Below are 121,896 nucleotides of genomic sequence, written 5' to 3' on the forward strand. Positions count from 1 at the left end.
AACGTACTTTGAGCTTGCTCTAGAGTAACGCATCAATTGAGACACATATACTCTATATGCTGGTGCCGCTGGGATGTTGCTACACATATATGGAAATAAACTCATCATAGATACCAGGACTAAATTTTATATATACGCCAGACGCGCGTTTCGTCTACAAAAGACTCATCAGTGACGCTCGATCCAAACAAGTTAAAAAAAAAAGCCAAATAAAGTACGGAGTTGAAGAGCATTGAGATCCAAAATTCCTAAAAGTGTTGCCACATACAGCTAAGGTAATCTATGCCTGAGGTAGAAAAGCCTTAGTATTTAAAAAAATTCAAAATTTTGTAAACAGTTAATTTATAAATATAACAATATCAATGATAATTAAAGTTGACTATAGGATAATTAAATCATCGCGTTTGTCATAAATTTTGGTCTTCAATCTATCATCAGTAGTCACTTCGAGAAAAAGGTCTAAATATGAAGCAGATTTATCTGTGTCGGTAGTATCTTTAATTTTTAGTTCACTTTGATATATTAAACGTAAGTAATCATTGAATCTATTATTATTAAGAGACAGTACATCATCAATATACCGAAAGGTGAAATTAAAAGACTGGGCTAATTTCTTTTCTCCTTTCTGTACAAGCCCTTGGATAAATTCTGCTTCATAGGAATACAAAAACAAATCTTCAAGTAGAAGAGCGCAATTGGTACCCATTGGGATTCCAACAGTGTGTTGGAAGACCAAACCTCCAAATTCAACAAATATATTGTCAATTAAAAAGTCCACCATGACAGTGATATCCTATTTGGTGTATTTGTTCCTTGACTCTGTATGACTTTTTACAAAGTAAGCTGAATTCCTGCCCAAAACTAGATATTTAGATAATTACAATAGTTATCAAAGGTACCAGGATTATAATTTGATACGCCAGACGCGCGTTTTGTCTACATAAGACTCATCAGTGACGCTCGGATCGAAAGAGTTAAATAACCGAACAAGTACAAAGTTGAAGAGCATGGAGGACCCAAAATTCCAAAATGTTGTGCAAGATACTCGTTTTATGTGACTTTATTTTTATTTTTTTTAATCGTTTAGCAAAGAACGTACTGTTCTAAATCGGCTTTCCAGTATTTCTTTTTTATATGCTCATTCAATACCCTCAATAAAAACACAAGTTTAATAAAATATTTTGATTCAAACAAAACTTGTTATTTGTTTTAATACAATTTTGTACATGAACTTGCATGGTTCATAAAAGTTTTGGGTTTGGAAACCAATATTTGCAAATTTTCATTTTCTAACTTGCATATGTATACTAATGACACACTTAACCATATTTGTCAATTGTACCTAAATGATTTTTCAAAAGATTACACCTCAAATATCCTAATTTGTAACTTATTAATCGTTTATGGGTCAACCTTTTTTCAATTTCTCTTTCAAAATTACAGTTTGTCAATCACTTAAAGCAAATCAGATTTAAAACTGGCATCTGAGCATGGTGTTATCTCCCGTTAATTTTCCATATCTGTAGTTAACCTCTCTACTTTAGTTTATGTGTGATGAAAAAAAAAAACTACCTTTCTTAATTATTCAATCAAATTAAAGTATAAACGTGCAAAAAAGTCCAATACGTTTTAGACATAAACAAATGCACTCAAAAGTGAAACATTTGTATATAATAAGATATACAAATAAAATCATACTAAATTGACATCTAGATATACCTCAGGTGTTTAGGATCATGCACTTACTGAAACAGCATTAACTGTATATGGGAATGACAAGCCATTTGAAGATCAGGAAGTTGAATACCATATTTATATCCCTAGGTTGTGCTATACCGGAGTGTCTAAACACGGATAATTCATCAACGTATGTGCAATTTATTTTTAACACTTTTTGTGGAGGATAAAGAAGGTAGGTTTGGGTACATTTATGAACATATTTTTGTATTAAAAAATTAATTTGGCAGTTCTAAATGATCAGTCAAACGTAAAATTTATCGGAATTCTTCAGGAAAATAACTAATTTATGTTCAGGATGCTTTGTATCAAAATTATCAAAATGATTCTTAATAGCAATTTGAAATTGAATGTATACATGTATGCAAAACTAGTCATATTACATGTATTGAGTATCATTGACTTTTTGCATTCCAATTTTGGCACTTGATATTGTCAAATAGTCATATTTAAGTATTTTAGGTTGCTTACAAAAGAATAATTCTTTAACCCACGATATTCTGCGAACACTTATATAAAATTAACGGTACCAATTTTCTTGCACCAGATGACAGTTGTTACAAGTCGTTCGGTTGGTTGATATAGTCGGAGATTAGGTTCAGGTATAATGGACTTCCTTTTCTAATATAGCTTTGAGTGCAGTGACTGTGTTTATACTAATTGTTTTTTTAAACATGCCAAAATTTTCTTGAAAAAGGTAGTTACATTGGCATTGAAGAGTAAAATATGGCCCATCTGGATTATCCAAGGTCTTTTTCCGCAATGCTGCAAGAGTTGAATACAAAATCTGACCGTGACAAATGTCATGTTGAACATTATATATTTTGATAATACGTCTCATTCCACAATGTTAGAATCAGGACAAGCCGTCGGGATTCAGGCATCGACAAATGGAACGCGTCCGTGATAATCTGTGACACAGAAATTCCATAACGGTTAGGAAACGTATTTGAATGGTGACGTTGACTTTATAAATTTAAACCTAACCGTGCTTTTCTGCATGGTAGTCAATAATATGGAATTTGATGCGACTGTCATAAAAGTGAGATGCTTATCTAGCTATAAAACCAGGTTTAATTCAACATTTTCTACATAAGAAAATGCCTTTATTAAGTCAGGAATATGACAGTTGTAATCCATTCGTTTGATGTGATTTAGCTTTTGATTTCGCCATTTGATTAGGGACTTACCGTTTTGAATTTTGCTCGGAGTTCAGTATTTCTTTGATTTTACTTTTTGTTGGCTAAAGCAAATTAGTTTTTTCGGGTGTCGAAAGACAATGTATCTTACATTGTACGATCTAGATACAAAAAAGTAAGATCACAAAAATACTGAACTTAGAGGAAAATCAATTCGGAAAGTCCATAATCACATGGCAAAATCAAATAACAAAACGCTTCAAAAACGAATGGGCAAGAACTGTCATATTCCTGACTTGGTACAGGCATTTTCAAATATAGAAAAAGGTGGATTAAACCTGGTTTTAAAGCGCTAACCCTCTCACTTTGATGACAGTCTCGTCAAATACCGTTATATTTACATTGATGCGTAAACTAAACAGACACAATAAACAAAATAGTATACGCATAAGTATCCTATATATATCCTGCTTAATGTTTACGTTGCAGTTTACTTTGAGGTCTCTGTTAAACATTGCCAGTTTTATTGAAAAGTAACGTCAGTAAAATAAAGGTACATGTTTTTAAGCGTTAATTATAAATTGTCGCCTAAAACATTAGTTTGCACATTGTAGGAAAATAAAACATACTTGCTACGACAAAGGAGAAAGCTCGGCCAACATCGCCTATATCTCGCATTTCAATTTAAGCTGATACAAATAAATGTTACATATTCCGACAATGAACGAATTTTATTTATAATTTACATTGACGAATCTAAGGAAGATTTTCGCATTAGTGAAAGACTGGCGTATTAAATTAGAATACTGGTTCCTTTGATAACTATTTACACCACTTGGTCGAAGCCACTGCTGGAGGACGTTTTTTTGCGACTTGCGAGTTTTGATTGTCCTCTTTGTATCTTTCGTTTAATTTGTAGTAATTTAGTTTATCTCTATTGGCCACTGGTATCTTCCGGCTCTTTTTTAGTGATTCAGTTTATCTCTATAACGAATAATTCAGTACTGGATGTTTTCTGGATTTCTTTTAGGTTATCATCATATTCACTATAAACTCTGTTTTAACAGTCCTTGGATACACATAGTGCACAAAATATTATAATTTTTAGACGTTTCTGAATAAGAAGTTTGCTACAGATAATACATACTTTTAGACTAGATATTAATATATAGTTATTAAAGTTCGTTTTATCTCGATACACTGAACTATCCTCTTGGGAAAAATAAAATTATAAAAAACAAACTCTAAAGAAAACTCACATCTGATCAAATGGGAAAATCAAAGGCTAATACACATCAAACGAAATAAATATGAACTGTCATATTCCTGGCTTGGTACAATATGAACTGTCATATTCCTGGCTTGGTACAGGCATTGTCTTGTGTATACAAAGATGGATTTAACCTGGTTTAATAACTAGCTAAATCATTCACTTGTATGACAGTCGAATAAACCTCCATTATAATGACAACGATATGTGAACAAAACAAATAGACATAATATGATAAAATGTCAGAATAGTCAACATTGTGTTATAATCTTAAAATCTCTATAAAAAAAAAAAAAAAAATGGTAACAAAGAAACACAAAAGGACATTGCACATAAGCATTGTCTAAGAATTGCATAGCATGCATAGGACGATATCATAAGTCGGAGTAGGTGGATAATTCTTTCAAAGTGCCTTTTGATACGTGTCAGCCTTATTGTTGCAAGTATTCTTCAACAGGAAAAAAAGTGTATTACAGAATAAGATATTGGACTACCTGTGTCAAGAGAAACAGAAAATAACGACCCCTTGTAATGGCCCTGACCATGAAACAAATTGACGAGTAAAAAAAGTATAGTTTCACCCAGTTTACATGTAATTTACAACAAAACTTTGTACCGTTGATACACACTTAATGTCCAGAAGATGATTTAATTCAAAGTTTGTGCATGAGATGTTATTAAGAGGGGATTTTTGAACTTTTACAAGTAACAAGGTTCGAGACTCATATCGCTCATCACCTATATAACTAAAAACTACTTTCTTTTTATGACTATGGCTACCGTTGAGTCTATTTCTGAACTGAAGCAGCTGATTATTAGTATAGACGGAAAAGTAGGTATATTATCCAACAAACTAGACAATATAGAGGACCGCTTCACACGCATAGTAACAGAAATAAAATCTGAGGTAGATGAGGTTAAAACTGATGTTATAAACACAAAACTTGAAGTTCAAAAGTTACGGGAGGACCATCTTGAGCTCGAAAAAAGTTGGCCACATTGAACTAGAAATTAACAGGGTAGCAGATAAGAAGTTGAATATTTTTAGAACAAGTCTAGAAAAAAAAAATTTCTATTCTGCATGAACAACAGGTTTTGTTAGAAAAACATGGAAAAAATACAACGCCCTTATTTATGGAGTGCCAGAAAGTGACAATGAAGATATACATGCGATTTTTAATACATTTTTCATTCAAGATCTAAAAATAGATAAAGAAAAGGACGAAAGCTTCCCTATTGCCAATGCTCATCGTATTCCTTCTAGGCAAACATCAGACCAGATTAAAGGGCCTGCTCCTATAATAGTCCGCTTTATCCATCATGGAGACAAGCAGCACGCCCTATCTAAAGGTGATAATTTGTCAAACAAACATATGCGCATTGTTGATGATTTACCCCCAGTCATGAAAGAATCGAGGTATGAGCTTGCAAAGATGGCTTACAAAATTAGGAGTGAGGAACATCTGCAAACAAGAATCAAGGTTGTCGGAACCCGTATTCTCCTACAAACACGTACAAACATATCAAAAGATAATTGGTTTCTAAGGAGGGAGGCTCTCTGTTGTTTACCTTATAAATGAGGATTTTTTTTTTTTTTTTTTTTTGCTTTTGCCTCCATGATACACTTAATTTACTTTTGAAAATATATTGACGGTCATTGAAATGTACTTAAATAACAAGTACATACAACGTATATGTTAGCGGCAATAAGTGAAATTAGGCATGAAGCTTAAATCCTAGGCAATAAGCTAACGCCTAGGCATTAACTTATTGTCTGAAATTTTCAAGCATTAAGCTTATTTCCTGAAATCTGATGATGATTATTCATCCTACTGCCGGACATAATTTTAGGCAATAAGTAAACTATGGAATTTATGCATATTTGGTGATTTATTATTGATATAAAGTAGTTTCTTAATTACATTTCTAATATTACATGTATAAACACACATTCATTTGACAGATCTTGAAAAATAAGTATATTTAGTCATTTTGATAGTTTAAAAAACAGAATTTACGATAAATTTTTGTGGTATTAAAAAATATTAAAAAGAAATAAAAAAGTGATTGTATCCAATTAAAAAAGGGGTTAGATTCTATAAAATACTTATTACATTTATTTGATGGGTTTTAATATAAATAAAATATTTTATTAGTGATTTTATTTTCGTTCTCTTGTGGACAGTTGTCTCATTGATTTGTCAATCATACCACATCTTCTTTTTTATATTTAGGATGAAACTGGGCCCTGTAGTTTTGCATCGGTAAAATTACATTTTTCTTTTGCTCATATTCAAACGTATGTTAATAGCAGCAATAAAATAAAATATTTGAAGTATTAAGTATTTATATGAAAGATGCACGATTATATATTTAATTTTAACCATGTACAGTTAGTTTCTTCAATTCTAAAATAAAACGTAGCTAATTTTTTTTTACTTATGTTTTGTTTAAAAGAGTTTAAATGTACAATCATATTATCAAAATTATTTATTAGCTTTGAATTCAAAACTAATAATTATTTTCTAATAATTAATTGGCTATATTTAGTGACAACTTGAATGTTTTTAATCAACTAATAGAAGTTCCTGTGTATGTTTCATGCACAAATGCATGAATTTTTATGTATATTTTCATTTCCGGCTTTACCAAGTGTTAAAATAGAATCTAGACGCTACCGTGTTTTTACCTCTAAATTGAAGATTTCAAGTACTACCATTGGTCAAGAATAATGTATTCAGAATTGGCGTGACTTTAATCATCCGATAAATGTTATCACAAAATGTTGTCTTCATCTGCCAAGGGTGGAGAGAACGGGAGTGGATCGTAACCCTTGGCTAGCAATGATCCTCATAATGTTATTAAGTAACAAATATATTTTTATTAAAATAGATAAATGTCTTTTATTTACTCGCATTTATATATTAGGCATTAAGCTTAATGCCTGCACACATTTTTCAAGATTTAAGCTTAAATCCTAGGATTTAAGACTAATGCCTAACATTATTTAGGCAATAGACTTACTGCCTAGGCGTTAGCTTATTGCCTAGGATTTAAGCTTAATGCCTAATTTCACTTATTGCTACTAACATATATATTTTCTTCTCTTGACAAGCATGCTGGTTATTTATTTAGATGTTTCATGTTTTTGCCGCCAGCTATTTAGATCTATAAATATATATATTCATGTTTCTTAAACTATGTACCTATTACATATATTTCAGGTTTAAAAAAGAACAGTAAGTAAAAAGTGCGCTTGTTTGATGTTTTTGCATTTTCTTATTCTATTTTTTGTTGTTGTGTGCTTATCTTTTTTTTAATGTTGTGTGCTTATCTTTTGCTATTTATGTTGTGTTTTTGCTTTGATTTTTTTATTCATGTTTTGCTTTAGAAAAAAATTGCATTGTATTAGTTTTTTTTATTTGCAAATGTCCTGTTTTGCTTTGTATTTAAACCAAAATATATGCCTCTAGCATGTTTAGCATGTTGTTATCAAACTTGACAATTCACCGTTCCAGAAGCTTAAGGCCAATTATTAAAATGATTATTCTTAAAATTTAGATGTACATGTACTAACTAAACTTTAAGCCAATTAAGTTACATAATATTATTCATAACTCAATCAAAATAATTTGGTGTACGTTTTACTCACATTGCGTTAGATTCTGAGATGGCGAATTAATTTCATATTGATTTATATGATATATAGGTTCCATATATAATAAATTTGCTTATGTACACATGTAATGATGTACAAGAGCTCTCGCTATATAACCATGACTTACTTACATGTATCATTGTAAAGAATATTAATTGGTTCAAAATGACGGCTACATATAATATAATATGTTACATGTACATAGTATGTGGAAACACTCAGAAACATACATGTGTAAAAACAGGAATAATACATATTATTAATCACAATTTTTAATGTTACTACAAAACAATGTTAACATAATCATATAACTTAGACTTAATAATTTAAGTATCTTCTTAATTAACAGTGATAATTAATTTCTTTATAACTTATATTGAAATTTAAAGCAGGCCTTTCTTTTTCTGAACACATGGATAAATGTAGATGAAATTGGAATTAGCATAAAGTTTGCATTGTCATGATTGTCCAGTAAGCTATGACTTCATATTTTGAATAGGAAGCTTTGGTATGCATTGCAATATCTTATTACATTGCCCATTAAACACAGGTGGTAGTTGTTAATTTGTTGTTACATATATTGTTTTCATTTACATATTCCGATTTTAGGACTAATATTCAGGAACTATAGTATAGACTTTTTAATAGATAATATTTATACCAAAGATGTTCATAAACATGCAATGAAACCTTGACAGTGAAACTTGAAAATTAAAATAACTTTAACTAAAACATCCTTAGGTGACAATTTATGAAAAGTAAAGACAAAAATAATTTCAAGACTTAACGCAAATCTACTTTTTACAATCAAAGGGAAATAACTCAAAAGATATTCATTGCATTTGGATTTTTTTTTAGTTTGAAACAAGAGCTGTACTCAGTATATTTAAAAAATATTAACTAATTAAAACTACAAAAGAATGATGTGATGAGTACAGCTGATTTCTTCATAAATCAAGTTATATTTTTAACTCAATGAATGATCATTTCATAATGTTAACCTTTGATCAAGTGTAACAAATACCCCCCCCCCCCACAGCAGACTATAAATAGTAATTTCATAAATAGTAAGCTGGGTGAGACTATACCATTTGCAGGTATATATCTTGTATTTTTTAACTTACTCTTATTTATTATTTTAATTTCTTTTTTACTCATTATTTTTGCATTTCTTTTCTTTACAATGTTTTCTTATTTTGTTTATTATTTTATTGACAAATATACATGAAGATATAGGAATTCATAGCAGAAGTATTACTATTAACATTATGTTTGAATCAGAGACCAGACCATTACTACAGAACATACATTGTGTTAACTTTTCTTTACTTATTGCCAGTTGTGTTGGACTTTTTCTGTCATTTTATATAAATTAAGTTTCAAACTATTTGTGTCATTTATACTCTAAATGAAAAATAATCTTATTCAGATTGTCTCATACAACTGCCAAGGACTTAATTCAATTTAAAAGCGAAGAGATGTTTAAGACTATCTAAGAGCAAAAGATTGTAGCATGTATTGTCTTCAAAAGAGGGACGAAAGATACCAAAACTCATAAATCTAAAATAAACTGACAACGCCAAGGCTAAAAATGAAAAAGACAAACAGACAGACAATAGTACACATGCCATAACATAGAAAACTAAAGAATAAACAACACGAACCCAACCAAAACTAGGGGTGATCTCAGGTGCTCCGGAAGGGTAAGCAGATCCTGCTCCACATGTGGCACCCGTCGTGTTGTTTATGAGATAACAAATCCGGTAAGTAGTCTAATTCGGTAGGTCACATTGATGAACGGGAAGGGGATTGTAGTAACGATATAAGGAACATATCCGATATCATTTGTGAAAGGGTTATTCCATAACGGTCAACCAACTCGTGAAGGCGTCTGTAAAATTTACGAAGGGATGATTTCAACTTCACCATTTGGAACTCTTGATTTAATAGCTTCCTTGTAAGCAGCAACCCTCTATCAAGAAAATCATAATAGGAAATGCAAGCACGGGAATATCGTATCAATTGGGAGATATATACCCCGTATGCAGGTGCCTGAATGTTGCTACTTAGAAATGGAAAGTTCACATTTGGAAAGTTGAAATCATCTCTTTTGTCGTAAAGTTTTGTTTTCAACCGACCTTCATTTTCAATTTCTAGATGTAAGTCAAAATATGAGGCCGACTTAATTGTATCTGTAGTATCCTTTATCTCTAGTTCGATGGGATAGATGCGTTCCACATAGTCACCAAATTTTGAGTTATTTAGTGAAAGAACATCATCTATATAGCGGAAAGTAGAGTTAAAGGATATTGCTAACTTCTTGTCTTTCTTCCTAAGAAGTTCCTGCATGAAGTCTGCCCCATAATAATAAAGTAATAAGTCGGCAAGTAGAGAGGCACATTTTGTTCCCATTGAAATGCCCACAGTCTGTTGAAAAATACGTCCTCCGAACGTAACAAATATGTTGTCAATCAAGAAATCAAGCATCTTGATAATATCAGTTTCAGAGATTTTTTTGTTTGAATCAGAGTGATCCTTTACAAAGTAGGATTTATCCCTCCCTAAGTCAAGATACTTGTATCTACGTTGGCCATTCTTTTTTATGAAGAAAAGCAATACAAACTTTTTCAATTTGTCTTTTAGTATGGAATGTGGAATACTTGTATAAAGAGTAGAAAAGTCAAATACACACTTTTCTGAAAAAGATTAATAATTTGTTAAGAATCAATGGGGTGGAAAATGTGTCTTTAGTTCCTTTTCTTCAAATCAAAGAGGGGTGGCCATTTTATTTAAAAGTAATTTTGAATATAAGATTTTACAAAGTAAAAAAGATCAAAATGGTAATCTATTATGTTGAATATCAAAATTGAAGATAGCAATATTACTTTAATTACATTATATGGTCCAAATAGTGACAGCCCTGATTTTTATGATAAAGTTAGTGAAATAATTGAGGAATTTGATAATCATACCGTCATTGTGACTGGAGATTATAACTTAGTGCAAAATCAAGACCTTGATACTTTTGTTTACTTAAATATAAATAATCCAAAAGCCAAGGAAAAAGTTTAAGATATAAAGGAAATTTACAACTTAACTGATCCCTTTAGGGAACTATATCCAGAAAGTAAAAGATATACTTGGAGGAAACCAAACCCTATAAAACATTCCAGATTAGATTTGTATTTAGTTTCACAGAGCTTTCATCCAAATGTACATGACTTAAAGATACAAATAAAACTTAAAACTTCAGAATTGGGAGGGGTTTATGGAAATGTAACAACTCTCTTCTATATGATCCAAATTATGTCCTTATTGTTAAAGAGGTAATGAATAAAACTAAAGAGCAATATGCTTCTCTTGTATATAATCGAGAAAATCTAAACTTAGTAGATTCTAGTGAAATTGAGTTCACAATTATTTTTAGAAACATTGTTAACTGAAATAAGGGGGAAAACAATATCATATGCTTCATTTAAAAAGAAAGAAACAAATAAATCAGAACATTTGCTATCTGAAGATATAAACAAATTGGAAGAAATAACCCAAACAGATGAAATTTTGGAACAGATAGAAAAAAAGAAAACAGATCTTAGAATTCTCAGACAAAATAAAATGAAGGGTCAATACATAAGGTCAAAAACACAATGGGTAGAAGAAGGAGAGAAACCTTCAAAATATTTCATAAATTTAGAGACAAAAAAATTATGTAAATAAAACAATTCCTAAATTAATTGATAAATCAGGAAATGTAATTGAAAACCAAAAACGAATTCTAAACGAAGCCAAAAGTTATTACAAAAATCTATATTCCAAAAATGAGACAATAAAATTTATTAATCTGAACAATGCTTTACCCCATAAAGATATACCAAAATTATCTGAAAATACGAGAGTCATTAGAAGGGGAAATATCATTTATAGAATTGACTGATGCAATTAAAAGAATGAAAAATGAGATCGGATGGATATACAAATGAATTCCAATTTTTTTTAGGATTGATATAGGTAAATTCATACATAGATCAATTAAATATGGCTATAATCAAGGGGAAATGTCTATTACCCAAAAACAAGGTATTATAACTTGCATACCAAGAGGTGACAAACCAAAACAATACATGAAGAATTGGCGGCCAATCAGTCTTTTAAATAATATTTATAAATTAGCATCAAGTTGCATTGCAGAAAAGATAAAGTCAATTTAAACAATCTTAATTAATAACGACCAGACAGAATTTATACCTGGTAGATTTATTGGTGAAAACACCAGATTAATTTACGATTTACTACACTACACTGAAGAAAATGACATCCCAGGCATTCTCCTCCTCATTGACTTTGAAAAAGCTTTTGATACAATATCCTGGATTTTCATAGAACAAGTTCTTGATTTTTTCAACTTTGGAAATTACATAAAACATTGGGTTAAAACTTTTTTTACAATTACAAAATCAGCCATTACGCAGAATAATTTTTCTATCAGATTTTTTTTACAATTGAAAGAGGTTGGAGACAAGGGAATCCTTTGTCCCCCTACATTTTCTTGTTATGTGCAGAAATTTTAGGAATATTACTTAGAAAAAACGAAAATATAAAAGGTATTACTATTGAAGATTCAGAAATTTTGATATCACAATATGCTGATGACACCACACGTATTTTAGATGATTCACCAGAATCCTTAGATACATCTCTTTGTGTTTTAGAACTATATGCTAAATGGTCTGGTCTTAAGATGAATTTAGAGAAAACAAAGGTAGTCTGGATTGGGAAAAAGAAATATAGCCAAGATACAATGTGTGTAAAGTGGGGATTGGAGCGGGGTTCCAACAGATTTACGCTTCGGGTATTAAATATTCAGTAGACTTACAAGAAATGGAAACACTAAATTTTAAACCCAAATTTAAAGAGATAGAAAGAACAATGAAAAGCTGGTCTAACAAATACTTATCCCCAATTGGAAAAAAATACTATAATTAAAAGTCTTATAATTTCAAAACTCAATCACATATTTCTCACTTTACCAAATCTTAACAATGGATTACTTAATCAATTCATAAAAAAAATATTTGATTTTATTTGGGATGGTAAACCAGACAAAATTAAAAGAGAAACAATTGCTCAAATATATGAACTGGGTGGACTTAACATGTTAAATCTAAAACAATACATCAAAGGATTAAAACTAACTTGGATAAGAAGAATAATCAAACAAACTAATAACTATTGTAAGTTTCTAACTTGTACTGAAAAAATTGAATTAAATGAATTTTCTTGGTAGGTCCAAGAACACAAGTAAGAAATCCTTTTTGGCAGGAGGTTTTTAATGCTTGGACAGAACTACAAACCAAAGTAGCTATTAAGAACGAATATGATTTTTTATCACATCTAATCTTTGGAATAATAAAGAAATTAAAATTGGTAATCAAATCCCTCTGTATAAAAAAAATAGACTGAAAAAGGCGTCTGGCTAATAAATGATTTAATTGATAATGATGGACATTTAATGAATTGGCAGGAATTTAAAAAAAACATATGATATTGATTCCAACTTTCTTATATTTCAAGGAGTAATGTCAACTGTGTATTCCTATATGAAAAGTCTTAATATTAAAAGTAATCAGCTTATAAAGTCTAATGGGCCGATTAAAACAACTGCTATTTCTATATTTATGAAATCTACAAAAGGATCAAAAGACATGTACAATGTTTTAAATGAAAAAATAACAAATATCACATCACAGGAAAAGTGATCCTTAATCCTAAATAGACATAATATTATTTGGAATAAAATATACAGACTTCCATTTTACATTACTAAAAACTCAAAATCATAGTTGCTCCAATACAGGATTAATCACAGAACTAATAAATTACTCTACAACATTAAAGTATCACAAAAGAATAAATGTACTTTCTGTACAGACTCAATAGAAACACATATTCTGGACATGTCCAAAAGTTTGGGAAGAATTAATAAATGATATGTTCAAAAGTCCAAATTGAACTACCACTTAATTAAGATATTGTCTTATTTGGGATATTAGAAAAAAACAGGAAAAAACTACACAAGAAATCTCATAATACTAATAACTAAATATTATATATATAAAACAAAAAATGCAATGTGGACAAGTAAATAGTGTAGGCTTAAAAAATCATCTTAAAGAAAATTTGTTTGTTAAAAAAATAATATTTTATAAAAATAAACAATTGCAAAGAGCGTACACCTGTTGGAACCCCTGGCTCCAACTAATAGAATGATTTTATAAGTTAACTTTCACGTAATAAAAATATCTACCCAATCCATGCTACTTCAGATTAAGATTTTCTGTTCTTTTTTAAAATTATTATTAATAATATTATACGTTTATAGAAGGATTCCAAATATCAACTTTATGTACTTGTCTCGATTTTGCTGATGTCCTATGAACTTATTTACTATAATTAATATATATATAATTCTTTGCCAATAAACACATTACAAAAAAAGAAAATAACGACATCTTCAGGTACGTAAATAGAGGCAACAGTAGTAAACCGCTGTTCAAAGGCATGTGTATGCAAGATTTTTATTCATCTTAGGGCATCTTAACTATAACATGTTTTACTAATAGGTGTTATATATGCTAGTCGTTCTGGCTATTTCCCCCCATTTCTTTATTTATCAAATTCACTTTATTTTAATGTGTATGCATTCACACTGCACTGTATGCATTGTCAATCGGTATGATAATAGACCTTATTAATAGTCTGAACACGGCTAAATTCAGTAAGCAGCTGAAATTAAAGGATATATGTTGTTTTCATTTTTTAAAAATATATATGAAGGTGTTTAATGAATATGAAACGTGTTAAAATTTTACTACTTAGATATTTTGAAAAGGATTGGATACAGGATTTTTCATGTTTTTCTCTTTTTTACACTATACCTTAAACAAATATGTATACACTAGTTTACGTTGAATTACATAATTCTTCAAGCAAAAATGTTTTAAACAACTTACATCCGAACTATTTTCTTCCACAACTAGAGAACTATGAATATTTTAATGTGCAATTGTTCCAAGGCATTTTGACATTTATTTTATATCATTCAAAATTCAATTACTACAAAACAAAACATATGGGCAAAGTGATATACCTCTGAAATGGGTCATCATTATTGGAAAATTATTTGGACTGCAAAACATTCTTCAAGATGTTTTACTGGAATTTCTTTAAAATTTTATGCGAAATCTATGCATATCATTTTTGTTCTTGTTTGTCTTTAAAACTATTTTGATCTAAGCGAGTGAGTCCTATGTAGACAAAACGCGTGTCTGGCGTAACAAATTATCAGCCAGGTACATTGGTAACTGTTTAAAATATGAATTATACTTAAAAACAGAAGTGGCCACCAGTCTTCAACTTCTGCAAACTAATAGTCTGTCCCATTTCATGTAATATTACAATATATTTTATTTTTGTGATTTGGTGATATTTTTCATTGACATTAAGTCTTTTAGTACAAAGTTATCAAAAAACATTGAATGACCTAATTATTGTTTTTTTTTTTCTTCTTTCAAATATTTGACAGGAAACCGGATAGCCTCAAATTCATTAATTACAAAAACTGCAAAAAAAAAAAATCCTAATTTTTATTTTGAAATACTTAAAAACATGTATAAGATATGGAGACTATCAAATCTAGAAACTTTAAAACTACAAGACAACAAATGATAAGGAGTAATAAATATGTTAACATACATTTGTATAGACTGCTCTTTTATCCGTAGATTAATTAAAATGATAAACTACATTATATAAACTGTAAATGATAAAATTGATTATAAAGAAAGAATCGCAAAAGAAAATAAATATAATAAATAAAAGCGGTTAAAAAAATCAAGACCCTACAAGAAATGTTGTAAAGTATACGAAACATTTCTCTTTACAGCATTGTAAATTGCAAAAAATCATAGCAGTGATATATATATATATATATATATATATATATATATATATATATATATATATATAGTCCAAGCAAATGTTGACAAATAAAGGTACAAAATAACTCAAAGAAACCAAATCAAGTTTCAAGTATACATTTAATTTTATGTCTAACGACTTTGAAGATAAGCAATTTAAAACGATTCGATGTTAACTATTACTTTAAATATTACGTGTAGACACACATCTTTTCGCATGGTAAATCAAGAGCTTCAATTTGTGATCATTGTGTGGGGTACAAGACACTTATCAACCTAATTTCATGAAATGTACCTATTTCGAGGAGGTTTGGAATAAATTATATAGTCTGTTAAATAAATTTCATATTAATAAAAATATAATGAATCAAAAAACATTTTGTTATTGGATATAAAATACAAGACACCTTATTGGATGTGTGTCTCAATAGAGTAAGGTTATATTAAATTTTGCAAATTGTTATTATGGTAAATTTGTACGACTTTGTCCCCTGCAGAGCTATAGAAAAACAATACATTAACTGGTGTTACACGGACTCTTTTTAGATGATACACGGACTCTTTTTAGTTGTTACACGGACACTTTTTATGAATAGAATCACTCGTGCATGATCAGTGAGTTCATGGGCACTTTAACTTTCAATTAGATTTGAACTTTTTGGTTCACCGACTTATTTCCTGTCTTTTTATTGAACAAAATATTTACGTTAGCATCAATATCTTTTTTCAAACATTTCCAGTAAAATACTATTCATATCAGTGCACTAAGGGATTAGACATTTAACTTCAAAAAGAGGGGGATGGTTTTCTCCTAAAAAAGATATTTTGATCCCAAATTTTATGAGAAAAAAATTATTATGATCAAGCAGATGACAAATTAATGTTTTGCATGATTCCTGATTTTCCGAATACCGTAAATAGTGCTAATTTAAACAAAAACATTTAGGTGATTGCGTTAAAAAGTAAATAGTTAATATACTGAAAAAAAGAACTTATCGCCCCTTTATGAAGCAAAATATTCGGTCAATAAATGTTTTCTTCAATATATGGATATGAATATATTTTGGACAATACTGTAAGTGAAAGTAAAGAAATGATGATACTGACGTGTATATTTCAATAAAAATAAGACAGGAAATAAGTAAATAAAAATCAAATCTTATCAAAAGATAAAATCCCTATCAACTCACCAATGCACGATTGATCCTATAAACAAAAAGTGTTCATGTAATACACGTCCAAATAAGCAGCAAATCTAGAAGAACATCATTCAACTTTTGTCATCAATTTTGGGCGGTAAGCTGCATTGGATCATAATGTAACACGTGTTTATTCCCGATCAACACTTGCAGATCTTAAGACGAGCATGAATTTAAGAAAAAATTAAAGTATATGCCTGAATATATATAATATTAAGACAAAATCCATTTTTTCATAAACATTTCATTTACTAATGAAGTAGGAAATTCATTCTTTTGATACATTTATATTGTTATCGAATTTATATCAGTGGCGGATCCAGGTCCAAATCCACGACAAAACAGGGGGGGGGGGGTTCCAACTTTATGTCCCCATTTAAATGCATTGACCATCCAATGGGATGGCACATCCTGCATTTTTTCATCAAAACGAAAGATCACAGCCTGTTTATTTTAAAATGAATTACCCCCCCTTTTTTTCCCCGCTTTCCGTTTCATCCATAAAAATCAAACGTTATCCTACGTACCACTAAAATATTTCATTAATATATGACTTTTTTACGAAGTAACATTTTAAAAAGTCTGAAATGTGTATAACATTCATCTTTTACTTGAAATGGTTCTTTTTTTATCAAATTGTTAGATTCCTGATTTTTTTCTTGAAAAAAAAATCTCGGTTGAAGGGAAATGAAAAAAAAATGTGTTTATACTATAACTTACATTTACTGCTTTATGGCTATATAAGTTTCTCAAATGTTTAGTCTTGCAAAATGCATCATTACTTTCTTGAAACGTCGTACAAGTCAGATAAAAAACAAAAGTAACAAAAGAAACAGACCGGTAACAACCAGCCGAATAGTCTTTCTGCACTTGTAGTCAGGTCAAGGTCCTCGGCTGTCGCCTCGGACCTTCACCTGACTACTCGTGCAGAAAAACTATCCGGCAACGGTTGTTACCGGCCTGTTTCTTTGTTACCTTTGTATTTTATCTAAATACATACCTTATATAGAAATAATACCATGTTGAGTAATTTCCAATGTGACAAGTCTTCACATGTGAACATAGGACATAGCCGTTACAGTGATAGGTCACCGTACAGGATTTTACAATGTGCAAAATCCAAAACGTATAGTCAGTTATAAACATCACTTAAAACTATATTCTTACGAGAAAATTACATGTCTGCAAAGTTTAAAATAAAAAACATGTTCACAATGTGTAAAAATTGTTTTGCACCATTTTACATGAACACAATCCAGTACTGTAAATTTTTATATTAATAAATATATATAATATATGTACAATTTGGAATGTTGGCGCCAAAGCGCATGATCTTTTCTTTTATTTCATTTTACAAACATGTGTTTCTGTGAAAATATGATAGACTAATATTTTGTAAATGATACTTACCATACAATTAATCTAAATGCAGCAAATTGTTAACGAAGAGATCTAAAGTTAGCATGTGCTTCCCTTCTCTAGTTTTGGTACACATTACTTCTTTATCGACCTGGCACAACACATCGATACAAGACAACTTTTGACAAAGCACTCCTTCATATTCTTTGTATAGAAATATATTAAGGTTCTGACTCAAACAATAACCATGTTTCAGGCAGTAGTAAATGCTCATTACTTAGAATGGGGTAACTGGCTTTCTCATCTCAAAAAGTAAGAAAGATCTATAGCGGCATCGAATGCAGAACAGTTTCTGATTCCAGAGACACTGAAGAAGATAGCTGCTGTTGAGTATCTTGAATCAAGAGGGATATTTTAGTATCCGACAATAAAAATGACTCTCCAGTTTCCAACAAAAGGTTTATTCCCTTTAGTGCTTACTGTGACTCATCACCGTAATTATATATTTAAAAAAAAAAATAGGTCATCGCTTCGTAAGTAAATCATAACAACTTGAACACTAACCTTTTGATGAGAATAGTTTTCTTACAGTTATGAAGACATTTGCATGTATACATATATATATATATATATATATAGATGGAAGACGATGTGGTACGAGTGCAAATAAGACAACTCTCCATCCAGGTCACAATATGTGAAAATTAAACCATTATAAGTCAAGCTGCATGCCTCTTACACGGAGGCTCACATGGAACCCCAAGCTATAAAGGGCCCTTAAAATATTAATGTAAAACCATTTAAACAGGAAAACCAACAGTGTACACTTATGAACCACATAAACAAACAACAACCACCCAACAGTTTCCTGACCTAGGACATGTGCAAACAAATGATATGTATATATTTATATTCCTAACTTCAACGAAGAGACGGATATGGCGTACAGATTTTTAACACATTTTGTTTACGATATACCATCTTTTGCGCAAGTTAATTGTTTTCTGGTTGGTTCTAAATTAATTTCAAGATCTATTTTGTTACATCTGTGATCATTTTATTTGGAAATCGGAAATGGCAATCTGCAGGGTTTAAGAACATCAGTTGTTCAAATGCGTTTTGTTTGAGTATAGTTTGTCACTTTATTTGGTCTGTCGGCAAATGTTGTTAGTGCTGTTTTTAGAACCTTCTACCATGAAATTTGTTTTGCATGCACATGTATAAAAAATGTGGTTTTTATCCAACGCATTCATAGGTTTGAACGTTGTTTTCAATTTAGAATCGTTTGTCATGCGGTATATATACTGCAATGTTGTATGAATGATGGTTATCGATCGAGTTGATATCATAGGAATCTAGTTAAAGAAAAAAAAATCTATAATATCATAGATTGAAAAGTCTAAACAACTTTGTTCAGAGTTTTTTTGTCAGATGTGTCGTCATGAATACTGATCTTATGATGTTGCTGCATGAATCCTTCTATGTAAATCATCCTTTGCATATAGTGAAAGACGGCATAATTTTATACCAGCTGGTTAAGTACTTTGTTATTGCCCATTGTTTTTCATTCAATTTGTTTGATTTTTACTTGTGTTTTCGTTATCACTTATGATGAAATCATATTAAAGCTTTTGCTACACTTTGTTTATTTTGAAGATCCTTACTTCTCTATACATGAAGCGGATTATCAATTTTGCATGTTTATTTTTCGTAAAAAGGATATGAAACACTAATTTATTTCCCCCTAAAGCTTGTGGTATGTAAGGATATATAACTATCATCATGGATACATTTGTAGTTAAATGAACTTATCATAAATACCAGGATTAAATTTTGTATCTGTGCCAGACGCGCGTTTCGTCTACAAAAGACTCATCAGTGACGCTCAAATAAAACTAAAAAATAATTAAAAAAGGCCAAATAAAGTAGTGTTATTTCTATTCTCTGTGTCTGTTTAGTATCTTAACTCAGTTTGAAAGATGTAACATATTAGCGGTTTGGTAAAGTTCAACAAACAACATTTAGTATATAGATGATGTTCTTTCACTAAATAATTCAAAATTTGGTGACTATGTCGAACGCATCTATCCAATTGAAGTAGAGATAAAGGATACAACAGATACAGTTAAGTCAGCCTCATATCTTGACTTACATCTAGAAATTGACAATGGAGGGTCGATTGAAAACAAAACTTTACGACAAAAGAGATGATTTCAGCATTCCAATTGTGAACTTTCCGTTTTTTAGTAGCACTATTCCAGCAGCACCTGCATACGTTGTATATATCTCCCAATTGATATGATATTCCCGTGCTTGCATTTCCTATCATAAATCAAGAGTTCCAAATGGTGAAGTTGAAATCATCTCTTCGTAAATTTTACGGACGACATCACGAGTTGGTTGACAGTTATGGAATAAACGTTTCACAAATGATATCAGATATGTTCCTTACGTCGTAATTACAATCCCCTTCCCTTTCATGAATGTGACCTACCGAATTATGATATTTACCGGATTTGTTATCTCATAAGCAACACGACGGGTGTCACATGTGGAGCAGGATCTGCTCACCCTTCCGGAGCACCTGCGATCACCCCTAGTTTTTGGTTGGGTTCGTGTTGTTTATTCTTTTTTTTCTATGTTGTGTCATGTGTACTATTGTTTGTTTGTTTGTCCTTTTCATTTTTAGCCATGGCGTTGTCAGTTTATTTGCGATTTATGAGGTTGACTGTCCCTCTTGTATCTTTCGTCCCTCTTTTAGTAGATAAACCAGACATTCATTGTTTTTGCGACATTGAAAAATTATGAAATTATGTACAAATGTAACAGATTGGTTTGTTCCAATTGCGTAAGGCTTAAAAAAAACTTTAAAACATTTCTTTCGATACGAAGGAATAAGGCTCTCATTGTAACATTTAAATAGAAAATCACAAAAACCAAGCATTGTGATCTGAATGGTGTAAGTCATAAATAAAACTTGAAGCAAAGAACACACGTATAACGAATGTTAATGGAAAGATAAAATTAATGGGATGGTCTAATCAAAATAGTCTATCATGCATTATTTTGGTAACAGAACGTTTCTTTTTTTATTTATTATGAGTAATAGAAATCTCTAGAGTATTTATTTTACAAAATTTAAGGAAATGATTGTATCTGTATGGTTCAAATCTAAACTTGGGCATTCAATTACAAAAGGAACCAAATTTGACATAGTGACTTTCTACATACAACCGATGTAATTTTCCCCCTGATTGTGACATTTTGATTGAGTGTGTATTCGTTGAATAGTATTTTGTCTCTTTACCATTGTAGTTAGGGTTACGATAAAAAAAGATATTTTATATGCATCACAGGAAACGCTTACACTACTGACTCACCGGTCTCGCTACCTTTGGACTTCATATAGTTTTTATTGTAACCTTGATGTGTCTCTTCTTAATTGATTTACGAGACATAGGAGAAAATTATTGATTATCCTTTATCTTTATATCAAATTCTATAAAATTGTACTGCTATTAAATAATTGTCTTCCCGCAGTCTATTAGCCGATCATTTTCGTATGCAGTGCCCTTAACTACGAGACCTCTCGTCAGAACTTTGTTCACCTCTCAGTGATAGTGCAAGTGAAACTCCGTGATAAAAGAATGTGAATAAACGTACATTGTAAGATAAATGATAATAATGGTCTCTTACAGAATGTATAAATACACTAAATTATTAAAAAAAAACTGTAATGTCAAAAACTGTACTGTCAAAAGTATAATTAACAAATGGAAAAGCATGGAAAAAATAGAAAAAAACATCGCTTTTTTAGTTTTCTTATTTTTTACATGATCCAAGATTCCGTGTTAGTTTTTTATCAATGCCATAATCCGGTCAACTTAATACACAAACTTTACACTTAATAAGCAGATTTCGAACAACAATCACTGAATGAAATATAATTTTTCGATAATACGTTACAGATTCTTAATGAATGTAAAAAAATGTACAGAGATGACAAAGTTAAGTATTTATGCATGCATTGGTTCAATAATTTCATAACATTATGATTACAAGAAACTCGTTTCATTTGACTTAAATACTGATTTTTCTTAAACTTGAAAACCTTTAAGAATGCAATTTACAGCTTACAGAATGAGGCTGAATAGCAGTTGTAATCGCAATGTCATTCGTTATCGGTAACAAAGGTTTTTTGAAGGGGCAATTTAGATTTGGGACTACAAACGGATGGTTCAAAGTTAAAAGCATATTCCTAGTCATTGTTTTTGGATTGAGGAACACCAAAGTATACTTTGCGTTAAGCTTTAGATAGACATATTAAACTTTCGTCATTAGAGATATTTGTGTAATTTTATAAGTTAGATATTTTTCAATGTTGAGAAAGTTATCGACGGACGTCTTGAAAATCGTAATCATTCCCTATGATGAGGATTTTATTTTGGACTGACAACTTTCACACGGGTATCCTAAACTGCTGGAAATATTGTGACTTATTTATAAGTAAAATACTAATAAAAAGGTGTAACGCTGTATTTACCTGACACAATATATCTATAACTTTTATTTTTTTTACATTTTGTTTTAGACTTTCTTCCATTCTTTTAAATCAAATAATAGAAAGCGTGCTTGAAAGGGAGACGACAAGTCATGATAAACAAGATTAGCACAAATTAAGGTTCAGTTAAAGTAAGTTTTATCTTTAATGATTTCATTGTAAAAGAGACAACTGAAATGATTTTTTTTTAATGCAGTTTTCTAGTTTTTTGGTGGGGGTTCGTGTTGTTTATTCTTTAGTTTTCTATGTTGTGTCGTGTGTGCTGTTGTTTGTTTGCCTTTTTCAGTTTTAGCCATGGCGTTGTCAGTTGTTTTAGATTTATGAGATTGACTGTCCCTTTGGTATCTTTCGTCCCTCTTTTCAAGAATTACATTTTTGTTTTTGATACTGACTTTATCAGCAAGAATATAAAGCGAGCCCGCTTGGTCGAGCTGTTATTCGAGGAAATGAAGTCAGTATAAAAAAAAACTGAAATATCATATTAAACTTATTCGCACAGACGACCAATGACTCTCCACGGACAAGTAACCTACGACCAATGACTCTCCACGGACAAGTAACCTACGACCAATGACTCTCCACGGACAAGTAACCTACTAGATCAACGATCTTTTCTCCATTGTTACTAAATACATATGTAAATCAAACTGAGTTCTCTTCAAACCTCGTTATAAAGACGACCGTCATCATGACAACATACTCGACATTTCTCGTCCAAAGGGACATATGTTTTCCCCTTCTGATTTTCATAACTGCATAGTTTAACATACCCTATAAAATGCTATACATCTGAATGACTCTTCATTGAAAATTAATTATGAAAGTGATCTCTTAATACCTATATTAATGAAATAAACAATACCTTTAGAAAATGTCAATAAAAAGTTCCTAATGAGTTAAGATTAAAGGGAATAGAATCATAAAATAAAATAAAATGAATGCAAACGACTAGAAGGTACATTGATTGAGCTAAACAATGGCACAGGTGTAGATAAAATCAAATGTTATTGTTATACCAAATCCTATGGCAATGACTGTTGCATAGATTATCTGAGCTGTATTTGGCAAAACTTTTAGGAATTTTGGTCCTCAATGCTCTTCAACTTCGTACTTTATTTGGCCTTTTTAACTTTTTTGGATTCGAGCGTCACTGATGAGTCTTTTTTAGACGAAACGCGCATCTGGCGTATATACTAAATTTAGTCCTGGTATCTATGATGAGTTTATTTGATATATAAATTTAAGGTTTTTTTTCGATAAAAAAAAATCAATAAGAAATGTACATTTATCAATAAAAAGTAAGCATCTGGTGTTAAATGGTAGTAATCTTAATATTTATTTAGTGAGTTTTATAAATATTATAAAATACACACTTTGTAATCAGCTCATTTATATAACATTGTAAGATTTTAAAAATTATGAAATTTAAGACATCTAAGAATGAAGTTTTGCCTGAAGCAGAAACAAAATCACGTAACGAGCAATTTACATTTTTTTTTCACAAAATATCTCAGAGCATTATTATGTCATTCCATCCATTAAAACAACCATTAAATATGATATACATTCCTCGTTAACCCTAAATCATCAAAAGAAAATTCATATTAAAGTTTGAATGTAACATTGGGAAAGGATAATTTTTTAATGTTGCTCGAAGGTGGACAGATATTAATTGATCAGACAATTTTTGGTAACATATGCTATGCTATGCCTCGAACTGGAATATTCATAAAAGAGGACAAAGTATTGACTAAACTATACTTAAAAAAATAAGTCAACCTGTTGTTATATGTACCATATATTTGAAATGTTACACATGTTACATGTTGAAATCCATATCAAATGAACATTAAAAACCGAAATGATGCAAGGTGTTTTTATAGCTAATGATCGATTAAAACGCTCTGACTTACTGGTACAAGACACACATATTCATGTATATTTTTCACAATTCAATACGCGATATGTAATTTCAGAATAACTGAAGTCTTTTAAAATGAACACTTTGTATATCTTAAGTTTAAAGTATGAAGCTTTGAAACTGGTGATTGAGAACACTAAGTTATTTTCTGTCGTTAAAGTTCAAGAAATATGTGAAGATAAACTTACATGAACTCGGTACAAGTTGAACAAAAACCGCGCAAGTACAATTGTATACGAAAAAAAGAAGAAATGCATAAATATCGTTCTACTAAATATCGTTCACATTGTCTACATTGCTCACAGTGCTCTCGCTGGTTTCACTGCTCACGGAAGATACTCATGGTAGTAATATATACAATCTTTCAAAATATACCTTGAAATACACTTCGCAAAAATGAGGCTACCTTGAATTCAATTGTTACGCAAATCAAGACGTTACTTTATTCAAATATATCCGATATCAGAAAAAAAAAATAGCTGTTTAATTCGGTTATATTTATGCATGAAAAATGTCTCTTGTGGATTTTATGTGGTTCTATCTTTCCTTCATCACAATGATAAAGTGGAAACAGTTTAAGTTTGATGGTATTCCTGCTAACACAATTATGTAGGTGCTCGTATAGTGGTATTTGTCTAATATTCGGTGTCGGTGAACGGTAAATCTAACAGTTATTCTCTATGATTGTTCACCGACAATAAATTCGTATACAGAACTATAGAGCAATACCAATAAGTGATCACTTAGATAATAATTTGACATAATGTACCATACTAATTTCTGCCAAGATAATGAAATGTTTTAACAAGATGTCTACCCAATTGTCCAACTTTTTTTTAAATTAAAGGTAAAAAGTAATGTAATTGTGTGGGATAATCGTTACTAGTTTGTTTCTACAGTGGGAAATAGATGATATCAGGAAATTAATCAATGTTACTTATAAAATATGGGAAAAAAAGATAAAAAAGTGATACTTACATATTTCATCTTGCACTTATTAAGTACAATTGCAGTATCATCAAACGTAGTATACATGTAATATTAAGTCATGGAATAGAACATACCAAGCACTTACTACTTAAATCTTCATTAAAGTCAAAAGAAATTTCAAATTAAAAAACAAGTTGAAAATGTCAAAACACATCATAAATATCAAAATTGAAATAAAAGTCCAAGTGTTACAAATAAGAAACAACATTAGCCTACTGAAACATACTAACTTCACCGTTAAAAAGACGGATATTTGAGTTCCTGTAGGTGGTGATACAGGTGTGTGTATTTTCATCTCTTTGTTGTTCATACTCCCCCGGCTTGGTACTGTACGATGTTCACTTTATCTTACTGTCTGTTCTCCTTATAGTAGTTCAGTAGAGTGTTTATGTTTGGATATAGTACTTTAATTGATTTCATCATGCTGATCTGCCATCCATCGAATCGGATAGTCGTTCTTTAGTTTGATAATGGTTCCATAGTTGACTGTTGATTTCAGCCTAGTATGTTTAGATGTAGTCTATAAAGACATTTGTATTTACCGTAGAGCTTGAATTTTCAATGTCTTCCAGTGAATGAAGCCAAACGTCTACTGTTTATGCATGTTGTACAAGAGGAAAAACTGTTGGCCTGCTTATAAGTTGATGAATGCCTGGTCTTCCTTTTCAGTTGGTGGCGAATCCTGTTGACTACTTTTTACAGCAAATACATTGGATAAAATGAGGTAAAAAAGCTTCAAAAGTGAGTTCTGGAAAGATGATCTGGCAGAATTATACATGCATTATAGATATATTTTATGACGCAGAAATGTTATTTTATTTAATCAAAAGGACATTTATCTGATGATTTAAAAAAAAAAAGAATAATATTTTATACATTTAAAAAATAGATGTTAACTTATAATTTGAGCTTTTAATAATTGCTTTTCAGTTCACCTGGTCTAAATACAACATAGATGCCATGTCTAAAAATAGAACATAGAGTGTAATTACAGTTTTTGGCTTATATCTCTGAAACTAAAGCATCATAGTAAATTTAACATGGAGTAAAAATATTTATCAGATTAAGACCTATCTGTCTAGACATTTTCAGACCAAGCAGACAACCCGTTGTTGGATCGATGCACATGAATTGGTAATATTAAGGAAATTTTGCCTTTTTTGGTTATTATCTTGAACATTTTCATAAATAGATACACTGATAACAGCAATAATGTTCAGCAAAGTAAGATGTACAAATAAGACAAATGACCAAAATTGTCAACTGACCTTAAGGAGTTATTGTCCTTTAAAGTAAATTTTTAACACTTTTTCGTAAATTTTTTCTTTTACAAAGAAATTCCTCTAAAACTAGTGAGACAAATTTAACCAAACTTGGCCACATTCATCATTAGGGTATTTAGTTTAAAAAAATGTGTTCAATGACCCTGCTTACCAACCAACATGGCCGACATTGCAAGAAATAGAACATAGAGGTAAAATGCAGTTTTTTGGCTTATATCTCTGAAACTAAAACAAATCAACAATGGTTGCACATACTAGATGCTGCATGGACCGGTACTGTCATTGAGTCAGCAAACATATCTATCTATATCTAGACAATGATATTTCAATATTAAGCCATTATGAAAAAAAATCAACGATTAGTTTCTTTATAAATTACTATATGAAAACCTAAAAAATTAAGGGTAACTATTTCTGAAAATTACCCGTACAAATAAAAGTCTGCCAAAGAAAACAGAAAAGTGTATTAAAAATATATAAAGTGATTAAACCTTCCAATTGTTTGGATAAAGAAAGAACCCAGTAATCCAACATTAGGAGGACATCTTAAAAATATATGCATCACCTACATATGTAGCTTCATAAATCCACCTCAGATAACTTATTTACCTTAACTGTTAATTGATAAAGGTAGAAATTACTAATTAGGACTAGTAATAGGCGTAAACAAAAAACAAGTAGATCAGAGTGACATTATTGATAAAATTGTAACAGTAACATTTAAGATATAATGTCCGATTCAAAATAAACAACTTATTAATGAAAATTGTGATAAAAGTAAATAAGATATCATTTTTATAAAACAAGAATACTTGCTTGATTTAATTTTAACTGATGAAATTAGTACTATAATGACCAATCTTTAATCTAAGTTTTCTAAACATTTACAATTAAAAAGTAATCATTTGCGACATACTGTACAATATAAATCATTCTAGTTAAACACTAATACACAATAATGTGTATTTGATGAACACCCTAAAGACATTAATTCGTATGATAAATAAATACATTACACTATTATGATTACAAATTTAAAATAAACTACAGGAAAAAAATATAAGAGTATATGATATACAGGCCTTCTCGAACATAGACAACTGTGAAAAAGTTGTTATCCATTCGTTTGCTGTGTTTCAGCTTTTGATTTTGCCATTTGATTAGGAAGTTTCCGTTTTGATTTTTCCTTGAAGTTCAGTATTTTTGTGATTTTACTTTTTTTGAAGACTACTTTTAAAGATACCTCGTACAAATTTGGAAAGACCATTCGGATAAGTTTCAAATACACCTCGGACTACTTTGAAAGACAAATCGGGCCAGTATAAAAATCTGTTTGGACCAGTTTAAAAGAAAATTTAATAGCTAGTAGGGGTGTACAGAAAATTGAATACGGACAAAACATGCATACATAATGGTAATCACATAGAACACAGATAAATAGACCATTAAAGAGGAGAGAAAATATGGATGTTAGCATCAAAGGAAAAGAGAAAATAAAAGAAGAATAGACGGGAAAATGTTATAAAATTAAAGACTGAAGAAAAGAAAAACAAATATAAAGCAGTTGTAATAATCGGAACGACTTTTCTTTAAAACTGACCCTTTTGTTTTTTTAAGTTGAGCAGATTTTTCTTTAAAACATGAACTGATTTGTTTTAAAAAGTGGTCCGAGTTGTCTTTAAACTGATCCGAGTTGTTAGCTCACCTGGCCTAAAAGGCCATGTGAGCTTTTCTCATCACTTGGCGTCCGTCGTCGTCGTCGTCTGTCGTCGTTAACAATTTTTCAAACATCTTCTCCTCTGAAACTACTGAATGGATTTGAATGAAACTTAAAATGATTGTTCCTTAGATTATCCTGCACAAAGTGTGTGCTTCGATTTTTGATCCGTCAAAAAACATGGCCACCGTTACTTAAAATAGAACATAGGGGTCAAATGCAGTTTTTGGCTTATATCTCAAAAACGGAAGCATTTAGAGCAAATCTGACATGGGGTAATAATGTTCATTAGGTCAAGATCTATCAGCCCAGAAATTTTCAGATGAATCAAACAAACCATTGTTGGGTTGCTGCCACTTAATTGGTAATTTTAAGGAAATTTTGCAGTTTTTGGTCATTATCTTGAATATTATTATAGATGAAGATAAACTGTAAACAGCAAAAATGATCAGCAAAGTAAGATCTACAAATAGGTTAATATGACCAAAATTGTCAATTGACCCCTTAAGGGGTAAATGTCCTTTAATGACAATTTTTTACAATTTGTTCATCATATTTGCTAACTTTAAAAAATATTCTCCTCTGAAACTACTGAATGGATTTGGATGAAACTTAGCATGATAGTTCCTTAGATTATCCTGCACAAAGTGTGTGCTTCGATTTTTTATCCGTCAAAAAACATGGCCGCCCTTACTTTAAATAGAACATAGGGGTCAAATGCAGTTTTTGGCTTATATCTCAAAAACGAAAGCATTTAGAGCAAATCTGACATGGGGTAAAAATGTTCATTAGGTCAAGATCTATCAGCCCTGAAATTTTCAGACGAATCAAACAAACCATTGTTGGGTTGCTGCCACTTAATTGGTAATTTTAAGGAAATTTTGCAGTTTTTGGTCATTATCTTGAATATCATTATAGATAAAGATAAACTGTAAACAGCAAAAATGATCAGCAAAGTAAGATCTACAAATAAGTTAAATATGACCAAAATTGTCAATTGACCCCTTAAGGGGTTATTGTCCTTTAATGACAATTTTTTCACAATTTGTTCATCATATTTGCTAACTTTTTTTAATACTTTATGCATTAGGTCAACTATATTTGGTGTATGAAAATATTTTATGATCTATATGTCGGTTACGCAGGTTTTATTTGAACTTGACCTCATTTTCACAGTCCATTGCTAAGTTTTAAGTGTTTGTGTTTTGGTCTCATTTTCTTTATTTATAAACAGTAAGTCATATATATTTGTAATATTGAAGAATTGTTAGCTGTACATGTTTGCCTGGCATGGTTCAATATGTTCAATAAGGCATTGTTTACAAGGTGAGCGATTCAGGCTCTTGAGAGCCTCTTGTTATGTTATCACTTGTAGCATACAAAGAAAATGTAACACCAGCTTATTTTAAAGACTTTGTATGATTGAACACTATTTCCCTCATCTCCCTGAAAATTTAAGTTAATAAATCAAGTGTCTTGAGTAAAAATGGTTTGTACGAATCGGATCAGAATTAATCATCCAAATAACAAAAAGTTTAGAGAGAGAGTTTTAACAGATGTTTTAAGCCTACTAGAATATTAATGAGATATCCCAGTTCTTTACCTTTGGGGTCTTTATTTCTGCTTCTCTCGTATAACCAGATTGTCATACTTTTATCAGCTGTGTATACAGAAACCCTCTTAAAATTTAAAATCGTATATTTACAATCTGACGAGTTCGAGTTGATCCAATTTTCAGACCATTACACAAACCAGCTTTCGGAATGGAGTTCAGCAATCGGATGTTGTTGCGACAAAAATTCCGAGACGTAGGGAAATACTCAAAACGTGGTCGGTCAATAGACAACTTTCGAGTTCGATGCATTTCCGTCAAAAACTCTGGTTTTAGTGAACGTCATTTGTGCGTTTAGGGGCGTCGTCACTTCCATTCCAATGTTGAGCGAGTGGTTGGAAAACTATAATTCTATATTGTACGAATTATACGACAAATTGAATTATCAAAATTGACTATCAGCATTGATGTCATTAGGGAATTGTCATTAAGTACCTACAGAACAACCATTATTTCTAGTTTATCCTGCACAATGACGATCACCAAGACGCTTGATGAACGTAAATAGTGCAGGGATACAGGCGACCCCCTCTATCTGGTAAATGACGTCATAAAGGCGTGTATAATTGACGAGTTTTTTCCGGTGACGGATGAACTCGAAAGTGGTCTATTATATTACTACCTGTCGCGAATCAAACGATTTCGAACCAGTGTGTAACGATCGCATAACTCGAGATAATACGATAAGTTCCACGTGAAAATTAATCCTTCTATTTAAATCATCTGAAAAAAAAACGAATGTTTGGTGTCATCAGCCATGCATTATCATCGGCATAGTAGTCTTTTTACGTTACGTCACAATAGGAAATTTGAGATGAAAATAATCAAAATTTGACGTTATAAACGAATTTTGCTAATGAAGAACTGATATCAGAAATACAACAGACCGCGAAACCAGATATTTAAGTCATAAAAATTTGCTCAGTTCACGGAGCACTAAAACATGTTCGTTACATAAAATTCTACATTTTGATTATTATAATTTGCAGTATGGGTACTACAACTGAGTTTTATGACTCCAAGGTCTGAATGATTCAGTCTTTATATTCCGCTGACTACTACAATACCTCACAAGTAGTAGAGATCGATTACAATTATTCGTGTTACACATTAAGTGAAAATAATAATCGACAGGTCATGAAATGTATAAATCAACTAAGAGCTCGCGGAAGGTGTATATTAGACGATTAAGAGCTTGAAATGTTGTAAGACAGTGACAAAACTGGGGACGCGAACACAAAAGAAAAGTAACTCTTTGTATTAAAAAGTCGACGACATCAATTATATTAATTAACGGCGCTGACGGGACCGATTAGTTATCTATCAACAACTATCGTCCATTTTAAAGAAAGTATTCATGTGTACATGTATAAAAAATCAATGCAAGTACATGATTAATTTCCAATATTTATCGAAATACTAGTAATTGCATTTGAAGCTTGTAAAACTGAAATTTAAAAATGGTAATCTTTACGGCAAATTGTTATAAAAGTATTGAATCTGCTTGGTACATTTAATTTCGAAACTGTTTATAATTGCTGCTTATAAATATATTCTTTTGTTTTTAACTGAAGTTTCTGATCAAGCTGTATGTCCATAAAGATGATTGGCTACATCCAGTAGAAAATTAAATGAAGATTTGTTCCGAACGGATGGATTTTTCCATTTCTCCAACTATAAATAAGTACTACAATTCGATTTCTTAACTTAAATTCATATTAATCTTCATATAGAAATAAGTGATGTATATGAATTTTTTTAACAAAATGGCTATTTTTTATTATTAAACTTATGTGTTTGAATTTAAAAGAAATTTACATTTGTTTTTAATTGTTGCTTCCAGACAACAATTCGCAGACATTTCTTCAGTGTGCAGTTACCTCAGCGTGACCTTTCTCATAAAAATCAGGTGACTGCAATACGCAAGCTGAAGGGGAAAACCAAATTGGTAGCCAGGCTGATTACACTTGAAACTCTAGAGTTCACTTCAGATTTTCAAGAGTATCCCGTGAACGCACTCGATTTGCTATACGGAACAACTCTCAACTGCTCTAGGGTAAGGCCCTGACTAAGCATTAAAAACGAAAAGATCTGATTTGTTTGACGTCATTCAAGGGTTTCTTGAGTTTAACCCTGGTTCAATGAGGGTTGAAACCGGGGTTAGAGGGGTTAACTCGGATTGTAGAAACCCGAGTTAGTCAAGTTAATTCTAGAGTTTTAAGTAAACTCGGCCAAAGAGTCAACAAACGTAACTATCGCTCCATCATCGAAATAAACTATATCTTATTGTACCTGTTATACAAGTGCTTACCTGCATATCCACTCGCCTTTGTTGATTGTTTACAATGTCGACAATCGGTAAACCTCGGCCATTAATTAACTGCCATATTTTCAAAACAACATTAACCGAGTGAATTTTTTTTTGAATGTATCAAAAATAATTGAATCGTGCATAGAATACATAGTTTATGATAAATGCATGCATTGGTTCAAGATTTGGATCAACATTATTTTTCACCATTCACTCGTTTCATATAACTTAAAGTAGTTTTATGCATTGTTTGCAATGCAGGGGAAAACAATGCAAAAGATGTAATATGTTTACATTAGATTCCCAACTGATAGACACCTACCCTTGTGCGTACTATGATCTCTATAGTTCAATTTGTTTTTAATGTCATTAGGTGAATGACTTACTAGCGTGTGGCATCTCCTTTCACTTATTTAAAATCATATGAAACGAGTTTCTTCATATTATAATGTTTAGGAAATTATTAAATGTATGCATGGATATATAACTGCAAATTTACTTTTGGGTTTAGTTGCCGAAGTTTACTGATGGCGAACTTGACAAAAAATCAACCCAGGATAATATAACACGTGAAAAATAAGCGCATTGATAAAGCGATGTTTTTATTATATATATCTTTTCCATTAGGTTCTAATTTTCAATTAAACTTAATAATGACAGTTTCTTAATAACTATGCTGTTAAATTATAATTGTATTTTTACGAATACTCAGAAAATGTTGTCAAATCAAGGTAAAAAAGCTGTTTTTAGTTTATTCAGTAAAATTCAAGAAGACTTTTTTAATACAGAAACACTACTGTCTTTGTTTGATACATATGTGTCAAGCATAGTGAATTATGGTAGCGAAGTTTGGGGATATCATAAAGCAATTGACATTGAAACTCTTCACTTATATTTTTTAAAGAGGATTTTGAAAGTTAAGAAGAGTACTACAAATTACATGGTGTATTTTGAACTAGGTAGAGTCCCTATGTATGTACAAAGATACTGTAAAATGATGAAATATTGGTGTAAATTGTTAAACACTGACAATTGTATTCTGAAAAATTGTTATGCAGAAATGCTGGAGGCTAGCAATGTAAAAAGTAAAAATAAATTGAATTGGTCATGTAAAATACGAGATTTGTTATGTAATTATGGCTTAAATCATGGTTGACACAAAATGTTTTAAATGTAGATGTTTTTATAGCTGATTTCAAACAGCGTGTTACTGATAGATTTATATCTGAAGAAATGTCATTTTTTGAGGAGTCTTCTAAATGTCTGTTTTACAAATACATATATGACAGTCATGGTTTGCAGTTTTATCTGAGTAGACCTGTTAATTTTAGATATAAATCATTAATAAGCAAGTATCGTATACATGCACATAATTTGAACATTGAAACTGGAAGGTTTTTAAATATAAACAGAAACGATAGAATATGTAATGTGTGCAACTGTGATTCTGTTGAAGATGAATATCATTTTATTTTGGAATGTATTGGATACAAAGATATTCGTATGAAGTATATCAAACCTTATTATTGGAGAAATCCATCAGTATTTAAACTTATACTATTGTTATCTGTTCGTAATATAAAAGAACTTAATAATTTTGGAAAGTATTTATGTATTGCCGAAAAAATTCGTAATCGTTGAATGTGTATATCACACTTTAACTAAGATTGTTAAATAATGCTTATTAATATCATTCTCCTACATTTGTTTTCAATTGTATTAATTGCATATTAATGAATTACCTTATTGTAATATTTGTTGCTTATTATATTTAATGTAATATTTATTGTACTTGATACCTATAAGCAGTATTGCTTTTGGAATAAAGAATATATAATAAATAATTAGGTGTACATTTTTTTTTTTTTTAGAATTAATTAGCACTCAGTTTTTTCAAGTGAACACGGGGTATCTCTTTCTTTTATTCACGAGACTTCTCACGATTAAGGTCACTGCATGTTATAAATCGTTTGGCGGATTAGAGTACTGGATTCAATAGCTGTGCATTTCTAATGATTCTGATAAGTTGAAGGATTTTTTTACAATATATATAAAAATTCCGTGTACAATCATTTTATAGGAAACAGAGCCATCCAACGTTAAAACATTTTCAACTTTGATAATTTAATTTATATTTCTTCCTCAAGCGAATGCATTTTATTGGGGTCTTGAAATAAATTAATAATATTTAAAAAAAAGTTGTAGACTGGAACCGCTTTTGATCAGCAGTTTATTCTGTCAACCAAATTATACATGAACTGTTTAAAATTGGGTTTAAATTGTTAAAGTGCTTTGGTTGAGCACTATTTGAATAAAAAACTGCGAATTTAACTTTGATTGATTGGAAGAAGATATTATTGTCTTATTTTGACTAATTTTCTACATATATGTAGAGTAAAAATGGTTGTAAATAACACTAGGACATAACCTACACTTTATAACGTGATAAAACATTATACTAGATTACGCTTCTGATGATTGAAGATATTAAATAACATAATTACTTACAAAAAAGACTTCTTTTTTATCTTTACTAGCAACTAATGTAAATTAGAATTACAATTTATACGGTTGAATGATTTCACCAATCTGCTGTAGTTTAAGATCTAAAAATACAATAAAATGTAGAAAATGTATTTTAATGTTTATAGTTGTAAGCATGATGTGTTTCAGTGAGATAATTTTAAAAGCTGTTGAAGTAACAAGTGTTAAATAAAAGAAACATGTAATGTGATCAATTATTTCACACTTTTTTAATTTAGAACAATTTAGAACAATGGAAAATGGTACAAATAAACAAGATCTTACTTTTGACCAGATTTATGACTGGAGTATAAAAAAAGCAAAAACCTACTGCGACCAAACAATTTTAAAACAGGACTATCCAGTAGATGGTGAGTATATATTTATATTTATTTATATACAACTCGTCTAAACATCAACCCAACAATGTTAGATCTGTAAATTTGCTTTCGCAAATTTTTGGTTCTTCCATCGCCGGGATTCGAACCCATGCTACTGAGATATCGTCACACCAAATCACCTGCACTGTAGCCGTCCCGCTAGAACACATGACCACCTGGGCTTCATAAAAATGAAGCTTTCGGTGGCCGGGTGTTACCTTTCCACGTCAGTTTTAATCTAGCGTCGTACTACAGTACATGATATATAAGGGATGAAGATGTTATTTTTACAGATCAGCTAAATTATCTATAGTAAAGGATCCTACAAATTAATGTAAGATACAGTCACAGAAAATAATTATATTTATAAGTACGTCTGAGCCAGTGACAACTCTACAACAGATTTATCCATCGGATCACCAGCAATGATGATGATACATGGCTGTGTACATTATGTATATACAACTCGTCTAATCATCAACCCAACAATGTTAGCTTATATTATTGTTTAGTATGTTATTGTAGAAATTTTGTGTAATAAAAGCGAGTTTGTTTGTTTATTATCATTTATTAACTTGTAAATAGTTAGGCACCATATCATTTAATGATTTAATGTTTTACTACATAACTACATGTACAACTGTTAGTTTGTAAATGACTATGCTAGAAAATCATGATGTGCTTTTTGTTAAACATTTCGGAAACACACTTATTGTGGACAGTTGTCTCATTGACAATCATACCACATCTTCTTTTTCATTATTATATGCACTATATATATGTTATTTGTTGGGTTGTTTTATCTTTGACACATTCTTCATTTTCATTTTCAATTTTAATAGAAATAAGTTCGAATATATCTTATTTTGAAAAAACAGACAATATTCAGATGACTGCTAGTATGAAGATCTTTATGGACAGACGTGTTGTGTTATAATATATTTTTGTATTTTTTAACCATTTAATTTTGATATTTAATTTATTGTAATGGATCGTTTGACACGAATATATGGTTATTTAAACTCACTTACAATACCTTCTAATTAAGAATAGGCGTTAATTTTAAAAGGCATTAACACAATAGTTTAAGTTATAGATACAATGGATAACCGTTGATTCATGAAAAACAAACCATTCGCCCTCCGGGCTTATGATTTCTTTTTCAAGAATCAACGCTTATCCATTGTATATCACATAACCTACACTTTCAATAGTGTATGTCTTAAATATCAGCAAGTCAGTAAAGCAGCAATCTCGCCAAGCTATTCACCACAAAGCACAAAGGGAATGAAAAAGAAAAATAAAATGTTATCCATATATTGTTCATTACCTGTGATCTGAATCAGTGTATTTTCTTTCGTTCCACACGTGCAGTAAAATAATCGCCAGGAATGTATTTCGAGCCCTCTATACGAGTGTCACATGTGGAGCAGGATATGCTTACCCTTCCGGAGCACCTGTGGGATTCATGTTGTTTATTCTTTAGTTTTCTTTGTTGTGTCATGTGTACTTTTTGTGTCTGTTTGTCTTTTTCATTTTTAGCCATGGCGTTGTCAGTTTATTTTCGATTTATGAGTTTGACTGTCCACCTGGTATCTTTCGTCCCTCTTTTACACAAACATGCATTCAAATCAATTTATTTGCGTAGTAATCATGATAGTAAACTCCATTGCCCTTCAACTGTGTCTATTCTAAGGAACAATACGATTGTTCATTTGTTTGCTTGTGATTGTTAAAAGATAGTTATTGAATGAACAAACGCTTAGTTTTACTGCAGCAAAGTGTATATTCTAGTATATTGTCTTCATTCAATGAAAGGTTTTTGACGATGGAATTGTAGTGGACTATAATACATAAAAGAATAATATTACCAGTATATCTAATAAGCCAATTGGAAGCCAATAAAAGTCAAAACATTTATGAAGTCGACAAATAATCTATATAATTTTATTCGGTATACGATATCCATGTTAAATATGTTTAATTTTACACTTTCTCCCACATAAATAACATCTGTTATAGAATGACAAATAGCGAACTCTTAGTTAAATTCAATAAGGGAAGCCCATTAAAACGGAACAAACTTAATATTATCAAACAACGAACCAAATTAAAGAAATTCCGAAGAAAATAATGTGTGTTAAACATTATTTTGTGACACTTGTAGTTGTCATTAAATGTCTTAGGATAATAGCACCACTTTATTATTTCCATTAGTAACGATTTGATACATCATATGTCTTGTAGATATATATTTTTTTAAAACAAACAATGTGAATGTCATATTTCAAATAAATCTTACCAAAGAGAATTCTTCATATTTACAAAGTTCCTAAATCTGATATCATTGTTTGCATAACAAACAGTGACATATCAATGCAGAATATTTATAAAATTTTAATGAAATGAAAACCTCTTTGGCAGCAATTTCCATAACAAAACTGTGTCGTAACAAAAACATATTGAGTTAAGCAAAATTCTATTGGATTTTATATCAGATTAAAATGTATTTTTACTTTTATGTTAACTTTCACGCTACATTTCTATCACCTTCTATATAGTAACAAATTATCTTGTTGACAATTAAACTGGTTTGACTGTTATGTGTGTAAAAGTAGCTTTAATAGTTAAACTTTGGCCCTTAGTAAATTCTCGGAGGCCGTGCTAAAAGTGTTGTTGCTTGAACTATTACATAACATGCACTTTAATATTTTATTCGCGTAGTGGTATTAACTATATGTTGATTCTAAAAACACTCTGAAGAACTTCTTGATAATTGTAAATATCGATCTTTTTCTGAAATTGGTACATTTTGTACTATCAAAACTTTTGATTTTTTAACCCAGTGTTATAGTATTCCTTTATTTGTCTTGACGAATATTCCTTTTGCTGTTTAGTGTGTTTTTGGTGATAATCATTTGACGTGAGTCTGTACTTGTGCATCCCTTCACTGTGTTAATTTTCTATGTTATTTTTTGTAGTCTTGTCTTTCATGTTTGCTATTGTGCTCGGTCTATATGCCTCTTTGTGTGTCTTTGATACATATGACGTGGCTCTGTACCTTTACATCCCGTCATTTTGTTATTGTGCTATGATTGATTTTTGTATTCTTGTCTTTCAGTTTTCCTAATGTGGCTTGTATATATGCCTTTTTGTGCTTCTTTGTTACATATTTGTTTGTTTTTAGAGTGCTTAAAATTATAACACAATGTTCATTGCTGTACCCCTATTTTTGACATTTTTTACCTATTACTTCTATTTGTTTTGTTCACACATTGTTGTCAATATAATTGAATTTGATGCGACTGTCATACAAGTGAAGGTCTAGCTAGGTTTAAAACCAGGTTTAATTAACTATTGTTGTGTTTACAAAAGACATTTACAGAAACTTCAAAGACTCATTTTCTTCATCCGAAGTTGACTGAATTAAGTTGACGTGTTTCCCTCGGTTGTAGTTTGTAACCTGGATTTGTTTTCTCTCATTAATTTTTTGACTTTTGAATAGCGTTATCCTACAGTTGCCTTTAATTAATAAAATACTCCTTGGGTATGTCATGGCGTTTCATCTGAAAATCGGGGGTACGGGGGGTGGAGGGGGATCCAAAGAAATAAAAATTTAACCAGTAAAACGATTTCCGTGTAATAGGTATATGGTTTTAATTTGGAAAGGTACAAGTAGGACAAGAATAGTTGTGGTTGTATTGACTTCGACAAAAATATAAATTACAATCCAGTTGCGACATCTGCGACGATGGCGTGAACTATTTGTATAAAGCTTTTTATTTTAGTAGTTTGAAGACCTAGATGCTTCAAACCTTGCAAACAGATACCTTATGTTCCGAAATTTTCGTCTGTCATATGTTTATCGTAGTTACCTCATTTCAATGGTTCAGTGACTGCTTAAAAATGTTAGGTCTTGTTGTCATGTAAAATATTATGAGTTAATTGCATTTTTGTAGATATTTGATTTCGTGCTTTTGCCGATTTACGTGTACAAAATTTAGAACATTTGTAATTCGTTTTACATTTAAATTCGTGGTTCACCTGATCCCACGAAACCCATGATAATGGTATCCAACAAATAATAATAAGCAAGATGTCAACTATATTTATTGTTTCAGGAATCAACTGATCATTTTTCAATAATATTAGTTAATGATAAGTTTTCATGGTTTTGTCAGTTTAGCAGATACTATATATATGCAATAAGCCAACCTGGTAGTTTTCATTGACCTTGGTCTTTTTGGTGATTCATTGGGCAATTCAATTTTGTTTTTTCTTGTTTGTTAAATAACACCTATACTTTTAGGAACTGGGGATAATTTGGTATACGAAAACATTGTAAGGTCTACATGCCTTTCTGGAATGGTTCGTCTGACCTTGATCTTTCATTTATTAGTGTTACGAGAGCATGGTTGTGTCTTTGGCTGTGTCCTTTTTCAGATACCGCAATAAGTCAGCTATATTTTGTGAATGGAAATATTGTATGATGTATATGTTGTCTTGCAGGGTTGATATTTCCTTGGCCTTATTTTTAAAGTTCATTTGTGTATGTTCAATTTTCTTGTGGAATGTGGATTCATTAATTTTCGTGGGTACCAATTTTCGTGGATTAAGGAAAATTTGCATGTTCGTGGATATTTAATTTCGTTGTTTTTGCCGAAACTTGCATACACGCCTATAAAAAATTTGTCATTACTTGAACATTTAATTTCGTGAATCACCTGTGCACACGAACTCCTCGAAAATTAAAATCCAACCAAAAGTAATGAATCTACAGTAATTTAACTATTTTTAGTGAATGAAGTCAATCGGAATGGAGTTCATCTTGTCTTGTATGGTTCATTTGACCTTGACCTAATTTATACGGATAATTAAATCCTACATACAACAGACTTTTAATATAAATTTAATCATCAATTTCATCATGCGCACTCTTGTTATAAATTGCATCATAGGTTTTTTTTAAGTTGCTATCTGCAGACAACATGTATCTTCAAGGAGAAGTAGTGAAGCGAAATAAGAACAATTTCAAAATAATAATAATATTCAAAGTATTAAGCTTGAAGTTGTGATTTTTTATTCACATTACAAACAATATAAAGTAGGGATAAATGTATATTTAGCATTAATGGTAGATTGTACGATTGAATTTTAATACATGTACATCAATAATTGTTCACAAGCTTTGTTAACTGCATCACTTAATATTCAGTATACATCAATGTTAAAGTGAAAAGGTATCCGCTTTAATGCTTGAATTATCACACAGTTAACTCATATTTAAAGCAATTATAAAAATAGATTGTCCACATAGCATTTCTATATGTCTATCAATATATTGAATGTTTAAGTTTTCCAAAATCGAAACTGCAGATAAATTAAGAAAAGTCTGAAACTAGTAATCTTAGATTTTGTAGATAGCGCAATGTAAGCAAATTTGCATAATATGTAAGAGAAATCATCTTTGATCAAGTTTTATTTTACAATTTTACTAGTTGTAATATGCTCCATTCGACACTGTATGTTGTTTTTATGAACCTAAAAAAAACTTAATACCCGTGAAGTACATTATAAGTGATTTATATCATTAAGTCTACTTGCATCAAACAAGTATCAAATTATCGTAAAGTATGGTACACAGTGTTTATATATATATTATGTGTACATGTTGTTATGTCTACGAAAATGCCTTAATGAAAGAATAATTATTAATCTTTGATTTTTGCCCGGTCGTCACAAATTGTACGGTGCAGTTTTTGACAAATTGACGTTTATTTCAGAAATTACTTGAAAATTATAAAAGTATGACTTGTTTTTCAAGCAAAGGAAATAAGGCGTATCTCTTCTTAAAGGCAGAATAATTAAGTGAATTAGATTCTTAAAATATTAAAAAACAATACTTACAACTGTAAGTCCGCATGCTATTGCATTCCTTCTAAATATTTGACATTTTATACGAAAATTTTCATAATCCTGACCTTTTCGGATCTACAATTTATTTTTTATGAAATGTTTTTACGCTCTATCCGTTTTAGAACACATCAAATTACTTGTCAGTTAACCCTTTTTATAGTTACATGTATACAGCCTCAACAAGGCCAAGGTACGTCAAGTTTGTATACAGTAGCTCTATTAAGATGTCCAGGATGCCGTAAAGACAGACAATTTACCGTTTGAAATGGACTGTGATATACATTCTGTCAAATTTAAAGATCTGAGCAGTGACTGCGAAACTGGTTGCAAATACTTTATGCAGCTGCTAGTATTTTACGGAAGCAGATAGGTAAAGTTGTAATCCAATCAGATGGATATCCATTATCTGAAGACATTTCACTGGATCATTCAATTGAAATTATGCCACCTGCTTTAAAACTGTGACATTTCTGTATTGTCTTTTGGGTGATGGCGCATACGCGGCAGTAAATAAAGAGTTCGATATACCTATTGACAAAGTTCTTAGATGTATGGCTTTAGCAGAAAGTATATATATATATATAGTATCTATGAAGAGACTTTTTTTCACTCCTGTTCATTTAGGTTTATCATAACAAATGCACCGTATATATGGACACACCTGGGCATACATTCTACATGGTATTATTTCTTCTTCTGGAGGTCAAGCTTTATCCAAGATAGTGTCGACCTAACTCATGACAAATAAAAGTTCTCCGTGTGACTTTGGTTGGCTAAAAGGCAACATCGGTCCGATGCCAATTATATTTACTGATATGTTGTCATCCAACTTTCTACAAGATTTGATCTGTTCACGCAAAGGTATAGGTATAGGGGGCTGAGATATCATAAAACTTGTTTAACCCCACCGCATTTTTGCGCCTGTCCCAAGTCAGGAGCCTCTGGCCTTTGTTAGTCTTGTATGATTTTTGATTTTAATTTCTTGTGTATTTTTCGGAGTTTAGTATGACGTCCATTATCACTTCAAACTAGTATACATTTTTGTATAGGGGCCAGCTGAAAAACCTCTCCGGCTGTGGGAGTTTCTCGCTGCATTGATGACCCATTGGTGGTCTTCGGCCGTTGTCTGCTTTTTGTTCGGGATGTTGTCTCTTTGACACATTCCTCATGTCCATTCTCAATTTTAAAATCAATCTGTAGTAGATCTTGTGTCCGCTATGAGCAAAACATCTGCTGTACTGATATATGCCCATGCCAAGGAAGTGGTTTTTGTATGAATATATTGACCGATAAGAAATGATGAGATAACAAGTTAAAATGAAGCTTTGATATTCCGATATCGCAATAATCCTACACTTAAATGGTCCGACATCCGTTTGGTCCGACGTTTCAATCAAGTTTAAGTATACGATAACGGAACATTAACATAAGAAGCCAAATGAAAGGTTCAATATAAGAATAACCTTGTCCTTCGTTTGAAGCGGTGAAAAAGTAAGTATACCAATGCTAAAGTAGTCGAACGTCATAACCAGCGTACTTAGAGGAACAAAGTACTGTGACAAGCGTTGTTTGATTAATTAGATATCTCAAGATACACGGCAGCCGATCAAAGTAAAATCAAACTCAGTTTGACGTACAATGAGTGATCATATTCTCCCTGTGATGTTTTATATCAAAATTGTCTATTTGTTGGTAAAAATATACTAGTAGCACTTTACTCATTTTATAATAAATAAATTTGGTGAATTTACTATCTTCTGATTGGTTAAAAGTATTAGTTTTATTTTCAATGTTGTCAATTTTTATGGCGACACGCCCACTCTGACGTTGTGTATTCATACACCAACATGTGTGTACGTTGTTATTGTTAATATAAATAATATAAAAAGTTCTTTGAGCCTTATTTTTGATAGAAATTTATTTATAATGAATGGCAATAATTTATTTTGAATTTATTGACCCATAAAATTAATTTTTGACTTCACATTTTACATAATCCGCTTCGCGGATTATTCAATGTGAAGAGTCAAAAATAACATCTTCATGCCTTATATATCATGTACTGTAGTACGCCGCTAGATTAAAACTGACGTGGAAAGGTAACACATGGCCAGCGAAAGCTCTTTTTTTGAGAGCCCAGGTGGTCGTGTGGTCTAGCGGGACGGCTGCAGTGCAGGCGATTTGGTGTCACGATATCACAGTAGCATGGGTTCGAATCCCGGCGAGGGAAGAACCAAAAATTTGCGAAAGCAAATTTACAGATCTAACATTGTTGGGTTGATGTTTAGACGAGTTGTAGTTGCTGTTTAGACGAGTTGTATATATACAACTCGTCTAAACATCAACCCAACAATGTTAGATCTGTAAATTTGCTTTCGCAAATTTTTGGTTCTTCCCTCGCCGGGATTCGAACCCATGCTACTGTGATATCGTGACACCAAATCGCCTGCACTGCAGCCGTCCCGCTAGACCACACGACCACCTGGGCTCTCAAAAAAAGAGCTTTCGCTGGCCGTGTGTTACCTTTCCTCGTCAGTTTTAATCTAGCGGCGTACTACAGTGACTCAGACGTACTTATATATATATATATATATATATATATATATATATATATATATATATATATATATATATATTTTTTTTTTTTCTGTCTATGAAGAAATAACATAAAAAATTTGGTGCACACTGAATAACGCGCGTAGCGGATTATTTAACAGTGTGCACCACATTTTTTATGTTATTTCGAATAGACAGAAAAAATATTACAGTCATTTCTTATAATTTAATTCTAAATTCCATTTTAAACCGTAGAAAACCATGAAAAAACGTTGATGACGTCACGGTCACATGACTAAATTATGTCTATGGGCTCATAACAAAATAACGTCAGCCAATCAGAAGACGCGTTACATCCAAAATTAAATTTTATATATATATATATATATATGATATATATATCAGTCTAAAGATTTGCACAACGGTACTGATATAAGATGTTATAATACGAAAATGTTGTTATTAAATCGTGCTGACAAATATTTCGGCTCAACAAATGGCCTTCTTCAAGTGTCACAAGTTTTAACATTGTGGTATGATCCAGACTCAACATATTGCACTACAATGATAAACGAAAATCTGCCCTATTGTTGTCTGATCTTGAGGTGGTTGGCAGGCTTTTAAACTAATAGGAGACCAGACGTTCCTCCATTTCAATGTACAGTTCATCATAGGACTTTTTAGGTAGGTCTTTCATAAAAATTTACGGTCAACTCGACTTTTAGGAATCGATGAACCATGTCGTATAAATTCTTGTTAATTTCATGTCTTCATATTAATATTGTTTATGATGTTATTATTATGTATTTCATATTTGTTCGGATATGTATTATTTGTATGTAATGGAGAAGACGTTCTAAGTTGCAAAACTTGTGTCCAATCCTATTGTCAATGTTTGTTTTTTTTTGGACAATAAAATATGTTTAAACTAATAGGACTTTTTTAAAAATACGTCATATGTTATATTTTTCCCTTGCTTCAAATATTTATTTTCGGATTATTTATATTACATTTGCAGATATATGTTTGTAAATACGTGCAATCAGTTGATATGGAAGCATTGTAAGATTAAGATAATGCCAGGGTGACTACAGATACATGTACAGTCATGTGTGTGGCTTAATGGTTGATTTTCAAAGACTCCTAGAGAAAACGTTAGTAGTTGCGTAACATACGTTACCGTTAAAATCGACCAAAATTAATTAATACTATGAAAGAATTATATTTTTCAAACAGTAATACAGTATTCCTATATTATTGTTTCGTTTTTGCATTTGTTTTGACTAGATTTTTCTACTGGATGTATCCGTAAATAGATATTGCACCCATGACCCTTGACCCCGATTTAAGAACAATTGCACCATAATTTCTTTTGACGACCGGGATATTTAGAAAATACACATTCTTAGCTTTCCAGTGATATATAATTTAGCCGTATGTTAGGTAGGTGCATTAAAAATGTAAACTCTCATATCACTGGCCTAGTTGTTATCCATTCGTTTGATGTGTTTGAGCTTTTCATTTTGTCATTTGATTAGGGACTTTTCGTTTTGAATTTTTCTCGGAGTTGAGTATTTTTGTGATTTTACTTTTTTTTTATAATTACAACATAATTTATTTATAATAAAACCTGTATTTTGCAAACATAATATAATAATTGATTAAAAGCAGAACAGTCTGTTGTACAATGGCGTCTCGATATGTTCAGATTGATAGAAATCTTGACCATTATATACATTAAAAATTGAAAAAAAAACTTCTTGTAGAAAAAAAAAATAGACTTGAACAACTCTAAAATATTGGAGGTTCATGCAAATTTAGTATTTACAATAGGTAAGACTGTAAACATCCCACATGAAACAACATATTCAAGCTGCACTAATACGCACTACAGAATTTGAACTACCCCTTTTCATTGATTCCATTTGGTGCCAATATTTTAATCAGTTTTGTATCCCAGGTATTTTCCGAGTGACTTTCTAGCCTGTTTTATGTTGTGGTCGTTAATTGTCATAAAGATCTGTCTTAATATAGTCGACAATCTAAAACAGCGACTTATTTTAGAATAAGCCATCGATCACATTCTGCAACTACGATATAACAGAATTCACTTAATGAAGTAAATCGCCTTGTTAGTTAAACAAAACAATGCGATCACCTTTATTTTCTATGTAGAGAATGAATATTACATATTATTCAGGATCTTCATAGGGTAACGAGATCGTATGCCTAGTCCGTGTTTAACACCTTGTAGGCCACCAGGCGGTAGGGATATATGACACCGTCAGATATGTGAGCCAATATCCCCTGTGAAGCCCGAATAACAATCATAATTATTTTAGTGTCTAAATTTCAACACGTATTACAAATTTTATTTTTGTTTTCCTTCACGAGATGTTTTAACTTACATAGTGTGGTGGTGAATTTATCTTACCGATTAACTTAACATGTGACATTTAGACTAGTGGCATCGATCAAAGTCATCAAGGCTTAAATATGAAGAACCTACTTATATTGGTCTATACTGAAAAAATGCCAACAATTTAAATTGTAAGCTTTTAATGTGCTTTCTGTATTAATTTCAGAAAAGCACCATCATTTTTTTTCGTTTGTTGAAACTTTTAGAATTGTGTCTAAACGCCGTGCTGTTTTATAAGGGAACGTGATACCACTTCTTACCGTGATTTAAAATACATGTATGTCACGCCTACTAACCCATTAGAGCTTTCTTACAAATTGACGAAAGGTACGTACGCATGACGAATCATACGTAAGACTCGTTTTAGGGATCCTTTATTTTGACATATCTAAATAATAGTCATGGAACCTTAGACAGACCATTACCCTACATGCATCGACATTTTTTTTCGATATATAGGACATATAGGATTTCGGGACGTACGATAGGTTAACATATAATACCACCAGGTGGAAGGAGATAACTCTATAAAATATCCTAAATATAGGGAATTCAGAAGAAAAAATGCCCCTAAAAACAAAACAAAAAAACCCTTAAGCTGGGGTCACACATTCACGATTTTTACTGCCGTCCTTGACAGGACCGTTCCCGATTAAAATTTGTCAAAAGTATGATCAAGATCCTGTGAATCGTGGATGTAAATTCAAACTTCAATTAAAATTTGTAAAACAAATAATTTAAATAATTTAATCACAAACACATATTGTGGTCATGCAGATTACAAACAAAAAATTCCGAATCCAGATTTTCCCTTTACACTATAGTGTTAAAATTTTGAAAAAAAAAAATCAATTGCTTTATAGCGTCGAAAAACCTAGAAAAGAAAAAAAAACATTACCCCTCCTCTTTTGAAGTTGGTTGCTCCCATAACTTGTTTTTCCCCATTTTATACTTGTTTCACAGTGTGGACTTTATGACGTTCATATTTAACTGAATTTGCAATCATAACTTAAAGTTATAGTTTCAGATAGAAAAAAAAAAAATGATCACAATTCATTTCACATTACTTTTTCAAAACAATGCAGCATTATTGTTTTGCAAATCTCGATATTTCACGTTAACAATTTGCTGAAAGTGTAATATAAAAAATAAAAACAAATGTGAATCTTGTCGTTAAATTTAAACTAACGTACCTCAATAATGCCATTAAAATTTTAATCATGAAACTCGTGCTTAAAATATTCCCGCGAAAATTTGTGTACTCGTGGTTTACGTAAGTAACGTATCGGACGTAAGTGTATTTGACACTATTTTTCTTTGTTTTCTTATATTAAAAGCGTGTATTATTTGCGATATGCTTATTTTTGAAAGATAAATTTGATCCAGGAAAGAACGCTGTTTTACCGGATAAAGTAAAGACTCTAAATTGTTATTGAGGAAATGAAATACGTGCTCCCTTTACGTTCGTTCGTACCTTTCGTCATTTTGTAAGAAAGCTCTAATATGAATATACACGGTTTTCACGCCATGACTTTAAAACCCAAATTGAATGACATTCCTAGAAATGAATAGGAGGTATGATAAAGGCTCATATCCCTTGTTTAGCTAACAAATCAAATTGCTGGATTAACCTGGATATTTCATTCCAGTATAAGAATTAAAAGTAAATCATTTGATGGTACTGCATATGGTATGTAAATGTTGTTTACCTTGTCGTCAAACCTTTATTGAGTGAAAATGCCGACAACTCCAGTACTTTGCAATATTTCAGAACATAACATATCTATGCTTTTGAAAGAAAACCTTCCATTAACATGCAATTTTTTAGGAGATGATACAGAAGTCTCTTAATGGCCATTTTGAGTATTCTTGTCTTCCATTTTTGCTATATGCATTTTCTAAAGAGTTTCTACATGCTATTTCGTCTTTCTTTGTTGACACAGTGAATTGGTTTTACAGTAATTAGGATAAATACACGATGTTGAGTGCTTTAACCCAATTTATTACATTTGGACCTATTACATCTGTTTGTTTCGCTCACAGATTGGTGTCAATATGAACGAATTTTACGCGACTGTATTACAAGTGAGATGTTTAGCTAGCTATAAAACCAGGTTTAATCATCCATTTTCTATATAAGGGAACACAAGTACCATGTCAGGAATATTACAGTCAGTTTCCATTCGTTTGATGTGCTTGGGATTTTTGTTTTATTATGCCACTGGTTAGAGATTTTATGTTTAGAATTTTTTTTGTTTCTTAGTTATTTATCGGGAAAGTATCAAAATAAAACTGTCATTTGAAGAAGATCTAGTCAATATCGTAGCATGGATTGAAAATATATATCTTGGGAGGACAGTAATTGGTCATCTAAAGGATATTTTACATATTATTTATGAGCAAAGTATGTTTAGGCGTAATTATAGCATACGTTTTGTAAATTAAACATTATATACTAATATGACAGCTCAAAATATCCCCAAAATGGATTGTTTTTCCTTTTTCTACACAAAGAAAGAAATTTTTTGAAGAACTAACTATGTTGAGGCTAGTTGGAAAGACAGACATTGTTAATGAATACAAATGAAATAATCTTATCTAAAATTGAATTTGAAAACAACAATGGACTTCATAACCTAATGAAACACAGAAAAAAATGATTAAAGCGAAACAAAATCACATAATTCTTTCAATGAAAATTGTTTTTTTTTTATTTAACTCAGGAATTGTAGAATTTCAAAATTTGAATTATCCGTACATAAGTACTTGTTTCATATGTTAATGTCTACTAAATACATCTCGTTAAAAAGCTTGCAAAAAAGTATAAATACCATTAAAAGCAACTTTCACATACCACTATCTTTCTTTTTACTACCAGCAATATACAGAAAACATCAATTTTAAATTATTATAAAACTGAAGCAGTACAGCTAAGAGCACATGTTTGATTATATAAGTTTTTAGCTCACCTAGCCCAAAGGGCCAAGTGAGCTTTTCCCATCACTTTGCGTCCGTCGTCCATCGTCGTCGTCCGTCGTCGTTAACTTTTACAAAAATCGTCTCCTCTGAAACTACTAGGCCAAATTAAATCAAACATGGCCACAATCATTATTGTCTAGTTTTAAAAATGTGTCCGGTGACCCGGCCAACCAACCAAGATGGCCGCCATGGCTAAAAATAGAACATAGGGGTAAAATGCTGTTTTTGGCCTATAACTCAAATACAAAAGCATTTAGAGCAAATCTGACGGGGTAAAATTGTTTATCAGGTCAAGATCTATCTGCCCTGAAATTTTCAGATGAATCAGACAACCCGTTGTTGGGTTGCTGCCCCTGAATTGATAATTTTAAGGAAATTTTACTGTTTTTGGTTGTTATCTTGAATATCATTATAGATAGAGATAAACTGTAAACAGCAATAATGTTCAGAAAAGTAAGATTTACAAATAAGTCAACGTAACCGAAATGGTCAGTTGACCCCTTTAGGAGTTATTGCCCTTTATAGTCAATTTTTAACCATTTTTCGTAAATCTTAGTTATCTTTTACAAAAATCTTCTCCTCTGAAACTACTTGACCAAATTAATCCAAACTTAGCCACAATCATCTTTAGGGTATCTAGTTTAAAAAATGTGTCCGGTGATCCGGCCATCAAATCAAGATGGCCGCCACGGCTAAAAATAGAACATAGGGGTAAAATGCAGTTTTTGGCTTATAACTCAAAAACCAAAGCATTTAGAGCAAATCTGACATGGGTAAAATTGTTTATCAGGGCAAGATCTATCTGCCCTGAAATTTTCAGATAAATCGGACAACCCGTTGTTGGGTTGCTGCCCCTGAATTGGTAATTTTAAGGAAATTTTGCTTTTTCTGGTTATTATCTTGAATATTATTATAGATAGAGATAAACTGTGAACAGCAATAATGTTCAGAAAAGTAAGATTTACAAATAAGTCAACGTAACCGAAATGGTCAGTTGACCCCTTTAGGAGTTATTGCCCTTTATAGTCAATTTTTAACCATTTTTCGTAAATCTTAGTGATCTTTTACAAAAATCTTCTCCTCTGAAACTACTAGGCCAAATTAAACCAAACATGGCCACAATCATTATTGTCTAGTTTTAAAAATGTGTCCGGTGACCCGGCCAACCAACCAAGATGGCCGCCATGGCTAAAAATAGAACATAGGGGTAAAATGCTGTTTTTGGCCTATAACTCAAAAACCAAAGCATTTAGAGCAAATCTAACATGGGGGTAAAATTGTTTATCAGGGCAAGATCTATCTGCCCTGAAATTTTCAGATGAATCGGACAACCCGTTGTTGGGTTGCTGCCCCTGATTTGGTAATTTTAAGGAAATTTTGCTGTTTTTGGTTATTTCTTGAATATTATTATAGATAGAGATAAACTGTAAACAGCAATAATGTTCAGGAAAGCAAGATTTACAAATAAGTCAATTTTTATTAACATTTTCCACTGAAACTACTGGGCCAAGTTCATTATAGATAGAGATAATTGTAAGCAGCAAGACTGTTTAGTAAAGTAAGATGTACAAACACATTACCATTACCAAAACACAATTTTGTCATGAATCCATCTGCTTCCTTTGTTTAATATTCACATAGACCAAGGTGAGCGACACAGGCTCTTTAGAGCCTCTAGTTTATAACTTATACAGATTCAAGATTCATATCAATATTTTATTAAAGTCAACTTGTTTACATTACACATTTAAATACACATATAATTTATTCATGTTGAACGTTTCAGTTATGCAACATGACTTTTATCAGCAATTAACTTTTGATTCTGTAAGTATTTAAGTCGTATATTAATGGCTGAATCAGCCACAGAACTTTATTTGTTATTAGAAAATTCGAATCATATTGTAATGTTTGGAAAATGAAAGTCAATGTAGACAAGACAAATTATGATTTTTTGCAGTGGTAGACAACCTGTTAATCTTAAATCTAATTTTGGTAACTCTGATTTAGAAATTGTAAAAGAGTTTGATTACCTTGGGATTTATTTTTCTAAAAATGGCTCATTTAAAGCAAACAAGAAGCATCTCGCAGAAAAAGCGACGAGAGCCATGTATGAAGTTATCAAAACATGCAAAAAGGGGAGAAAGAATGGCTTATCCATAAGCTGTCAACTAGATTTATTTGATAAATTGGTTAAACCTGTTTTACTTTACGGCTGTAGAATTTGGGGATTTAGAAATAATGATACATTAGAAAGGGTTCATTCGAAATTTTGTAAACTTCTTCTCCATCTTAAATCTTCTACCCCAATTTGTGTTATATATGGAGAATGAGAACGTTATCCTATTAGTTTAGATGTCAAGGTTCGCATGATAACATACTGGGCGAAATTGATGTTTAGCAAACCCAGTAAATTATCAGCAATTGCATACAAATTAATGTTTAGTTTATCTCATGGAAATAATGTTAAACTTTATTGGATGAAATGTATAGAATCTATCCTTAGTGAAACTGGTTTATCTTATGTATGGTTAACTCAAACTTGTATAAATGAAATTTGGTTAAATATAAAAAAAGAAGATGTGGTATGATTGCCAATGAGACAACTATCCACAAAAGACCAAAATGACACAGACATTAACAACTATAGGTCACCGTACGGCCTTCAATAATGAGCAAAGCCCATACCGCATAGTCAGCTATAAAAGGCCCCGATAGGACAATGTAAAACAATTCAAACGAGAAAACTAACGACCTTATTTATGTAAAAAAAATGAACGAAAAACAAATATGTAACACATAAACAAACGACAACCACTGAATTACAGGCTCCTGACTTGGGACATGCACATACATAAATAGTGTGGCGGGGTTAAACATGTTAGCGGGATCCCAGCCCTCCCCCTAACCTGTGACAGTGGTAAAACAGTACAACATAAGAACGAACTATAAAAATCAGTTGAAAAAGGCTTAACTCATCAGATGGACAAAAACACAAGTGGACGTGGAGACTGCTGTAAGAACATCTCTACAAGATCTATTTAAACAAACATGGTACTCAGATATTCAAAGGAACTCGAAAGCATTAAATTATCGCCTTTTTAAGGAACTTTTCGGATTCGAAAAGTATTTAGACATTTTGAAAACCCGTGATATTTATACTTTATGTCAATTTAGACTCATTAACCACAGATTACCTATAGAAAGTGGAAGATGGAAAAAAATTCAGAGAGATAAAAGAATATGCGAACTATGCGACTTTAAAGATCTTGGAGATTAATTCCACTATGTAATGAAGTGTAAATTTATGGCTATAGAAAGACAAAAGTATATTGCTAAGAAGTATATTGATTATCCAAACATAATTAAATTGAAGAAAGTAATGAATATGACAAAACAATCATATTTAAAAAAGCTATGTACATTTATAAGGCATATTAATTCATATGTGTGTTCTCCTGGCTAAACTTTACTTGTATTTGTAAATAGTGTACATATTATGTTTTCTCTGATTTATAACTGTGCTATTTATTACATGTAACTTCTGTATATCAGTGTATTGACGAAGGTTGGTCAGAATAAAGATATATATATTTAAAGATGTTAATTAAGTATAATTGTTTTCTATGTGATCACATCATCCACCCTGAAATAATAATTTTTTTATATATAATTATTCATAATTTATTGATAATATTGCTAGGGATTATGTAAAATGTAAAATCCCGTAATATCTTCCTTAACCATATGAATGTAACAAAATTATATTTTTTTCTAAAAGTGATTACTGATTCAAACTACATGTATTTTTAATAGTCATAAGAAACTAAAGACGTCTTTACAAACATTGCAAATTATCATACTAATGTTTACATTATGATTACTATTACATTATTCTATGTTATTGAAGTAGTTATGATTATATATATGACTCAAACCGAAGTAAGAAAATACACGAAAAGTTGTCAAATTGATATTTTTTGGATTTATGATGTGACCTGTCTATCAATATATATCAATAGTGATAAAGTGTTTAGCTTCTGGTATTTTCTGTTAACAATGGTCTGTTTTAAAGCTATACAAAGAGTGCATCGCAAACAATACCATTCCATGTCAGCAGTATTGTGTCATTTTAACTGAATTGTTCAACATAGCTTTCATATGTCGACTTGAATTGAGAACATTTACAAGTTTCTTATTGACCCTTTCTTTTGAAACTTTTTTAATATTTTTTTTTATATCAGACGGTTTTCGTTGTGAATTTTGAAATTCCGTATCAAGGTTGTGTTGCTATGCTTATTTAAAGGAAACCGTTATTCATGAATATGAGTTTCATCAATTTGCTTTCGAATGGAGAATGTGAAAATGAAATTCCTGACAGAAATCGTATCGTATGTTTTGTCTTCTGCTTCAACTAAAAATAACAACGGTTTTTTTTATCTGATACCATGAGCAATCAGCCTACGCAATTATGAAATTTCGGACAGGAAATTCGATAATACTATTCCATTTTTATGCCTTCATCAGTTAAAAAAACCCAATAAAAACAAGAGGTTAAACTAAGTTTGTTGATTTATTTTTGTTCCTTCTGAAACTGTATCGACTCCCCTTAAATCAAAGTGACAGTAGTTAACTGATGTCTGAACCAGTCACGGAATTTCAAAAAGCAGTGTTCAATTATTTCAGTGATTTTCCCTAGTGATAGGCTATTTTTTTATAAATTCACTAATCAATTCAGTGATTTTACAAATCAAATTTACATGTGTAATACAGTATTAAAGAGAGACAGATCTGTGTATTTGGTGTTTTTTTTTTTCTATCACAAATAAGAAGCACTCAACATGTAAATTGTCTGCCATCAATATGACCCTTAAAGTTTACCGTCTTCAAATAATGAAGGAAATGTCAATCAATTGTCCAACAAGGTCATGTCAAAATAAAATCAGAGTAATTCTTCCAAACTCTTTCAAATAACCTTCTTGTATAGTTTTTATACGATAAAAGAAAAAAGTAAAATCACAAAAATACTGAACTCAGAGGAAAATCAATTCGGAAAGTCTATAATCACATGGCAAAATCAAATAACAAAACGCATCAAAAACGACAAAATATAATAAATTTTTACACGTGGATTTTTTTTTTTATTTTCCTTTTCCAATGCTTCTCATGAAATCGCTCATTGAACGGCAAAATCAAATGCTAAAGGAATAGAAAAATTCAAGTCCACATCAACCAAAGTTTTAACCATATTTCAAAACTTGTAATGACTAGTAGTATTGCAAGTCTGTCCACATATAATATTTCACTGAATGATATTAATTAGGTCTTTCCACTTTTCGTGGAAAGACCTTTTGTTTTTCTTCTTCTGATTTTTTTTTTTTTCCTTCTGCCGTCTGAGATGCTTTTTTGTCTTACAACATATCGAATGGATTTTTTGGCCAATGATGTTGTACAGTAATGGGGGTTTCAAAACTCACCCTGTGTGACCGAGCACTTATTCTTATAGGAGTTATCTCCCCGCGTCCTTTTTTTCTTGTTATCGCTATATCTCTAAAACCGTAAAAGATTTTAGCAAACTGTTTTCACCAAATTGTTCGTCTACTCTTGAGAAGGATTTGGTGTATTTTGACTTGACTGATCGGAAGACATCTTATGGGAGTTATTTCCCTTTGAAAATTTAAGATAGGCGATTTGTTGGATAAATTCACACGTTATAAGTCGTAGAGGCCTACAGTCTTTTGATATGAAATCCTTGGTCCATTTGAAGGAAATTGAGGTCAAGGTCAAAGGTCAAGGTCAAGTTCTAAATTTTGAATTTTGCTTGTTATCGTTATACCACAGAAACTGTGACAGTAAATGATATGATGTGTTTGCCAAATAACTGTTTACAATAAGGCGCAACTTCAACCTATTTCAGTCGAAAGTGTTTTGGTTAACCCTAATAGGAGTTTTCTCCCCTTATGTATTTCAAATCAGTATTTCTCCACAACCATACAAGTGATTGACCTCCAGTCTTCCGTTTTGAGTTCACTGACCTATGACCTTGAAATTGAGATCAAGGTCAAAGGTCAAGGTCAAGTTCTAAATTTTGAATTTTGCTTGTTATCGTTATGCCACAGAAACTGTGACAGTAAAATATATGATGTGTTTGCCAAATAACTGTTTACAATAAGGCGCAACTTCAACCTTTTTCAGTCGAAAGTGTTTTGGTTAACCCTTATAGGAGTTTTCTCCCCTTATGTATTTCAAATCAGTATTTCTCCACAACCATACAAGTGATTGACCTCCGGTCTTCCGTTTTGAGTTCACTGACCTATGACCTTGAAATTTAGATCAAGATCGAGGGTCAAGGTCATGTTATAAATGTTGAATTTTGCTTGTTATCGTTATTCAAAAGAAACTGTTACAGTAAATAATATGATTTGTTTGCCAAATTACTGTTTACAAAAAGGCACAACTTCAACCTATTTCAGTCGAAGTGTTTGGGTTAACCCTTGTAGGAGTTTTCTCCCCTTATGTATTTGAAATCAGTATTTCTCCACAACCATACAAATGATTGACCTGGGGTCTTTTGATTTGAGATCACTGACCTATGACCTTGAAATTGAGGTCAAGGTCAAAGGTCAATTTGACGTTCTAGATTTTGACCTTTGCTAAAAATTATTTTCTGTTCTTAATAAAACAATTAAGTCTTCTACATATACCTTTTAATCTTATTTTTTATATCAATTTGAAGAACTAAATTACATCAACAAGAAGTGACATTTTCTAACATCCTTTTTTAAATTTCATTCTTATTATCGAGGTGGAAAGACCTTCAATTGTTCTCTGAAGAATTGGTTTTTAATTCATTTCTGTCATCCTGATATAGTGTAGTGGTGTAAAATATACATTTATTCATTTAATAATGTGTGACTTATTTTGTTTTAGAGAAGATGTTTATAAGTTGTAAACTTATGTATGATTTGTTTGGGTTTTTTTTAACAATAAAATATGGTTGAAAAAACTATGTGTATTTATAGTAACTTCAGCAATCGGTCCTTGGCATGATTACCTTCACGGGTAAGAAAACATATCGAATAAGTTACCTGAACCAGATTTTTACCTGTAAGACGAAACGCGAGTAACATACCAACAAGATAATTTGTTCCTAACGGATATATGGCAGGTTAGCTTTAATTTTATCAATTAATACTGAATTGTGTTCATAAGTATAGGATGTATGCCAGAACGCACCGCTCGGATACCTACTATCTGATCACAATTCTTCCATCATCTTCTACAAGAAGAGTTAACGATTTTGTCCCTGATTCCCTTACCAATGACGGCAACCTAATTCTATTTGAAAATAAGTCCGTTTCTTATTTTATTGAGCACTCGGCAGTCTTATTGGTCCATTTTTAACTTCTGTCTAATCAAATATTTTTTTGTACAAAATGATCCATTTGCAATATTATTTGAAATAGTTTATATTTGCGGTTTAATAGTATTTACATCATCTGTCAGAATAGTACGCACCAATTGTTCAAAATAGACCATTATAATCTCCTAAATGACAATATTATAACTGAATGTTACGTTTGACTGATTTAAGGCATTTATCAAACCACAAATAGGACAATGAAACCCTAATTTATCTTCAAAAGGAGGACAACCCCAAGAATGAGAACTAAATGTATAAATTCATCAAGGATATAAGACTTACAATTTAGTACGCAAAACACGTTTCGTCTACACAGGAAAAAGTAATATTCATTTCAGACGGCTATTTCAGGATTCCTATTCTTTTTTAATATAGATAAATCTTGCTGTAGACATTGTATGAAACGGCTGAACTATGCATGATAGAGATTGTTTGTTCTTTTCAAAATTATAAGTATGACTATAAAAATAAGGTGATAAAGTAAGATTGCAAATGAGACAATTATCCATTAAAGTTCATAAGAAGTAGATGTTAGCAATTTTAGGCAACCGTACGGCCTTCAAAAATGAGAAAAAAAAAAAAACAATATCGTATGGTCGTCTATAAAAGGTCTCGAACCGAAAAATATGAAACAATTCAATTGAGAAAACTAACGGCCTAATTTATAACAAAACAATTTACAAAAGCAAATATGACAGACATGAAACAACGACAGCCACTGACTTACAGGGGACAGGTATATACTGAAGAAATAGAGGGACGAAAGATACCAGAGGGACAGTCAAACTCATAAATCTAAATTAAACTGACAACGCCATGGCTAAAAAAGAAAAGGACAAACAGACACACAATAGTACACATGATACAACATAGAAAACTGAAGAATAAACAACACATAATCACCATGTAATGCTTTACCAACCATTTTCTGTTTGTTATTGGACAAATCAAATCAATTAAATACAAAACTTAAGTTCTAATATCAATTCATTCTAAACCTTAACCGTCTTATACATAAAAGTATTTTTTGTAAGGTTAAAAGCTAACATTGACGTATCCATATAAAACTTTAAACAAATTATCTGCTTTTGATAAAACTGTGAAATATAGTTTTCTTTCTGAATCAGTTGCAGATTCAGAAATCTGAGATTGGTAAAGTATTTTAGTTAAATATAAAAGATTTATTTCATAAATAAGATTTTTGTGTTTTTTAATTGTTTTGCGAATAATTATTTTAAATTCACAAAGGAGTGTTGAACTTATTAATATTCTCTCCAGCTTCAATTTATTTATATTTGCTGATTTTGTAGTCAAAATTTAATACAGAAATCCTGTTTAGCTGATTAATGTGCTTAAGGCCATTTCTTTTTTCTTGTTTTGATCTGTTATTAGGCAATTGGATATTCCATTCTAAAGAGTAATTTTGTGTCTATTGATGAAGTATAGAGGAAAATTGATGTACAAACTATTGTTACATGTATGCATGTTTACATTCTGTGAGACAAATGCAACATTTAAATGGGTTGCTTAAGGTTGTACCGATCACCTTCACTAATAATAATTTGGCTCGTTTAATTTTCATAAATTTATTTACAAAATATTTACTTTAACCCTTTCACAAAAATATAAAAAAAAATAAAATTTGAACCAACCATTTCATCAGAAAAATTTCATTAGTTAAATAGCAGTTTGACAAAGTTTAACCCTAATTTTGATCATTGAGAAGCTTAATATTTTCTTAACATTACACGTTTGCTTATCTTACAAAGTAATCTCCCTGTAGAAAAAAATACCACCTTGAATAAAATCTATTTTCACTAGTGGATTTATAGTTTCTAACATATGTGGATAATAAAGTATCTGTCTAAAGGTTATGGATAAGTTTTAAATCTATCATGAAACCAAGATTAACTGATTGATGTGTCAATATGGTTTACAGTGTTTTTTTTTTTAAACAGACTCATCATTGCTAGGTGACTAGTATTCTATATTCCAAAAATGAGTTACAAATTGATATCAAACTGTTGAAATTAAATATATAAAAAGACTATATATAAGAGAAAAACGTCAGCCAAAATATTAGACTTTTCAAATATTGTACAGATAAAAGAAAAGTTACCATGATTTTTTATACAGTTATATAAAGAGCATGTCTATATTCCTTTAAAAAATATTTTTTGAAAAATGTCCGCGTTTCGATGTTGAGAGGAACGTTATGTGTGTACTTACAGCCCGTAAAAGAGTAGTGATCGAATTCGCGTTTCTTTACCGTCAGAATAAGTTACGTTATCGACAAACTTATTTCAGAAGTGAATAATTTAATTTTCTTCATCGACAAAATATTTCATGTCCAACGTGTAAGTTTCATTGTTTAAGTCGAAGTTTTTTTTAACACAGTAAAACATTTTTTATAATCAACCTCTATCATTGGCATTGGCATTTTGACGGTAAAGGATCAAATACGGGATCTCCGAAATTTCTATTATTTGTTACGAGGAAATCATTATTCAATCGAACATATGTCTTTGTTCATGACACATGTGTACAATTTGGAGTTTAGTGTGGTGTTCATTATCACTGAACCAGTATATATTTGTTTAGGGGCCAGCTGAAGGACGCCTCCGGGTGCGAGAATTTCTTGTTGCATTGAAGACCTGTTTGTGACCTTCTGCTGTTGTCTGCTCTATGGTTGGGTTGTTATCTCTTTGGCACATTCCCCATTTCCATTCTCAATTTTACATATTATGAAATACAAAGGAGTTGAAATGATCAAATACTTTCGAACTGACGGAAACAAAAATACATAATCTAGAATGTGTGTTCTGTCATAAACAATGGCTTCGTCGTGCGAATCGACGAGATCATGTTACATGTAACTGATCTTAGCTGTAAAAGCAGTTGGTACGACCGCGATAAAATCTTTATCAATTTAATATAAGCGATAAATATTCATGACTACAATGATAATGAATTTATTGGAGTCAAATCCACTGTTTCTACTGTAAACATGGACTCGTCGGTTAGTGCAATGGAGACACTTTTAAAGATTGAGATTGTTGGTTTATTCTTTTCACCTTCGAGGTATTAAAATTATTTCAGTGTTAACTTAAAGTTAAATTTATTTTCAAATCTCTTCTGTTTAAAATTGTCGAAACTTCCGTTTAAGATTTCTGTGGTAAACTATCTATTCTATTGTAAGGACCATTTTATAATAAATACCCTTTTGTACAAGAATACTTTCTTTACAGAAGTATAGATCTGCTGGTTATAGATTTTTTTTTATAACTTTCATTATTGTGACGACGCGCTATGAAATTCAGATTAATTTATAAATGAAGTTGTATATAAATTTTTGGTAATAAATCTTTTAAACAGTTCGACGAGTGCGTCAATGTTACAGTAGTCTGTTTACTGTAAGTTACTAAGCTTGGCCCGATTCATCTGTCATTTATGGAAACTAATTCACCACTTTCTGAGACATTCATTTTTATTTCACCATCAGACATGGAGCTACATTTGTAACTAAAGGAAAACTCTCAAATTAAAGACATTTGACATGATATACTGAAACTTTCTTATAATCAATTAAACGACTGATATGTGATTTTTCATGGTCAAACTTTTTCATTGTTAACGGACATTTTGAGATTTATTATTGTAAAAAAATGGTGATTTTTAAAGAAATCAACATTCAAAATTTAGAACTTCATGAACATGTACAGGAAGCTGAATTGTTGCACATCTATGTACTACTTAAAATTGTACTTCGATCTGTTGCGTCCTTAAAATGTTCTGACCGTCCTAAGATTTAATGTACGGAAATGTTTCGGTAAATTAAATTCAAATCCGAATTGAATGTTTATGACACACAAAAAGAGAAACCAGAATCTCTTGATGACCAAACGTATGTAAACGTTTGGGCGATTTAGAGCTTTTCAGAAGGAGTAAAATTCCACCTTTGTTGAAAGCCTTGTGGAGACCTCTAGATTTTGAAATTCCCTCCGTTTTTCTCATGGATGGAGTGTGGTCTCTCTGTAAATTACCCCATATCTTTTCATTTTCCTATTTACCGAAGGTTCCATGTGAAAATTTCCATTGGATCATATCTGTTAAACTAAATGTACAAAACAGGCTCAAGAAAAGGCGAAATTTCTTTTTCAAACCCGAACTAGAAATCCATTTTTTTTCTAATAGAGCACCTTACATTGTCGTCAATGGGTTCAGGCATGTGAACAATTATATAATCATACACAAGAAAGAAACCCTAAACAGGCTTTCAGCAATAATTTTTACCTATTTATTATTAAGTAAATATTAACATGTACATGTATTTGATAAAGTACAGATATAACAAAGAAACTGCCCGGTATCCGACGTAAGAGTACACTTTTTACTGCACGCGTAGTCGGGTGTGTTCACTACGAGGACACATTGTAGTCCGAAAAAATAAAGGATTTCATTCCTATCAAACACCTTTTTACTTGTTTACTAGTATATTTCTTTTAGTTTTGGGTAAAATTGTAAAGGAAATAATACTATCAAGACGTCCTTCCATAAATCTTTTTTTTCTGTTCTGACTTTGAAGAAATGACTACTTTTCGCCCAATCGAAATGGTGCATGGACATATTTTGTTTCATATTATTAGAATTATTTTCAATATTATCGGTATTAAACTTGATTATCGACACATGAAAGTTTGTCAGCATTGTCAATCTTTTTAACGTTAGAGTACCAATAGTTCGGTCACTACTCACTTAAGTTTGTCGATAACGTAGCTAACTTTGACGGTAAAGAAACATCAATTCGATCACTTCTCTGCTACGGGCTGTACTGTTCTCTTGTAAAAAGTAAAATCACAAAATACTGAACTCCGAGGAAAATTCAAAACGGAAAGTCAAATGACAAATTCAAATTATAAACACTTCAAATGAATGAACAACAACTGTCATATTCCTGACTCGGTACAGGCATTTTCTAATGTAGAAAATGGTGGATTGAACCTGGTTTTATAGCGCTAAACCTCTGATTTGTATGACAGCCGCATCAAATTCCGCTTTATTAACAACGATGCGTGAACAAAACAGAAATAATGGGTAAAATAGTCAAAATATTGTTACAGCTGTCATCACTGTGTTACATTCTCAAAACAAACAAACATTTACAAAAAAGCACAAAAAGCATCTATCAAATTAAAAAAAAAACACATTCATTGTTTCGCGTGTTTGGCGTCAGAAAATGTTAGCGTCACATAGGAAGAAACTTTGTCATTCAATGTAAATTCAAAACAATTATAATTTCACATGGAGAATTGTGGTATGCAGGGTAAAAAGAGTCATAAGTTATGTTAGAATTTATTTCCGAGATTTTAAAATTATCCAGAAGTTCTATAGAATTTTTAAGAATTCACTTAATACCACTACGCGAATAAAATTATTTTGTCATTTGTCTTTCAAATCATTATCAAATTGATAATAGAACAATAGCATAATGACATATTATAGAACAATAACATAATGACGGGATCTTTATAGAGTACAGAGTCACGTTATAAGAACCGAAGAAAAACAAAAGGTCGCACATACAAACACACCAGCAAAAATGGAAGATAATACAAACACATTGACGGGATGTATAAGTACCGAGCCACGTCAAATTGATATCAGATAAAACAGACAAAACAGTAAAAGTAATATTAATAATTAAACAAACACAAATAAAAGAACTATATAAAACGTAAATTTCTGTGTCATTTTGGTCTCTTATGGAGAGTTGTCTCATTGGCAATCACACCGCATCTCCTTTTTTTATATGTTTCTATTTTTTATACAAGTACAACTAGATGTATTCTTTTTTGAACGAAAATATCAGCAGCTTTTCAGTATTGGCTAAGGTACAACTCTCGAGACGATCGTCCAAGCATTTTAATGTCTGAACCAAGGTTTCAACAAATTAAAAAAAAAATCATAATTCAAACAACTTCTTGAGGTCATTTCTTTAAAAAAAAAACCCATAAAAACCTATATATTTTTTGGTCGAAAGTGCTTTTGGATCATTAAGAAATAAGGTAAATGTTTCAGTTGTGGCAATTTGGCATACTTTCATTAAGTTACAATGGTTAATTTGCAAAGCAAGAAACGTCTTAGCGAACAAGCACAGAAAGCTCTATTTAGTCTCTAGTATACAAAGAAAAGTAACCTTTCATTACCTGTCGACTTACAATTAGAACTGTTTGATGTACTTGTACTTCCAATTCTGACATATGGATGTGAAATATGGGGATTCGGAAACAATTACATGTTGGAAAAGATCCATCTACAGTTTTGCCGGAATGTGTTGAAAATTAGATCGTCGACACCAAATTTTATGACATATGGAGAACTTGGTCGTACACCAATAGATACCGTAATAAAATGTAGAATGGTGTGTTTTCGGAACAAACTTCTCACCATGAAAATAAACTTAGCAGTATACTTTATCAAATCATGTTCAACTTAAAAGATGATCACACTTTCAAATGAATGGATTATGTTAAATCGATTCTAGACAATGCCGGACTAAGCTATATTTGGACTCAGCAATCACCATTAGATATAAATCAACTATCAAAAATCAGCATATTCCAGAGTACTAAGTGAACTATCCAAGTGAAGAACTACTGTCATAGACTAATATTAACGTACTTAAAAATGTGTCTTTATTTATTTCAAAGTTAACTAAAATATTATAATATTAAAATATTATAATATAAAGTAAAGTAATTTTCTATATATTTCATTTCTAAGTTGTTTTATTTATTTCTTTAATTGTATGTGATTATATTTTGTAATTTACCTCTAGTTTCACATGTCAATGTGACGGGGTGTTTTTAAAATAAAGCATATGGTATTGTATTGTATTGTACATTCCATTTAAATTAAAAGTGAAAAAGAAATATGTAAAGTTAAGTCTAAAATTTCAGGAATTCCATGTTTCAAAGTCTAAAAAATTAGATACAACATAAAATATAAGCAGAGATTTTATTTGAAGATGCAATATTTGTGAATTGGTAAACAACTATTATGTTAATTTTTTTGATGACCCGCAGATAATAATAGAGTGGTTTTATTCTTTTCACTTTGTGCCTCAATAAGGTCGTATGCCAGTTTATGTTTTGAATTAAGATATGTAGCGTTTTGGTTTTAGGTAGTTTGTGGGCGCACCAATTTCGTATACGGCAGACATTATTAATAAAGATTTTAAAAATGTTTTTTTATCCAAATTTATCACTCATTAAATAAGATTGTGCGATAGTGCGAGCGCAGCATGGTTTCAAGAGCACACTTTTTACATTGTTAAGATATCGTATGGTAGGCATTTGTCATATTAACTTTTGTAATGTCAAATCTGGAGGCCCGAAAATGGTAAATTATAAAAATGAGAACAAAATACATAGATGCGTTTATCATATGACTTGTATTTATTAAAGTAATATATGGGAATTTCTAGTATATCATACATCATGTACAGGTTACACCATACCTTAATGATAACAACAATTCTAACAGCTAATGAATAAAGGCGACAGTAGTATACCGCTTTTCAAAAGTCGTAAACAAAAAGTTAATATATTGTTTCTCACATGTTAGATAATCTTAAATCATATTCAAATGTTGTAAAACTGTGAAAAAAACTTATTTACCTAAAACTGAACATCTCATCAGTTACACAATGCTAATTTGTGTGCAAAAACAGAGAAATGGAACTATATTAAGTTCTTGAAGTAATGTCCCTTTTATGTAAATGTTAATGGTTGTTATGGTTTTATATTTTTTATATACATATTTAGAATTGAAGCTAACAAATAAGTAAACATATTGTTTTGCAAATCTTGAAAATAACTTGTATGTTTCATTGAAGCAAACAAATGCAGCGGTATACTACTGTTAATTAGTTTTTTTTCCAAAAACTTAAATTACGTGAATATTATTGTATGCACTATAATATTGTGTACAAAAAAATAGCTCGGTTCAAAAAAGTTAAAAGGCTAAATCAAGCACGAAATTGAACAGTATTCAGGACCCATAGCTTCCGAAATATTTTACCAAATACAATATTTATAGTTATAAATATGATTATATCAATGTATGTCATGTCAATACAGAAGTGGTGACTACTGAGCTGCTGAAATGATTGTGATAATTAACTCGTATACAGAAATTGTTCATGATTTTAAACTTTGAACTTCGTGTTTTACGATACGATGACACTACGAATTCATTATTCTCATTTCAAAACAAATTGTTTTCCAGTTTAAATCACGATCCTTTTTGATATTATTTTATAATTACATTTGAAATCATGCATTTTATTAAATACATGTTATTACAAAATTTCGTAAACAATTTTATCATATGGTTTCGTCTTTAATAAATGTTTTATCAAACAATTACTTTAACTATTTAGAATTTTGCACATAGGATATGTTTAGGACGTCTTAACATAAGATGTGTCTGAGATAGCTTCGAGACACAACTTAAGAGTGTCCTAAGTCGATCCTAAGTCAATTCTAAAATTGATCTTATCTATGACTTAGGGCGAATCTTAGGATACTTTCGAGAACACCACCCCTGGTTTGGTGACATGACATATTTTTATCCTATTATTCTTCTTATAAAATTTATGCAAATATATTAAAATACAAAACAATAAATAGTAATAGTCATACAAATGACACGAATTATCAGGTTTTTGAATAATTGTTTTTTAAACATCAAATATCAAATGAAATATATTGATAAATATGACTGTTTTCATGATTTATCGGAATCAATAATACTATAGTAACAAATTTTAAGGATTTTTTATTGGAAAACACGCAGCTCAAGTTTAAAAGGATATAGTTTAAATGTTACAGATTGTTCTCGACTTGAGTTGCTACCTCCTATAACTAGCCCGATTGTTTGTGCAAATGTATTTTGAGTGCAAAATTCTCACAAAAGTAGAATATTCTGAAAATCTGTGTTGCAACCCATTTTCCTTCTTAAATATTTAGTATTTAGATGCAAGGATGTATGCAATTGTTAGATATAGGAAGATGTCGTATGAGTTCAGTATTTTTGATATTTTACTTCTTAATTGGTACTTTGTGTCTTTGGTCTCTTTGTAAGTTGTTTTTGTTGTGCTTTATGTCGATCTATGTATTCTTTTGATTTTTCTCTCATAGATATACTATGTTTTATCATTCATTTAAGGTTCATAATGACAAATGGAAAAAAATGGCTTTACACCGCAAAAACTACTCTGAGTACACACATAAAGTTTTTAAGGCATAGAACTCGCTAGATATATAAAAGTTAAATGTATGTTGCGTTTCAGAAAGATAAAATCTTCTTTGGATTTTGATGGTTTTTTTTTTTTTTTTTTTTGCAGAAGGTGTAAAAATAAATTAAGTTGGGACACAATCTTGAGATGCTCCCTCTCATGTAAATACTGTATTGCCATGTACTGATTGTCCTAAATAAGCATGAACAATAGACAGACAATACATATCTATAGGTGAATTAAAGGGTGTATGAAAATGGACAGTATCAAAAGCAATCAAGGTGTTTATGTTCGCACCTTCAATCTTTTTTATATAGAGAGAGGATGCAAGGCCTTAAAACTTTTCCAACTGCACATGTTAGTCTGTACTCAGAGTATTTTTTGTAAATAAATGTTTAAGAAACCTTGTAGTCCTCGAGGACCGTTAACGTGGCAAGGCTTACTTTCTAACAAGAACACAGTTTGTAATGGTTAATATCTTTAGAATATGTCCTCTTTTGTAGGTAATTTGTACTGTAATGCCACATTTGACGGGTACAGCTGTTGGAACTATACAAAAGCTGGAACAAGAGTCTACGGAGAATGTCCAGAATTTTTCATTTACGAGTTTGGTCATACTAAATGTGAGTACTTGAACGTGTTAATCTCTTCTCATATCCTCTATTATTTCTTGCCTATATCTTTAAGTATTACATTATAAACACGCGTCTCTTTAATCAATAATATTATTAGAAGTGTCATACTTGCTGCAAGATCAAAAAATTTAGATTTTCTTACCAAATAATAAATCTAAGACTGAATCCGAAGATATTTAAGTTATTTGTTAGTTGTATAACAAAATTGATATATCTTTTAGAATCTCTAGTAAATGGAAATTTCCGACTGTTCGTTCTTATTTTTTTCTGCATACCTTTGACAAGCATGTTGTGTGAGTGACACATGCACAGTATACAATTAATGTAAAATAATTGCTAACTATATCTGCCTCAAGTCATTTAAACTCCGTGTCGAAGGCCGTTCTTAATTTTTGACTCTTTACACATTGTGACTTAGACGGAGAGTAGACTCATTGGCACTCACACCATATCTTCTTATTTACGTATAGTTATCCCTCAGATAAATATACAAAAATAAGATGTGGTATAATTGTCAATGGGATAAATTTCTACAAGAGACCAAATGACACAGAAATTAACAACTATAGGTCACTGTACGGTCTTTAACAATGGGTAAAGCCCATACAGCATATCCAGGGACAGGCACATATATACAGAATATGGCGGGGTTAAACATGTAAGAGGATCCCGACCCTCCCCTTACCTGAGAGAGTGGTGTAAGTTTGTTTTTATTGTAGTTACGACCACATGTTCAAATTCATAGATCATTTAACAGCCATGCATGATGTAGTTGGATCAATCAAGTAGACAGATTTTCTCATTTGTAAAGGATAATACTTAAATTTCACTTTTCATTGATTTTGAACATGTTTTTGTTTTATTTTTCGAAAGGAGAAAGTTAGTACAATTATATAATACATTAAAGTTTCGACTTTTAAATTCCTACCAAATGACGCCTGCGTCTAGTTTTGTTTAATTAAGACATTTGGACCCATAGCTTCCGAAATAATTTGAAATTGAGCCGTAAGACATTTTTACGACTGGGAAAAAAGGACAGCATCCAATGATAATTAATTTAATTTAAATTTAAGGATAATTGATATTGCTGTGTGTTAAAATTAGTTACGAGAATTAAAAAATAATATTGAATGGTTAATTTCACTTCAAAAAGTTACTTGATGAACGATTAAAGCACCTTGAAGCCTTTAATTATATTTTGATGTCCTGTTATATTGAAGGCTTTTTCGAGTAATGCATCCATTGGGATAAACTATTTATTCCTTTTATAATCGTCATGAACTTTGTGTTTTAGGTAAGTTCGGATAACCGCTTTGAGCTCTGGAAAAACCCTTTTTTATCATTTTGAAAGGTTGCTTTAATGTTTATTGATATAACATATTTTGTTGCTCATCGTAAGACAATCTGTCTTAAACTCCAGCCCGAATAGCAGATGGGTCTTCTACGTGCATTTGCAATCACTGAAGTTGACCCTGTGTCAACATTTCGTTTAAGAAGTTAATTATTTTATTGCTTATTACGTTTATCGTGCACTTTGACATTATTGTTCGAATGCAAATGTGCAGCTCACATATTGAGCGATGTTGATTGATTGAAGAATGTGACCATGACTGTTTTCTTTTTCCTTTTGATTGTGAAATCATTGTATCTGTCTGTATAACTTGACTGTTATAGTTTTTTTTATGTCGCAAGTATAAAGTCAGTGACCTAATTGCATGTATAGTCCAGTCAAACTAAAAAAAAATTGGAATTTCATATGTGAAGTTAGCAGCCGGTTCGTTATTCGATATTCAATATCCAACCGACTGCTAGCAGTCAGTTCGATATTCAAAATTTTGCTGAAAATCATAATAAAAAAAAATAATTGATAACATAAAAAAGCATGATTTTCATAGTTCAGGGGACTGGTCAGATACGTAGGAAATCGTTTAATGACCTCTTCAAGCTGTCATAAATTCGAATATAAACCCTTTTCTAAGTTACATACATGCATTTGTCTTTATGTAATACTAGAACACACCCGCGAAATCGCGGGTATATACAGCTTGTGAACTGTTGTAGGATGATTTTTTGTAAAAGATATTATGTATGGAGAATTTCATAAAAGGTATCAAAAGCCCTCTCCCTTTTTTCAAAGTCCGATATTTGTTTCCTTTCTGTTAAATTCAATTATTTTCGTGTTTCTGGCCTCAGACCACAATTATTCTTCTCCTTAGCTGCAATGCTTGTTTTGGTAAAAGTCAAGTCAAATTCAAATTTTGCACCGTTTCAAACATGAAATAAATGTAACTGCTTATATATAGACCATTATTAGTCTAATAAAATATGCTTCTAGGACAATCCATCAGTATCTTTTCTTTTGAGAGCTTTATTAACATACCAAAGGGTAGGATATGAATCATGTATAAATGACTAAGACCGACTCAGGTTAATTTGAGGGGTGGTCGGAAAGGTCCTGATCCCGAAATCCCGGGCTTAAAATCATGAAATCCCGAGATGCAGAATTAAAAGAAATTCATATCCCGAAATCGAAAAATATATTCCCGGATTCCGTAAGGATCAATTCCCAAATCCCGAGCTTAAAACACCCGATCCCGACGCCCCGAAAAAGGTCCTGCCTCCCTTTAATCTCTATACTACCTTACTTTCATGTTTGCCACTCACTATTTTCCCTTTCAACCATAAATTTTTATGCCCCATTTATGGGCATTATGTTTTCTAGTCTGTGCATTCGTGCGTTCGTTCGTTCGGTCGGTCGTCCGTCCGTTTGTCCCGCTTCAGGTTAAAGTTTTTGGTCGAGGTAGTTTTAGATGAAGTTGAGCATGTTTTACTTATTAATATATATGCAAGTGGTACTGATGACCCCTTAAATAGTAAACATTTCAAAGAAAACAGTAGACAGAATCAGGGTTTTTCTATATTATCATAGAAAGTTCCTGACAGAATACAGGGAGTCTATATATATTAAAGTAGTATAATCGTAGGTTACTTGTAATAGTTGTGATTCTTGCGATCTAAACACCATGATATGGAGAACGCTCTGAATGGCTTATTTATTTTTCATTTTTGCTATCTATCATACGATTGGTTGTACTTGTGTCACATGTTTTACTTATTTTAATATATATATGCAACTGGTAGTAAACGTTAACATTTCAAACAAAACAGTAGACAGAATACATAGAGTCTCTATATATTGAAGTAGTATAATCGTAGTTTACATGTAGATAAACGCGAAAAATAATTGTCCTCTATAAGGAGGTATAATAGCTGTGGTTCTTGCGATGTAAACACCATGATATTGAGAACGCTCTGATTGTCTTATTTATTTTTCATTTTTGTTATCTATCATACGATTGGTTGTATTGGTGCATGTTTCAAACCGGAAGTCTTATCTATGACTAAAATTCAGTCTGATGACGGAATCATATCCGGACTCCTTTTTTGTCGTTTTTCTCCCAAAATAAGTCAATCTGAATAATCATAAGAATGGATGACAAATGTGACTATGTATGTTACCTGTAGGACACAGAGGTATGATGATTGATTTATTGTGGAAGGAAGAGAAGCGACACACAAAATGAGGTCTTCTCGTTTAATAGTATAGATATATTTTTATCAGTAAAACGACTTCAAAGATTTACTTTTATATATGATATTTTTTAAAGCAAAAAAGGAAATCCGATATAATATTTTAGAAACATTTAGAAATATAAATAGAAATATTTATAGAAAGCCTAAAAAGACATATAAAGTGAAAACCTAGCTGAGACCGCTTAACTGAGGATGAGACCCCCCCCCCCCTGGTCTTTCAATGTCCATAAAATATAAGTTAATCTCATAGACTCTGTATATATAAAGGTTGTACCACAAGGATTTGCCGGAATAATGTCATCTTCGATATCTATGAAGGGCTTAGATTGTCACTTTTCAGCTAAAAATTGTCCAGATTTTAAGACAAAGGGCACAGAGCAATGGTGAGAACCCCCAAAAAATCTCAATCTTTCTAATATTATGCAGACTTTTAGTAATTAGGTAAATACAAACATGACTAAAAGGAATTCGGGTACACTTCCTGTTTTCTATTTTTACGGAGGGCCCAAGGTGCCAGTTGGATATTCAAAACATATAGTGAAAACCTAGCTGAGACGGCTTAAATGAGCACTTTGGGCCCTCCGTAAATGTATAAGACAGAAAGTGCACCTAAATTCCTTTTAGGTACGTTTGCATCTACCTATTCAATATTCTGGTAAATCCTTCTGATACAACCTTTATATATACAGAGTCTATGATCTAGTTGAATTTTATGGACATTGAAAGACCAGGAGGGTCTCACCCTCATTTAAGCGGTTTCGGGTAGGTTTTCACTATAAATATTTTTATTTACGTTTTTTTAAATGTTCCTAGAATTATCAGTGTTTATTTTTGATTTGAGAAATATTATATATAAAACTCCATCTTTGAAGTCCTTTCATTGATAAAAATCTATATTAGATAAAGACAAATATGTTACTACAAAGGGTTTATATTCGAGAACAACGAGAATTTACGACAGCGTGTTGTCATAAAACAATTTCCTATTTATCGTATCAGCCCTCTTATCTATGAAAACCATGCTTTTAATGTTTTTCAAGTATTTAATTTTTATGTGATTTTCAGCTAAATTTTGAATATCGAACTGACAGCTAGCAGCCAGTTGGATATTGAATATCGAATAACGAACCGGCTGCTAACTTCACATCCATTTCACGGAATTTGAATTGGTTGACTATTGTGATACAAACACTTTTATTAATAAAAATATGTTTATTGATACAGTCATGTCTAGAATGTTTGATAATTATATTGAAGAATGGAAAAGTATTGTTGGTTTATACTCTTCCAGACGGGGAAATGGGCGTAATAAATGAGAACCTATAATATTTTTAAGCAGGATTATGTTGTTGAAAACTACTGCAAACTGTTAATGCCTTTTTGTGAAAGAATCGCCTTTGCAAATTTGCCGCTGGAAGAGAGATGTTGTTTTAATTGTTTTTAATACTGTCGAAGATGAATATCATGTTATTTCACATTGTCCTGTTTATAACGATCTTAGACAAGTTCTTTTTACTGAGTCTCTTACAATTGATGAACATTTTAATGGTTTTACAGATTGTCAGAAAATGGTATTTTTATTTTCGAATGAAGATATTATAAGACTATGTGCCAAAACCTGTAATTTTATTCTTAAAAGACGAAAAGAAGTTTTATATTGTAAATAATAAATGAATACTTTTGTTATATAATTTTACCATTCAGGTTTAATATTTATTATGTACATATACATATTGTTTCAGTTGATTATCGTCTCTCATAATTCTGTACAGATTGGCTTATGTATACAAAATATATCTTTTATAAATGTATTGTGTAATTTTATACATAAGGTGAGACGTAAATAAAATATTGAATTGAATTGACTAAGTGTTAACCTCAAACTAATTGCAACAGAAAATATTTTAGTTCTAATCTATGGCATTAATCCCTAAATATACACAGAAAAAAGTCCCATAAAATCTAACTTGAGGAAAACTCAAAATCATCATTTTTAATTTCCTATGGAAATTGGCATTGGAAGGGGAGATAACTCTGCAAAAATGACTCTTTTTTTGTCAGTTTATGGTTGATTTTCTAAAAAAAAATAGGTAAAGTATGATACTTTGATGGGGTTATAAGTTCGTGTTTGACTATATTAAATAGTCCTCTGCTCATGAAATGTACAAAACCATATTATGGGTTATGGGTACTTTTTTGGGGGTGCATTTTTCATTAAAGAAATTGCAAATTTATGGCTTTGTGACAATAAAAAAATAATGTGTGAAAATTTGGGTTTTTTCTTTAAAGCAACTTTAAACCACAAAAAGAGGAATATATATGCTTAATTATTTTTGTCAAATTTGAGATTCTTAACTGTTAAATAGAAGCGGTAAAGTTATAATTTTGTATCAATTTTTATTGATATTTCTGCCTTTTTTGCAGAGTTATCTCCCTTTTCCATGCAAATCTCCATAGGAATTTTAAATCGTGATATTTTTAGTTTTCCTTAAATAATTTAATCGGACTTTTTTCTGTGTATATTTGGGGTATAGTGAAGGTTCGAATAAAATTTATGCTAGATTGACTGGACTAGTATTGAAATTATCTTTGATTCTGTAATATTTCATTTTGTATACAAAGACACGTTGACTAATCTTATCAAGAGCTGTAATAGAATATCCATTCGTAACGTCTGTCTGTGTCGTGTTGTTAGTGTTTCTGATTCAATACATTAATACCACTTATGAATATATTCTTATAGTGAGTATGATTCATCTATACTCTCCGTTAAATGTATTATCAAGTGTGAACAAAATCACTGACATCGTTTACTTCTTTAAAAAGTTACGGGCATTATCCATTGTGAACAGAAAAAAAAACTATTATTCTAATATGACGATCTATATCTAAATCGTCAACCAGTATAATCACAGTAACTCACAGTATATCAACTTTTAGCGCAAGCGCATAAATACATAAAACTGGCTGTTCCTCTTAACGCCCGACTTATATATATTGATGTATTGGAAACAATCAAAATCATAAAATCAGATCTACCTTTTTTTTTATTTTGTATTTGTTTTTGTTTCAAAAACATTTTGTTTGGTTTCAGCATTTCCTTTTAAAGATTGTAATAAAGATGGAACCTGGTTTCGACACCCAGAAACAAATACTACATGGTCAGACTACACGACTTGTGCCGAGACGATAAAAGTTCGGGTAAGTAGTTTCTTAAAGTAACTCCTGGACCATTGAACAAAACTGCATAACAGGTTCCTAGACGGTATATTTAGGGTTGGAAATAAGCTCATCATAGATACCAGGATAGAAATATGTATTGCGGCAGACGTGCGTTTTGTCTACAAAAGACTCGTCAGTGATGCTCGAAAATAAAAATTTTTAAAAATAAACAAATAAAAAAGTTGAAGAGCATTGAGGACTAAAAGTTTTGCCAAATACAGCTAAGGTAATATATTTTTGTGGTAGAAAAACCTTAGTATTTCAAAAATTCAAAGTTATGTAAACAGTTAATTTATAATTATGACCATATCAATGATAACTCATGGCAACACAGAAGTGCTGACTACTTGACTGGTGATACCCTTGGGGAATAAAAACACCATCAGCAGTGGCTTCGACCCAGTGGTTGTTATTAACTCATCATTGATACCAGGATTGAAGTTTTGTATTTGAGCCAGACGTGCGTTTAGGAAACCTCATTAAATGAATTCGTTGTACACTTAAAGAAATTTTAGATGACATCTTAATAGATAAACGGATTATTCAAGGCATTCTGTCATTTAATACCGATTTTTGCATTTTGGGCTTAACATTAAGTAGATCGAGAGAAATTGAAAACAGAAAAGTTACAAAAAATAAAGACATAATTTAGTAATTTATGTTGAAGTGGAGCAATTGTTGTAGATGCACACTGCATTGATCCAGTTGTGCAACACAAGCTTTTCAGAGCCTCTTATTTAATTTGATGTAAAGATACTGTTTAGCTAATTATTCGACGTGTGAGTTACTCCCAAATATATGACTTTAGGGGGGGGGGGTAAACATAATAGGCCAAACAGTGCAATCCGTCTGAAATAGCAAAATATACTGTTTAATAACTTAGCAGAACCTGGTTGGACAAAATATGAAGCAATTTATAAAAAATCCAAAATGTGTTAATCCAGTAAACGAAAAAAAAAAACCACTTGGCAGACAGCATCCAATGCCAGTCATAGGAAAACTGGTCCCTGGTTTGGTACAGGTACATAAGGAATAAAGTGAAGTTCCAACTACCTGATTTACGTTTTTTTTTAAATGGAAGAATATCGCATATGCTTTTTATTTTTATTTCTATTTTTTACAAACACGCTCAGACTGTAGAATTAAACAAAACTTGTGTGCTACAATTAATACGTTTGAAGTTACTAGAATCTGTTTGTTTTGTGTTTCAGAGAGCACACAAAGTGTTGTATATATACTTGAGTGGTTATGCCCTATCCATGGTCTCATTGATGCTGGCTTTGTGCATTTTCTGTTGCTTCAGGTATTGTAAAAACTCACATACCAGACTTATAATATTGAAAACGAGTAAAGCTATATTTTTTGGTGAAATTTTGATTCAATATAATTTTAAAAAAAAGAAGAAGAATTCTCAGAATTTATATTAGACGGTTATTTTGTTATTTTCTGGAAATATTTTTAATCATCAGAATGTTTATATCAAATTAAAACATTTTTGTGACGTCATTCTATTGTTTTACCTGTTCTTTATTTAAGTGATTGGACTATTATTTACCTGTAAGAAACCAATGTTACCTTTAGCTATCCAATATTTTTAAGAATAGCCCTCTTCTTTCTTAAAAATATTGGACAGCTAAAGGTAGCATAACTGATTCTTACAGGTAAATGATAGTTCAATCACTGAAAAAAAAACTATAACAGCTAATTACCTACAAGTTGTAGAGCAAGACTTTGGTTAACTTTCATTATCTATAAAATACCCTGAGAAATAAGACAAAGGGCTACTGTGCAAGCTAATCTAATAGTTTAATTTTACAATAATAATGATTCTGAAATTCAAAATTGTGTCACTTTCACTTATAATATATTTAGCATATTTTTTTTTACAGAATTTCTGTCAATGTTTTTGGTATAAAACTTATAAATCCCCTTTCTGTATTTTACTGTTCAACTAAGAAACATAGGCTTGAGTTTAAAGGCTCTCTTAATTTAAAGAAATTTGTTGTGACTCTTGGTCACACTTTATAGAATATAAAATATATATGATCAGCACTATTTATTTAATAATTATATCAATTTTCAGAAAGATTATTCAAATTGTATAAACTATGTTTTATTGCATTAAATTTTATCAGAAGTGTTTAAAAAAAATTCTGCTAGGAATGATCCCACATATAAAAATTACATGTAGTATATTTCATCCGCCAGATCTATTTTCTTTCAATATAGCTAGGTTTTTAGTTTTACATGAAGGTGTCATTATCCACATTTCTGAATTGGTTTTTATATTTTGTCTTTTAATCTTTTACATTTAGTCCTTCTCTGAAAAAAGGGAAGTTTCTCTTCTTTATATTATCATAACATAGTTATAAATCAAGTTTCGTTTATTTTCTTTCTAAATTTTGTAAAGTAAACTCCTTTTTTAATTTTATAAAATGCATTTTGCTGGGTTTTTATTTTTGACTGGTGATATTAAGGGGAGATAACCACTTGCACAAATCGGCATAAAAACCACCGCTTCGTTTTGAAAACAATTTGACGTTTGCGTATCCAACATTCTATTGGCGAGATATTCATATCGAGTGTTTGTTTTAATGAGATGCTTTATTAAATTTAAATTCAGCCCATCATTTTTAGTTTCCTCGTAAATATTTAGATTTTTCGTTCAGGAGACTTGACAATTTTCACCCAAATTCCAAGTTTGCAGATAAAATAAAGAATAAAGGACTTTGATTTGATGTGTGAGCTTTGACGAGAATAAACTTTGGATACTCAAGATTAGTTAAGTCAATAAGTTTTTATTACGACAATAGTATTTAGTGAGTAAAAATGAGGTTTGTCTAGTCCGTTTTTTTACTGAATTTTCACGGTCACGTGACTCTATTGTTGCTGATAAACTTGGGGTCAAACCGTGACCTGCTTTCCAACTGATAAAGGTAAGCATTGTAATCATTTGATTTTAACATCACTAGCTTTGCATATAAAAGTTTCTTCTCTAAATAATTGCAATATTTTAAATGACTAACACTATTTAAAAATATAGAAAGACGGCTCATAAACTATACTTCAACGTATAAAAGTTTGCTCAAAATCGTGTTTGTTTTGAAAACCAAACAAGCCATATTTCTCAGTCTTACAAAATGTCCCCTTATTCTACATTCAACGTTTCCTTACACATTTTCTTAGATTGTGTCATCTCAGTTCAGAATGCGAAGCTTTCACACTTTGTACTTTATGCTTATCAGATTGCTCATGGATTAAGCTTTAAAATGGTACCCATTGTATTGGTATAGCCGTTTAGTTAATTAATAATATTTCTAACTTTCTGAGACTTACAAAATGTCCCCTACGTCTTTTTTCGTATTTCAACGTAAATTTATCTTTTTTTAATGTCACCTTTCTTATGCGTCAATTCGACGTATTTAATTTGCGATGTGTTTTAAATTAAAGATATTTTTGCAACTGTTGGTTCCATCATGAAATCAAAAGGTAAAATTGACAAAATGAAAATGTATAGAGAAAGGAAAAAACAACAAAAAAAGTGAGAGAAATAAATTATACTACGAAATGAAACAAAATGAGAGAATAAAAGAATACAAAAATTCCATAGCTGCTGTAAAAAAGAGAAGACAAAGGGAAAAACACAACTCACTTAAGCAAAAAGCTGAAGCTAGGAGATTAAAAAACTTGCATAATGTCAGAAGGTTTAGGGAAAAAAGAAAAGGTGAAGAAAATCTTGAAATTGTAGAAATTGAAGATGTAACGAATTTTACAAATAGAATGCAAAAATCCAGAGCAATGAAAAAACTTAAGAGAGCACTTCCTCAGACTCCTAGAAAAAAGGCTGAACTTTTGATAAACCTTTTGACGGGGAAAAAATCTAAGCAGTCACCTACAATGGCAAAATTAAGGCAAATGAACATTGTTAAATCCCCTGACGAAATTGAAAATGATGAAATAGCAAAACATGTCTTAGTTGATGTTAAAAAAGTCCTGACTCATACAAAAGCTCAAAGATCAAAAGATTCCTTAGTGACCAAACACATAATTTTAGCAGCTGTAAGTGGTGAAAGCGTGACGGAAAACAGATGTAAGAAAAAACTCGCTTCTAAACTTGAAGTACCGATAAGGCGATTGTCGGGGGGTAAGCGGATACGAACAAACGTTCTCCGTTCAGAGCAGTCCTGCTGGACAATAACAAAACGAAAAGTGCGATCAGACGCAATATCCGATGAGGACAAGCGATTAGCTTACAATTTTTGGCTGTCGACGGAAATATCTAGACCAACAGGAAATAAAAAAGACGTTAAAAGAGAAAGGCTAGAGCCCCTTGTATATGCGAGTTACATGATTCATATCTTAGAAAAAACACAAACTGAAGTGTATACTGCTTTCTTGGCCGAGTATCCTGATATAAAAATGTCCCAAAGGTTTTTCGAGAAATGCAAACCTTTTTTTTGTACGCCCTGTTAGAGAACAGGATCGCACAACATGCTGCTGTCGGTACCATATTGAGTTCAGAACTATTTTTTCAGAATGTATGAAACAAAGAAAATTGATTCTCGAATCTACACATGATCGCCCTATTGTAGAGGCACGCTATCCCATTTTCAAAAGTCAAGCAGATATGTTTGCTGAAACTTTATGTCCTAAAGGTACAAATAAAGAGCATTATAAAACAGAATGCTTGAACAGAAAATGCCAAAACTGTGGTGTTGCAAATCTCCTTTTAATGCCAGAGGAAAATGACACAACTGATGAAGCTATTGAAGTGACATGGGAAAAGTTTGAATATGTTAATGTTTGTACAAAGGGGAATCTGGAAAGAAAAAAACTTATGCCAGTAAAAAAAACAACAAAAATAGGAACACTTTTCAAATTTCTACTGGAGCTTTTATCTACCTTTCCCTCACACCAATTCCGAGCAGCATGGCAAAACCAGCAACTCAGGGCTATTATATCGAACCTTTCTGCTAACGATTGTATTTGTATACACGACTTTTCAGAAAACTTTAGGTAAGTTTTCAATATAGGTATATGACATTAATCCTTTCAATATATCTGTCGGTAATTGAATCAAGCAATTTTATTATATTACGCATACAAGTACATGTAATCACAAAACTGGCATACTTGGCCAATATGTAATGTTTCTCAAAGCCAGAGGGAACAGACACACTTCGCCAATTCAAAAATTAAAATCGAGAACACCCTTGCATTTTTCACAGCCTCGTTGTCAAATCTTAGATAAGATTACTATTTTTAATTGTCCGTAAAATTAACGCCGTATAATTGTTTGAAATTCATGTACATGTATTTATATTCCTTTTGACAAAAACTTGTAATCAATACAATATCGGAAATGCCAACAATTATTATTACAATTTTATGAAGTTCTAAAAAATTCCATGCCGTGATTTTCAGCTGTTGAATTGAGAAAAACGATAAACATATTCTTTATTCTGTTTTAAAGGTGTTCAGCCAGAGAAGAAATACAAAGTTCCTATTTCCAACGCACAGAGGTGTCTCTTCACGTGTCGATCATTTATAGACACGCAGTTCTTGAGTACGACGGAAAGGACAGCACAACTGAAAACCCAAATATTATTAAGGAACATTTCTTTGTAGTGAGTAATGATGATAAGCACGATCATCATTTTGTCCATGAAGTCCAAAATCAGATAAAAGAATACTTGAATTCCATATCCTATAATGTGTCAACAATGCACGAATATACTGATGGTTGCCAATGTCAATATAAATCAAGGCACTGTATGGGTGATGTGTCAAATGGACAGCAAGATTTTGGATACGACAGACTAATAAGGAATTATTTTGAGACTTCACACGCTAAAGGTAAGTCGAAGATATCTTAATGATATATCTATAGGTTTGTTCCCTAAGAGATAGAAAACTCATTCAACACGTATTGCACTCAGGTAGTGGACGCACAATAATTATAAAAATAAGGAGATGTGGTATGATTGCCAATACTCACTTTCGTCACCACGGCACACAGTTTTTATCATTGTGGGATTCCGGAAATAAAACATCCATCTTCGCCAGATTAGCTTACAATCTTTGGAGTCGAACGCACCTTTTAATGAGTGAGATTCTAACTCGCATCCATGAGCGGATTACTAGAGGTGCGCGCCACCCGCTTACCTTCAAATCTGTTAAACATGAAAAACTATCCGAATTTCAACACAATATTTAAAGAAATCATACAATAAGGTCAATTATACTGAATTTTACGCCGTGAAAAGACCCCCCTTTCCAACCCTTTCAAAATTCTGGATCCCCACACCGAACACATCTGAAAAAATTCCAAACGTGTCGCTTCTGTAATCTTCTTAACATTTGCAGTTAGTGTATTTCCAATACTTGTTTATGCCATAGTATTTACAATATCTGATCTAAATATTTATATTTTTCACTGTAGGCCCTCAAGATGCTGCGGGTGGATATGTTAAAAGACAAGCTGACTTAGCGATTTTAAGGAGGAAAGCAACAATTCAAACAGCTCATGATTTTTATAAATTTGCAAATGAAAACCTACAGGAAACTAGAGATTCGTCAGTTTGTTTAAGGCGTGTTTTCAGATTCATAGACAACATAGATCGGAATCGCGACAGGTACTTTAAGTCCATACCTCAGAACAGAAATATTCATCAAACCATTTCAGAACGAGAAGGCTTACTTTCGGTAAGAAATTTGTCATGCTACAGCTGTGATAGCTGCTTGCTCAACATGGCTCATTCCTGTCAACATACAGAACTTGTCGGCTTAGTAAAAAATATACAAACAGAAAAGGAACGCGGGTGTGCAATTGTTGAAGATATCTCCCCAGATGACGATTTCGAGGTAGTTGATATGATCCGAAAAAGGAAGTTTAGTTGCCTTATATACAGACGATGAAGGAGAAGACTTTTATCTAATGAAGGCAGGATCATGTCAAGAAAAACTGAAAAGTTCGGAAACTGACGATTGGCAGGGTCAGTACCCAGAAGGAACTACCGTTATTCGTGGATTATATTACACAAAAACAGGACCTTTATCGTACAGTTTAATTAAACGTAAAAATGTAATTTTGAGTGTCAAATCTGTCTTATATGTAACAAATGATATTTTGACGGACTCCGTAATTGATTTGTCCTTGGCCATTCACGAAGAAATAATTGGACTGGCAGAGCAAAGCAGTTTATAACAGACTATTCGGAATAAAATTGAACGAGTTATTTTGTCTTTGAATTGCTCTTATATTTTGTATATTTCTTAAAAAGTAAACAAACAAACATTAAAAAAAGACAAACTAAAGAAACAATTAACGTAAACTGAAAGGGAAATAAACAAAACAAACATACAATCGAATTAAAAAACATCAAATTCAGTCTTTCAATGCCGTCGTTTTTCAACGTTTCATTTTTCCATGTAGAAAACGTCGTAATTCGACGTTATGTTTGGTGACACCAGTATCGTGCGTAACGTCAATACGATACGTTGGAATGAAAAGTTTAGGGATGAAGTCAGAGAAGATCTAATACATAACGCACAGAAATTCGAAGAACTACACAAAATAATTACAGAAGACGCCGATGCTATTAATAATGCTGTGAATGAAATGAATGCTATTTGACAAATATTTTTGAAAAATATACACTTAAAGAAGTAGAACGAACAATACGATGTGATAATTGCACTGGTCGTAAACCGAATACAAATTCGAACTTTAGACAAGACAAACCATGGATAACAGACGATTGCAAATTACTATATAAGAACTATAAACATGCACTTATGCAGTTTAACCGATATCATTCCGAAGAAAATAGACCAAAACTTAACTTAGAGAAACAAAAATATAAAGTTACGGAGAACAAACTTAAACGAAATTATAAAAACAAACAAGGAAACATGTTTAACGCAATGAGAAAATCGAATCCGAAACGTTTTTACCGAAAATTTAAAAACAGAAAAAAAACTTTTTCAAGTAACATTTCAATAGAACAATTTTTTGATCACTTTAAAAATCTGATGTCTAAAGATGACAATGATGCAAGTGCTGAGGATCAGATAGAAGGAGATGACATGTCTATTTTCGAAGAATTAGACAGAAATTTCACAGAAAAGGAACTTGAAGACAATGTTAGAAAATTAAACAAGAATAAATCTCCAGGAGTGGACAATATTGTGAACGAATATATAATTGAAAGCAAGCCAGTTTTATTACCTTTATTGTGTAAACTCTTTAATGTAATTTTATGTACTGGATTCTTCCCAGAACTTTGGGTGAAAAGTATTATAGTGCCGTTATTTAAAAAAGGTCAGGTTAATGACCCTGGGAATTACCGAGGTATATCATTAGTGTCTCATATAGGAAAACTTTTTACAGTTACTATCAATACCAGACTGTTGAAATGGAGCGAGGAACACAGTATCATCACAGACGCACAGTTCGGATTCAGACCTGGCCACGGAACTCATGATGCCCTATTTGCTCTTCATTCCATCATATCAAAATCTTTGAGAAACGGAAAAAGGTTATATTGTTGTTTTATGGATTATAAAAAAGCTTTTGACAGTGTTAAGCATTTTTAACTATGGATGAAATTAGCTAGATGTGGTATAACCGGAAAATTGTTAAATTTAATAAAATCAATATATTCTAACTTGAAATCATGTGTTAAACATGAGGGAAATTTTTCTGAGTTCTTTAAATGTGACATTGGTCTAATGCAAGGGGAATCCTTGTCACCTTTTTTATATGCTTTGTATGTCAATGATATTGAAATAGAATTAATAAAACAGGGTTGTCAATCATATGACATGAGAATGCTCAATCTTTACTTATTAATGTATGATGACGATACTGTTATTTTCAGCGAAAATATAAGTGATCTTCAAAAAATGATAGATGTTGTACAAATATGTTCTGAAGGGTATAATTTACATATAATATGCTAAAAACTAAGATTGTTGTATTTAGAAACAGAGGTGTTATCAAACCAGATGAAAAATGGTTCATTAATGGAGAGAATATTGAGTTATGTGATGAATTTATATATCTAGGTATGCTGTTAAATTATAATGGTATTTTTACGAATACTCAGAAAATGTTGTCAAATCAAGGTAAAAAAGCTGTTTTTAGTTTATTCAGTAAAATTCAAGAAGACTTTTTTAGTACAGAAACACTACTGTCTTTATTTGATACATATGTGTCAAGTATATTGAATTATGGTAGCGAAGTTTGGGGATATCATAAAGCAATTGACATTGAAACTCTTCACTTATATTTTTTAAAGAGGATTTTGAAAGTTAAGAAGAGTACTACAAATTACATGGTGTATTTTGAACTAGGTAGAGTCCCTATGTATGTACATAGATACTGTAAAATGATGAAATACTGGTGTAAATTGTTAAAAACTGACAATTGTATTCTGAAAAATTGTTACGCAGAAAAGCTGGAGGCTAGCAATGTAAAAAGTAAAAATAAATTGAATTGGTCATGTAAAATACGAGATTTATTATGTAATTATGGTTTAAATCATGTCTGGTTGACACAAAATGTTTTAAATGTAGATGTTTTTATAGCTGATTTCAAACAGCGTGTTACTGATAGGTTTATATCTGAAGCAATATCATTTTTTGAGGAGTCTTCTAAATGTCTCTTTTACAAATACATATATGACAGTCATGGTTTGCAGTTGACCTGTTAATTTTAGATATAAATCATTAATAAGCAAATATCGTATACATGCACATAATTTGAACATTGGAACTGGAAGGTTTTTAAATATAAACAGAAACGATAGAATAGGTAATGTGTGCAACTGTGATTCTGTTGAAGATGAATATCTTTTTATTTTGGAATGTATTGGATACAAAGACATTCGTATGAAGTATATCAAACCTTATTATTGGAGAAATCCGTCAGTATTTAAACTTATACAATTGTTATCTGTTCGTAATATAAAAGAACTTAATAATTTTGGAAAGTATTTATGTATTGCCGAAAAAATTCGTAATCAGTGAATGTGTATATCATACTTTAACTAATATTGTTAAATAATGCTAATTAATATCATGCTCCTACATTTGTTTTTAATTGTATTAATTGCATATTAATGAATTACCTTATTGTAATATTTGTTGCTTATTATATTTAATGTAATATTTATTGTACTTGATACCTATAAGCAGTATTGCTTTTGGAATAAAAAATATATATGTACTTTCCAAGCATTAGGAAATTAGCTGTAAATACCCCCAATTGATTTCATCATGTAAACAAAAATACAACTAACGAACAAATGACAATTAAAAAAATATTTTATTAAAGTCGCCTTCCAATACAATAATTTTGTCACTCAAGACGGTTTCCTGAGGAAAAAAATTACTTTCAAATTGAATTTTAACACTACCAACACTTATATTATAGCCATTTTCTGATGTTTTTGTGTTGTCTCTTTAAGCACTAATTCAATAAGTTACTGTTGATTTATTCTCGTCCGTCTTTAGGTAATCAAAATTGACCTCTGGTGTTGCTCTTATTCTTCATAACATCATTTTCAACTACAATTAAAATGAAAAAAAAACCAATAAAGTAACGCTTCTAAAATTTGATAGATCATGCCGAAATACAAGGGGCATGAACAACCCAAACTTTATCCGTTGTACAGAGTGCGAATCTATGACTTCATTCACAGTGGGATTTCCAGTGACACTAGAACAATAGAAAAGTCACTCTTCTTATGAAAGAGATAGAAAAGGTAAAAAAAAGGAGAGACAATTTACGCATAAAAACCGATATGCATAGGGATGAATATCTGTTAAAACACAAAACCATTATATAACTTTTATACAATCAATATAAGTAAAGTATATGCGAAAGCCAAATTGATTAATATATGATTTTTTAATTGCCAAACATGCTGTTAATTGAACAATCTATTGTTCAACATAGGGGTGTATAAAAAACTGCCAGATTTGACTGCATATTTTTTAATTTTTTTGAAAAAAATATATATCAAACCTTAATAATGTAGCTTAATGAGGATCCAATTTTTAACGTGTTCCGAAATGTAGTTTCGTCACAAGAATTTTTCAAAGTTGGGTCATTTTGTCTATGAATGTCAATAATTTGACGTCTAATCGAGCACACCGACAAGCGTATCGTTGGGACAACTCGATGCTTTGTAATCAATATTCATGACAAAATATTCTTCGCACAAGGCCACAAAATCTTGTACATTGTATTTTGTTATTTTACCTAGTTTAAAGTGTATTTAAAACATTTCAAACACATCATCATAAATGAAATAACATATTTGTAAAGCATGTGATTGAAAGATACCGGCACGTCTGTTAAAGAACATAGACTTTGCACATGATGTGCAGGTATGCACATCTTCCATTGATCCAAATCTGGAAGAGAAAATAAAATTGAAACACGTACACACTTCGCAATAGTTTGTTATATTGTGTAAAACGACTGACTTATATTTTACTTTGCTCTGATATCATAAGTGCTTTTATTGGGTATTTCTTGGATATATATATACTAATTTGTCTAACTTAGATTTGTGTGTATTGCCATGTTGTGTAAATAGATTGGAGTGTAAGCAAAACGAGAAAATATCCATAAAAATTAGAAATGCATTAATCTTTATTTGTAGTAAATTGAACAACGTTAGTCGGTGTTGTTTTAAAAGTCCGCGAACGCGCATATTAAATTGTAGAATTTTTCGAATCAGGCGGGTAGCATGCAAGGAGCTCTTTTGTCAGATTGAATTTAAATACAAAAGGAGAATAACTTGGCATGTTATATTTGTAACCAAATTCAATCCTTATTGACATAAACTTTGTGAACTACCATGTCATGCATATTGAAACCAAAAGCCCATCCTGGAAAAAAATGTCAAGAGTGTTCCAAATGTGGAACAAAGAGGGCAAACAGATGGTACCATAGTATAAACAAGCCATCGGAGTTTTTAAGTTGGTTACAAGACAACCATAGCTTAGGACCCTTGGACTGTCTCTGTCCATGTTGTAATATTTTGTTAGAAAGCAAATATGTCAAACCCCCTCCTCCAAAAAAGAGAAGGTCTGACACTTGTCAAATATGTCCTAATAAAGCTGACCATGTTGCCGAAGTTTCAAACCCTCAACTATTTTTAGAAGTGATGGGTATTCATATAATTGAAAAGTCTCTTAGTTGTCCAAATACAAATACTGTAAATTTGTGTCAACAACATTATAGTCGATGGCGAGAGGAGAGGTTTCATGGTCCAACATGCCACATGCCGGGTTGTAAAAACCGATTAAAGAGAAATTTTCGCATGCGACATTTTTACCTCATAAAACACTATTTCGAAGATTCAAATGAACACCAATTTTCTCATTTAGACGAGAAAAGTTCTTTTTGCAAAAAGTGTTTTATGATTCTGCTCAAACTTAAAGCCAGTTTAGGTAAAGATGGTGGCATCGATGAAGACAGTATTGGTGATTCTGTTGATCCAAATACAGACGAGGATCTAGAAGACACCAAATCATTTCTCAACTCAAAACTGGATGATTTTCAAGATATCCAATCGAAATTGTCATCAGACACAAATACAACTGTCGAATCAATTGTATTAAATGAAATACTGATGTGTGTTGCCAATTCCCTGATACGAGACGAACCTTTGTTATTACCCTCACTTTTAAATAAATTCAATAACAAACTGGACAACTTGTATTGTGACAAAAACATTGAAAAACCAGTAAATGCATGTAAAACAAGTTTTTGGTTACTTTTACAACTGGAAAATGCTTTTGGTCAGTACATAAAAATTCACCAATACAAAAAGAATGGGTATCTTGAAGCCAAAAAGGGAACTTTAATTTTGGCAAAGGATGCAGATTTAGTTAGTATTATTCATAATATGTGCTATCAAATGAATCAAAATTCTGATAAACCCATACAAGTAAACTCAGAATCTAGCATACCGGTATGTCACAAGCAAGATTTGCCCCAGATGTATGAAAATGTTATTATGGATTTAAATGACAGATACCAAAAGCAAATTTCATATTTTAAATCACATTTCACAGAGATAGACCTAAGTAAAATTGATTTCAATTCCATAATTAAATCTTTTGATCCATTCATTTGGAATTTTCATTTTTTAAGCTCCCAAACTGGTCGAGAACGAAGACTTCTTGGCTCTCTCCCATCTATAGAAACATCTTTTTTCTCAGAAGACATGGAGAATGATCACAAAAATCGAAGAATTTTAAGGACGTTATTTTCAATCTGTCACAATTTATATCAAGTCAGTGCCGGAGAATGTCAACACCCCTTACATATTCTTCTTGCCGATTCTCTAGATTCCTACAGTGGCTCGACAAAGCTAGTTACAATGTTCAATACATTTGGTATTGTATGTTCTAAGAAAAAATCGAAAGAATATATTACTTCTATAGTGAACAAAAAGTTATCCTCAAAATTTATAGATGACTTAAACCTAAATGCTTTCACTATAGTGTCCGTAGACAACATTGACTTTGGTCAGCCAAATGCATGTGTAAGATTGGATGGGTCCAGGGGAATACATGCCACATCTTACCAGGCAGTTCAGCCGAAACCCAATGCTATAAAATCTAAAAATGTTGATGTTAAGTCTGGTTCTATTGCAACTAACAGGGATTTAGAACTTCTGAACTTTTCACTATCCCAGACAGAAAGAAATGCCATGTCTCAAACTGAAAAATCAATGTTTCAGTACATAATACAAAAGCTTGCATCCAATGATGGGGATATAAAGATCCCAAATTTAAAATCTAATATGGAAGCTTTTGGTGATTCAACCACTGAGAAGGCCAATGTTGTTTATCTTGGTGTTATTGATGCACCATGTGACAACATTGAGACTATCAGACACACGCTTGAAAAAATTCATGAAACTTTAGGTTCCAATTTAAACTGCAGTCATGTTATAACTGTCGGTGATGCCAAAACATATGATCTGTTTTGCAAATTAAAAATTGAATATGCAGATGAACTTTCGTGGGTCTTACCTTTCCCTGGCGACTGGCATATTCTTAAAAACACTCAGCCGGTTCTTTTGAAAGCATACTTCGATGCTGGATTGAAAGATATTGCCAAATTAACGCAAAAAGAAGATGGTCTATTGACAATTCTACAGCAATGCACAAACTTTAGAAAAACGCATTTATTCCTTCTTGACATGTGGGAATCTTTCTACATATCTCAATTGCTCAGTTTCTTTGATTATAGAAATTCAAAACATGATCTTTCCGACTTTACATGTAAACAAACAACAAACAAAATATTGAAAGACATGGTTTTACTGACAACAGAGTCAATCAAAATATCAAAGAACAACAATACTGATAAAACAAATCTTCGTGATTTACAATGCATTACAGACAAAAGCCTTCAGTTGGGCAATCTCAAAGATGACTTTTTTTGTCTTTACTGAAAAGTTATGCAACATTGATGACACCTTTAAATTTTGGCATGATTTTATTCACAGAGACTGTTTCTCATACATTTCTTTGTACTTATCTTTTCGGAGTTCAAACTGGGAACTACGAATTGCTGCATTAAAGAGACTAGCTCCACTTTTTCATGCATATGATCGTCATATGTACTTAAGAATTATTCCAAAACATTTATTTGATGTCCTTTCAATGCCAGAAACTGTCATTACCCAGCTGAAAGCTGGTGGTTTTTCTGCCACAATTACAGGGAAAAACTGGCAACAGCTTGCACTGGATGAAGCACACGAATTATATATCAATCTTGATGTTAAACAGTCGGTTAAAAGACCCTCTCCGGAACTGTTGGATTCGATGGCAGTCTTCCTTCCATACAGAGCATCGCTGCAAAATAATTTAAACATCCAATTAGGTAATAATAATACTGGTTCCTCTTCTGGTCAATCTAATAACAAATTTCATAACGAAATAAGTTCTTGTTATTTAAAAAAAACTGACCGAAAGCAATGTTTTCAAGAATGACTTGGGTGAAAATAGGGGTCTCATGAAATTATTTACGGCCGTAAAGGCAGAGGGGTCTGTATATCATGACCTAATGCATTTCTATGAAATTGGTTCACAGAGTCTTGAACACTATATCAATTCAAGAATTCTGAAAATCCCTAGTATAAATGCCCCAGTCAGAAAACACGTCTTGAAAACTTTCACACCTGCTCGAGCTCAAACAACAAAAAAGAAAAAAAATACTGAGGAAAAAGAAAAGGTCACGTACAACCTTTGTTTAAAAAAAGAAATGGCCCACTCCATGAAAACGGGCCAACCACTGAATAGTTTTCGCCAGTACGTTGCCTTGCCTAGGGCTATTTGCATTGCAGATGGCAACATGAACCATCAAGACACAAAAGCGAATGCAACAAAACACTTAAACACAAGATATGATAATTTGATTACAGAAACACTGCCAAATGGTTTCATCCCCGAGGTAGTCATACTAGAAGGTATGTTCATTATAAACAGTGCCCCAATTCGATCCCACCACAAAACATTTAACCATCACATACAATACCTAGTTAGGCGGTGGATTTTACCCCATATAAAGTCCGGTTCAAAAGAAATTCATGTGCTTTTTGACAGACCGGGTGCGTTAAAAGAAAACAATACAGATTCTTTAAAGACTATTGAAAGACTCAGGCGTGACAATTTGGCAGAACCTTATAAAACCATCTTAAACATCAATTTGGAGGCAGACCTTCCTCCTGGTAAATGGGTCCAATTCTTAAAAAATCGAACCAACAAAAAAAACTACATTCAACTTCTGTCTACATCAATGTTGGATGTAGTACAACCCCATTTAAAACCAGGTCAGACTTTTGTACTAGCTGGTTGTTCAGATACAGGAAAATGTTATGGCGTTTCTTTTACAAGTGAGGCTTTTGAAATTGAACAGTTAAGATCGAATCATGAGGAAACTGATACACTCATATGGTTGCATGTCAACAAAAGCCAATACAGCAAAATTTTAGTATTCTCCCCAGACACTGATGTGTACTTCATTGGTCTCAGTTTAATTTCAGGCCCCTTGTCATCAAAGAACATAATAGTACAGAAAAACATGATTGCAGAGCGAGCTCAATATTTGAATTTAAATGACCTTGCACATTCTTTAACAAGAGATCCAGATGTGACAGGTGTTTCAAATTTAACTAAATGCATTCAGGTTCTTTACATATGCAGTGGATGCGACTATGTCTCTTTCTTTGTTGGATTTGGTAAAGCGTTTTTTTTTAGTACCTTATTTCAATATGCTCAGTTCATTTCTGGATTACAGCCAAAATCGGTAGGTATGTTATGTGACACTAGTCCTAACTCCAAAGACGATGGGTTTTTAGCTTTTCTTAGATTAATTGGTTCTTTGTATTTCAAAAAACACATAACAGAATTTTTACCTGAATTTATTAGTCCTGGTGACTTATTTAAAGATGTTTTTCATAAATGTTCAAAATTAACACTCAAAGAAAAGCACTGCAGATGGCTAGATATTATCCGTGAAAAGGTACAAGTAAGGGTTTCATATGAAGATCAAATACCCCCCAGTGTTACAGCTCTTAAACTCCACTGGTTAAGATCTTGCCTGGTTTCCTAAATGTACGATCAGGCAACAGAAAACACAATTTCCCTACCTTCCTTCTGCAGTTATGGATATAGAATAAATATTGAAAAAAATCTAGAGCCTCAGTGGGAAAAAGAGTCCCATATGTTGTCAGTACAAAGTCATGTAAACTGGTTGCTAAGGGGTTGTAATTGTAAAAAGGGTTGTATCAAGCAAAACTGCAGATGTAAAAAGGCTAATCAGAAATGTGGACCAGGTTGTTCTTGTACAAACTGTCAGAACTGTTCTCAATATAAGGACAAATGCATTAATATTGAGGTTGAAGAGGACAAGGTGTTGAATTTTCAAAATCCCTCAGATTCTGAGGAGGATGAGTCTGTTTCAAGTGATACGGAATAATATGATATCAGTGGCGGATCCAGAGGGGGGGTTCCGGGGGTCCGCACCCCCCCCTTTAATTTGGCCGATCAATGCATTTGAATCGGGACATATGTTTGCACCCCCCCTGCACCCCCCCTTTGCCCTGGGCTAGCACCCCCCCTTTCGAAAATTCCTGCATCCGCCACTGGATATTGTATACACCATTGATGCTTTGAAATTTGAGGGATTTTTGCTATTTAGATACTACATGTATTTACTTTTTTTAACAGTTCTTTTGTAATGTTGGTTTGTATAGCACTTGTAATTTACTGGTTGGTAGTTTGATCTCTGATTTTAGCTTACTTGGATGAAATTTTACTTCAAAGATGAATTCATTTGTGTTAAACATAATTGAAGTATTTGTATATACTTGTACATTTTGATGATTAGTTATTTGTTATACATGTATCTTGATGTTTTATCCTCAATTTACATAAATATATATATTGCAATTGTTTAGAAATGTTGCCTTCAAAAAAGGTTTTAATCAGCTTTGATAAATATTGATATCAACATAGACTTTGTGTTGCTGTGTACAACTGTACATGTGTTTGTATTGTTCTGGTTGTTATATCTCATCTTGAAATAGGATGACAATACTCTGTGTCCCAGATCTCATATTAATTTGCTTTTGTCTCCAGTTTAATGCAAACATGATTATTCATTTGATGAATAATAACATGATTTTGTATGCAGTACTATAGTTTATACCAAGTTCTTTGGTCTCATGTACATATGATTTTGCTTGTTAAAATAGTTTTAAATTACTTTACAAATATTGCACTTAAAGTTGTCTTGTCTCATGTATATGTATACATGACTTTTATGATTTTGTTTCCACTGTTGTATCAAGTTTTCCTGTCTCATGTACATATGATTTTGTTTTCACTGTTATATCAAGTTGTCTTGTCTCATGTACAAAATGTACATATGATTTTGTTTCCACTGTTTTAACAAGTAGTCCTGTCTCATGTACATATGATTTTGTTTCCACTGTTATATCAAGTTGTCTTGTCTCATGTACAAAATGTACATATGATTTTGTTTCCACTGTTATAACAAGTTGTCCTGTCTCATGTACATATGATTTTGTTCCCACTGTTATATCAAGTTGGTATGTCTCTTTACATGTGTAGTATGTCATTGTTTCAAGTATAATACATTTGTACCAAGTAGTTTTATGTCATGTACATATGCTTTTAATTACATTTACATATCAATTTGTTCTGTCTCATGTACATATGATTTTGTTTCGACTGTTATATCAACTTATTTTGTCTCCTGTACATATGTTTTTATCCTTTATATATACCATGTTAAGTGTCATTGTTTCGAGTATAACAGGTTGTTCTTTTTCCTGTATTAATCAGACCAGTTTTTATTACTAGTTGAAGAAGGTTCTTATATCTTATGTAAATGTATGTTGTTTTAATTTTGGTTTACAGTTGCTCTCTATCTTATTTTCATACATAAATTTGCTTTAAAAAATTTTCACGTTTTGTGAGAGGCTCAAGATTTGTGTATAAACGTGAGTTTCTTGTGAATATATAAATCCCTGTACATTGTAAATATATACTTTAGTAATATTTATTTGGATATTTTCACTCAGAATCATGAGACTGTTATTGAATGTGGAGATAGTATACTGAAGTTTGAATGAAATTCTTTACATCCCATTTTTTGGTACTAAACTTATAAATTATACAAGTTGTATTTAAATATACATTATGTGCTTTTCTGTGAAACTTATCTAAGATTTTAGATACAATGTATGTTGATGCCATTGGATGAGTGACTGTGATTTATTGGTCTAATTTTTTTATATATATATAAATCTTGTATACAAGTATATTACTTTTATACAATTTTTGTTTTTATAAAAAAAATACTTTTAAAAATTGGAAAAAAAAGAAAATAATTTTATTTAGTCATGATTCATGCCAAGTTGTGTGTCATTGTGGTGTATTAATGAGCTTAACACTATGGGTTCCTTTATATAGAATCCTGCTAAAATTTATCTTTAATAATGTATTTTAAGTGTTTTTATATAGTGGAAGGAGAACCTTTTGACTTCTGTGTACATATATCTGTCATTTACATGATGATTGAAACTGTTATTATCTTTTATCTATTTGTATATAAATAAATATATACATGTATTGACTTTTAAGTATCATGACAGTAGGTTTGTGTGTTTCCTTTTTATTGTTTATGTTTTATATTATGTGTTATGTATGTATAAGACTCTTGATAGAGGGCACCTCCATGTGGCAAGGGTTGGAAACAGCAAAATTTCCTTAAAATTACCAATTCAGGGGCAGCAACCCAACAACGGGTTGTCCAATTCATCTGAAAATTTCTTGACCTGATAAACAATTTAACTCAATGTCAGATTTGCTCAAAATGCTTTGGTTATTGAGTTATAAGCCAAAAACTGCATTTTACCCCTATGTTCTATTTTTAGCCATGGCGGCCATCTTGATTTGATGGTCAGGTCACCGGACATATTTTTTAAACTAGATACCCCAAAAATGATTGTGGCCAAGTTTGGATTAATTTGGCCCAGTAGTTTCAGAGGAGAAGATTTTTGTAAAAGATAACAAAGATTTACGAAAAATGGTTAAAAATTGACTATAAAGGGCAATAAATCCTAAAGGGGTCAACTGACCATTTTGGTCATGTTGACTTATTTGTAAATCTTACTTTGCTGAACATTAATGCTGTTTACAGTTTATCTTTATCTATAATAATATTCAAGATAATAACCAAAAACAACAAAATTTCCTTAAAATTACCAAATCAGGGGCAGCAACCCAACAACGGGTTGTCTTATTCATCTGAAAATTTAAGGGCAGATAGATCTTGACCTGATAAACAATTTTACCCCATGTCAGATTTGCTCTAAATGCTTTGGTTTTTGAGTGATAAGCCAAAAACAGCAATTTACCCCTATGTTCTATTTTTAGCCATGGCGGCCATCTTGGTTGGTTGTCCGGGTCACCGGACACATTTTTTAAACTAGATACCCAATGATGATTGTGGCCAAGTTTGGTTTAATTTGGCCCAGTAGTTTCAGAGGAGAAGATTTTTGTAAAAGTTAACAATGACATCGGACGACGGACGCAAAACTTCTTCATTTTATTGATGTGTCTACGAAAAAGTCAATGATTTATGTTACCCCGTTTGAAGAAAGGTTCTATTCGTTAACATGGTTAATAATTTTGCGCTCGATATGTAATAATAAATCAGGGGACAGCACTCGTCTGTTTATAAGGATTTATCTTTGTAGTAAACGCATCAACCTGGAAGTTTCCAAATGATACGTTGCTTTCGCCGGGAAATTTGAATATTCTGACACGAATGCAACTGAAACTGCGTAAGGGTTCTGTTAATCCACAAATCAAAATATGCATGTGATAGAAGAATAATTTCGGAAGAAAATGAAGGCTTTTGTAAGGGATATAGTAATTTATTAATATTTTTTAATTATTTTTTATCTAAAGTAGGGAAGGTAATTCAAGATGGCGACTTAGATCCCTTTAGGTTTTTTCAGTATATGGATATGGATAGTAAACTGCACATTGCCAGAAAACAAAGAAATAGTGATGGCAACGTTAAATACGTTAATATAGTAATGAAAATAGACAGGAAATAATAAAAAATAAATAAAAAACTGATTTACAAAATTTTAATCTGCTAACAGAGTCCCTGTGCTACAATTAAGGTTTAAAAAATGTCAGCACTGGGAGGATTATTCAATTAAAGCTTCTTTAAAGGGATTAAATCATTTTGGGGTACAGGACCCTAACCAAACATGACATGTAACCGACTGCAAATCTGACAGGGAGTGCAAAAATAAAATTAAAAAAAAAAAAAAAAAAAAAAAAAAAAATCCCGACCTACCGACCCTGATTTATTTGCCTTGGAAGCAGGAAACAGACATATATTTTTTTTTGGCCTTATAATTAGTTAAATGTACCACAAGACTGATACTGATTTTTTTTTTAAAAGAGAGCTGAAAATGTAATGTTCATAAAAAAGATGCAAGTAGTGTCTATTTCACATGGAAATCAGTGCTAAATTTATCAGTACATTTGTAAATATAAATTAATTGTTGATATTGGGTCACAATATCAGTGATTCATCTGAGACAATAAAAAAAAATGTAGATACCATGCTCTTAAAATTAAAGAATTTGATAAATTTGCTTCGAAATGGAAAATTCTGTAATTCAAGACACTCATGCACTAGCAAACAACTTAATAATAGATATGATATGAAAACTACATGTAGCTCTCGGCACCCTACATACATTATTCTTCAATGACATATATTTGTTTCTCAATTATTATTTGGCAATCCTAAGAGAATTTAAAAATATTAAACCAATGACTGAACAGAGAAATGCCCCTTAGTACAGCTATTTTGCTGGATAATGAAATTAAAAACTACTAACTTGAATGTCCCTCTATCTTAAGTCCCAGTTAAAATTAAATGAAGATCAGATTAAAATGTCTACATGGTCTACTCCAAATTTTAAACCACTATTTGGTGATTGCCAAATTCAATTCCCTTATTTAAATGCATCCAAAAGGTATCATAATTAATAAATGATGAATAAATATTTAATTTCCATAAATAACTAAAGTGATGTCTACTTTATTTCAAAATGACGTCGTCAAATTGCACCATTTTGAGTACTTCAGGTGTTAATTTCTGTATAAAAATTGTCCTGATGAAGCCTGCCTTGCAGGAGAAACATGTAGACCATAGCAAATAAACTTGCAGACCATTCGAAGTGTTGTTGTCAATTTTGAGTATTATTTTAATGTTGCATTTATTTGCATAATTTGACAACCCTGCATACCAAGGTATCCACTTCAGGGACTCTAACGAAATGATTCACACAGGCGTTGGCTCATCACATGGGATTTAATTTATTTCAAAATGTTTTATCATTACAATTTAGTTCAATTTAATTGGTAGATATTTTCAAAAGCAATTCTTAAATTATTCCAATATTCTATATTTCTTATAAATACATTTCTGGTTAAAAGTCTGGAAAATTAATTAATATTTCATATGGTACCCAGTGTGGGATCCAGAGAGGGGTTACAGGGGTTAAACCCCTTTTTTTTTGGACAATCTAAATCAATGCATTTGAATGGGACCATATAGTTGGACCCCCCCCCCCTTTTTTTTAACCTAGGTTGGGAACCCCTTTAAAAATGACTGGATCCGCCCCTAGTACGTTAAAATTGGTAAAATTTTGCAGTGGTTCGAGTAAGTACTAGTATTCTATGAGTTTGCAATATGGTACAAGTTAACTTGCTTTTCCCCAACCAATTTTTTTGGCAAGCTAAAAGTAATGATGTTAAAATCAACACTTTAAGCCTTTTACGGATTTCATTATGTCATATTAACTTTTTACTGAATATGGCATAGAGTGGAAAGAATATCTTTATCATTTGACAAAATAACATGCATCTTAAGTATATTGTTTACATTTTGAAAAACCGCGCCTTCTTTTACTTTAAGTTACCTCCCTTTATTTCACATAGCAACAAATATTAAAAACTGCCAGATTTGACTGCATATTATCAATTTTTTTCCCCCAAAAAAATATATGTCCAGCAGCATAATTAACTTTACAAATTGGGAGAAAATCAAGATGTTCCGACTATAGGTTAGCATTAAAAAAAAAATAATGAAAGGATGGCATGATTACAGGTTTGAACCCTGACGACACTTAAAATCGAAAATTCACTCATTTAGCTATCATATGAAGATACGATGATGTGATAAACTTAACAATTAATAATTTACCTGATTCATTATCATATTCACATTATGTTGACACGTCTTAGTTCGTCTGTGTTAGCTCATTTCAAGCTCGTAAACAATATACACCATCTTCCGTTGTTCTTTACCGATTACCTCTAGTCAGAAGAGCGCACTGTTTACAGGGGAGGTAATATTTTGTCACCGGTTCACGTAAACTGGTCCGCCGTTCTATCTATAGCTTCGCACCGAAGGAACGGGTTGGAGCTATTGTCACATTGGCATTAATTGGACGAGTCGTACAAATTCAACGATTCGCTAATAAAACTGGCCAATTAAAGTGATAGGAAATTGACCTCAAATGTTACTAGTGCGATGCCGCAAAATAAACAAGTATCTGTTAATTAACCCCATGGTGGTACTCGCAGATAAATGACCAACGAGCGTGTTAACATGTTCTTGACAAACTGAGCCGGTATCTTTCATTCCCTAAAGAACTCAGTAGGGTTATAAAAAGTAAAATCACAAAAATACTGAACTCAGAGGAAAATCAATTCGGAAAGTCCATAATCACATGGCAAAATCAAATAACAAAACGCATCAAAAACGAATGGACAAGAACTGTCATATTCCTGACTTGGTACAGGCATTTTCAAATGTGCTAATTTCTCTTTGATTTGCTATCAGTATAATACATAATCAAACATAGCACATGATGTACTAGTCTCGTCAAATTATTAAATCCCGTGGTCAGAATTCTGACCACGGGATTTAGGCCATACCTGTTGTCAGTGTAGCGATAAGTGAACACAACAGGGGTCCAGTTTACGGTTCACGCACTGTTCATGAACTAGGGGACTATAATTTTTTTTTTTTTTTTTTATAACTTTCAGGTTTTGGCGTTGATTTACAAGTTAAACAATCGTGTGCCCGATTCACACTTTGTTCGCAGTCATCGTTTTATAAACGTTTTTCAAAAAGAAAATCGAGACAAAATTACGTTTTGGTAACATTTAAAAAATACAAGGGACTCAATACACAAATAAACGGGGAAAAAGAGGGACACGACCTTGCAGAAAAAAAAAACAGAAAAGGGGGGGGGGGATATTCAGGTGGTTTTGTTTGGGTTCGACAATAACAGTCTCTTGAAAATTTTAACAAAAGAAAAAAACTAATAACATGTTGTTATCTCTTCTTTTGTTCATATTAATTATATATTTAAAATGAAATCGACTGCGGTGCACTCGATATGGTTCAACTAGAACCTGTCTTCATATACTGTTCTTTTTTTTTCTCAGTCACCAATTATAAAATAAAACCAGAGAAGAAACAGGAAACTAATATATAAAACTTGCAATTATAAGCTGCTTTGACTATATCCTCTTTGTAATCCACACTAAAATAGTGTATCTGAATAGATTCTGAAGACATATTTGATTTTAATCCAAAGTTTGAAACAACACAATCACTTATAACGACATCTCATTCTTCGTTTTCGCATTAAGAATACTAGAACACACCCGCGAAATCGCGGGCATTCAGAGCGTGGTCGAAAGTATGTAAATTGTTGTAGGAAGATTTAATGACTTGAGAATTTCATGAAAAGGTACTTTGGGACAGGAAAATATCTTTTTTATCCCTTCTTCTTTATTGCAAAAATTCCCATTTTTTGGTTTTCTATTAATTTCAGTGTGAACATATATTTAGTATATTATGAACATGCAAGTCAGGAGCCTGTAAATAGTGGTTGTCGTTTGTTTACGTGTTACATATTTGTTTTTCGTTTGAACATAAATAAGGACGTTAGTTTTCTCGTTTGAATTGTTTTACACTGTAATTTCGGGGCCTTTTATAGCTGACTATGCGGAAAAGGCTTTGCTCATTGTTGCAGGCCGTACGGTGACCTATAGTTGTTAATTTCTGTGTCATTTTAGTCTCTTGTGGAGAACTGTCTATTTGGCAATCCTACCACATCTTCTTTTGTGTAATCAATGAAATTTTGTAAATGATTTAATGACTGGAGAATTTCAGAAAAGGTATCAAAAATCAAAGGTACCTTTAGACAGGACATTTGTTTTCTAGCCCGGCTCATTCTTTTTTCCCAAAATTCCCCCTTTTTAGCTCACCTTGCCCGAAGGGCCAAGTGAGCTTTTCCCATCACTTGACGTCCGGCGTCCGTCGTCCGTCGTCCGTCGTCTGTCGTCCGTCGTCCGGCGTTAACTTTTACAAAAATCTTCTCCTCTAAAACTACTGGGCCAAATTTAACAAAACTTGGCCACAATCATCATTGGGGTATCTAGTTTAAAAAATGTGTCCGGTGACCCGGTCAACTAACCAAGATGGCCGCCATGGCTAAAAATAGAACATAGGGGTAAAATGTGGTTTTTGGCTTATAACTTAAAAACCAAAGCATTTAAGGCAAATCTGACAGGGGTTAAATTGTTCATCAGGTCAAGATCTATCTGCCCTGAAATTTTCAGATGAATCGGACAACCCGTTGTTGGGTTGCTGCCCCTGAATTGGTAATTTTATGGAAATTTTACAGTTTTTGTTTATTATCTTGAATATTATTATAGATAGAGATAAACTGTTAACAGCAATAATGTTCAGCAAAGTAAGATTTACAAATAAGTCAACATGACTGAAGTGGTCAGTTGACCCCTTTAGGAGTTATTGCCCTTTATAGTCAATTTTTAACCATTTTTCGTAAATCTTAGTAATCTTTTACAAAAATCTTCTCCTCTGAAACTACTGGGCCAAATTAAACCAAACTTGGCCACAATCATCATTGGGGTATCTAGTTTAAAAAATGTGTCCGGTGTCCCGGTCAACAAACCAAGATGGCCGCCATGGCTAAAAATAGAACATAGGGGTAAAATGCAGTTTTTGGCTTATAACTCAAAAACCAAAGCATTTAGAGCAAATCTAACATGGGGGGTAATATTGTTTATCAGGTCAAGATCTATCTGCCCTTAAATTTTCAGATGAATCGGACAACCCATTGTTGGGTTGCTGCCCCTGAATTGGTAATTTTAAGGAAATTTTACAGTTTTTGGTTATTATCTTGAATATTATTATAGATAAAGATAAACTGTAGACAGCAATAATGTTCAGCAAAGTAAGATTTACATATAAGTCAACATGACCAAAACGGTCAGTTGACCCCTTTAGGAGTTATTGACCTTTATAGTCAATTTTTAACCATTTTTCGTAAATCTTAGTAATATTTTACAAAAATCTTCTCCTCTGAAACTACTGGGCCAAATTAATCCAAACTTGGCCACAATCATCTGTGGGGTATCTAGTTTAAAAAAATGTGTCCGGTGACCTGGCCATCCAACCAAGATGGCTGCCACGGCTAAAAATAGAACATAGGGGTAAAATGCAGTTTTTGGCTTATAACTCAAAAACCAAAGCATTTAGAGCAAATCTGACATGGGGTAAAATTGTTAATCAGGTCAAGATCTATCTGCCCTGAAATTTTCAGATGAATTGGACAACCCATTGTTGGGTTGCTGCCCCCTGAATTGGTAATTTTATGGAAATTTTGCTGTTTTTGGTTATTTTATAGATAGAGATCAACTGTAAACAGCAATAATGTTCAGCAAAGTAAGATTTACAAATAAGTCAACATGATTGAAATGGTCAATTGACCCCCTAAGGAGTGATTGTCCTTTATAGTCAATTTTTAACAATTTTCATAAACTTTGTAAATTTTACTAACATTTTCCACTGAAACTACTGGGCCAATCATTATAGATAGAGATAATTGTAAGCAGCAAGAATGTTCAGTAAAGTAAGATCTACAAACACATCGCCATCACCAAAACATAATTTTGTCATGAATCCATCTGTGTCCTTTATTGAATATTCACATAGACCAAGGTGATTGACACAGGCTCTTTAGAGCCTCTAGTTTATTTTTCTATTATTTTTAATAACACATAGATAATTTTAGCGCTTAAATGTATATTATGTACATTCATTACTATAAATTGCATATTTGTTTTTCGTTCATATTTTGTACATATAGATAAGGCCGTTCGTTTTCTCGTTTGAATTGTTTTACATTGATATTTCGGGGCCTTTTATAGCTGACTATAGGGTATGGGCTTTTCTCATTGTTGAGGGCCGTACGGTGACCTATAGTTGTTAATTTCTGTGTCATTTTTGTCTCTTGTGGAGAGCTGTCTTTTTGGCAAACATACCGCATCTTCTTTTATTGAAATCAATAAATTTTTATTAAAAGATTTAATGAATTTCAGAAAAGGTATCAAAAGTCATAGCTAGGTACATTGGGACATAACAGTTGTTTTTCTAGCCCGGCTCCTCCTTTTTTTCCCCAAAAATTCCCCTTTGGTTTCTATTAATTTTAATAACACATGGATAATTTAAGCGCTTATCTGTATAGTATGTACATTCATTACTATAAATAAAGTGTATTTGTTTTTTACTTTCAATTCTCACATTACTAATCAATCCACGGGCCAGCGGTCATTGATATATTATACAGACTCTCTCAATTAATAAACTCTGTGACCGCCATGGATAGTTAACTTGAAAATGATATCAGATAGAAAATACTCTTTATTCGTAGTAATGTATGTTCAAAGTATAATAAAGAAAACGTAAACCGGAAGTCTAGTCTAACTTAAAATTTCGTCCAATGTCGGAATAATATCCGGACGCTTTTTTTCTCGTTTTTCTCCCAAAATAACTTAATCTGAATAATCATATGAATGGATGACAAATGCGACTATGCCATGTACCTATAGGACATAGAGGCATGATGATTTATTTATTGTGAAATGAAGAGAAGCGACACACAAAATGAGGTCTTCTCGTTTAATAGAAGATAGAAGATACTTTCATCACTTTATCCATTTTGAAACAAAAAACGCATGTGAAGGTATTCACGGAAACTATGACTGGAAACTATGAATAGTCCTTGCGCACGCAAAAATCATGATACGCATACCCTGTGTATTATTTTCATGTAGCAGTACATGTTGTTTACCTTCAGCTGTACTTTCTTTTTGTCTACCGTTTTTAGCTCACCTGGCCCGAAGGGCCAAGTGAGCTTTTCCCATCACTTGGCGTCCGTCGTCCGTCGTCGTTAACTTTTACAAAAATCTTCTCCTCTGAAACTACTGGCCCAAATTAAACCAAACTTGGCCACAATCATCATTGGGGTATCTAGTTTAAAAAATGTGTGGCGTGACCCGGCCAACCAACCAAGATGGCCGCCATGGCTAAAAATAGAACATAGGGGTAAAATACAGTTTTTGGCTTATAACTCAAAAACCAAAGCATTTAGAGCAAATCTGACGGGTAAAATTGTTAATCAGGTCAAGATCTATCTGCCCTTAAATTTTTAGAGGAATCGGACAACCTGTTGTTGGGTTGCTGCCCCTGAACTGGTAATTTTAGGGAATTTCTGCTGTTTTTGGCTATTATCTTGAATATTATTATAGTTAGAGATAAACTGTAAACAGCAATAATGTTCAGCAAAGTAAGATTTACAAATAAGTCAACATGACCAAAATGGAAACTATGACTGGAAACTATGGAAAAAATTTTTCGTAAATCTTAGTAATCTTTTACAAAAATCTTCACCTCTGAAACTACTGGGCCAAATTAATCCAAACTTGGCCACAATCATCTTTGGAATATCTAGTTTAAAAAATGTGTGGCGTGACCCAGCCAACCAACCAAGATGGCCGCCATGGCTAAAAATAGAACATAGGGGTAAAATGCAGTTTTTGGCTTATAACTCAAAAACCAAAGCATTTAGAGCAAATCTGACATGTTGTAAAAGTGTTTATAAGGTCAAGATCTATCTGTCCTGAAATTTTCAGATGAATCGGATAACCTGTTGTTGGGTTGCTGCCCCTGAATTGGTAATTTTAAGGAAATTTTGCTGTTTTTGGTTATTATCTTGAATATTATTATAGATAAAGATAAACTGTAAACAGCAATAATGTTCGTCAAAGTAAGATTTACAAATAAGTTTATGACTAAAATAGTCAATTGACCCCTTAAGGAGTTATTGCCCTTTATAGTAAATTTTTAACATTTTTCATAAATTTTTGTAAATTTTTAGAAAATATTTTCCACTGTAATTACTGGGCCAAGTTCATTATAGATAGAGATAATTGTAGCAACAAGAATGTTCAGTAAAGTAAGATCTACAAACATATCACTATCACCAAAACACAATTATGTCATGAATTTATCCGTGTCCATTGTTTAATATGCACAAGACCAAGGTGAGCGACACAGGCTCTTTAGAGCCTCTAGTTTTAAGTTGAGCTTCTGTTTAAAGGGGCCAAAATGTAGCATATTTTTTGATGTAAAGAAAGTTTCTTCACAAAAAGATTTTCATACTTGATGAAAATAAATCTTTGCTTGCTTTTTCTTTTGTTCTATCCTTTTCGACGTGTTAAACAATGTTTTAAGTAAGATATAAGCCTCTATATATATAACAGTTCATTCTGTAAAATATTGGACTGTTATCGGCTTATATCCTAACTGATGTTCACTTGAGTGTTCATAATATTTTCTTATTGTGACGTCTGAAAATTGCGGTTTTACAATTGCTGTTAAGATCTTGAATAGTTCATGTTACTGAAATGTGTAATTTCCTTGGACAAGCGAATGTTGTGAAACAATCATGCTTAAATGTTTATAGTTATGATTCGTCTGAATGGTAAGTTGTCATAATCGTTGGCTACCACCCGTACTGATATGTCCAGTTTAATGCTAGTGTCAGTGCGCGTTTCATGCTTTTGTCGAGAAGAGATCTTGACATAAATAGGAAATCATACTTAATCAGCATGTGTTTGTAAGATCTACTATTACTACATCCCAATTATTGTCACGTAATCCAATCGTATCTGTTTGGTCACACATACAATTTTGTAAATACGACTTAACTATAAACAACTGCTATACAAGTGGGGAGGCTTAGCAAGCTATAAAATCAGGGTTAAGACTTAACTATAAACAAATGATATACCAGTAGAACCTATAATACTAATACCAGGTTTAAGTCACCATATTCTTCTGAAAATACAGATACAAGCCAGAAATTTGACAGATGTTTTCTATTGCTTGATATAGTTTATTATTTAGTTTTGTTAGGTTTTATGTTTGGACTTCCTCTCTTTAATCTATCTTTGAAGTTTTTTACTTCAGTTTATTTACAGTAACTCGAGTTAGGTCGGTGAGTTGTCCAGGCAACTTTTTATCTCGTGAATAACGATCAGTTCTGGTTTCATGTTTTGCATTAAACAATAATTGTATTTCTCAATTTTTAGACAACTGAAATGTACAAGGGTGTCAATCCACAAGAATATGTTTGTGTCGTATATTCTGGCAGCCATACTTTGGATGTCTTATTATTTATCCAGTGCCCTACATCCAGACGTTCTTCAAGAAAATCCAGTAAGTAATCAGTTTACCTAGTTTAAGTTTATGCAATTTATCCTGCAATTGGGTGTCCTACTATACAGATACAGCCCTACAGATATCGCTATGCTGTATCTGTATACTATACAGATAACGCTTTAAAGCTCCACCCACTGCCGGACTGAGTATTGTTTGAACCTGTGTGAACTCAGAATGTGTATTCCAGTTGTATTCTAATGACGATGACAATTGTCGATTTCAAAACTTGAATGTGTATGATTGTGTTACAAAATCAACCATGTCGATTTCAGCATGCATGTTTAGTGAAAGTCAAGTCTGAAGCGTAGGACAACTCGTACACTTCTGTTTCAAATTTGACAATGTTTTGTTATTTATTTTTACTGTTGAAATTAGTTGTTATGTTAAAATAGATAATTGTTCACATTGAGCGATGTATTATTGATGACCATTCGAGATTCTTTTTTTGCGAAACCCGTCTTCAGCGTAATGTGTGATTTTGATATTACTACGCGGGTCTCAAGGGATTACAAATCGAAAATCAATGCTAAATATGTTAGTTTTTGTGTCTTTCAAAACACAAACAATATACAGAATTAATTGCAGGATAAAGACAATAACTGTTTAGTGTCTTTAAATATCAGCTGTATTTGTACTCGGCTCGAAACAGGTGTAGTAGCTCGCTAAAAGCTCGCATACACCTTGTTTCCTAGCCTCGTACAAATACAGCTGATATTTAAAGACACTAAACAGTTATTGTCTATATATGCGTGCTGATGTGGCGTAATTATATAAAGCAATCTCCAATCAATCCATGCAATACATACAAACTTAGAAGTATATGTCTAATAAACTATGAGAAAAAAAGAACATCTACGTTACCTTATTCAAAGTCTGCATAAATCGTCAAGATAATTATATAATTATAATACGATTTCTAGCAAAGATCTACATGTACGATCATCAAATAATTCCTCAATGGAAAAAACATTGAATTTAACCTTTAAAACAAACGACAAAAGTACTTTTGTTGGACAGACAAATTGAGATATGACATAATTAGTTTGGTTTAGAGCTCTATCTGACACACTCAATATCGTCATTACAGACTACGGAAATCATGTTTAAGTAATACTGTTCTATATGATACTCATCGTTGAATAATGGCGAACGAAAATGAAAGTCAACAATAATTCATCGATATTTGAATTTCTCAGATTTGTTTAAAAAAATATAAAAAAATGTTAATATGTAAAATCCGAAAGAAGCGAAGTCGTTATGTGTCAATATGGTACCCGGTAAAAAAAAAAAGTTTGTTTCCAGTTTTTGGAGAAAAAAATAATTTGTTTTTGATTCTGAGAAAAAAAAATTGTTTGTTTCACCCTCAGCTGCCACTATATGTAATGCTAAAATTGAAAAAGAAAAAAATTGTTTTCGACTTGTAGCGAAAAAAATAGATTGTTTTTCGCCGCAGGCGAAAAAAAAAATTTGTCCAGAAAAAAAAACCATAGCCCCCCCCCCCCCCCCCCCCCAGAAAATCAAATGGTTGCTGCCTTACGTAGTATCGTCAAATCAATTCGTTCTAGTGACTCGTAATCTTGTGCAGACATGCCGAATTTGGTCGTTCTCATAACTTGTGAAATTAAAGTAATGTCTGCGAATACAATAGCATTGTAGTACGGGTGTACAAATAATACTCATAATGAAAATGCAGTTGAAATTCAGTTGGTAGGTTGTTCTGTTATACAGTGAAAGGGATATTTCGAAAAATATCGATCGATTTAAATGGCACAAAATAAACTTGTACTATTAAGACATATTACCCCTAACTTAGGTCATTAACTTACGATTTAAAAGTTATAAGGAACTGCACATCTTCAGATCTTATTCAAGATCCAAAATAAATTAACACGATTACGTAATAACAAATATCAAATGTAAAGGGGAAAAAAATATCTAGGACTTATTTTTGCTTTAATTCGAATTAAATATGATATATATATATATATATATAAACGGATCTGTGTTACTTATTTTAATTAGATGAATAGAAATGTATGTACATGCTGTGATTTTATTCTTTCAGGTTTGGTGCAGACTCCTACATATTCTTGCTCAATATGCGACCTCATCAAATTATGCTTGGATGTTTTGTGAAGGGCTTTATCTTCATACTATTTTGATATTAGCATTCATCAACGAGAAACACGTGCTTATCCTGTGCATTGTAACAGGATGGGGTAGGTTAAATAAGAATTTATAAACCCACGCATTGTCTTTTTTTTTTATGATAATTCATATGTAATAGCGGGATACGTGATATAGATACAATGTCATTTCCAATTACTACGTGGTTAAAATAACTACCCTATAAAACACGATAGTTTGTAGCTTTAGTAAAATCAAACGACTATGGTATCAAAGCACATATATATTGACATATCACTAAAATTTAAACGACGACAAGGTATTTGAAAGCATAAGCACAAATCTCATGCGTGAGAGAGTGTGATTAATCAGTGTTTTGTCATCAAAAGCAAGTTCACACTATAATCATTTTGTTTGATGTCAACCTTTCAACATCTGTAAACATAGAATAGTATACAATTAACCTAAATGTGCATCATCTATGTCAATAGTTTCAACATATTTTATTGTTCAAAATGACAAGTGGATTATCAGTGCAAATCACATGAACATTGTAGCCTGGTTAAACTAACTCTATAATACTTTTACCCATCCTCATCCTGCTTTGGCGGATCCAGCCATTTTAAAAAAAGGGGGGGGGGTCCCAACCCAGAGTAAAAGGGGGGGGTTCCAACTATATGCTCCCATTCAAATGCATTGGTCGTCCAAAAAAAGGGGGCTCCAACACCCAACCCCATCCCCCCTGGATCCGCCACTGTCCTGCTTTGAATAGCAATCAGTTAATATAAAAAGGAACATAACAAATATACAGAAATCATCTTATTATAATGCATGTGTAGTAATATTACTATTGTTGACTCTAATACTCAAATTACAACCATATCCGACATATAACTATCGGTAGCAAGTTTAAAACTACAAAAATCGTTCAAAGATTTCAGTCGTCCAGAGAATAAAACGGATGATCCCAACATAGAAATAGGTACATCTCAACTAAACAGGTTATAAATAAAGGCAACAGTAGTATACCAGTGTCCAAAAGTCTTAAATCGAACGAGAGAAAACAATTCCGGGTTTCAAACTAAAACCAAGTGAACACATAAACTACATAGGGAAACAAAGGAACCATAGAAACACTGAAGTGCAACAAAAGCAAACGCCAATTAACATACATAGAAACGGACTATTTGATAACAAATATATATCTATTTAGTCTTCAAGCAATTGTTCCACTACCAAATTGTCTTTTCTACTTACTGATACACTTTGTACAATCAAAAACCTAATAATAAATTGTCCAAATAAGGCCTTTGAAAATAGTGAAATTAATTAAATTTGGAATGTCAAAAATCCGTTGGAAGTACTTGATAAATTGCATGCTTATATTAGTGATATCTGTTCAAAGGTTTGATTTTTCTACCCTATATACCACTTTGCCTCATATTCTTATTAAGAATAAAAATACACACCTTATAAAACGGGCATTTAAAAAGTAAAAAAGCGAATACATATGATCAAACTCATTTAGGTCATTTCTTTTTTAGTAACAACAAACAAATTAAAGAACTATGTAAATTGGACATGCAGTGATACTAAAACTGACCTCGAAATTTGATTATCTAACATTTTTGTTCGCTTTGAAGATTCCGTATATCGTCAAGTTATCTGAATTCCATTGGGGACTTACTGTGCACCACTTATTGCGAACCTGTTTCTGTATTGTTATAAGTTACAATTTATGACTAAAATCAGCAAAGCCTCCTTTTACCTGTATAATAATGGTTTTTGTGGATCGAATCAGTCAATCAAATGATATACCTTTGTTTCACTTTCAATGTTGATATTCTTTTCCTTTGAATAACGTTGATATTCTTTTCCTTTGAATAACGTTACACGGACAATTCATGCGTTATCCATCTCTAGCTAAGGGGTTAAATTGAAGTTTACATTGATACGGACTTAATAAGGTCGAATTATTCACTTACAAGTGAATAATTTATCATCAATGTTTCTTAGCTTGTTTTGAAAAAAATGAACAATAATGGCTGCTAAAAGAAAAAAAAATATTTGACTCTTTCACTTTCATAAATGATTGAACAAAAAAAATCATAAAACTTTGTTATATATCTCGTACCTATTGCTCCTTTAAAAGATTTATTGAAATGACATATTTTTTGTTGTAAATTTTATAATTTATCTAACATTTGTTTGTTGATTATGGTAAGTTTTTCATAGGTATGAAAAACATGTCTGTATATTTGAATCATTCATCTTTTATTGTAGTTTTTAGAAGACAATTATTGTCCATTGTTTGATATGGGACCGCTTTTACGTGTATACTTGTGATGTGTTGTTGCATCAAAGAATCTAGTAAATTTGAATACAATTTCCATGTAATACTGGCTCTCTCTAAATGCGGCAAGAAAGAATCGGCATCAGCTCATCCATTCAAGACGTTTTGAGAACTTGGGGTCTGGTGTTGACGCCATGTTAATTTTGAAATAACAAAAGCGGATGGCGTATGTGATCCATGATAAAACTGATCGGTTCCTATCTCTCTATTTATTTAACCTAATGGGAAAGCCAGTTTTTAACCAATCGAATGGAATTCTTATTCGAAAGTTATTCAATAAACTATGGCTAGATTATAATAGGAATATACTATAGTTGTTAACGTGTTAGCATATTATTTATCCCTGACTTCAAATTTGTTTTTGACCTGACACTTGAAAGACTCTTTATCCATCAAAATTAAGAAAGCTCGACTTGCAACATGTCATTTAAAGAACTGTCGTAGAGTTGTGCATGTAGCAATAGTTATTCAACCAGCAGAGAACATTGCACTCTCTTTATGCAACCCAAACACTCAGATCGTACGTCGCTGCGTAGTATGATACATCACACACACCAAACAAACACACACTTTCAAAATTTGATTTACTACTGGATTGTGCAGTAACTGCCAGTTTAAAAATGATCAAGATCAATTCAGTCGCGAAAAATTAAAGTAAACTTTTGTCATGTATTGGCGTCCAATGAAAAACTTCGAACTGAAGACAAATTACTTCTTATAATATGGTATGCGGTCATAACTATTCAATATGAATTTTAGTAGAAATCTTTGTATTACAAATTCGAAGAACCTGTGGTGAATGTGACCATGTTGAGCATTTCTTTTTGATTGTTCAGAAAGATCTCTTGTTTTGAATATCTTTTATCATTATTAATTCTCTTTTAGTTGTTCCAATGATACAGACAGTCATTTACTTTGCAATACGTGTCACGTCATCAGAAATTAATAAGTTGTAAGTGTTTTTTTCCAAATTAGTATATTTTACGCGATACTTCTAGCAAAATACTTTATGACAATCAGGAAGCCTTAAAATAACAGACTGATGCAACATTATTGAAGCAACTGATTTTATATGCCTTTATTCATAAAAAGCTAATGAATGACATCAGTACAGAGATAACAACCATAACTATTTACAATATTTAAAAAAACAAGGAGAGAGGTTACAAAAGTCACTAGCCAGGAAAACAAAAATATTAATATTTTTTATAAATCAACAATGTTTTTCAGGACTGGTTTTCGTCTTCTTGACATAAGTTCAGAGAATTTAACTGTATTATGTCGTTGTACAAAATTGAAGGATAAATTCTCTGTACGTTTTTGATAAAAAAAAAAGTACATTCAATTATATAGTGACATTTTAAAAATACTTACAACAACGCAGTAGCAAAACAATTGTCGACAGTTTTTATATAATAATTGCCACCTTCATGGCCGAAATAATATAATGGTATATATTGAAAATCACTACAAAAATGTTTGATATTAACACATATTAATGTTTGCATAATTTTTTTTTAAGATGTTGGCATGGGCAAACGAATCTCCAGTGGATTTTCTTAGGACCTATTGCTTTATGGCTTGCAGTAAGTACAGTTATAATGGTATTGATGTTTTATCCCATTGTTTAAACCTCGGCATAATTCATTTTAATGTCAAATGGGCATAACGATATGGTACATACTAGTAGTAATAATATCGCTGAATATTTGTACAGTCGTAAAAAATTTAAAGAATCTACTTGTAAACTTGACATCTTATTTTCCCTGTCATTTTAATGATTCGAGCTCGTATAGGTATATTGTATAAGTTGTGATACAAGAAAAGAAAAGAGATGGTTCAACTATATATCTTCGAGAAGAATGGCCTACTTGGTTATCAATATTTTTTGAAAAGGCGTACGTCTCCGTTGATGTTAATCACAACTTTTCAAAAACTATTTTTATTGGTAAATATTTTGTCTATTTCAGTTAAATACGTTTTTCCTAGTGAATATTTTGCGTATTCTTTGCACAAAAGTCAGCTCAATGAGGCAGTCAAATCCACTTAGGTATGTATTCTTTGTACAAAAGTTAGCTCAATGAGTCAATCAAATCCACTTAGGTATGTATTCTTTGTACAAAAGTTAGCTCAATGAGTCAGTCAATTCCACTTAGGTATGTATTCTTTGCACAAAAGTTAGCTCAATGAGTCAGTGAAATCCACTTAGGTATGTATTCATTGTTACGTACAAAAGTTAGCTCAATGAGTCAGTCAAATCCCCTTAGGTATGTATGCTTTGCACAAAAGTTAGCTCAATGAGTCAGTCAAATCCACTTAGGTATGTATTCTTTGTACAAAAGTTAGCTCAATGAGTCAGTCAATTCCACTTAGGTATGTATTCTTTGTACAAAAGTTAGCTCAATGAGTCAGTCAAATCCACTTAGGTATGTATTCTTTGCACAAAAGTTAGCTCAATGAGTCAGTCAAATCCTCTTAGGTACGTATTCTTTGCACAAAAGTCAGCTCAATGAGTCAGTCAAATCCCCTTAGGTATGTATTCTTTGCACAAAAGTTAGCTCAATGAGTCAGTCAAATCCACTAAGGTATGTATTCTTTGCACAAAAGTTAGCTCAATGAGTCAGTCAAATCCACTTAGGTACGTATGATTTGTACAAAAGTTAGCTCAATGAGTCAGTCAATTCCACTTAGGTATGTATTCTTTGTACAAAAGTTAGCTCAATGAGTCAGTCAAATCCACTTAGGTATGTATTCTTTGCACAAAAGTTAGCTCAATGAGTCAGTCAAATCCACTTAGGTATGTATTCTTTGCACAAAAGTTAGCTCAATGAGTCAGTCAAATCCTCTTAGGTACGTATTCTTTGCACAAAAGTCAGCTCAATGAATCAGTCAAATCCCCTTAGGTATGTATTCTTTGCACAAAAGTTAGCTCAATGAGTCAGTCAAATCCACTTAGGTACGTATGATTTGTACAAAAGTTAGCTCAATGAGTCAGTCAAATCCACTTAGGTACGTATGATTTGTACAAAAGTTAGCTCAATGAGTCAGTCAATTCCACTTAGGTATGTATTTTTTGCACAAAAGTTAGCTGAATGAATCAGTCAAATCCCCTTAGGTATGTATTCTTTGCACAAAAGTTAGCTCAATGAATCATTCAAATCCACTTAGGTACGTATTCTTTGCACAAAAGTTAGCTCAATGAATTAGTCAAATCCACTTAGGTACGTATTCTTTGTTCAAAAGTTAGCTCAATGAATCAGTCAAATCCCCTTAGGTATGTATTCCTTGTACAAAAGTTAGCTCAATGAGTCAGTCAAATCCCCTTAGGTATGTATTCCTTGTACAAAAGTTAGCTTAATGAGTCAGTGAAATCCCCTTAGGTATGTATTCTTTGTACAAAAGTTAGCTCAATGAGTCAGTCAAATCCCCTTAGGTATGTATTCTTTGCACAAAAGTTAGCTCAATGAGTCAGTCAAATCCCCTTAGGTATGTATTCCTTGTACAAAAGTTAGCTCAATGAGTCAGTGAAATCCCCTTAGGTATGTATTCTTTACACAAAAGTTAGCTCAATGAGTCAGTCAAATCCACTTAGGTATGTATTCTTTACACAAACGTTAGCTCAATGAGTCAGTCAAATCCCCTTAGGTACGTATTGTAAATGAGTTTATATATAAGTCATACAAATCTTCTCATTTAATTCGACCAAAAATGTTTGATGTAGATTGTACTGCGTTTAAATGTTTGATGTAAATAGTGCGTTTAAATGTTTGATGTAGATTGTACTGCGTTTTAATGTTTGATGTAGATTGTACTGCGTTTTAATGTTTGATGTAGATTGTACTGCGTTTTAATGTTTGATGTAGATTGTTCTGCGTTTAAATGTTTGATGTAGATTGTACTACGTTTAAATGTTTGCTGTAGATTGTACTGCGTTTAAATGTATAAGAATGACATACATTTCATATTTCTATCTGCACTCTGAAAATCGTTAAAATTACATTCGTGTATATTTTGTTCTTAAGTGAGGTTAATGGCATATGGAAAGATGGATGGATATCAATTAATGTCTGTAAATGTACAAACAGCAAAAATATATGCAAGTATCAAGACGTATGCACTGAAACTTTTTTAAAAGAATATAATAGAAAAAAAGATGATAAATCATTATAAAGAAAGATAATTGTGTTACAACAATAAATTGCCAGTGTCTTATTTTTATCAAAAGAAATAATACATTCTGTTATAACATAATGACAGTTATGAAAATATATTGCAATAGTTTAATAAACACATTTTAGTAATACATTTTAATTTTTAAATATTACGTTTTTGCATATCCTTAAAGCATTTGAACTACAGTTGGTAATATTCTATTTTTGCTATTTGCAGACATACCCTCAAGGCAACACTGATATTAATTCCACTGTTGGGAATCCAATCTGTTGCAATTCCATTTAGACCTGTAGGCCACGAAGATTTTCTTTATGCTTACAATATAGTGTCAGCTATTCTTGTTTCCTTCCAGGTGAGATTTAAAATCATGATATTTTATAAATGCCAAGCTATTAAAGATATTTTATAATGTCTACCAGTAGTCAGCACTTCGGTGTTGACATTAATATCAATTATGTGGTCATTTTTATAAATTTCCTGTTTACAAAACTTTGAATTTATTGAAAAACTAAGATTTTCTTATCCCAGGAATAGATTACCTTAGCCGTATTTGGCACAAATTTTGGAATTTTGGACCCTCAATGCTCTTCAACTTCGTACTTATTTGGCTTTATAAATATTTTGATATGAGCGTCACTGATGAGTCTTATGTAGACGAAACGCGCGTCTGGCGTACTAAATTATAATCCTGGTACCTTTGATAACTAATTATGTGTCCCGTTATTACTGATATCTGATACTTCATAATGTGTCCAGTTATTACTGATATCAGATATTTCTTTTTGTATCCAGTTATTACTGATATCTGATATTTCTTTTTGTATCCAGTTATACCTGACATCTGATAGTTTACAATGTATCCAGTCATTACTGATATCTGATATTTCATAATGTGTCCAGTTATCATTCATATCTGATATTTCATTATGTATATATATAAAAGAAGATGTGGTATGATTGCCAATGAAAAAACTCTCCACAAGAGATCAAATGACATTAAAAACTATAGGTCACCAAAGGCCTATAACAATGAGCAAAGCCTTAATCGCAATATGACAAAAGTAAAACAATTCCAACGAAAAAACTAACGGCATATCTGTACAAAAAAAATGAACGAAGAACAAATATGTAACATATCTCATAATGTGTCTAGTTGTCACTGATATTTACCATGTATCCAGTTGTTGCGGATACATCATAATGTCACCGATAACCACCATGTGTTCAGCTGTTCCCGATATTTTGCAATGTGTTCAGTTATCCATGGTATTTTGCGATGTGTTAAAATATCCTTGACATTATGCAATATGTCCATTCATCTTACAATTCAAAAATAATTCGACTTACTGAAACACTAGTTTAACATAGTGTGTGCTGTACTTAATCTGCTTTAAAATTCAGATTTTGATAACTGAAAGGAAACGAGTTTTCTCGTTTGAATGGTTTTACACTAGTAATTTTGGGTCCCTTTATAGCTTGTTGTTCGGTGTGAGCCAAGGTTCCGTGTTGAAGGCCGTACATTTACCTATAATGGTTTACTTTTATAAATTGTTATTTGGATGGAGAGTTGTCTCATTGGCACTCACACCACATCTTCTTATATGTACAGATATGTATTCAAATTCTTACCAAGATAAAAACCATGACTTGCCTTATGACGCGGGCTTATGACACAGACTCGTACTCGTAATGATTAAATAAATTTACTGGTTGAAGAAGCAACACACAAAAAAAAAAATAAGAGCAAAGCATACAACTTACAAGCGCCTGTACTATATGACAGTTTGGGGATGTATAATTGCACGAAATCAGCCATGTTATGAATACATTCAAAAGATAATACTAAACATTGATTTTTTGTGTGTTACAGGGATTTTTTGTTTCGCTCCTGTTCTGTTTCTTTAATGGTGAGGTAAGTCCATTTAACATAGTTCAACACTCACAATACACAGAAATGAGAAGATGTGGTATGAGTGCCAGTTAGACAACTCTCCATCCAAATCACACTTTGTAAAAGTACGGCCCTCAACACGGATTCTTTGCTCACGCCGAACAGCAAGCTATAAAAGGACACAAAATAACTAGTGTAAAACAATTCAAACAGGAAAACAAGCGGTCTAATATATATAATAAACGAAAACACTAATGAACCACATCAAAAAATGACAACGACTGAATAGGCTTAACATGTCTTTTTAATAAGAATCCGTTCTTTTGATAGGCTGACAGTAACTGATAAGAATTCCAGAAATAAGATTTTGCTTCCTAATGAATTTGATATTTATGATAGCAAGTGCCCCCAACCGCGTGACAATCACAACAATGCATAGGAAATCAAACGAAAGATGATTTGGTACTGTGATATAAAATTAATTATTGCATAAATGAACTCACTTTTAAACCTTAATGTTCGTGTGAAGATTTTTTATCTTTATTTGTTATACATCCATGTAACGACGGTCGATTAAGTAAGAGCATGACCATTGCAACAAAACTTAATGATATATGAAGTATATAAATCCCATGGAATATTTGTTCACTTGCAAACTATCATTTTGAGCGATATTTTCAGGTAAATAGTGCCAATTAGAAATTAAAAAGGCAACCTCTAGAGGTCATAGTAATGATCATGCATCATTTTTTTTTTATGTTGACGAATCAACACCTTTAGCCCTCATTAGGAAGAATACAATATACTATAAATTGGCAAAAATGAAAATAACATTATCAAGCAGAATAAAATGGCTTTTGCAATGGGTATAACCTATATAAGGTTTGAGTTAAATTATAAATGACAGGAATTTTATCGTAGTGCAACAAGTTTCCAGAAGATTGTATACCTATACTTTGTAATTGTTTTTATTTGTTTATATTAAGGTCATTCTACTTCTTAAAAATCAGCTTGGAGTTCATAGACAGCGAAAAATGAGTCGTTCAGATACAGCAAGAAGTTTAATGTACTTTCAGTTATCAAATAATAATAACGCGTCTCGACCAAGATTGTCGATTTGCAGTCATGTTGTTAAAACAAATGATGAAACCGGTGTTAAACTTGTAACTGAAACCGGTGTTAAACTTGTAACTGACACAAAACCAGACGAGGTAAGAAAATGTATACACATGAACTATGTTTCAAATTTTGCTTGTTTGATAAATTCAAAAAAATAATAATATAAACAATATTCGTTTTTCCTCATTTTATAAAATTCACTTTAGGAAGTGTTGATATAAAAATGAGGAGATTTGGCATGTTTGGATCGGGTGGTTTTTTTTACAAAGCATGGTTTGTCTTAATCCTGAAATAAGATATTTCAAATTGTATCTTAAATTTGGAGAGGGGAATACTAGATTAAAAGATAGAAAAGTTAAATGTTTTTACACTATTCCCATAGGAAAGAAACAGAATTAGATTTGAAGTATGATTTTCAGCATCCACATCTGATTTACATCACCCGTTCAGTAGATCGTTTCACTATCACACTGAAGCCTTTGACTGTAGCATTCGAATAAATTTCTCCGAATATCCGAGTCTCTGGAAAGATGTATCCTGCAAGGAAAACTATAAGTCTACACGTAATTCACGTAATCAAAGCATAAAACTGAATAATAACTCGCAGATCAATTATTTACATTAACCATTTTTTAATCAATTAGCAAATTAGACTATGCCGAACGAATGAAACAAATACCATGTGTCAACTAGAGATCATGTACAGAATCATATGTTATTGAATGAATAAACTCCTTTGGTATTTGGTATTTTGTGTTAAATGTATAATTGTTTTATATATACTACTAATACGCCAATGATTCTTTTTCAGAAACCTCCAGACCAATTTATTGAAAGCAATGTTTAGACTCTTGACAATAAGTTTACCAAAATTATGAACACTATGTACATGTTATAATGTGTACGTTCTGAAACACAAAAGACAGAAGCCATTGTTGTCAAGCATACAAACCTACTTAAATATATGAAGACAAATACTAGAAAAAGTTGGAATGAAGTGTATAATGTCTATAAATGTCTCAGAACATAATAGCCTATATAAGTGTATGCTTCTTGGCTTATATACCAATATTGATGACAAACGCAAAACATGACGGTTGTTGTCAATTATGCTTTTAAAAGCAAGAAATTTGAAACTGCAGTGCGAAAATCTAAGAAGGCAAGATTTAAAAAAATATCATGAATGTTAATATAAAAGAGACCATAGTAAAACTAAGAAGGTTATATTGGGTTATTCTAGAGGTGGTTAGTTTATAAAAATAAGCAATAAGATGTTTAGATATGCCTGCAGTGATACAAGCAGTGAAAAGTAAAGCTGTGTTGAGAATGTACTTCGTATGCCTACAAGTTCTCATGTTATCTGGAGGATTGCGTCCATTGTCTAAACCCAAAAAGACTATTGAATATAGTGTATATGACTATAACCAGACATAACGAGTAGGATTTTCTCTAAACGTTAAAATATACCTATCTAAGATTGTATATACTTATATATGTCTTATATATGGGGAAAATCAAGGCACTTTCTTCTCAAAGCTGATTTCTATTGTATCAGTAAAATAATGAAAATTAAATGACATTTCCGAAAAGTTATCATTTTTTTTTATTATGATAGATAATTAAATTCATGGCGAAGAACTAAAACCTAAAGGAAACAGGAACATGAGTGGGGTTGTGAAAACGATTTATTACTAAATTTGGAAACGAAAGTTACGAAATGTTTGCCGAAATATGAATAAGAAAATTTCGGTATGGTCGGTAAAGTAAACAGCGTTAACAAAATAGGAGTCTATAATGTTATACTGTAGTGAAGACATGAATTCCACTTTGCAACCACGTGTCCAAACATAAATTACTTTACAGTCGAACTGTTTCTGAAACAGTTTCAGAAACAGTTTTTTGATCCAACACAAAGAGTTACGAAATAATGAAAATAAAGTTGTGAAAAATGTTACATGTTGAAGCTTATTGTTATTGATGTTATTGAAATGCATAATGACAAAAACAAATGGTTGATATTATACAAATACAAATACAAATACAAATATTTTATTGGCACAAACACAATTACAATAATTGGCAAAGGCCCATATTACAGTGCATTACAACAATGAATACAGCATACAGTTACTAGTATTTAAATATGTTATAATTAAGAAGCTAAAATCTCGTTTCTATACATCAGACATTTATATATATAAGAACTAGTCACTTTCAGGACTTTTAAAGAATTACTATTAATACAACTATTAATATTTAGCTGATTTTCACTACAACATGTAGGAAGTATATTTAATATCTTATTTTTAAAGTTAAATCTATAGTTTGAAAAAAATTCACATTTCAGTAAAAAATGATTTTCATCTTCTACCTCACCTGATTTACATACATTACAAACTCGTTCGTCAGTGGCTAAACCTAAATATCGCCCCTTTTCAATAGCAAGATTGTGTGCACTCAATCTAATTTTACACAGAGATGACCTTTCTAATCTATTACTTAGAACATCAACATAAGAACTACGCTGCTTTGAATTATGAAATTGTTGATAAAATTTTAGTTTTGATGAATCATGAATTTTTGATGATTAATCCTGTGTGCACTGATCAATCACTCGTTGTTTAATACTTGGTAGATATTGTTTAATAGAAAAGTTTCCCCCAGCTAGGTTTGAAAATCCTAGATTGTTAAAAATAGAATAAAGTTTCTTTGTCCAGGGGTTATTTTTTTCAGTTGCCAGAAAAACTTTGGATATAAGTGTGTTTTCAGACCTTAAAATATGATCATAAAACTTAATACAAGAAAATGATATTTTTGAGCATAACGGTAGCCTGCAAAGTTCAGCTCTACAAGCAGCATTAATTGCTTTACAATGAACACCTAGAATTTCTTTTATGAATTTCATATGGAATTTTTCCAAAATGGAATTGTCTCCCGAATTATCAAAAACACCCCAAATCTCACTACAATACAGCAATATGGGGCTTACTAATGAATCTAATTTTTCTAAAAGTTTACAAGGATTATCCAATCCAATTGTTTTCTTAATCTTAAAACATGCTTTCCTAGCTTTTTCCATTAGTAAGGATACAGCCAAGTTAAAGTTGCCATTACACTTTAACATTATTCCCAAGTAGCAATATTTGGAGACAGTTTGTATGACATTATCATTATAGAAAAACTCATTTAGATATGTTTTACCATTAGAGTTAAATACTAAAACCTTTGATTTTTTAACATTAACCTGTAGCTTCCAATTTGAGCAATATGTACTAAGAGTATTGAGACTGGCTTGCAAACCAGTTTTGCTTTCTGATAGTAATACAATATCATCAGCATATAATAAACAATTTACAGACAAATCACCAACTCTAACTAGTTCACAGCTACCATTGAATAAATCTTTTACAACATCATCAATAAAAATATTAAAAAGTGTGGGGCTTAAAACATCCCCTTGTTTAACACCTCGCTCTGAAGTGAATGCAGTACTAAGACCATTTGAAAATTTAATTCTAGTGGTAGTATTTTCATACATTGCAGAAAAAATATTAAAAAGCTTTTTAGGTAAACCTGATTTCAAAAGTTTATAAAATAAGCCTACTCTCCATATGGTATCAAAGGCTTTACATAGGTCTATGAAAGCAGCAAATACTTTCTTCTTTTTACTTTTATAGTGATCAGTAATGCTTTTTAAAGAAAATATGTGATCAGCAGTTCTACAATTTTGTTTAAATCCTATTTGATATTGACTGATAAGAGATATGTTATTAACAAATTTCAGTAATCTTGAATGAATGACTCTATTAAAAAGTTTTCCCAAGTTAGAAGTGATAGAAATGCCCCTATAATTGCTAGGGTCCATTTTGCTTCCAGATTTGTGTAAAAGGACTAGGATTTAGATGGGAATTGGCCAATATTTAGAATAAAATTAAACAGCTTTGTGAGAGGATTTAATATAGCCTGACCTCCATATTTAAGCATTTCATTTGATACCAAATCCATTGCAGTACTTTTCCCATTTTTAAGAGCTTTGATAGACTTAATTATTTCATCTGTAGTGATATCTACGTCTAAATTGTTATTAGATGGATCATTATCTATATTATCTTTTAATTGCTGGAAATGTTCCATTATGGTTTTATGGAAACTACTACAGTTATCATCACTTTTGTTTAACTTTTTAAAGAATTGAACAAAATTGTCATGAGGTATGTCCTGAAAGGAGTCAGCATTGTCATGCATTTTATCCAACTTATTTAACATTGCCCAAAATGATTTTGGATTCTTTTCAATATTATCATTTATATCCTTACAAATTTTTTGTTTATACATTTTTTGTTCATGTTTACAAAGTCTTCTGAATTTTGATCTATATGTATAATATAATTTCCTATATTGTCCATTGAGTGGATTTTTATTAACTAGTTTCTCATAGCTTTTAACTGTATTTCTTAAGTCAGTACAGGAATGTGAAAACCATGGTTTCCTGTTTGATTTTTTCATTTTTTGTAAGAGCTTTTTATTAATGAACTTAGCTGATTGTTTAGCACAGTCTAGTAAAATTGAATTAAATGACTCGGTAATCGAGTCACTGTCATTAAAGCTTTTGGCTATAAAATTTGCCAATTTATTTTTAAACATTTGACTTTGTATATTTTCTGTGTATGAAGCAATTGCTTCATCAGTCCAAAGAAATTTACCCGGCAAAGAGTCTAGTTGGTGTGAATCACACGGCACTGATAAAAAATTAGCAAACATTGCACAACTATTATATGTATATACATTATGAATTTCCGCCGTTTTAGCATATTTTATTTGTAGGCAGCTATCACTTCTTCATCCCTTGTCTAACTTTATATACATATTTCTATTTTAGGGAGGAGGTATGTTTTCACACATGAAAACTATTTGTCATTTGTAATATTTATGTATATTTCATTATTTATTTTATTTTGCTTTTTGTTAAATTGTAATGTTTCTGTGTTGTTTTTGTTCAATCCGAATGATTGGATTTACCTATTAAAATTCTTGCCGTCTTGTCGTATCTTGTGAATCGAGCATCTAGAGGTTATTTGACAGAAAAATGGCCTGTCATACTTTTTTTCTATAGACTTTTTGATTTTATTCATAAGGAATATTTTATGTTAAATGTAATGAACTCAACACTGCTTATATATATATCAAAAAAATAGATGTGGTATGATTGCCAATGAGAGATTCTCCAGAAGAGAGTCGTATATTCAGAAGTTCGTGCATCTCGGGTTCAGCACGTTGTTTTACAGTCACCGAATTACATATTTTTACAACCGGCACGAGGAAAAGACTTTCTAACACTTTATGTTGATTATTCTTAAAGATTCAAATACTTCATGCTTATTCAGGACGAGAGGTTTTAAATAATTATGTTTCTACAGAGAGTTCAAATAACCTATAATGCCATGACTAATTTTCTCATTTCTTTCCAATCATTCGTAACACTGAATCCAAATTGTGTATATACCCTTTATAGAGAAATTCTTTCTACAAAGGTATGCTGATTGATAAAGGAAATGTAGGGTATACATTAATAAGACAAAAATCAAGCAAGCAACGCAACATGCATAGCCATTACGGTTTACAACATCATGAAGGATAACAACAAGTGTTATTATAAAAATAAGGATATATGGTATGATTGCCAATGATACAACTATCCATCGAAGTTCAAATGAAGTGGATTTAAGCAATAAAATGTAACCGTACGGCCTTCAACAATGAGAAAAACCCATATGGGGTGGTTGGCAAAGTAAGGTTCCGATATGAAAATTTGAAACTATTCAGTTAAGGAAAGTCTCATTTATAGCAAATCATTTTACGAAAAACAAATATGACAGACAAGAAACAACGGCAACCACTGAACTACAGGCTCCTGACTTGAGACAGGCAAATACAGAATTTGGGGGAGTTAAATATGTTTGTGAGCGCTCAACCCTTCCCAACCTGGGAAAGTGGTGTAAAAGTACAAAACAAGAACAAACTATAAAAATCAGTTGGAAACGGCTTAACGCATCAGATGGATACAAACAAAAGTTTATCTAACACAAAGTGTACGTGAACGGGTACTTTTACATCCCAAAAACAAAACAAAAAACAATAAGCACAGATATGAGAGTACTCGCAGTTACTGACGGCTAATTCAAAGCCAATAACAACTAATAAAAAAAATATGTATCTAAGACTTACATATCGATCAGTACACATCCAACATCAAATGTATTTTTTTTAATGTTTTCTCGCAAGGAAAT

At 31.6% G+C, this 121,896-nt stretch overlaps 1 protein-coding gene and 2 long non-coding RNA genes across 3 annotated transcripts; 2 read left to right on the forward strand and 1 right to left on the reverse strand.

Annotated features, from left to right (window-relative positions):
• Window positions 1-35,454: 35,454 nt before the first annotated feature.
• On the forward strand, window positions 35,455-120,649 carry LOC143065040 (calcitonin gene-related peptide type 1 receptor-like). Its single transcript, XM_076238337.1, has 13 exons — window positions 35,455-35,627; window positions 66,734-66,853; window positions 73,554-73,660; window positions 74,893-74,984; window positions 103,817-103,943; window positions 106,012-106,165; window positions 109,312-109,378; window positions 109,949-110,012; window positions 110,397-110,476; window positions 112,816-112,951; window positions 114,470-114,511; window positions 115,477-115,701; window positions 116,421-120,649. Exons 1-13 carry the CDS (start codon window positions 35,510-35,512, stop codon window positions 116,454-116,456), a joined length of 1,368 nt encoding a protein of 455 aa, XP_076094452.1. The 5' UTR covers window positions 35,455-35,509; the 3' UTR covers window positions 116,457-120,649.
• LOC143065042 (uncharacterized) lies at window positions 77,175-80,924 on the forward strand. Its single transcript, XR_012975386.1, has 3 exons — window positions 77,175-78,697; window positions 79,155-79,537; window positions 80,124-80,924. It is a non-coding gene; the product is annotated as an uncharacterized LOC143065042 (long non-coding RNA).
• LOC143065041 (uncharacterized) lies at window positions 88,018-97,005 on the reverse strand. The gene is made up of 2 exons (XR_012975385.1): window positions 96,543-97,005; window positions 88,018-88,570 (listed from the first exon to the last, which is right to left on the reverse strand). It is a non-coding gene; the product is annotated as an uncharacterized LOC143065041 (long non-coding RNA).
• Window positions 120,650-121,896: the final 1,247 nt, after the last annotated feature.

The sequence above is a fragment of the Mytilus galloprovincialis genome, chromosome 2 (assembly GCF_965363235.1).
Source record: "Mytilus galloprovincialis chromosome 2, xbMytGall1.hap1.1, whole genome shotgun sequence".
Classification (NCBI taxonomy): domain Eukaryota; kingdom Metazoa; phylum Mollusca; class Bivalvia; order Mytilida; family Mytilidae; genus Mytilus; species Mytilus galloprovincialis.

Excerpts from the sequence above, each read along its gene's own strand:
- LOC143065040 (XM_076238337.1), top strand. The coding sequence starts at position 35,510 with ATGGAAAATGGTACAAATAAACAAGATCTTACTTTTGACCAGATTTAT. Across the intron at positions 35,628-66,733 it reads ACAGGACTATCCAGTAGATG|GTAATTTGTACTGTAATGCC; the intron begins GTGAGTATATAT and ends CCTCTTTTGTAG. Across the intron at positions 110,477-112,815 it reads AGGCAGTCAAATCCACTTAG|ACATACCCTCAAGGCAACAC; the intron begins GTATGTATTCTT and ends TGCTATTTGCAG.